Raw genomic sequence first — 130,726 nt, 5'->3', positions numbered from 1 at the left:
GGACAAATTGACATTCTATTTTAACTCGAAACCAATTGCTTGGCAACATCCTGGTTGTGAACCCTATTATACCAGAGAATGTCGAGATAACCTTTCTAATTTTCCTCCGCAGGACGTTCAGAACATGCCTTCCCCTGCTCGTGAGGAGAATGACCCACATGTAGAGGTGCAGGGTGGTGAGGATCAAGTGTCTCCAATCATTCAGCCTGATCAGGTGATTGGTGTTATGCTCCCACCAAAGGCTGATGTTCCGGCCTCAACTTTCTCTGAAATTTCTTCTCGACAGCTTCAAACTTCTCCCCAACAGCTTCATCTTCTCCTCAGCAACTTCAACAAGGTGCCAGGGTCGCTTTGCTTTCTCCTCATGCTAAGGGAGGTTCAGCTTCTTCTAAGACGGCTGCCTCTTCCCACACTTCTGGTGAGAGGCTCAGTGCCCTTTTAGTCGAGGATCCTCTTTCCATTTTTTAGAGCTTCTTTGATGGCACTTTGGATCTCGAGTCTCCGCCACGCCAAGCTGAAACTACTAAGACTGCTCAGTCTGGTGGAGTAGCTGATGATAGCCGGATTGAGGAGGCTTTTGGTAAGTTAAAAAGACTGGTTTTCCGATGCGGGCTTCATCGACGGGATCCGGGCCACTCCTCGATAGGCCAGGAAGTGAAAGAGCTGCTTGCCTTCTTATTGAGCCAGCGACTTGACCCAATTCAGGCAGATGCCCTCGTTGAGCTTCAGACTCTCCTGGTCGATATCATGGCCACACTTGACAAGGCCCTTGCGGTGGAACAACTTATTGAGACTAAAAAGGCACAAGTGGCTTCCAACACCAATGGCCTATTGCCCGCGAAAGACGAAATTCTCAAGTTGACTGCTAGGAAAACTCTTATAGCAGCTGAGTTGTCAAGTGTTGATGCTCGACTGGATGAGCTTCAAAGGGAGGTAGCCAGGCTCGAGAAGCAGAAGGCAGTGTTGATTGATGAAGGCCCAGCTGTGAATTCCCGGCTGAATGCTCTAGCTGCCGAGTGCACGAATGTGATGTTATCGACATCTCAACTTTTTAAGGAGGTTGCAGCGGAGCAGCGTGTGAAGCAAAGCTTAGATTCTAGGATTGCTGCTGCCAGGGTTCAGCTTGAAGCCTTCAAGTCGAGGATTTAGGTTTTGTAATTGTTGTTTGTTGTAGTGGCCATGGATCTATTGTGGCCTTTGTTGCCAATCTTGTAACAATCATTCCTGTAACTCTATTTGACTTCTAATCAATGAATGAATTTGTATTGGCGATACTCGACATGCTTTATTTTCGATTCACATTTTATTGTCGATGTTTCAGTCTTTGCAAACTTATTTCCTGCGTTGTATTGTTGAGTTTCATACCATTTAACTTGGCATCTACTCTACCTTTTCATCTTCTAAATCTCCTTGGAAACCGCAGTAATTTATAACGCCCTTTTATCCCGTTCTTGTTCAACGACTTAAGAACTTCCTCCACTCGCGGTGGTGGCTGACGTGGTTTGCCGTGTTTGGCTGACGCTTTGGTAACTGCATGCTTGCATTAATGCGGCTGTTTGTTACATCCCTGTTATAAATGGAGCCGTTTTTACTCGTCTTTCAATCAAAAACTTCTCTGCTTTCCATTCTCATCTTTTTCCTGCAACTGAGAACCTTCATCCTTTGACTATGGACAGCAGGCTCATTCTTCGTCGTATCAGAGACCTGGCTTTCCAGGATAACCTTTTCCAGGGTCTGTATGAATCTTCTTCTTGCCTTGATGAACTCTTAGGGCTCATTGATCAACTGCTTCACAGGCCCATCATTGCACGTATTAGAATTCCTCTTCAGGAGTTTCAGGGGCTACTCGTGGAAGCCAAGCCCCTATTTGAAGAATTCAGGGAGCTCTCAATGATGGTGTTCTTCCAGGAATACCAAATAGATGAGTGGAAGGAGAAATTCGACTTTCTCCAGGCCTCCTTGGACCAGCAAGATCCGAAAGGTCTCGTTCGCTTAGCCGTCGAGATAACTGCAGTTTCTTTTGGAGACCTAGCTGCTCGTCAAAAGAAGGCTCGGCTTGAGGGCCAGATGGCGGCGCTGGTGGATCGATTAATACCCATGCAAGCTAGATATGATGGCTATAAAGCCAATCTTCCGTTTTAGGCTTCTAGTTTGCTTGTATTTTGCATTTTGCCATTCCTGTAATGTTCTTTTCAATCAATGAACGCAATTTGGCAATTTCGACGCTTGTTTTTATTCAATTTTGATTTCATGCAACATTGGCTTATATGCTTTTAGATATTTGCCATTTACCGTAACGCACTGATGCTGATTGCCCAATTCTTTAATCACGTAGGCATTGTTAGGTAACGTTGTTTCGACTTTAAATGGCCCTTCCCAATTAGGGGTCCATTTCCCGTAGGCCCTATCCTTCTTATCCATTGGGAGAATAACTTTCCACACGTAGTCTCCTGTGACAAAAGATCGATTTCTAACCTTCTTATTGTATGCCTTAGCTATGCGATCCTTTTGCCTTGTTAGAACGTTTAGTGCCAAGACTCTTTCTTCGTCGAGATTCACCAATTCGTCTAGCATCATATTCTAGTAAACTTCACTTGGGATTTCCTCTTGTCTCTGAATTCTGCACGATTGCAAATATACTTCTGCGAGTTGGACAGCTTCTTGGCCATAAGCTAGTCGAAATGGGGTTGTTCCTGTCGCTTCCCTTGGCGAATTCCTGTAAGCCCACAGGACTTGGCTCAACGACTCATGCCAGCTTTTTGGCTTTCGACCCACGTGCTTTTTGATTAAGCTTATTAGAATTTTATTGGCCGCTTCTACTTGGCCATTCGCCTGAGCGTAATAAGGGGTTGAGGTCAAGAGCTTGATGCCCCAGGATTCTGCAAAGGTTACCACTTTGCGTCCTACAAACATTGTGCCTTGATCTGTCGTGATTGACTCTAGTAACCCAAATCGATACACAATGTGGTTATGTATAAATTCGATCACCGTTTCTTGAGTCACGTTCTGTAGTGGAATGGCTTCGACCCATTTAGTGAAATAGTCGACTGCCACAATGATATATATGTGCTGCCTTGATGATGGTGGATGAATCTCGCCAATTAAGTCTATTGCCCATCCCCTAAAAAGCCATGGCTTGATAATAGAATGCAATTCGCTAGCTGGCACATGTTGGATTCCTGAATGTTTCTGGCAATCTTGGCAACCTTTTGCATATTCGATGCAATCTTTCATGATAGTTGGCCAATACAACCCTTGTCTAAACAGAATCCACTTCATCTTTGCCCCTGCTTGGTGAGCACCACACAGTCCATCATGAGCAGCTGATACGGCTATGAATGCGTCATCTTCGCTTAGACATTTCAACAGTGTGCCGTCGACGTTCTTTTTGAACAATTCATTACCTAGGATAGTGTAACTTAAAGCCCTGTACTTGACTTTTCTATCAGTTGCCCCCATTGGATTCTGTAAGTATTCGACAATTGGCTTTCTTCAATCATTGGGGGTCAGGTTATCAATAACCATAATGTCGAGATCTAAAGGGCTCAGCTTTTCTTTGATCTTAATCAACTCGCTCAGTTTCAGTTTATCTATCATGTACCCGGAAGCAATTTGTGCCAACTCGTTGGCTTCCTGGTTATCTATTCTAGGAACGTGACCTATTCCAACCTCGTCAAATCGAGCCAACAAATTATTCGCTTTTACATAATATCTGGCTAAATTCTCGCTCACACACTTGTATTCTTTGGTGAGCTGCTTTACTACCAACTCAGAATCTCCTTTCACGACAACATTCTTTGCTCCAAAGGCTAGCAAGATCTCGAGGCCTGTTATTAACGCCTCATACTCAACTTCATTGTTTGAGCAATTATCTCTGATCCTAAATTTGAATTTAGTGGGGATGCCCTGCGGGGATACTATAAACATTCCAATTCCAGTTCCATCTTTATGACTGGAACTGTCGAAAAATAACTTCCAAGGTTGAATGCCTACATAAGTTATGATTTCTTTAGGCAAAGTATGATCTGCTAAGAAATCAGCAACTGCTTGCCCCTTAATTGCTTTTAATGGGGCATAAGTTAGTGAATATTCGGTTAGGGCCAAAGCCCATTTACCAATTCGACTATGCAAGATAGGTTTGGATAACATGTGCTTTATTATATCATAATGAGAAAAAACCATTACATCTATTGGCTTTATATAATATTTCAGCTTTACACAAGAGAAGTACAAGCATAAACACAATTTCTCGATCATGGTGTATCGAGTTTCTGCGTCATTTAACACCCTACTCAAGTAAAATATGGCCCTTTCGTTGCCATCTTCATCTTCTTGAGCCAGCAGGCTTCCAATGGTTTCATCTGTGGCAGAGATATACAGCTTCATTGGCTTCCCCCTGATGGGTGGTACCATTACAGGTGGGTTGGACAGGTACTCTTTGAGTTCATCGAATGCCTTTTGGTGCTCTGCTTCCCAGCGGAACACGTCTTCCTTCTTTAGTCGAAGAAGCGAGGAAAATGACTTGGTCTTCTAACTAAGATTGGTAATGAATCTCCTCAGGAAGTTAATCTTCCCCAGTAACGATTGTAGTTGCTTCTTGCTGGTTGGTGGACTTGTGTCGAGAATGGCTTTAGCTTTGTTTTTTGTTGATCTCGATGCCCTTCTTATGCACCACAAAACCCAAAAAATCACCTGCAATAACACCAAAGGCACATTTAAGGGGGTTCATCTTTAAGCCATATTTCCTCATCCTCTCAAAGGATTTCCTTAGATGCGACAAATGGTCATCCCTTGATGGGGATTTTACCACAATATCATCAATGTAAACCTGCATGAAAGTTTCAATAAAATCATGAAAAATGGTATTCATTACCCTTTGGTAGGTCGCACCAGCGTTTTTCAACCCAAATGGCATGACCACCCACTCATATGTCCCCGAGGCACCAGGACATCGAAAAGCTGTCTTCGACACATCCTCTTCTGCTATGAAGATTTGGTTGTAGCCTGAATAACCATCTAACAAGCTTAAGTATTCGTGACCAGCAGCTGAATCCACCATCATCTCAGCAATAGGCATATGATATTCATCTTTTGGAGTGGCAGCATTAAGGTCTCGAAAGTCAATGCAAACTCTCATTTTTCCATTCTTCTTGATCACTGGGACCACGTTGGCTAACCAATTCACATATTGAGTTGTTCTGATAAATTTGCACCTAAGGAGCCTTTCAAATTCTTCCTTGATTTTTACCAACACATCTGGATGGAACCTCCTGGGCAATTTCTTGACTGGTTTCTTGTCTTCCTTGATGGGTAACTGCAATTCCACCAGTTCTCGACTGAGTCCTGGCATTTCATCATAATCCCAAGCAAAACAGTCTTTGAATTCTTTGAGTAATTTCACCATCCTGTCTTTTAACTCGGGGTCAATAAGAGCACTGATGTATGTTGGCTTCTTCTCTGAGCCATCACCCAAGTCCACTTCTTCCAAAGGGTCCTGTGCTTCCATTTTCTTGGAAACGCCAATCACTGGCTTCTCGAAACCCAATAGGCTATCATCATAGATGAAATCTAGCCTCAAATTGCGGAGATCTTTGAATTCTTCGACGCTCTGCTCGTCTTCTTCCAAGCGCTCGTTATCCTTATTTGTTGTTGCCTCCTCCTGAAGTGTCACTTTGACAGGCAGAATTGAGACATTAGCTTCATCAATAGCCATTTCTTTGGTCATTCTCTCGGCCTCTAAGGCCGTTCTTATTTTGTTTTCGGCTGCGTAAGCCGAAATTCGAGCTATGCTCGAATTAATCATCTTTACGATTATTCTGCCACTCAGTAGTGGCATCCTTTTCTTCATCGTTGTGCCATCCACTCATGGCATCAGGTTTGCATGCTTCATTGAGGTTTAGCCCCCGAATGGGATCCAATGTCACTGAATACTCTGAGTATGGATTGAAATATTGACTGGCCACTGTGTCTAAAGGAGCAATTGTGGCTAAGCTCTTCTCGAAATTCTTCTTGCCAACGTAACCTGCCTCCACCAAGTAGTAGCTTTGGTCTGCTTGCACATTTTCAACGACCCCATCTGATTTCCAAATGGATATACGTTGGTGCAAAGTTGAGGGCACTGCTCCCACACCATGAATCCATTCTCTCCCTAGCAGCAAATTGTAATTGGCATTTGAAGGAACCACAATGAACAATGTGGAGCGGGCCACCGTACCTACAGTTATGTTCAGCATGATTGCCCCCAAGGAAGAGCCCGTCTTTCCTTCATAATCGGAAAGTACCATATCATGGGGGATTAGGTCTGCTTCAGTTTTGCCCAACTTTTTGAGCATAAACTTAGGCATTAGATTGATCGCGGCTCCTCCGTCGACAAGGACTTTGTTAACTCCTTTCTCTTCGACTTTAGCCCAAACGAATAGTGGCTTCAAGTGGCTCTTCATCTGTTCTGTTGGCCTTTGGAAAACAGCTCTCTCATCTTCGACAGACCCTTTTTGCATCACGTAGTAACACAAAGGGTTATCATCTGGCTCTTCTTCGACATAGTAGTCTTCCTCGCTTTCTGTAACCTCTGAGATCCTATCGAATTCTGCAGGTAAGATAGACATTATGCAGATGATGTTGAGGTCCTCTCCATCGCTGTCGTCGAAATCTTCAAGCATGTCTTCATCCTCGTCTTCAACAGCATCTTTTCCTTTTTCCTTGGCCGGGTTTGGTGGCACAGTGGTTCCCTGTTTGATGGCGTGGTCCAACTGATTGATAATCGACGCCACGCTAGGTTCATTGCGAGGGTTGTCTTCTGGCTTTATGTCCCATAGTGAACGGAACTTGCCACCTCTTTCCCTTTCAGCTTTCCTTTTCCTCAAGAAACGTCTAAACTGAGTTCTGGTCATTTGCTCAGGAGCATAATAGTTCCCAGAGCCATAGGAGTAGCTTCGTGACACGCGGGAGTTGTTGATGTAAGAAGATCCCTGGCCCAAGTCGATTTTCTGCCACTTGTGGTGTTGTTTTGGCCTTGGAGGTGCTGGCCTAAACCATTGGTTTTTTGGTAATCCAGCATCAGGGACATAAGTCTTGTCCTTGCCTCTTAACTTCTGGCCTTCATGGCCGTCGAGTTCTTGGCCTCTCTCAACCCACTCCTCGTGGGGATATTTCAGCCTTCTAGACACAAGCACTTTCTTCTGATAATGTTTTTTCATTTCAGAATCTTGGTAGGCTTTGGCTGCAGACTTGTCGAAGACGTCGCTGCATCGAGGGCACAACATGACTTCTTTCTCGCCATCTTTGCTCCGGGATAGAAATTCCACAAGAGTTTCTCCAGCCTTGGGGTAAACTTCATCTAAGCTCACTTCTTTCTCGACCTCTGGTTCTTCGACAGCCATGTTTTCCTCCTTTGCCTCCCCGAGTGTCAGGCCCAGATCTAGCTTTTCAGAAATGTCGACCATGTCAATGTAGAAAGGTTCCACATAGTTTGCCTCAGCTACCTGCAACGGATCAGAGTCAATCTTCATTTGGCTTTTGGCTTTTTCATCATACTTGAGTCTTCCTGAATCCAATGCAGGGCACAAGATCCCTGAAACGAACACACTGTGAGGTCCAATGACCAAAAAAGTTGTGATATTTGCAATATTTCTTCCCTTTCCTTTGTTCAAGAGAAGGAAGCTTTTGGTCTTTAGGGACCACAAGCAAACCATCAGACACAAGTATATCATAAATTGCATCACATTTGGTCACATCGAAAGTATAAGTTTTCACAGCAGGAATCGTGTTCTTGGGGTTTTCTTCCCCAAGTTTGTTTTCATTTGGTTTCAATGCTTTACAAACATAAGGGTCGCCTGGCTGGAGCTCAGCCAAGTTGACGTCATTTAAATCGACGTCCGCAGGGACTTCTCGATAAACACATGGACTTTGACACACTGGATCAGCGTCTATGTACGCTACTTTTTCCTTCTTTGGCCACTTAGTAGTCTTGGCCCTTTCTTCAGACTTTTCAACCTTTAGTAATTCGATATGTCTCACTCTGTCTGCGAGTAAGGACATATCTCGAATATATTGAGTATCGATCTTCTTTCTAATAGAGTACTCTAGACCACCAGCGGCTAAGACAACTAGCTCATGTTCAGGGACATGAGTGAAACATCGAGATTTAAGCATCCTAAACCTGTTTAGATAATCATCAATGGACTCTGCTGTCTTCCTTTTGACACTAGCCAAATCCTTCAAACTCACTTTGCACTCTCCCCTGAAGAATTGTTCATGGAAAATTCTTTTCAATTGGGCCCATGTATGGACCGACCTTGGGGCGAGGGTGGTAAACCAGGTAAACACATTCTTAGTTAAAGAACTTGGGAAGTATTTCATTTTCAAATTTTCATTGATGGCTAAGTCCCCTGCTTCAATCTGATACCTGGCTATATGCTCTACAGTAGACTCTCCTGAGTCCCCAGAGAACTTGGTGAACTTGGGGACTTTCCAGCCTCGAGGAAGTTCAGATTCGAGAACTTCTTCTGTAAAGGCTGATACAAAATGGGGCCTATTAGCGAAACCTACGTTGAAACCATGTTGGTTCAACAATTGTTCCACTACAGCCGCAACATTTTGTTGCCCCCCAGCGTTCTGGTGTCGAATTCTTTCTAGCACACCATCAGCGTGTTCTTCCCTGTTCACCATGTACACATTTTGCAATGGCGGTTGCACCACCTCGTTTCCCCTAAACAAAGGGTTTGCCCCCATATCTTGGTGTTGTGGCGCTTGATAGCGCGCAGGAGCAGGGACATGGTTAGGCAATGGGATGTGATTAACCCCTGGTGCCGGTTGGATTTCGACTGGTGCCCCCAAGGCTGTAGCCAAACAATCCATCTGACGTGCCAAATGCTGATTATTGACATTTTTATTTTGGAGCACGGGGTTAATTATTTCCCCTATTTGGCGAGATAGCATGTTAACCATTTCATGGTTACTATCATCTACTTGCTGCCTAATGGCTTGGAGTGAACCAGTGTTCATACCTGTAGACAAATAAATTTGTGAACTGGACCCAGGAACAAGGCCAGAGGGACTAACTCGACTCCCTAAGTTCATCATTGTCCCAATTGCCCCAAAGGGGGGTATGCTAAATGGGGGAACATTTTCGGGGAACGTCGAATATGTACCCTGTATGCCCTGCATTATAGATGTAGGCATACCATAAGGCATGTCTCCCCTTGTAACTGTTGGAACAATTTGTGCCTGCACTGATGTAGATACAGGCATTTCTGCAACGGCAGAAATTGCCACGTTCTGGGTTGGCATGGTGGTGCCAAGCCCCATCCCGGTAGATACTTCTTCATTGTTGTTACCACTACTTCCCCCGGGGCTGCTCTGATTGCCCACATTAGACCCTTGGGGAGAGGTTCTCCCTCGATTGCTTGCCATACTTACAGTCTTACCACTCCTCAGGTGCATATAACACGTAAACCACAATCAATGCAAGTAACAAACAACAAATAGCATGCAATAAATCAAACACACAAAATACTTCTGTAAAACTTAGTTTTCACAAAAACGGTCCCACCAGGTGTGCCAATTTGTTTACACTGATTTTTGGTAAACAAATATCCTCTTAGTTCGACTAAAGGAAGTTTAGATTTCAGGGTCCTTTTGAGAAAACGCTTTGCCAAAGTGTGGTGTGTGAGTAAGCGTTTTTCGACAACAATGAACAATTCAAAAGAAACTGGATTTCATTCAACGCGGATCAATTACATGAAGATCAAAATGTAACAAAGTGAAACGAAAACTGCAAGAAACGTAGATTTCGACTGGAAACTAAACAACAGGATTAGTAATCGACAAGCTTAAATGCAGGAAAACTAAACGGTGGGTTCTGCAACATACTCCTCCATCATCACGTCTTGCTCCTTGAGTCTCATTGATGCGGACATTAGAGCTTTTAAGTGAGTTTTTCAGAGTTGAGTTGGGAACTCTTTCTCTGACTTGATTTCTCCTATTTATAGAGCATGTCCTTGGCGGTTTTCTTCTTCCCCTTGGATGGGTTAGTGGGTCTAACCCCCTCTTCCCACGATCTGGAGTTGGTTTTGGAAGTCCTTTGTGCAGTGGGGGAGATCGTGTGCCTCAACTGCTTTAACCGCTTCTGGGCCACGTATTCGACCAATCGTGGTGAGAATCTGACTTGGTCAATGCTGCACGTGTTACATGTGCCCCTGTTTAGCACTAGTCCCTATTGTCGAATTCGGCTGCCTCCTTAACTTGGTGCATTTTCCCTTTCCTTTCGACTACCTTGTGTGCTTTGGGCCGAATGCGTTTTTATCTATTTTTGGGCCAAAATATTGGGCCAACACAAGTTCAGAAAAATTTCCAAAATAATTAGTAATAAAATGTTAAAATGTGTTGGAGGTCGAAAAGTGTCAAAATTTAGAGTGATGTATGACAGAGGAAGAGTATATAATCGGCTGATATTAAGGGTATTTAGGGTCTATTTGTTTGCAGTTTTCAAAACAGTTTTCAGTTTTTAAAAATTGAAAACTTGTTTGATACGACCTATTTTCAAAAATTGTTTTTTAAAACAGTTCTCATTTTTCAGTTTATAAAACAAAAAAATCAAAACAGCTAAAAGATGTTTTCAGTTTGAGTTTTTATTTTTCAGATATCAATTTTCTAAATGTTGGAAAACATGTCATTCAACCTGTTTTCTTATTCTGAAAATTGTTTCTGAAAATTGTTTTAAAAACCGAAAACTAAAATTGTAATAAAACATGCCCTTTTATTTGCAAGAGTTCCTACTATATATCTACAGAACAATGACATTAATTCAGTATCTGAAAACTTTAGAAGCCAAAGAAGTTTTATTAGAGTTTGGAATTTAATATGAAATGTAAGCTCTGTTAAATGAAGCGCATAGTTTTCTAATGGGTTTAAAAAAATTAGATTAAGCCTTGTTCTTATAAAGTTGTGTTTGCTGACTCAGTTAGAGGCCGAGCTGCAAGCGGATTATTGACAGATCCTGAAGCAAGAGGAATTGTTGTGGTTTCAGAGAGCCCGGGGTAATAATGTGCGTTTTGGGGACCGGAATACAGCTTATTTCCATACACATGCAACTATCAGGAAGAGGCGTAACCGTGTCCACAGACTTAAGCTTTCTGATGGTAATTGGTGTACAGATCAGGAGGTATTGTCAAGAGAAGTTCACTCTCACTTCCATAATCTCTTCTCGGCTGGTCCTGCCCGGGGAGAGGTTCATTTCATCCATGCGAGTCATCCTTCGCTGTCTTTGGCCGAGAGGAGGACATTAGGTTTCCCGGTAATCAAGGAGGAAGTGAGGCAAGCTCTGATGTCTATGAGATCTTATTCAGCACCTGGCCCGGATGGGTTCCACCCTTTCTTTTTTAAAAAGTATTGGGATTTAGTGGGTAATGATCTTTGGCAGTTGGTGTCCCAAGCTTTCCATTCAGGGAATGTGGCGACGAACCTGTTGGAAACCCTGGTAGTTCTCATCCCAAAGGTTGATACTCCTTCTTCGGTAAAAGAATTTCGGCCTATCAGCCTTTGCAATGTCTCCTACGAGATCATTACAAAAGTTATAGTTAATCGAATTCGGCCAATCATGTCTCGTTTAATTGGTCCTATGCAGAATAGTTTTCTTTCGGGAAGGGGTACCATGGACAATGCTTTTCTGGCCCAGGAAATTGTTCACCATATGCATCATTCCTTGGCTCGTAAAGGGAGCCTTGCTTTTAAAATAGACCTGGAAAAGGCTTATGATAGTGTCTCTTGGGAATTCCTTGAAGAAACACTGGTCTTATTTGGTTTCCCTAGGACCTTGATCGATCTTATTATGTGTTGTGTGAGTAGCTCAAACCTAACTCTCCTTTGGAATGGAACTCGCTTACCATCTTTTCATCCTGGTCGTGGCCTTCGTCAGGGTGATCCTTTATCTCCTTACCTGTTCGTGTTATGTATGGAAAGATTGTCAATTCAAATTCATCACCTGGTGGACTCAGGTATGTGGAAACCGCTTAGAATTGCGCTTCAAGGGCCTCCAATTTCTCATCTGTTTTTTGCATACGATGTCTTACTTTTTTGTCAAGCTTCTGTCAACCAAGTGCAACTAGTGTAAGATCAAGATTTGGTCATGTGGTACAACTCTATGTTTTGATGATAACAAGTATTTATTTGTGGATGAACAACTATGATACTCTAATGTTTGTCTTGAGTGTTTTGACAAACAGGTTCTGATTCTGACACCAGAAGATATATTCGTCAGAAGATCAGAAGATCAGAGGATCTGAGGATCAGAGGATCTGAGGATCAGAGGATCTGAGGATCAGAGGATCTGAAGATCAGAGGATCTGAAGATCAGAGGATCTGAGGATCAGAGGATCAGAAGATCAGAGGATCAGAAGATCTGAGGATCAGAAGATCTGAAGACCAGAAGCTCTGAGGGACCAGAGGCTCTGAAGGTTCAGAAGCTCTGAAGGTCCAGAAGCAGAAGTTACGAAGGTCAGAAGATCCAAGCATCCCTCTGACTCTGATCACCAAGCTTCACAAGTTCCAACACGAAGCATAACTCTGATCAGAGGTCAATGGTTAAAGGCAAAGGTCTCTATCGAGAAGTACAAGAGCAGTGTACTATTCTGAAAAGCCTACCTACCAAGGTTCAGCCACAGCAGGTTCTGGAAGTTCCAGAAATGCCCTCCAACGGTCATATTCTCTCAACAGAAATATCCTTTGCACCTTGGACTATAAAAGGCTGAAGAAGAGAGAGCGAGAAGAGCGAGAGAGAAATCAAGAGCTGCAATACAAGAAAAGATTCAAGCCTCTACTTTCTTCATCTATTCTTATGTAGTTTACACTCAGCTTATTTAGAAGCAAACCTTTGTAAACACCAACCTCAAACAGTTGTTTGATTTTCCTTAAGGGACCGGGTAGGTCAGTATCCTTAAGAAGACTAAGAGAGTGAATCTTAGTGGTGATTCCTTTAGGAGATCAAGGTTGATCGGATCCTAGAGAAGACTAAGAGAGTGAATCTTAGTGTGAGCTAAGTCGGTGTATTGTTAGTCACTTGTAGGTTTCAAGTGCAGTTGTAACAATTATCTGATTAGTGGATTGCCTTCATTCTAAGAAGGAAGAAATCACCTTAACGGGTGGACTGGATTAGCTTGAGGGATTTATCAAGTGAACCAGGATAAAATACTTGTGTGCTTTTCTCTTCTCTCTATCTTTATCCGCTGCACCATCTATCTTAGAGAAACCGAAAAGATTTACTTTAAATCTTAAGGGGAAAGTTTTTATATTGAAAACGCTATTCAACCCCCCCTTCTAGTCGTTTTTCACACCTTCAATTGGTATCAGAGCGCAAGTTCTGATTACCACACTTAACAGTGTTCAGTAGATCCGGGCCAGTGTGAAAAACTCATGGATTCCACCACTACTACAAGCAAATATCAATACAGTGCAAGACCACCTATCTTTGATGGTCAGAGATTTGATTTCTGGAAAGACAGAATCAAAAGCTTCTTTCTTGGCTTTGATCCTGATCTTTGGGATTTTGTTGTTGATGGCTACACCCCTCCTGTCGATGAACATGGTGTAAAGATCCCAAGGAAGAAGATGAGTGAAGATCAAAAGAAGGAATTCAGAGATCATCACAGATCAAGATCTATTCTGCAAAGTGCCATTTCATATGAAGAATATGAGAAAATTACTGATCGTGATTCCGCCAAGGGCATCTTTGAATCCTTGCAGATGTCTCATGAAGGAAACAAGAAAGTGAAAGAGACAAAAGCGTTGTCTCTAATCAAGCAGTATGAATCCTTCCAAATGGAACCTGACGAATCCATTGAGGATATGTTTTCCAGATTTCAGTTGCTCGTAGCTGGAATAAGACCCCTCAGCAACAGCTACACCACTGCGGATCATGTCATGAGGATCCTTAGAGGTCTTCCTGAAAGCTGGATGCCTTTGATAACTTCCTTGGAGCTAACTAGAGATGTTGAGCAGATGAGTTTGGAAGAACTCATAAGCATACTGAAGTGTCATGAATTAAAGCGTGCTGAACATCAAGATCACAAGAAGAAGTCTATTGCCTTGAAATCCAAATCTGAAAAGGCTAAGACTCTCCAAGCTGGAACAGAAGAATCCGAAGAAGCATCAGAAGATTCTGATGAAGATGAGCTGACTCTGATATCCAGAAAGCTCAACTGCATCTGGAAGCACAGGCAGAGCAAATACAAAGGTTCATCAAAGGACAAAAGGCCAAAGAAGCACTTCAAGACGAAGAAGAGTCTGATGGTAACATTTGATGAATCAGAGTCAGAGGATGTTGACTCTGATGGTGAAGTCCAAGGACTCATAGCTATTGTCAAAGACAAAGGAGCAGAGTCAAAGGAAGCTGTTGACTCTGACTCAGAATCAGAAGGAGATCCAGACTCTGACGATGAAAATGAGGTATTCGCTTCTTTCTCTACCTCTGAACTGAAACATGCTTTGTCTGATATTATGGATAAATATAACTCTCTCTTGACTAAGCACAAAAGGTTGAAAAAGAATTTCTCTGCTGCCTCTGAAACTTCTGTTGAACATGAGAAAATTATTTCTGATTTGAAAAATGATAATCATGCTTTGATCAATTCTAACTCTGTGCTTAAGAACCAGATTGCTAAGTTAGAAGAAATTGTTGCTTGTGATGCCTCTGATTGTAGAAATGAGTCTAAGTATGAAAAGTCTTTTCAAAGATTCCTAGCTAAAAGCGTAGACAGAAGCTTAATGGCTTCAATGATCTATGGCGTAAGCAGAAATGGAATGCGTGGCATTGGGTATTCTAAACCAATTAGAAATGAGCCCTCTGTGCCTAAAGCTAAATCTTTGTATGAATGCTTTGTTCCCTCTGGTACCATATTGCCTGACCCTGTACCTGCTGAAGCTGCTAAACCTCCTCTTATAAAAGGAACTTTCTCTATGTCAAAATATCATGCTAAAATTCCTTTATATTATCCTGCTGAAAGACCCAAAGTTGTCAGAACTTCTGGGCTAACTAACAAGAAAGGACCCAGAAAGTGGGTACCTAGGGATAAGATTATATATGTTGCAGATATCTTCAATAGGTCCATCGAAACTCCAACCATGGAACCTGGACAGTGGATGCAAGCAACACATGACGGGAGAAAGGCATATGTCCCAAGATCCAAAACTTGAACCTGAAGGTGAAGTTGATCTTGGAGGCATCAGTAGAGTAAGATTTGGTCAAGTCAAAGCTAGCTGAAAAAGCTTGTAGAGATGAGCATGACCGGTTCAGAAAGTAACAAAGACTCAGAACTTGACGAACCAGAAGCAACAACATCAGAAGATGCTACTACAACTTCTGACTTGCGTCATCAGAAGAAGAGTTGGTTTCTAGCTTCTCATTCTGAAGTATCTGAAGATGAAATTTTGTCCAGAACGGAGATGTCACCAGAACCACACTTCTGCTCTCATCAGAAGATATGCTAATCAGAAGCCAAGTATCCCTTGGTATTACTTCTGAGGGGGAGTATTTCGTCTTTTACTCTTACTATTTTTTTCCACCTTCATTCTTTTTGCTTATGACAAAAAGGGGGAGAACTTATAGTATCTTGACAACTCAACTCCTACATCATTTAGCTCGGAAACTAGACTTTACTAACGTTGATATTAAGTATTAGATTCAGGGGGAGCTTAGCTCAGAATCAAGCACGAGACTTGGATTCAGAAGGAGCAAGATAAACTATACACATCAGGATAAGTTTTAACTCTGATACCTTATACTCTGAGTGTATTCAGTTTATTTGTTTAGAGTTGTTCATCAAAATACATGGTTTTGTCATCATCAAAAAGGGGGAGATTGTAAGATCAAGATTTGGTCATGTGGTACAACTCTATGTTTTGATGATAACAAGTATTTATTTGTGGATGAACAACTATGATACTCTAATGTTTGTCTTGAGTGTTTTGACAAACAGGTTCTGATTCTGACACCAGAAGATATATTCGTCAGAAGATCAGAAGATCAGAGGATCTGAGGATCAGAGGATCTGAGGATCAGAGGATCTGAAGATCAGAGGATCTGAAGATCAGAGGATCTGAGGATCAGAGGATCAGAAGATCAGAGGATCAGAAGATCTGAGGATCAGAAGATCTGAAGACCAGAAGCTCTGAGGGACCAGAGGCTCTGAAGGTTCAGAAGCTCTGAAGGTCCAGAAGCAGAAGTTACGAAGGTCAGAAGATCCAAGCATCCCTCTGACTCTGATCACCAAGCTTCACAAGTTCCAACACGAAGCATAACTCTGATCAGAGGTCAATGGTTAAAGGCAAAGGTCTCTATCGAGAAGTACAAGAGCAGTGTACTATTCTGAAAAGCCTACCTACCAAGGTTCAGCCACAGCAGGTTCTGGAAGTTCCAGAAATGCCCTCCAACGGTCATATTCTCTCAACAGAAATATCCTTTGCACCTTGGACTATAAAAGGCTGAAGAAGAGAGAGCGAGAAGAGCGAGAGAGAAATCAAGAGCTGCAATACAAGAAAAGATTCAAGCCTCTACTTTCTTCATCTATTCTTATGTAGTTTACACTCAGCTTATTTAGAAGCAAACCTTTGTAAACACCAACCTCAAACAGTTGTTTGATTTTCCTTAAGGGACCGGGTAGGTCAGTATCCTTAAGAAGACTAAGAGAGTGAATCTTAGTGGTGATTCCTTTAGGAGATCAAGGTTGATCGGATCCTAGAGAAGACTAAGAGAGTGAATCTTAGTGTGAGCTAAGTCGGTGTATTGTTAGTCACTTGTAGGTTTCAAGTGCAGTTGTAACAATTATCTGATTAGTGGATTGCCTTCATTCTAAGAAGGAAGAAATCACCTTAACGGGTGGACTGGATTAGCTTGAGGGATTTATCAAGTGAACCAGGATAAAATACTTGTGTGCTTTTCTCTTCTCTCTATCTTTATCCGCTGCACCATCTATCTTAGAGAAACCGAAAAGATTTACTTTAAATCTTAAGGGGAAAGTTTTTATATTGAAAACGCTATTCAACCCCCCCTTCTAGTCGTTTTTCACACCTTCAACTAGTGGCGGGTACCCTTACATCCTTTTGTGCTAGCTCAGGGCTCAAGATAAACATCGCTAAATCCAAGGCAATTTCTTCCAAGGGGGTTCCCTCCAATGTTCGGGATGAGATTCGTAGCATAGCTCCAATTCCTTTTGTTCGAGATCTTGGAAAATATCTGAGGTTTCCCTTGGCTGGTGGTAGGGTAACGCGAGGTCGTTTTAATTATTTACTGGAAAACATCAACCGTAAGCTTGCCTCTTGGAAAACAAACCTTCTTAATCTTGCAGGGCGGGTTTGTTTAGCAAAGACGGTGATCGCTGCTATGCCCACATATACAATGCAAGTGTTTTGGCTGCCTATAAGCATTATTCATAAGATTAACCAGAGTATGCGAAATTTTATCTGGTCTAGAGGCAATGGAAAACGGGGTTGGCATCTTGTGAATTGGAAAACAATTACTTCTAGCAAAGATGTGGGAGGTTTGGAGGTAAGAGACATGGAGGATCACAACACTGCCCTTCTGGGCAAAGCTGTTTGGCATCTCCTCAATAATTCCAATAAACTTTGGGTTCAGGTTTTGAGTCACAAGTACCTTCAAAACGACACCATCCTGAATGTTCCTACTAGGCAAAATGCCTCCCCGGTTTGGAAGAGCATTCTTAAGGCTCGCGACAAGCTGCAAGGTGGGTTCAAGTTTCGGTTGGGCTCAGGAGAATCTTCTATTTGGTTCAAGGATTGGTCTGGACATGGCAAACTTGGTGCCCTGCTCCCCTTTGTCAATATCTCTGATACGCATTTGTGCCTTCGTGATATCATTCAGAATAGTCAGTGGAATCTTGGCCGGCTGCAAACGCTCATCCCTCCAGAGGTGGTGGCTTGGTTTTCATCGGTGGCTCCCAATCTTCATCCGAATGCATTAGATACCTGAGTGTGGGAAGAATCGGAGGTGGGAATTTACTCAGTCCGAGACGGATATTCTTGGCTACGTAAAATTAATACTTCGCATGGTACAGGAATTGTTTGGGTATGGATTTGGAAGCTTCCAATTCCAGAAAAAAGTGCGCATGTTTATTTGGCTTTGTCTCCATAATGCCATCCCTGTTAATTCAAACCGGTTTCGTTGTCACATGGCTACTTCAGCAGCTTGCTCTCGTTGTTCCTCGCCCTCAAAAGATAGTTTGCATTGTCTAAGGGACTGCCCTCACTCCCGTGAACTTTGGGGAAAGTTGGGTGCTTGGAGCTGGCGCGATTTTTGGAATGCAGATTTCACGAGTTGGATCCGGTCTCAGGCGCAAGGCACTCACTCGCTGCGGTTCCTAGCTGGCCTATGGAGTATTTGGAAATGGAGATGTGACATGGTGTTAGATGCTCGCCCTTGGAGCTTGGAGGGTGCTTGGCGGAAATTGTGTCATACCCATGATGAATTCCTCCGTTTTCTGCAACCCGAAATGCTGCATGATGATAATGCCTTACTGAACATTGGGTGGCGTCCTCCTTCTCTTGAGTTTGTGAAGTTGAACGTAGATGGGAGCTTTCATGCGAATAACAATGTGATGGGTGGGGGCGGTGTGCTCCGAGATGCAACTGGTAAATGGATCGTTGGTTTCATGTCCAAGTACGTCGACAGTGGCCCTTTTTTGGCAGAAATGCTGGCGCTTCGAGACGGGCTTGCTCTTGCATGGAGTCGGGGCATGAGAAAGCTCATTTGTAATTCTGATTGTCAGGAGCTTATAAAGGTTCTCATGGGGCATACGGTAACTGTAAATCTTCCTCATGGCCACTTGCTCACCGAGATTCGCGGTCTGCTTGCTAGAGATTGGCGGGTTGAAATTGCTTGGAGCTGCAGAGAGGAAAACAATGTAGCTGATTGGTTAGCCAAGAGAGGTTCAGATCTTTCGACCAGTGGTAGCATAGTTATTGAGTCTCCTAATTCAGAGCTTGAAGTTCTTCTGTTGAAGGACTCCCTTTGGATTGTTTAGTGTTTTTGCTCTTTTGTTATCTTTCTGATGTATCAAAAAAAAAATAAAGTTGTGTTTGCTAATCAATTAATTTAGATGAAGCTTTTTTTTTGTCAAAATTTAGATGAAGACTGGGATGGTTGATAGCTGAACTTTTAATGGGCTTCACATGTTACTGGGCCAGATATCAAAGTTGTATTAGTTTTACTATATTTAGTTATATTTCGAGTCAGTTATTCATTTCCATGTTCTAAAAATTTCCTTTTATTAAAATGGTTCCTCATGACATGTATGACCCTCATTAGTTACATGATTAAGTATAAATTATATTTTTTATGTTAATAAAAGACTACCCAGAAAATTGATGAAATTGCATTTCGTCTTTATTTTAGGTTAGTTCTTTAGAAATTAGAGTTCTTGCTCGATAGAAATTTCACTTTATCAATTGATAATTTCTATGTCAAACTATCAATTCTCCTAAAAACTTAAGTTTTCTTTTTGTAAAAGTAACATGAATGATTTTATACTATTGTTTATCTACGTATGTAATCTTTAATCATTTTCCCTTTCAACCGATCAAGTTTTTTAGAATCAATCCCACCTTTTGACAAAATGCATGAAAAAAGGTCTAAAAAGAAGTGTTGAAAGCAGAAAGAAATTGTCACTAATTTTGAAATTTTATTTAAACAAATAAACAATTATGCAAAATCAATTTCCTCGTTTTTCTCTTTTTAAATACGAAATAGAATTACATTGGGTGAATTGGGATGGCTTATGTACCTCGAAGAGTGAGGGAGGGATGAATTTTTTTAGCTTTAAGGCTTTTAATGATGTACTATTAGCCAAACAAGGGTGGAGGCTTGCTCAAAATTTAGATTCCTTAGTAACAAAGTGTTTGAAAGCTCGGTACTTCCCTAGAACTCGGTTTGTTGATGTTGGTGCGGGACGTCTCTCTAGCTACACATGGAGAAGTACTCAACAAGCAAGTTGGGTGATCAAGAGGGGTTGCTTTTGGCGGATTGGTGATGGTTTTGATATTAAGATTTGGGAGGATAATTGGCTACTATCACAGGCAAGTCTTAAAGTATGGTCTTCGAAACCTCAAGGCTGTGAAATTACCTATGTTTACCAGTTGATAGAGCGAGAGGATGGCCAATGGAATTTTCCTATGGTGCAGTAGTTATTCTTGCCTTTTGAGGTTGATCAAATGAGTCACCTTCCTTTGTTACGTCTGAATGGGGATGACAGGTTGGTGTGGAATGCAATGGTTGATGGTTTCTTTATGGTGAAGAGTGCTTATAGGTGCATTAAGGATTGGCAGCGACGTGATATGGCTGGAAGTTCTAGTGTTGGGTCTTCTCTGGTTTGGAAATATCTGAGGAAATTGAACATTTTACCCCGACAAGCGCATTTCATTTGGAGAATTCTATGCAAGGCTATCCCAACTTGGCAAAGGTTGTGGAATTGGGGGGTGGCTTGTCCTTTGTGGTGCCCTCGCTGTGATGGTGTGGTGGAATGTTTGGAACACTTGATGTGGGAATGCTCGTGGAGCAGAAGTTTCTGGTTTGCATCGCCTCTGGGAATAATGTGGGGAAGTGACAACCAGGAGGACTTTTGTACTTGGTTGACTGGTATGATTTTGGAGGCTCTCGTGGATGTAGTAGAATGGGTATGTGGTTCGTGCTATGGCTTTGGGAGGGCAAGGAACTTGGCTTGTTTCGAAGGAAAGTTAGTGGATGCGGGCATTGCTGCAATTGTTGTTGTCCATGAGGTTCAGGAGTATCAGAAAGTTCGAGCTTCTTTGCAGACTCGTTATACGTCGCTTCCTACTTCTGCTTCTACAATTTGGCAATTTCCTCCTCGTGGGAAGGCGGAGTTGAACGTTGATGATGATCAAGGCTCGGGAGGTTGGACACGAGGTGTTGTAATTCAGAATGATGAAGGTTCGGTGCTGGCGGCTGTGGAGCGAACTTGGGGTGGCCTATGTGGAGGCTGAGGCTGTTAAGGAGGGGCTCGACCTGGCCTTGTTGCATGGTTATTTGGACTTGTGTGTGAAAACAGACAGTGAGATAGTGGCTAGAGCAATATCTGAGGTGGTCTCACATAATTCTTATTTATCCCTTATGGTGCTTGATATTCAAAGGTTGGCTACTAGTTTTACTTCCATTTCTTTTGCTCATGTTAATAGAGTGGCTAATAATGTAGCTCATAGTCTAGCTAAGTATGTTGCAAGTAATCCAAGTGCAGTTTGGACTACTAACCTCCCGGTTAGTTTCAATTCTTGTACCCGGTCGGATCTTTTGGCCTGTTTATTTCAATGAATGAATTTCTCTTTTGGATGTAAAATAAAAATATAAAATATAATTGTATCTAAACCAAGTTGGTTAACATAAAAAGCTTAAGGCTTAATTCCACTTTGGGTCCCTGATGTTTCATAAACGTGCGGTCTGCATCCCTCGTGTTTAAAATATGCGGTCAAACTCCCTCATGTTTCTAAAACGGTCGATTGAAGCCCTTCCGTCCATCATCGTCACTTGACCAAACGGAAATGCTGACATGTCACTTATTTAATTAATAAAATATAGGCTATTAATTGGTGACGAAAATAATCCGTCACAAAACCTTTCAGCCCATACCAGTCACTATAGCCAACAACTCCCTTCCACAATCCTCCTCTGCCATCGGTGCGCATCGCAGCCGAGGTAAAATCCCTCAAGGTCTACCTCGATTTCTCCATCATCTCGCTTTCTCGCTCTCACTCTCTCTATTTTGTGGTTTGTTCGAAGATGGGGCTATGTAGGTAGGGGAAAGCGTTTGGGTAACTGAGGTGGTGGAGACGTTCTTCCCAGCAGATACCGGAGCAAGGGTTGACAGAGGTGGTGCGACGCAGTGGTGACGTCCTTGGGTTTCATGGTAGAGGCGAGAGCCAGAGGGTTTGGGTTGCAGTGAGGTGGATTCTCTGACTTCCGATCTGCTTCATCATGTTTCTTCATCTAGGATTACCTTATTCGTTGTAGATTCCAATGCTTGTTATTGTTCTTCTTCCATTGAAGAGGAGAAAAGTAAGTTTTGGCTGTGTATGCGTTTTTTTGGCTTGTAATTGCTACTGCTGTCATTTTTCTTTTTCATTTCTGGATCTAGGTTTAGCAATTGCTTTTGAGTGAAGAGCAATGTTGGTGGTTTGGGTTTGGATATGTGTATTCATTCTTTAATTAACATGTTCTGGTCTGGGAAGCTTTAATTAATTGTTCTGCAGTGTGGATGAAGTGCCTCAATTGGCTTGGAGTTATTTCTGTTCTTCATGAGGATGTCAGGTTGGCTTTCACACAACATGGACATAATCTTTTCTATTGGGCAAAGTCAGATTGGTGCAATTTAACTCATGGTAGTGGATTTGATTAAATTCTGCTCTTGGAAATGGATCAAATGCAAGAGAAAAGACTCCCACTGCTCATTCTATGAATGGATTATGAATCCCAAAAACTGCATGGGGTTTAGACAATTCTTATTCATTTTGCTCACTGAAGGGATGTGACTTCAATTCTGTGCATTGAATTCAGGTTTCCCAGTATGTTGGATTGCAGCAGCTTCTTCAAGAGTGCTTATTGCTCTTATTGTGAGTGTATGGTTCGAGCAGGAAGTGGTTTTGAGCTGTCCTCTCTTGTCTACCAAAACTGTGTTCCCCCTTCCCTTGTTTTTCTTTCTGGCTTGCTGAGACATTATTTGGTCTCCTCGTGGGATTTAGGCACAGCCTTGCTAGTGTGCTAATTTTGTTCATTTGGTCTGAGGTTGTTTTGCTTGGTTCCATTTGGTTTGTTGGTGTTCTTGGGTACAACTTGTACCTATTTATATATTTTGATTTGTATATATAATACTATTTTGGCCTTCCAAAAAAAAACTAGTACCTGCTAGAAAGGAAGAAGAAGAGAAAAAAGAATAAAATTTGGCAGAGCTTGATGATGGAGTTGTTTCTTTTTCTCCTGTCCGTGTTGATTCTGAAATGTGTGAGGAAGAAGAAGAAGGTATTTAATTTGCTTGAAGGGTTTTGTGACGGATTATTTCCGTCACCAATTAATAGCCTATATTTTATTAATTAAATAAGTGACACGTCAGCATTTCCGTTTGGTCAACTGACAGAGATGGACGGAAGGGCTTCAATCGACCGTTTTAGAAACATGAGGGAGTTTGACCACACATTTTAAACACAGGGGATGCAGACCGCACATTTATGAAACATCTGGGACCCAAAGTGGAATTAAGCCAAAGCTTAATTTCAATAGCTTGGCCCAGAAAAAAAGTTATCTTATATTTTATGTAAAAATTTACAAAAACAATTTTGTATGTTAGTTAATATTTAGTTCCCCTAATATTAAAAAGCTTAATTTCAATGCAAGGAAAGTGGAAAAAATGTTCACTATTTAAAATATGTTACATTAAATAATTTGCCTCTGAAAGAGGACACATATCTTCAACCAATTTTTTGGCCTCTCCTTGATTTGACGATATATAAATGGATAGAGAGATACATTTTCTTTTCCTTTTCCTTGTTTTGCCCATTTCATAGACATGTTTTGAAAGCCACAATAAATTTTTAATTGGATAAAAATGTCTTTTGACAAAAAAAAATATAACTTTACACCTCATTTTTTTCCTTCTCTTTCTCATTTATTTCTATTATATCAAACCACCTACAAAATCTACTATATTTCTCTCACTATCTCCCTAGTCATCTTCATTCTTCTCTCTTTCTCTCTCTTCCCTCCATCTCTTCTAAAGCAAACAAATCATTAGCGCCACAGGGAAAACAATCAAAAGTGATTGACATCACTACAACGACTCATGCTACAACGCTTTATAAGCGTAGTAAAATGCAAAAAATAAGCGACGTAAATAACTTTTTTGGTGTAGTGCAAGTACTTAATCCATGTAGCTTTTGCCTAATGTAGAGTAAGATAACTATGATACTTGTTACCTTGAAACCCCACCCTCGTGATCAATGCATTCAAACCAAGACATGCAAATCACGAGATTTCTTTCACATATCACAACATACATTTTCTTTTGGTGTCCGGACATCATGCCATTGGAGAGAAGGAATGGATTTTCACTAAAGGAGTTGTATGCCACTAACATTCTTGTCGTTTATGTAAAACTTGCCAGCTATCCTCGTAAGTTCCACTCTAGTATGCCATGTTCAATGTTCTCGTGGTTGTGGAACCCACCATAATAATAATAATAATGATGATGATGATGATGATGATGATGATGATGATGATGATGATGATGATGATGATGTGCTTTCACCTAAGAGTAGAAAATATTTATTAATACTTTAGCCTTATATCCCTTCTCATAAGTGTAAGTGCCACAATGACATGTCAATTTCTATCATGTAACTTTAGGGCAGATTCCAATCCTTAAGAACCTGCTAAATTTTGCGTCCTAATATTTGGTATGTTAGACGTGAAATTTAAATTAAAGCACATACTCTATACAAAAATGAAATAAAATCTGATAGGTGTATGATAATTTAAACCATTAAACTAGTTATATTTATAAGTTAATTTTTTTTTTAAATGTCAAATTTCAAAAAAAAATCCTATCTTTTGTAAACTTAAGTTGTGAATTTAAATTTAGCTAAAAAAATGTTGCGCGCCAATATTTGATATGCTAGACATGAAATTATTAAAGAACAGATTCCATTCTATACAAAAACAAAATAAATCCGGATAGGTGTACGATAATGTGAAGCATTCAATATGTTTCAAAAAAATTGAACTAGTTATAAAAAAAATGATTTGTAAAGGTTTTTATTTTAGGATTTTAAATTTGTACCTTGGTTGTGTAAAAAAAAAGACCTAGTTAAAAATTAACTATATAAAAATATCAAATTTCGCAAAAAAAAATCCTTTCTTTGTAAACTTAAGTTATTAATTTAAATTTAGTTAAATAAGTTTTTTTTTTAAATTGTTCATATATTTTTATAAAACTGATAATAGTTTTTAAATTTTTATATGAAAAAATCATAAAAAATTAGTAATTTTTTTCCGAAAGCAGAAATGTATTGTGATAAAAATGAGGAGATATACACGATATTCACCCTTCTCAAAGGGGATCCAAAAATACAAAGCTAACCAAAAAGCCCTCAAAGACTCAGCATGCCCAACCAAAAAACTAACGCCAGACAGTCAAAGAAGCCTAGCACATCCGCTATGACCTAGCAAAACACGTTAAAGCCTACACAGAAAAAAACCGACGAGAGAAACCACCCCAGAACAGCGAAGAGCCTAAGAAAAACAAGAGAACAGACCAAATCCTCCCTCCTCACTCAGCTCAGCCTAACTACGTCTACTTGCCAAAATTTGAGTTGCAATCTGACCTTCGACAATGACGTCTGGACAATCGTAAGTCAAGCCAAGGCGCTTCCCCAAAAGGATACCACTCATCGCACGAGTCATAATGTCATATGGGTTTGACAACTCCTTAGAGAAAACCATTAGCTTTTTCCCTGCTGGTACCATTTCTCCGCCGATCGTCGTCGCCGTAAGGAGCTTCCCACTTCCCCTAGCCCCAACCTTCTTAGGCCGACCTCTTGGTCCTAGGAGTTGAGCAACCTTTTTGGGAGGAGAGGGAAGAGAGAAGGAAGGTAAACTAGGCTCGTCCCCCTCCTTGCAAGGAGATCCGAAATTAGAGTCGACGCCGATAAACCCCACCCCAAGGACATCCCCTACTCCACTCCCTCCAACATGGTCACACTCTAAGAGAGGCAAAGAGGGTACCTCCTCAGAAATGGTTGCTGGAGCAACAAGAGACTACGAAGCTAGCTCAGGGAAAAGAACAGTCAGTAAATTTTCATGATATATATTTTATTAAAAAAATTATCATGTTTATGATAACTTTGGAAAATAAACTTAAGTAAAGTCATTAGCAGTCGTTGTCGACCCATGCTTTAGTGTTTCGAGAAAAACAATCCAAGTCAACCTTGACTTTTGTGTCTCGACACATACGATCAACGTTGACCTAGACTTTAGTGCCTGAACAAAGACGACCAAATTCGACTTAGGTTTTAGTGCCTCATGGAAAATGATCAAAGTCAACCTAGGCTTTAGTTTCTTTGCGAATACGACCAAAGTCAACCTAGGCTTTATCCGTGGGTACCCATGTATATCATGAATATTCTTAAATTCGTATAAAATCCACTTAATGAATATCATGTGGGCATGGAGCTGGCACAGATACAAATTTTTTCCTGCGTAGTGGGTGGTGGATATATACTACACATACCCACTTGTACCCATTGACATCCTTAGAGGAGCATCATCATGACTTTGAAAAGAGTAGTCGTGCCTATTTGGCAACACGTGAAACTCCACTTTGAAATGTCATCTGAGCCTCTTTTCACCATATTCTACCTTTTTCTTGCATTGTACAAAAACACTTAAAATCACTTGAGTTCATAATAGCAAAAGCATAAATATGCATGAAATTATAGTAAAAGCAAGATATTTATCATACAATTTAGACACACATCAGATACAATCATCCATCATACACACATTATGGTGATTGTAGTCAAGAATAGTTTTTCTTTTCAGAATCTCCTATTTATCATGCCACTGATTTTCGACTTCCAACCTCCTACTTCAACAAGTAAGTGGCCAATATTTTGAGAACACAAATAATATATGAAACTATAGTGTAGTTCCCCTAAGACGAACTTGGTTGGTTTACGATAATATGATGGTGGTTCAACTCTTATGAGTGCAAATGCTTCATTTAACCATTTTCTAAACCCCAACAAAACACCAGTATCTTCAGGCTCTTTTGATAATACATGCACAGGTTCATCTATGTTCCATACATTAATTAAAGTGGTCATAACTTCATACAACAACTCCAAACAATAAAGTTAATAAAAGAACATTAGTTGGAGTAAGATTTACAACCATTATTGCATTGCGTTTAAAGTTTTACATATGAGTCTGGGTGTAAGTCGGTACAGTCCAAACTGCGATCCAACCAATCCGAACCGACTAAACACATTTTGGTGGGTTGGATTAGGTCATAAGATCGGTTCAGACTTTTTTACTTCATCCAATCACCACCAATTTGGTATCGGATTTAAGGATTGAATATCCAATGAATCTGAACCAACCCAATGTTGTTGGGAACATCCTTTTACTATTCAGCTCAAGTGCTCGAGCCCATTACAATTACTCATTTATGTTTTACAATTACACCCGAACACATTTACTTTTACCCTATTTAGTCGTTACTATTAAGACCTAAGTTAATTATGAGTTTAATATTTTGCTGCCTGATTATGTTTCTTTTGTAGATGATGATTTTAGTTTGTTTATATGGAGATTAATTTTGGAGATGTTGGATTATATGGAGTTTCTATATTGTTTATGATTTTTCACGTTTTTTAAAAATAAATTTCGTGCAAATTTTGAAAAAATATTACTTAATTCATAACACGACCATTCAAACCGAACCAGCCCAATCGAGACAGGGCTGGTTTGGTTTGGTTCCATACCTAAAAATCAGAAAATTTTGAACTAACCCAAACTAAACTTGTTTGATTGGTTCAGACATTTAAACAATCTAAATTCAAACAACCCGGTCCGATTACACCTTTAGGAGCAGGTATTGCTTAGGGAAAAGTTCAGTACATGAGTGTTGCTACTTCCTCCTCCTTATGGATGTGGTCCTACATGTGATCCTTCGTGGTATAGTTTTCTCCTAAGTTTTGATTGTGCCAAGTACTTAATCCATGTAGCATTTGGCTAATGTAGAGTAGGATAACTATAATACTTGTTGCCTTGACACCTAACCACATGATCCATACACTCATACCAAGAAGTGTAAATCTAGGGATTTCTGCCACATAACACAACATACCTTTTCTTTAGGTGTTCGGACATCATGCCACTAAAGAGAAGGAATGAATTTTCACTAAATGAGTTGTAGGCCATTAACATTCTTGTCGTTTAGGTTAAACCAGCTAGCTATCCTCATATATTTCATTCTGGTATGCCATGTTCAATGTTCTCGTGGCTGTGGAACCCACCATAATAATAATAATGTGCTTTCACCTAAGTGTCGGTGCACAATGACATGTCAATTTCTATCATGTAGCTTTATTGCGGATTTCAGTCCTCACGATTCTGTCAAATGTTGCGTGCCAATATTGGTATGTTACGTTGGACGTGAAATTTAAATTAAAACACATTCGATACAAAAATAAAATAAAACCTGATAGGTGTAAGATAATTTAAACCATTAAACTAGTTATATTCATAAGTTAGCTTTTTAAAAATTTCAAATTTCATAAAAAAAATCATTTCTTTGTGAAGTTTAGTTGTTTATTTTAAAATTGTTCATATCTTTTAAAATTTTCGTACGAAAATTGTAATTGTAAACAAAATTGTAAATTTTTATGCTATTTTAAAAAAAATTACCATGTTTATTAACTTTTGTAAAATTAACTCAGGTACTAATTCTGTAGCTAGACAATGGTGGGTTTTGGCATATGTTTTAATGGTTTAGGGAAAACAATCAAAGTCGACCTTGCCTTTAGTGTCTTGGCACAGATGATCAATGTGGACCAAGACTATAGTGCCAGAGCAAAGTCGATCAAAGCCGACTTAGGACTTAGTTCCTCAAGAAAAAGAATAAAGACAACCTATGCTTTAGTGCCTTTGCGAAAATGATCAAAGTCGGTCATGGTCGACTTTGTTCAGACACTAAAGTCTAGGTCCACATTGATCATCTGTGCCAAGACATTAAAGCCAAGGTCAAATTTGATTGTTTTCCCTAAAACACTAAACGAACAAAGACAACCTAGACGTTAGTGCATGAACAAAGTCGATCAAAGCCGACTTAGGACTTTGTTCCTCAAGGACAACGAACAAAGACAACCTAGGCTTTAGTGCCTTTGCATAAACGATCAAAGTCAAGCTAGGCTTTAGTGCCTCGATAAACAATCAAAGTCAACCTATACTTTAGCGCCTAAGGGAAAACGATCAAAGTTGATGTAGGCAACTACTGCCTTCACAAAGATGATCAAAGTCGACATATGCTTTAGCGCTTTAGGGAAAACAATCAAAGTCGACCTATGCTTTAGTGCTTTAGAGTAAATGATTAAAGTCAACCTAGACGTAATGCCTCAACAAAGATGATCAAAGACAACTTATACTTCAGTGCCTTAAGGATAACGATCAAAGTCGAACTAGATTTAATGCCTCAACAAAGACGACCAAAGTCGACCGATGTTTCAGTGCCTCAGCGAAAACAATCTAAGTTAACCTAGGCTTTAGTACCTCAATGTAAACAGAGTCATAGACCACCAAAGTCGATGTGGACTTTAAAAGAAAATTCTATAATTCTAAAATTATATAAAAATTAATTTTTTTAAGAAAAAGCAGCCTTTGATCTGGATCATACAAATTCTTCCAAGTCTGAACACAGAGATTCATTAAAATTAACATACAGATTAAACTTTTTCTCCCTTTCTCTTCCTTGGTAAAAGTCATCCATTTTTCTTCTTCTTCCCAAAGTCCACAATCAAAACGTTGAACACCACACCACCTTCCTCCACCAACCCCAACCATTTCACTCTCTTTTCTATCTAAAATCCATTTCACAAAAATCACACACTCTCTCATTCACCACTCAATGTCGCAGTTCCTAGCACCATGCTGCTACTGCTACTAGGGCTTCAACACCGCCACAATAATCACCATCATCAACCATGGTCTTCAAAGGAAGATTCTTCTCTTCCAAGAAATCCGATTCCTCCAGCCCCGATGCTGCTTCCTCCAACAGCCCCCGATCACTCTCCTCCAACTCCCCCTCCAGATCCGACAAGAAAAAACCCAAATCCCCCGCCATAACCGTCACCGGCGGCGCCGCCTCCGCCCCCGCCGCGTGCCGCCAGACGCAAGTCAAGGACGGGACTAAGAAGAAGGATGTTGTCGTCGTCAGGGGTAAAGATAAAGAGAGTCTAGCTCTGTCCGGTTCGAGCTCGAAGAAGTTGACGGCGGCGGCGGCGGAGGGGAGGGATAGGGAATCGCCGGCGGCAGCGTCCTCGTCTTCGGTTTCGCCGATTCTGGCGTCGTCGCTCGGGTTGAATAGGATCAAGACGAGATCGGGGCCGTTGCCGCAGGAGAGCTTCTTCGGGTTCCGTGGTGATAAGGGTGCGGCGCCGGCTCTTGGTGCTAGTAACCTCTCCAGGCCCGGTGTTGGGAAGAAGAAGGAGGTGGTGAGCCAGAGCAGAGTAGGGTTTCACGAGGGTTTTGGTGCTGGTGCCGGAACCGGAGCTTGGGTTGATAATGGAAGCAATTCCGATAGCATGTCTACTGGGAGGTCCAGGGAACGGAGTCCGATTGTGTTGGCCGGGTCGCGGCTACAGAATGGAGAGTCATCCTCTGAAGCAGGTATTGTTGTTTTGTTCTTAGATTTTTGCTCTTCTGTTATGAATGATTTGTGAGCTAGAATTGTGGATATAATAGATTTTTGCTCTTCTGTTTGAGAAGTTCGATTGAAATTTCTTTCGACAAATGTTGTTAAGGGCCAGTAAATTTTATTAGTAGTACACGATTATATACTCTAGAAGAATGACTTATCGATTTGTTTTTATGGGAACTATAAGGGATGGGAGAATAGGAAGGAATGCCTTTATTGGTTTAGGAAATACAATCTATTGGATAGCAGCTATATCTCTAATTGTGAGTATTGTGCTTGTCATTATTGTTTAAACCCTTTGAACAATTAACCCAAGTTTAAAGGACACAGTTTGTTATTCTGCTTTGTAGTTTGTACCGGTCGAGTTCAGTTAATCCTGATCTACAATGGTTGTTATCATGGCACTCACGCTATTCAGTTGAAACCAATTGAATGTTTGAATTTACTTTAGAGAAAATCTCTCAGCTTCATGGATTTATATTCATATTCATTTAATACGAACAATTCTAGATCCCCAAAAATCTTAGGGTCTGATATGCCTTTTTACAAGAGGTGCTGTTTCCTGATCTAATGATATGATACAATATATTAAAATAAATCACATAACTTTAAGGGTGCATTTGGGTAAACAACTTAATTAAGCGCTTATGACAATAAACCTTATCTCATGACTCATATGCACTTATTCAGAAGTTTATTTGAGAGACTTATTGAAATAAGCTCAAAATATCTTATAGGTATGTATAAGTGCTTATGCATAAGCTAATTTGAGTAGCTTAGGAAACTAAGCTCAAAACAGTTTATATGTAAGTCATAAGTTATTTTCATGAACTTACCTAAACATTTGCATAAGTGCTGCTATAAAATAAGCTCAATTAAACTCTCTCAAACGCAGCCTAACACCCCCCACCCCCACCCCTAAAGCTAGTGCATACATTTCAGATATACTATATAAACACACACACACATTAAACAAGTACGGACTCATGGCTGAGCCTTGATGTAAACCTATCTTTATAGGAAGTCATCAGTTACACCCCCAAATAAGACATAACTGAAAAAAGATCCTGCATAGCTATAGCATATGCAAATAAATATCTAAATATCTTAACTCATAAGCTCTAATTTAAATTATTGTAAGACTCATAACTAAAGCCCAATTCAACATAAAGACAAACAAGTATTTTCTGCTGAACTACAGAGTTCAGACTTATGCTGCGTCTTTCTGGTTCATCTTTGCACATTGAAGTGGCTGGCTGGAGGATCCAGCTGACCAGTTTTTACTTTTCTGCATCTCTATGTTACCAGCTCATCTAGTCTTGCTTTCTGTTGTTAGCAGCATAGGTCATGTGAAGTTTTGTAATTGTATATGTAGCCCTCTGGCGTTTTGTCAAGTATGGATTCTTGGGATGTGTTTGAGATATTGGTTTTTGATTGATGTTATTATTTGCTCAGTTTACCCCCCTGCAAATCAACAAACTTTTGAAATTGTGTTTGCATTTATTTACACTAACGGGTCTTGTAAAACTATGTTAGTTTATTCACAAAATGTTACTTTTTTAAACAGGGAAGCAAGCACCATCACAGGTTCAGGCTGGAGGCTTAAGCAGTGAAGATGTTTGCACTCCAGAGGTATTACTGGGCCTGGAGTGTGTTGTCTTTTTTGTTATTACTTTGGTTGAATGTTTTTTTCCTAAATTAGTTGTATTCTGTAATTTATTCTGGCAGAACAACTGATTGTTTCCTTTCTAGACAGCATATGATTTTGAAAATCCGAAGGAGTCTGAATCTCCTCGTTTTCAAGCTATATTACGTCTAACAAGTGCACCCAGAAAGAGGTTTCCTTCAGATATCAAGAGTTTTTCCCATGAGTTGAATTCCAAAGGTGTCCGACCTTATCCATTTTGGAAGCCGCGACGGTTAAATAACGTTCAGGTACTTTAGGTTCCATTTCATATTATCGTGAAGTTGATTTTGTGCCATTGAAGACATTACTTTAATAATTGCTTTACTTTGTTTTGCAGGAGATCTTGGTCGATATTAGGAATAAATTTGATAAAGAGAAGGAAGAGGTGAACTCCGAATTAGCTATTTTTGCGGCAGACCTGGTTGGAGTTCTCGAAAAAAATGCAGATACTCACCCTGACTGGCAAGAGACAATTGAGGACTTGCTAGTTTTGGCTAGGCGCTGTGCTATGACTTCCTCTGGGGAGTTTTGGCTTCAGTGTGAAAGCATAGTCCAGGATTTGGATGATAGGCGTCAAGAGCTTCCTCAAGGGGTGCTAAAGCATCTTCACACTCGAATGCTTTTCATTCTCACAAGGTGTACTAGATTGTTGCAATTCCACAAGGAAAGTGGTTTGGCAGAGGATGAACATGTTTTTGATCTCCGTCAATCTAGAGTTTTACATTCCGCTAAAAAACCTATTCCTCCTAGTGTGGGAAGGGATGCTAAAATTCCTAGTGCTGCCAAGACCTCAAAGGCTTCAACGAAAAAAGCTTATAGCCAAGAGCAGAGTAGCTTCGGTTGGAAGAAAGATGCTAAACAGCCTGAGAATCTATCGCTTCATGCTGATGATGAAGCTTCAAAAAATTTTGAATCTCCTGGAAGGGATCGAATGGCTTCTTGGAAGAAATTTCCATCTCCATCAGGAAGAAGCCCAAAAGAAATTGCTCAGTTGAAGGACCAAAATTATGGGATGGCTGAACCTTCAAAGACATCAAACAATAAGAGATTCACTTCTGATGTGGATCTCTCTGCTGCTAAGCCATCTGAGCTTCATCCTATCAAAGATTCCCAGGACCATGATTCCAAGCACCAGCACAAAGTCTCCTGGGGCTACTGGGATCAGCCGAATAACAATGAGGAAAATTCAATAATTTGTCGTATATGTGAAGAGGAGGTACCTACTTCACATGTTGAAGATCACTCAAGGATTTGTGCTGTTGCTGACAGTTGTGATCAAAAGGGTCTGAGTGTCAATGAGCGTCTTGTCAGAGTTGCTGAAACACTAGAAAAGATGATGGAATCATGTACACAGAAGGATACCCAACAGATTGTGGGAAGTCCTGATGTTGCGAAAGTGTCAAATTCAAGTATGACTGAAGAATCTGATGTTCTTTCCCCTAAACTTAGTGATTGGTCACGAAGAGGCTCAGAGGATATGCTAGATTGTTTCCCTGAAAGCGATAATTCTGTTTTTATGGATGATCTAAAGGGATTGCCACTCATATCTTGTAAAACTCGTTTTGGTCCAAAGTCTGACCAAGGTATGACAACATCATCTGCTGGGAGCATGACTCCTAGGTCTCCTATAATGACACCGAGGACAAGCCAGATTGATCTGCTCTTGGCAGGGAAGGTTGCATATTCTGAACATGATGATCTGTCACAGGCATGCTCTTGTTCCGACTTCTTTTATAAAATGCTGTTGTTCTATACTAATTATGTTATGGCTGGCATTGTCCATTCAATTCTGCATTGTTTATCTATCAAATGGCCTTTTCCCATGTGTTCCGGGATGATGTTTGGTGAGACATGATCCAGTAGTCACCATTGTCCCCTGGAACACTTCATTATTCTAATTTCAGTAACTCATATCTAATTAAAATAAGTACATCAGATTAGTTATCTAATTGTTTATACCTATATCAGTTCTGTGTTTAAAATAAATGAGGCACATGTTATATGCATCAAGGAAAGCTCTTCCTTGTTTCATAATATTATTGGCTGAAAAATCTTGTCTTGTCCTTCTTCAGTGGCAAAGTCCTATTTTATTGTAGAGAATAATCACTGTTGAGGTAAATTTTGTTTTTGTTTACGAAGTTGAAATGGGAAATATATGAATAATTCATTTGTATTCATATGATTCTGAAGTACAATATTCACATACAAGGTTTCGCAGTTAACTAAATAGGGAAAAACGAAAACTGTAACAATATGATTACAAACAATTAATCTGATCCCATCTACAGTATCTTCTCTGATCAGTTGAAGTCCCCTGATTGGGAACAAGCTTGACATTAGGATCCATGGGGTCATTAACTTGTTGCATGCTTGATTTTCCCCCCTTGTTTCTTGCCTCTCAAGGTATCCACAGCTCCTTGATGGAGTTATGGTAACAATTGATAGGAACTGGTTTGAAAGAAGTTCTGTTTATTGATAGAAATCTCTCCCGAATTTCCTTTCCAAGATGTGACCGTCTAATCTATTTTTTCTGTTACTCATAACCCCTCACATCTCACTCTCTACCAACTCCTTAACTAAATAACTAACTAACTAAGAATTACACTAGGTCACTAACTAACCTATAATGTGTATCTTGACTAAATTGTGTTTAGAGATATCTTCACCCCTGTAGAGTACTCTCTGTTGTTTAACTTTACTGAAAATGAAAGAGAGATCCGATGGTACAATTTGAACTTGTATATCTGGTTGCAGTGCTCTTATTGATTTTTGGCATTGTACTTTTTGTTTCATATCCTTTAGTAAATTATACACCGTCTGATACTTGACATTTTATTGAAAATTGGTATGTCAGGCCTGGCTGCTCTCTGACACCCATTGCCAGACAGGCTGAATACACACTCAGAAAAAAAAGATAAAAATGGAAATTTATGGTATTGATTTATTGATAAAGGTGTTGTTGTATTGAAGACAGTATTTTGAATAACTATTTTGTGAAAATTTGAGTTGCAAGGATCATTTGGTTTTTGAAATGATTCTTATGATAAATTATTGAATTACTATAGTATTAATTTAATCTCATTAACCTTGAGTAGCATTGTGATTCTTCATGGATTTATTCATTGGTTTAAGCAAGTTGACATCGGTACCTCGGCTCCATAAACATTAATGAATGGTATGCCTTGCTGTTATGAATTCATTGGTTCTCTAAGGGATGAGGAAGCATGTCAAATTTGAAGATTGTTCAAAGAGAAATGATTGGGTGTCAATAGGGGATTAGGCTGATAAGGTGTTCATGTGAGCCCCTGAGTTCCACTTTGGTGGTAATTTCTTTTGATCTCTATCAGCTGTATGCACTACAAAATGGGCATTTGGTGGACGTTGAAGGGATTTTAGTCAGCAAAACAATTCTCTGTTTATTAGTATGGACCCTTTAGTTTTTTTAACAGTTTTATTTGCGATTAGTATGGAAACATTGGTACGTACCAAAGCAAAAGAAATATTCTGTATATTATTACTGTATTGAAAATGTTAGATACACAGTTCATGCCTTTTATCATGCTCGTCATCAATCATGTCAACCTACTCTTTGTTTTTAATCGTAGATGAATGAACTTGCTGATATAGCACGATGTGTGGCAAATGCACCTCTGGATGATGATCGCACGTCGTCGTATTTATTAACTTGTCTTGATGACTTGCGGATTGTTGTAGAACGAAGGAAATTTGATGCACTTACTGTGGAGACCTTTGGAACACGCATTGAGAAGCTGATACGGTTAGTGCTTTCTACTATGTATGTTGTCATGCATCTTTATGTTAAGGAAAGTACTCCAAGTAAACATTGAACTATCAGGGAGTGGATTCTTAATAGATAAAAACTGGAGTGAATTCTCATTTTAAGATACTTTTACTACAAAATAATCATTATATTCTAGATACAGAATATCATATACCAAAATTGTATACCTGCTTCTATGCTTATGCTTTTATATTACCAGTCCACTACCTTTCTTTGGCATTACTAGCCCGCAATTTTCCTTTAAGTCCTCTGAAGATAATTGGCAAATTGCAGACACATATTGTCCATGCAGTGTTATCATAGGCGGATGGCTGTTTATGTGGCAAACTGAAAATCCGCCATGAAAATATGGCGGATTATGTCGGAAGCCATGGCAGCCATAATAAAAATATAAAATTACCCGCATAATGCAAAAAAATAAATAGAAATGTACTAATAATGTGTTGCAGGACAATAGTATGCATTGATACAAAACCATCAAATACACTAAGCCTTTCATATGGATTTTTTCGGAGACCTGCTTTTGCAACCCTCCATTGCTGCAGTTTAATTACATGGAGTTTGCAAATTGATCTTTTGAATCTTTAGGTGATTTTATTCTTACCAAGTTGTAATTTTGTTTGGTAGGGAGAAGTATCTGCAGCTTACTGAGATGGTGGATGTTGAAAAGATAGATATGGAGAGTGCTGTAATTGATGATGATGTCGTCTTGGACGATGATGTGGTTCGCAGCTTGAGAACAAGTCCAATCCATTCTTCAAAGGATCGTACCTCTATTGATGACTTTGAGATTATAAAACCTATTAGTCGTGGGGCATTTGGAAGGGTTTTCTTGGCTAAGAAGAGAACAACTGGTGATCTTTTTGCAATAAAGGTAATTATACTTTATGCTTCTGACTCACTGATCATTGCTTAAACTTCCCCTCCCATTTTTTACTTTGATGTCATTTGTTTGTAACTTATATGAACACCCATTATGCCTTTAATTCTTACCCCCGTTGACAGAATTGTTAATTAGAGAAAAGCTAAAAAAAATATTCTGTATTATGATTTGTGAATTGCCGATATGACATTGATCTATCTTCATATGTATGGATCAGTGGTAGCTTTGCTAAGCAACAATCTCTAACTACTTCTATATATACAGCTGGCATATTAGAATAACTAACCACCAACAAGACTATAGAAGCTAGCAATTAACGGTTAGGTGGAATTCATAGAGATGTCCGGCATTCTTATCTCTCTAAAATTTGAGAACCTCTGTTTAGATTGGGCCTCGGTGTGAATATCAACAACCTTATAGATTCTAATGTTCTATACTCCAGTACATCCTAGTTTTCTTAACATTGAGAGTTTACGTTTACAGAAGAGATAGCTTTTCTGACAGAAGCAGCTGTTGTAACTGCCCAACAGAGTTCTAACAGAAAACTAAATCTTAGTTCTAACAGACTGGTTGGGCCTAACTCATAACCAAGGGAGAAGGGAATAAACTCAAAGTACAACAACACTTTTAAAAAGGAGATGACCATAAGGCTTATCTCTATCACCCTTGTATATCTGTTTCTGCATGTTTGTTATTTCATCTTTGCATATTTAACTAATTGTTGCGTCTCGTATACCACTGTTTGCAGTGTTACATATGAAATTTTAAATCTGCATTGCTTTCTTCTATAAGCCGAGTTTGACCATGTTTTCCTTCATTTTTTCAATAATTTATATTTTATTATCCAGAAAAGTTCATGTGCATTGTAATATTCTTTACATTTTTTGTATTCAACTGTTATTACTTTGTCATATTTATGTTTCCAAGGTAATTTTGATGCAATAAAATTCGGTGACATAGCCTTGATGGGATATTATAAATTTACTGTTTTGCAATTTTTGTTTCTTTCTAGTGTTTTATGCTTTTACTCTTTTGTTGTTTACCATATTGAACTATTTCATAACAGGTTCTCAAGAAGGCAGATATGATACGTAAGAATGCAGTGGAAAGTATATTAGCAGAACGTGATATCTTAATTACAGTGCGCAATCCTTTTGTGGTGAGTGTTTCTAAGTTGTTTGTTATACTATGTTGCTTTGTGAATGGCAACCTATTCTAACATTAGTTTTGACTTCTTCAGGTTCGGTTTTTCTATTCTTTTACTTGTCGTGAGAACTTGTATCTTGTCATGGAGTACCTAAATGGAGGTGATCTGTATTCATTATTACGGAATTTAGGTTGTCTAGATGAGGAAGTTGCCCGTGTGTATATTGCTGAAGTGGTAATTATTGGTTCTCTTTCTGTGGTAATATAGATTTTTTTATTATGTCGTCTGTAACATTAAATTTTCATTCCATTGTAGGTGCTTGCATTAGAGTATTTGCATTCATTGCGTATAGTTCATCGTGACTTGAAGCCAGACAATTTGTTGATTGCACATGATGGTCACATCAAGGTAATACTGACTAGTACTTTTTTTACTCAAGAAGCCAAGGGTCTTGTATCATTAAAATGATGAACTTTATGAATTTTGGTTGGGCTAGCTGCTAGTGTGTATTTTTTAGGTTTTCTGGTGGTGAATATTTGGTATGTTGTGTTGATAGATTCCAGTAGAATCACTGAGAATTGTATTATTCAAGAACCCTAATCCCAATTGGGAATAGGAATTGGTACAAACACTGGGAATTTCGAGAGTCTCAATTCTCTCCACAATTTTCCAGTTCCAGAACTAACTGCTTAACTGACAGCCCTAATTCACTATTTATATTCCCTTTTGTAACTGCTTTCCCCAGTAACAGATATAACAACCTAACTGCCACATGGCAGAGTTCAACTAACCGTCTCCTTTTCCCTTTCTTTGATAGACTTTAGTGATAACAGGTCTATCCTCATGCCTAACATGTATGCCTGTTATGGATCATTGAGTTTTTCATCTTTACAATTATTAGATTCATTCAACAGTAATACCAATAATAATTCCTGTCGTTTGTGCTTTTTACTAAGATAGAAAGCTCATTTCCTCATGAAGATAATGGAAAAAATAGCTTTCTGCCCGCATATACTCAGCTCCGTGTTTCCTACTTCCTAGGGGGTAGAGGTCCATAAACTTGAGCATTCTTCCTTCGCAGTTAGAGTTAGAAGTAGCTTCATTTGGATGTGCTTTTATCGGGAAAATAAATCTTTTCTTTTAAATTGCTTTTGTTATACTTTAGTATTGGATGAAGTTTTTTAAACAAAATTGAAGCTCTTAACAAACACATTTTATTCTTAGAGGATGTTTGATTCCACATTTGCAAGTCTTAGAATTGATTCTCCACAATCAGAATTTTTTTTTGGTATTTGGATGTTTCCTTTCACAATTTGGTACAGGCTAGCGCCAAAATAAATTTTGGATGAAGCTACAAGTCCTAGCTTTTGCGGTTGACAATAATCAATTGTGAGATTTCTCTACTGGATTTCCCAACATCACCGAGAAACCACTTCTCATAAATGTACACAAACATAAATCACTTAACTTTCAACCCACTTTTACTATAATAAATTTTATCCCATGAAGTCTTCAAAATGCTGATTCAACCACACATTCAGTGTTCTTTCCCTTTCCAGCTGTATTTTTTACCATTTTTTTATATAACTTAGAGAAGCTGTTCTAACATTAGGAGAGCGTATTCAAATAATTACATCCTAACACTAACTCTTAAAGATATTTTTTGGAATATTTTTATAATCTCATACAATTCAAACCAGCCCCATAAATCCCCACACCCCCGCCCACTCTCCAAGTTACATCTTGTATCCTTCTGAGTGTTAACATTTCATGCAACCATGGTTCTCTTAATTAATTTCTTTACATGCTGATGTTCGGGAGCTTCAACACCAGGTTGCCATTTTGATGTTCAGATAGTAAACTTGTTTTTTTTCTTCCCGTAACTACTCTTGCAGTTAACAGACTTTGGGCTTTCAAAAGTTGGTCTCATCAACAGCACAGATGATTTGTCAGGACCAGCAGTTAGTGGGACATCCCTACTTGGGGAGGATGAACCTCGTGTGCTTACATCTGAGGATCAAATAGAACGGAGGAAGCAACGTTCTGCTGTGGGCACGCCTGATTACTTAGCACCAGAGATACTTTTGGGAACTGGACATGGTTGGTACCCTTTTTATGTTTAAGGTGGTTTAAGTTCTGTTCTCTTTTCCATCTCTTAAAATTAGTGTTGTCAAATAGTGGCTAGAGCGTCTGTCGGTATGGCATAGCATTGTAGCTTGTGCAGAATTGCCTGTAGTGTCTGCAATGGATGTTGAGCTTATCGTGGATGATCTGGGCCTGTGGAGATCCGGTTCAGCTATGAAGCCCAGAAACGTGCAACACACTGCTGGAAATGCACACTGATGAGAGAGAGAGAGAGAGAGAGAGAGAGAGAGAGAGAAGCCATGTGTATGGTTGCTTGAATGCCAAGCATGCTCAATAACGACCTAGATGTCGAAGATTTACAGTGTTACACCACTGCCACTTCTTTTTGTTTCTTTTAATTTATTCTCATTTTTTTTAAAACTAAGTTTTGAATCTGGTATTCTTGTGAGAATTCATTTATGTGCATTTTGAGTGTGATGTTAAGAAGATGATTCCATGTGTGTGTTTGTAAGTGATTTTTTTAAAGACTTTTGCTATTTGCCTGCGATGTTATCTGCTATATGGCATAGCAGAATTTTGGCTTTCCGTGGTTTGCTAGTTACATCACCGCTTAGATGTAGAATAGAACTTTTGTCATTCTTAGGCTATTTTTTTAAGAATACAATTAATACTGAAAAATAATTTTTCTGCTGTTTTGAAATAATTTCTTAATGATGCTGAAAAAATGTGGAAGGATCATTAGAAAAACATGGCATGATCAAATGAAGACTTGGGTTACGTTTGAAAGAGCTTATTTGAGCTTATCTTATAGCATAAACACTTATGCAAGTATTTGGGCAAGCTTAAGAAAATAGCCTATGTCCTACCCACCCACACTCTTATTATCATTACAGCCATCTGACTTAGTAGTTCTCGATTACTTGTGAATGGTGATCATTCTAATGTATTTTTTTGTTATTTTGCAAACATAACATGGACACAATTTTGTTTGATTTTCAGGCTATACTGCGGATTGGTGGTCTGTTGGAGTTATTTTATTTGAGTTGCTTGTTGGTATTCCACCCTTCAATGCTGAGCATCCTCAGGTATATACCTCACCTCTTTTTGCAATGAATATTTACATATGGTTTTTGTTGAAGTTTTAGGTTTTAGATACAGAAGGAGGGAAGGGAAATACTAAAGACTTCAAATTGTGGTTATATGGTTTGATGCAAAGGGCTAACTCTTATTTTAGTAATACTATACCCATAATTCATAGTCCTAATTAAATTTGCAAACAAATCATGAAATGTAAAGAAATATAGAAGACAATCCTAAGGCTACGTAACATAATACAAAGGAATAGAATGAAATATAATCGAACAGAATCGATTAGGTTGGAATGGAATAAAATCTCTTTCCATTGTTTGGATATTTTAGGATGGAACAGAACAAATTTACCATTCTCATGTGCTAGCAGGCCACAACACCTGATTTTTTTTATGCTTCAATCTTCATATCTTATATATAGATATGAATACTAGAAAACTGATAAATATTACTTAAAATTCATAACATATTCATAATAATAATAAAAGTCAGTGCACAGCAAAATAGAATGAGTGAAGACAGAGGAAGAGGCAAAAATAGAACCAAACAAAGGATCAGAACAGAGAGGAATCTGAGAGACCGGAAACACAAGGCAAATAGAAGGAAATAGTGCCGGAGAGAGGTGGTTTCCAAACAGACATTGTCGTTGGAGAGGTGGTCGCTGGAGAGACTTAAAGTGGCTAGGTTAGACTGGAGAGGTGACAGGGGATGGGAGCAGTATTCAAGCAGTGAGGTGAGACTGCGAAAGTGGCTCTCAAAGGTTTGACGTACTTTGCCTCGTGAAATCCCCAATGTGCCCCCGATATTGTCCCCCCCCCCCCGTTTGAAGTTTGACAGTTCTCTTTTTTGGAATGTCCAAATTGCATCGAGATTGTGTGCTATTTGTCCTGGAGATTGCCCGCAATTGTGGCTGCACTAGGCCCGATGCTGAAGTGTGATGCTACAGGGTAGTGTATAGCGGAGGGGTGCCGCAACGGGATGGACAATAGCCCTGCGACCGCGCACAGTTGAATACTATGTTCTAAACTAGTCTAAGATAAGCCCAAATTTGTGATATATTTTACATAACATCCCTCTCAAGTCAAAATTCACTAAGCTTTAAGCTTGTTGGAGACGTTAGAAAGATTAGCATTGCGTGATAGACAACTTTGCAAAATGGTTAGAATGATCGTTAGCTTGAAAGCTGGTTAGTGTGTTGCATAACCAAGGAAGAAGAGACTTGTTGTAATGATCTTTAGCGGGAATTTCTTGGCAAGCAATCATATGTAAGAAAAGGTAGACTTCTCCCAATCCTACAAGAATAACTTTGAAAGTTTTAAATCATAAGAAAATTTAGGATCTTGGGACTGGTGTGCATCACAGCCGTGAGTAAGTCCTCACAGCATGACTTATTAGTGAGATAGAAGAAATTCCCATTCGTACATGACTATGACTTATGATGGGAGGCTGATATAAATCTAACGTAATTTGCTAGTTCATCACTAGTCTGGAATCTTTTGGCCAAAGCTTCAAATCCTTCAATTGAGATAGCTAGGGCCACACTTCATCCAGGATAGCTGGGGCCATTACATTTGGCCGGAGGAGCCTACAAGAAGGATACAACAATGAAGTGAACTGATCTTAGGTTTCTGAGATAAGCTGCAGAAGCAGCATTACAGAAAAGCTCACTAACAAAGATACAACCTGAGAGTTAAAGGGTAGTTGGACTGTGTGCCTGACCAATGAGAATTGAGAAGAAATAATAATGGAGATAAGGACATTGTTAAAATGGAGTTCCAAATTTTGAAGAACTTGACATCAGAACAATGACATGACTAGTGATGGATGATAGTTATTAACCAAGTAGTAAGCAGTAACCTAACCCTTATTTATAATAATGATCCAAATCCCAAGCAAATAAGCAAACTAACCAGTAACTATGATTGTTACTAGATGCCTAATCCAAATTAAACAGGGAAACAAATCATGAAATGCAAAAAATATGAAATCAATTGTGCGAGATAATCTAAGATGTTCTAAGTGTGTTTGGAACCTGGTAGGTTTCCATGTTAGGGAGAGAACTAAAATATAATGAAATACTTTTCATATATATTAACAGTTGTTGCTGTTGTTTGTTTTTCCTCTATATGGTTGTAGTTTCACTGACAGATGAATTATTTTTGCGTTTGTAGACTATATTTGATAATATTCTTAACCGTAAGATACCCTGGCCCGCAGTTCCTGAAGAAATGAGTCCTGAAGCACATGATCTTATAGACCGGTAATAGATATTTATGCTCCAATTCTATGTCATGTTTAACATATATATTAGGAAATTATTTGTTTTGAACAGCATATTTTTCTATTTTAGGACATTGGCTCCTTGTATTTGTTGTTTTCAATATATTTTTATTACTTTTGCTGATTGTTTAGCCAATGATGACCGGTGACATATTTAGTCTAGCAATCTCGGTCATTTATGATGTTTAGCGAAGCCAATGGCATTCTAACCTTTTCAAGTACTATAGGTGTGTTTTTTTTAAATGGAATCTTATGACATTGACCATTCTGTCTCATGCATACCATTTCAATATTCTTATGTCATGTTATCATGATTACTAGCTTGTGTAAAAATAGGCTAATCTTGTACATTTTAGTGTCTTTATGTCTAGATAGTCAAAGGCAACTGGCACTCTAACTGTTAGGGTCGGAGTCATGAGGACATGCCTTACTAGAGAAAGGCATTTTACAAACACACACCCACTTTATTAGGTAATATACTATATTTGTTCTAAGTCTCTAAGAGAAATGCTAACTACACTCTCCAACACACTCAATGCGATTGGTTTATTTTTTTAAAAAGTAAACACATTCTCTCACTTAAAAACTTTCTTGACTTTTTCTAAATTGAACCAATGATATTAAGTGTGTTGAAGAGTGTGCTCAAAATAGTGTTGGTAGCACTCCCCTCTTCTCCTTTGAAACAAACAAGCAAAAAGTGCCAATAAGGCGCAAGAAACATGTGCCTCACTGAATACGCAATGCTTCAGCTAACAGAATGCAATGGATCCTTCCCTCACCTTGCCGCCTAGCACACTGCACTGATTTAAGTTGCATAGGATATGTGAACATGAAGGTGTTCCCTTGAGTATTAATATTGTCACTGTTTTCAATTACATACATGGCTGTTGAAGCTCTTGAATTTTCATTTGTCCTCTTTGGCGTCTTCAGGAGTAGGGAAAACCTATTTCGAACTTGATCCGAGGATTCCTCAGAGTCCTCAAGAACAGGCCAAAGCAAGATATTTCACCATCATTTCTTTGACAATTATGTTTCTTATAGTGGACAAATTTATACTTCCTTAAAAATATAATCTGAATGTCATCATGCAATTTATAAACTCTAGTTTCTATTTAATTTAGCTTTTTTTTTTAAGTAAGTTTAGCTGGATACTTGTCTATCTTGAGGTATTGTTACCTTACATTGTCTGCCCGGAGACATGTAATCAATTTATAACACAATTCTTTTTTAAAAACCTGAGATCCTCCAAGGGTTTTAGTGACTCTAACTGATTCAAATTCCTATATAATGACTGATATGAAACAAATATTTTGATCCATTTCCTGCTTAACAAGCATTGTATTAGTGCTTGAGATACTTTGCTGCGTATTGGATACTCTAGGCATGATCTTCATCTGCCCAATATATTTTCCCTATGTTCGTGTGATTATCAAAAACATATTTTTCTACCTTGAATAAAGGCTTGAGATTGATGCTTTTGTGCAATAGTAATAATATTGAACATTTTCTTGTAGTATTTTTTCTTGTCATGGGTTGTTAGCACTCACTAGGATAGCTGGATGTTTTCTTCATAATTAGTGTCTGAGATATTCAATTTTCAGATTATTGACAGAAGATCCTAATCAAAGACTAGGAGCCAGAGGAGCATCAGAGGTGAGGTGATTTTTAATATTCATAGATACTTGCTTTCCATTTTTATGATAAAATCTGCTTTATTCCTAATTTGTTCCCCTTTTTGGGGTCAAACTGATAAATGCTTAATGATCCAGGTGAAGCAACATGTTTTCTTCAAGGATATAAACTGGGACACGCTTGCCAGGCAGAAGGTGTGCGATCGTTTACTTGAGTCATAAATGTTATTGTTAATCTTACTGCCTATGCAGCCTATCCCTTGATAGTTGATGTGGATGTTATTGGCAACATAATATGTTGATTTTGCAGGCTGCATTTGTTCCTGCTTCTGAGAGTGCTCTAGACACAAGTTACTTCACTAGTCGCTACTCATGGAATACTTCTGATGGCCTTGTATATCCAGCAAGTGATATGGAGGATTCTAGTGATGCTGATAGCTTAAGTGGCAGCAGCAGTTGCTTGAGCAATCGCCAGGATGAAGTGGTACTGCATTTATGAACATTACTTAATTGAAAATACTGGCTGTGTAATCAATTTGAAGTATTGTGGGCTGACCTTGTCATGGTATCATTTCTATAAACAGGGAGATGAATGTGGAGGCCTTGCTGAGTTTGATTCTACTTCATCTGTCAATTATTCTTTTAGTAATTTCTCCTTTAAGGTATTTCTTTCAAATCATATTCTATATGCTTATAATCCAATCTAATAATTAGACTTAACTTTCATGATGGATGCATGGTCTTTGATCCTTATTTTCTTGTCACTTAAGACTTGGATTTACTATCTTGATGATTGGATTTACTATCTTGATGAATAGGAAGAGAGGCTTCTTTCTGTGCCTATATTCAGCAGTAACCTAATATATTTGCCCCTGCCTTTGTATCATGTTGTGTTCTGTTCGGCTTTGTTTGAATGTTTTTAGGGTAAGGGTGGGGAAAGTTTTGAGGGGGAGGGAAGAGAGGGTGAAGGGAGGGTAAACTTTCCTCTTGTTTGGAAGTTCAAAATTCTACAAAACCTCCCTAATTTGTGGGAAACAACAAAATGACTGAAGAAGTGTCTTGGATGGTTTTCAGAAATTCCCTAAACCCTTCCCCCCTTTATAAAAATATACCATGCAAGGGGAGGGATTCTCGTAAGTTTTTCTTTCCCCTTCCGTACCCTCCAAAATCTAACTCATAAACATAGCCTTAGTTTAGTATGTAGTTTGATAATTATTTTCGGGTTTCCCTGCATATTCTCTTATATATATTGTTTGCTTCTTGTTTCCATTTGGTTTTCAGAATCTCTCGCAGCTTGCATCAATCAACTATGATCTCACCAAGGGATGGAAAGATGATCCGTCAACAAATTCTAGTGCTTAGCTATCTCATCTTCTGTCAAAGTCCTGAATTTGGTTTTCGACCTATGATCCAAGCAATTGGGGGGGGGGGGGGGCATTAGAACCCCTGTTGGTTGTATATCTTGTACATGTATGAATCCGCAAAACTGTTTTCATCATGCCTTATTTAAAATAATCTGTATCAAATGTTATTTACATGTATGTATTCTGGCTGATCCAATTTGTATTGCTGGATTTTGCAGAGATTTAGGGGGTTCGAAGTGGTTCGGGGTGTACTCTTTGCTTGTCAGGTTACAGGACAAGTGGGGTGTTTCGATCTTTCGGTGTATTGTGTATTGATTGAGAACTGTAAATTTAAAAAGCAGAGATCACAGTACTCTCACTAATGTTCCAGCAATGAGAACACATCCCTTTTTGTTCAGGCCAGTGTAATATTATTACTTGTAAAATTAAGATATGAATTATCTTCTGAAGCCCCTTGAGCATTTTGGAGTCGTCTTCTCTATCTTAGCCATCCTTAAACCATGTATTACACAAAAGTCATTAACTTGCTCGTCTAGTTTCCATTGGTATTGTTGATGAAACCGCACTCCGAATATCACACAAATTTTGGGACACTTACTGCCTAACTATAAACTAATGCACAGAAGCTGTTGGATTTAGGGTCGATGTTGACGCTTACTGTGGATTTTTTTATTAAATGCACGTTGTGCATAGAAATTAATCTTTTTTAACATACAATTAAAATTTAGAACTTGAAGAAATTTGATTTTAGGAAAGATAAAAAAAGAATATTTTACTGTTAAAGGTCCAACATTTATTAGAGATATAGTCAACCATCACCCTTGAACTAGCTTTTGGAATAGAGTACTTTTAAAAAAAAAAACTTTCAAAAAAAAAACTTTTGGAATAGAGTTAGACCTACCTGAGTTTTGAGTTTGTATTCAAAGCTTAGTAGGAGGTTTTAGGTTTAGCTGTTGTTGAGGGCTGACTTGTGTTTTGAATAGTTACAATCCAAAAACAATACCAACATTGGGTCTAAAGGCCTCTGATTGGTTATACTTGAAACGCCACTGCACCAGCACGTGTGCTGCATGCTACCCTCCACTTTGCTATTAACAGCATCATCTTCACCATTTTGATCGGCGAGGTCTAGCCTTTATGTTTTGGTCATGTTTAGTTCCTCACTTCATCATTGTGACACCCTTGTGTTTTTACCTTGTTCAAGTGCCAATAAAGTCTAGTTTTTGCTCAATTATGCCTCTCTCGTGTTCTATTCTGTTCTATTCTTGGATTCGTCAAGGGTGAATCTCCTTAACGTGAGTCGTGAAGAATAATTTGGTTTCTTCTGTCTTCTCCGGGTCTCCTACCAATACATCGTCATGCAAATTTATTTGGCCTGTTGCTTATGTTGATGATATTGTCGTTACAGGTAATGATCAACATGGAATTGAGTAGATGAAACAATACTTGTTGAAGCATTTCCAAACTAAAGATCTTGGCCGGTTTGATTATTTTTTGGGATTGAGGTGACTCAATCAAAGACATATGTTGGTATCTCTCAAAGAAAATATGTTGTTTATATTGTAGAAGAATATGTAATGCTTGATTATTATCATCATGTTGACATAGCATACCCAATTAGAAGCTTCTAGCTAACATAAGGAGCCCTATTTTGATCTAGGAAGGTACATAGGATTAATGGGGAAGTTGAATTATCTCAAGATGACTAGACCTGTTATTGTCTAGTGTTGTGAGCTAGTTTCTTAACTCACCATCTGACATTCATTTAAATGCAATCATTTGGATCCTAAGATACAAATGTCATATTAGTATCATTGGATATGTTAGATGCAGATTGGTCAATCGATGTTAATGATATTAGAGGATATTTAATTTCATAGAAAAAGGCAAGAAATTAAAAAAAAATGTTGCTGAGAGGTCTAGTACATAAGCAGAGTATCGTGTTTTGACTAATGCTACGTGTGAGCTATTGTGGTTAAAACATTTGCTTTACGAGTTGAAGTTTTGTGAGATATGACATATGAAGCTTTCCTATAATAACCATGTCAACTTTGCATCTTTCCTCAAATCCAATTTCTCAAGAGAGGACCAAACATATAGATGTCAATTGTTATTTCATCACAAAGAAGTCACTCTAAGACATAATTAAGACTTCTTAGATTCATTCTAAGTATAAACTTGCAGATATGTCAATTAAGTCTTTGCCTGATTCTATGATTACAGTCATATATGCGAAACAAGTTGTGTGCATCTGATATATATTCTAGAGCTTGAGGAAAACTATTGAAAATTTGGTGTTGTTTTTTTCTTTTTTCTTTTACATGAGGTAACATTTTTATTTATCTAAATATCTTGCACCTCTTGGTTCAATTTAACTTTTTTTTGGGTATAAGGTCCATGTTTAAATCATTTTAATAATGACTATAAAAAAATCCCATGAGTTGACATGTTGAGTAAAACATTGAAGTCCTGTCACTTGTTTTTGTTCGTGAGTGTATAGTATTACTGTCACCAATTTAAAAAGAAGAGTGCTGAGAATAGGACAACAATGGCCAAGTATATAGTAATACTGTCACCAGTTTAAAAGGAAGAGTGTAGAGAATAGGACAACAATGGCCAACAAGAGGCAACAGCATCCAATGTAGTAAAATAGTGGGATGTCAATCCTTGCTTCTCCCTCATCATACTGTCATTGGTTTTCAACCTTATTTGAATGCACTTCGCCACTCCCTCAAAATACTAACTAAATAAAACGCCAGAAAGTGTCAAGATCTCTACATACCAACAAAATATGACCCATTAACCAAATGAAGAAGCAGTAGGACCACAATATCAGAAACGCTTACTTTAAAATGCACTGCCCCTCCACTATGTGTACCCCATTTTGGTCCACCATAAAGTTACAGTTATCATCACATCCTCAAATACATCACATTGGTGATATGAACTTTCCACCGTTCGGTTTGGTGATAGAAATTAGGAAAATAGGATGCTAGACACTTATATTTCCACCTCCACTTAAGATAAACAGGAAAAGAAAAAAAATTTGAATGATATGATAAATGATGTGATAAATAGAAAAGAGAGAGATAAGAAGATAAATGAGTGAAAGTAAAATAAAAGAGAAAGTAAAGTTTCAATATATTTCAAGAGCTAGACGCTCATTGTATGATGTTTGAATTCTAATCAACCTTAAAGATAACAAAGCATTTGCTTAACACTTAGTAGCATTTGAGTGTCAAAATTAATTTTACTCTTAATTTTGAGTAAAGGTAAATTTATCCAAACATGCTATAATTAACCTTCCGAGTTGTACACTAATAATAATACCTTGATAATGTAGCTTATCAAAAAAAATACCTTGATAATGTCAACATCTTTTATTCTAAAAATAGGCCAAGTTTATAAAGTAGTCTGATTTACTAAATCATGTCAAGATTAACTTTTGAATCATTATACTCTCATGCTTGAAAACTAATTAATGTACCTTCATTTGTATTATTATTATCTCTAAATCTTTGAAGACATCATATCAAAATTTTTTCACATGGCTACAACTGCTTAACCTTGCCTTAATTCTTAAAATGGTTCTTCAAAGTGTGATGTGTTGTCACATTCGTTCTTAAACTAATTTTATCTATCCTGCAGGCCGTGAATGCGGCAAATGTCATTCATATTAGTCCTTCTGTTAAAGAAAAAGCTTGACAGACGTTAACATATTTATTTTATTACCTACATGGAAATCATTAATTTAAATTAAAAAAATTAACTAAAATTTGATTAATTAAAAAACCAATTCAAAATTAAAAACACAAAATCATAATCTCTTTCTTCTCATCTTCATCTTCTTCTTCTTACTTCTTCCTCTTCTTTTTTGAGGGAGTCAAGCATAAGATGGGGATCCAAACTACTACAAAAACCATTCAAGCCTTGCATCATCCTCCATAACCACATACTCTTTTTCTTCTCTCCAGCCATAAATCCAAGCTCCAACCTTCATAACAACCATTCCCACTTGTCACTGAACCACCAAGCAACAACCAACCTCACGTCCATGAATCATCAACCACCACCATCGCTTCTTCCTCAGGAGAAATTGATCCCTTCCCCAATGAACCCACCCAACACGCCATTACCTTCAAAATATCAACCAAACAATAACACAACTCAAAACCTCCAACAACTGAAACCCACCGCCACCGCAACCCTAGCTACATCCAAAAATCCATAACGAACCCGGCTCTACCTCCACCCTCAACCCACCCGCCCCTCCCCTCGCGCAGAAACCCCCTCCATCTCCTTCACCTAGATCGAGCCATCACGTAGACGGGTGACTGAGAAAAATTCATGACATATATGCTGGACTGGACGAGACCTCTTGCCATAATAGAGGTCCCACCCAGAGGCGTCCAAGGGGCGGCTCAACCCTTCAAGCTAAGAGTGACAAGGAATGACGAGCCTCAACCAACACCTGAAGAGTAGAAAACAATCGCCATAGGGCGGGCTAGTACGAGTAAGGCAGCTGGGCCGAAGATAACGATGCCCAACTAGCCCGATTAGTTTAGTCATTTAGGGCTTCTATGTACCCACCCTATAAAATGGAACTCTTGTACCTTGAAAGAGGACTTTCGACATTATCTAAAAATGACTAGGTCATTACCTCACCCTACCTCCGCTAGGGTTTGGGGCCTACACCCATTCTCATTGTTCATCCCGGAACATATGCAAAGTGACGTCACTTGCACTAATTTCAAAAAGAAAAGATTAAGCGACCAATTGCGAAGAATTTTTTTATAGGAATCTATAAAATTCCTCTTTATTTATGAGGGACTAAGAACATATTTAAGCTTATATTTTTTATAGGAATATTTCACCTTATGTGTTAATACTTACAATTTTGATATAGTAAAAGCACCCCAAGATATTTTACTGGACACAGGGGAATTTGAGTCTATAAAGAGGTGAAAGTTGAATTCAAAACTAGTTGTGTTAGCCTAAGTTGACATCTTATGATTCTTTTTAGGCTTAATTGCCCTTTTGGTCCCCCAACTATTGCCTTCCTGCGAAAATCGTCCTCAAACTTCAAAATTAGCAAAAAACGTCCTCCAACTATACACGTCGTTGCACTTTTGGTCTGCCGTTACAGTTCCGTTTGAAAACTAACGTTTTTTTGTAAAAACCCAGAAATATGATGAATATTCATCTTCTTGATTCATCATTCCAAGTTCCAACCCAGGTGAAAAATTTAAATCCCTATAGTCAAATAATTCAACCAAAATACAAACCCAGAAAATTTGTAACTGCTAAGTTAATTGGATCTTTTAAACTTGAATTTTCCATATTCTAGAATCCATCATTCATCTTCATCTCTCTTTCTTCCTCGCAAATTCTTCTTCCCAAGATTTTTTCTTTCCATCAACCTGCATCTCATTTATATGTTATGGTATGTTTATTTGTTATAGAAACGGAACCAGCAAATAATTCCAACACTTGTAACCTGCAATTTAGACCATAAAACTAGGTACAGGGCAAGCAACCAATTATGCTACCACTTCAGTTTGACAATGGAGCCACCAATTATGCTACCAGAATCAGATATTAGCCAGACATATTGTTGGGTTCAAAATCCCTTCAAAACTAGAGGATCTGAACTCTCTGAACTTTGCAGATAGCCAATTCCAAGCACGCACCTCAACCAGATCCAACACCCAAACCCAGAAATCTTAACCCAATAACCCCAAAACAAGAATCTCCAACCCAAAACCCACCAAGTAGTGAAGATCTGGGCCGATTTGAATCAAGCACCAACACCCAACACCAAGAAAACTTTGAGAAAATCCACCACACCTACTGAAGATGCAAACAGGATAAAACACGCAGCTCTTCGTTCCCGTTTTCCTCTCTCGCTGAACCCGATCTAACAAGGGAGGCGTTGGTGATGGTGAAAATGGGTTTGGGATTTTTGGTGGGTTCTTGGGTATATGAAGATGAACTTCATCATGAAGATTGAAGAAGATAGTGAAGAATGTTTGAAGAAATAGATGAAGATGATGAAGTTCATATGTTTATTATTATTATTTTAATTTTTACCCAAAATACGTTAGTTTTCAGACGGAACTGTAACGGCAGACCAAAAGTGCAACGACGTGTATAGTTGGAGGACATTTTTTGCTAATTTTGAAGTTTGGGGACGATTTTCGCATGAAGGCAATAGTTGGGGGACCAAAAGTGCAATTAAGCCTTCTTTTTATTATTTTTCGAGCAATGATATATGGTACGACAAAAAACACAAACGAATTGATGAAATCTTACGTGTTTGACAATTATTGGGTGTTGGACAGAATACATGGGAAGGTGGCCATCATATACGGAATGAATAACCAATGAAAATCATTCGTTGGTGTTCGTCTTTACACTATTCGCAACATTTAGCATTTCCGTTATTTTTTAAAGAGGTATTAAGTAAAAAATAAATCAATAGGGTTCATTTTAATAAATATTTTTTCTTAAATGCATTTTTCTTTGCTTAATTTAGAATGTGTGAAAATATTTAGCCCTTCAAAGTTTTTTAGTTAATACAACCAATTACTATTATCAACTTTAAAATGAGAAGATGCCTAGGGGTTCTTCTGCATCAGAAAATATTGCAATCAACCACAAGGGTGACACAAGTGGTGAATGTGCATTTTCTTAAGCGATTTCGCCTAGGCTTTTGGCCTGGGTTCGATCCCTGCTGAGGTAAAAAAATAATACCTTTGTGGTCAGGGACATCACTACCGTATCTCGAGCCAGATTAGTCATGTGGGACCCCTTTCCCCCGTGGAGACTGGTGGCCAAAGGACAAAAAAAAAATATTGCAATCAAATTGCAAGTGTCAGTTTACTTATTTTATGATCAACATTACAAACATTCATCAATTACTAGAGTGATTAAGAAGGCACACTACAACATTTTGGGTCTACGGCAACGCCCAGAAACCGTGGCCTAATATCAAAAAACCGTTCCCTTTGGTTTCTGAAACGCTTCTGCAAGTGTGGTTGTCTGAGGCGTTGCCTAAGCCTAAGAGAACGTTTTTCATAATATAGCGCAACACTTGGGGTTAAAGCGTAGCCCTTTATCTGATAGGGAAACGTTTTTCCAATTTCCCTACGGAAACACTTTTGCGGACGTTTTCGTAAATAAGAAGAGAAAAGCGTTCTCTTATGTTTTTTAGAACAGATCTTAAAGTGTAGCAGTAAAATTCGCTATACCAGAAGCGTTGCCTTTTCTACCTAAGAGAACAGTTTTTTTCAGTGAAGTTGAAAATGTTCTTTTTTTTGTCAACAGTTGAAAATGTTCTATTTTATAAGGAAATTGGTCTTTTGTTGATATGGGGAGATTCATAAAAAATATTGTCATCAAATTGAATACAATTATATACTTGCTAATTAAAATAATATTTCATTCATTGAAATGGAAATTGAGAGGGAACCCCACAGTCAACTAACAGAATTTGTCCTAGACCGCATGGACCCATATTGAGAACCATACATGATTAACAAAAGAAAGAGCATATTTTGACATAAAATCAGCAGCTTTGTTGCAATTCCTTTTAACCTGCAGCAACTGACTTGTGTAGAAATTATCAGATAAAATCTTGCAATCCTCCATAACCATCTGAATACACGTAATCCAACAAGGAGTGGAAAATTTAATCCATTTAATCCAACAAATTTAATAATCCAAACTAATAAGCTAAAGATCCAAACTAAAGATCCAAACTACAGGATCCAAATTCCACCATCAAAGTGTAGCATCATCTTCTTCCGCCATCATGCCACCATCATTTTGCTACAAACAAAAAATATATACATATATATCAGTCACTGTGAAGTACATAAAACATGTGTAACAAGAATAAAAAATTTACATTCAATAAAGAAGCATATTGAAAAATGATGGCCAAATCATCCTAATTCATTTGACGAAGAATTGAGAAAATACGTCTCGGCCGTTGCACCATGATTGTGGCCTTTCTTCTGTACAAGGGAACATGAATAGTTTACATTCAATTACCAGACTTAGAATAAGAAAATAAACTAGTTGTCATGTTTCAGCTTCTACAAGGCAGGCATGCCAACTGTTCAATACTAAGCAAACCACAACAACAGAACTTTGAGGATCTTCCAATGATAAATCCATGAATATGACAAAGAGATCAAATCAGAAGAGAAAAATAGCATGCAACTCTACTTTACCTCTTGATTATTTGGAGCATGTACAGATGTAGATGAATGTAGAGGGCCATTGTCATCACTGGGGAGTAACAAGGCAGCTAAAGCATCCAAATCAACTGCGTTGTCAGTATGGTTCAGCATGGTCCGTAGAAGAATTTGAAATTTTCGCTCCATGTCCTCATGCTTTGCCTCCATGTCATGCACCTTATCAGTTAAACGTTGAACTTCCTTCGCATGTTTTTTCTCAATTTCAGCTATTTCATTATTCCTTTTGAAGACACTTGGTGTCATAGTTCTCCCGTAGCATCGCACTCACCCCGGTCTTTCGTCGCCAAACACTTGCTTAAAAGCTTCAGAAGAAGATTGACCACAATTTTCAACCAAGTCATGAAGTTTTGTCTACCAAATTTAAAAGTAATGTTAGTTGAGGATATGCATAATCATATTCAAAAAAATAAATCAAAGAAAGAAACTTACAATCACATTATTTGTTTCTTCATCCACCTTTTTTCCTTTCTTGCTTTTACGAGTTTCAATGAAAATATCAGCTTGAGTAGGGCTCTCTCCATCCTCTTTGCTTGCACGCTGCATCAAGACAATGATTTTAGCAGAAAATTCATACAAATTTAAATGCCCACTTATTACAATGACAATGATATACCAATCTCTCCCTTATACAAGCAAAGCTTATAGGCCCCACTCGGTGTCTCCATTTCTGCTGTGCTATATTTCTAGCATTTTTGGTACTGATTTCCTGTGTTAATATTAAAAAATTATTACACATGAAAAAATAACAAAATATCAAAGAACTGTAGGTATATATATCTTACTTTAATTGCTTCAAGCCTCCAATAATCTATCAACTCTCTAAAGTGTGCCTCTGGTACGTCTTCAGGACGATTTTTCAGCCGGTCACGCATGTTCTTATACTTGCTAAAGTGGTTTTTCTTAATGGAGCATTTCTGGCGCCTCCAAGCATCACGTATTATAGCAAACATAGCCTTCTTCCCCTTCTCTGGAATGTCGTATTTACTCTAAAAAAGATCAAAGAGACACACAATAATCAAGATCTAATTTATTGAAGTTCTTAAATGAACATACAAAACTAAATAACTTGATACATTGACAAACTGCCATATGTGAGATTTATCTGGTATAGCCTTCCAGTTAGTGTAAGTGAGAGGACACAAATCTGCACTTCTTGCTATTGTTCCCAAGAAACTGCTAAGTTCAGAAACTATCTTTTGATTTGGTCCAACAGGTTCTCCTTCCACATTCAAGATGATTTCCTCTCTATCATCAACCGAGCGTGCATGAACATTTTTGCATTTTGTCTTTCCTCGTTTTCTTTTTGATGCTGATGCTGTCCCTAATCAACATTATATCATAAACAATGTTTTGAGAAAGATAATTAAAAGTGCACACACAAAGATCAAAAGCAATAGAACAAAGTTTTCCAAGTACATGGTTCTTGACAAAACACTAACTGGCATTTGCTACACACATGATTGCTACCAAAACTGGATCAGCAGTGGAAATATGCAGATAAAACTTGAATTCAAAATGATATCAGCTCAGAAGTAACTAGAAGAAGACTGCCACGAAAGAAAATGTTACCTTCACTTGTACAATCATTACTTTCCCCTTCAACTTCTTCATTAATGTCGTTATCTTCACTTTGTTCATCTTCTGAGTGCTCTATTTCAAGTTCATGGATATTCTTATTAATATACTCATTAAGTGGCATTGAAGCACACTTTGGAGCAACCTTTTTTTTCTTGGAGCCTTGTTCATCATAATGATCCTCTTGGTTAGATTTCGTAGAGTTCACCGGTTGCTGCCTCTGCTGCTGTATTTTTTGTTGCATAGAGGAGGATTCTTCTACTTGAACTGATTTACTAAATCTCACATGGTTCTTCCTTTGATCTTCTCTTATGCCTTGAATTTGAGTAGATCTAGTTGCTTGTAGTGCTATTCTAGTGCTCAATGGTTGCATCATATGTTTTTTTTTGGAGCCTTGTTCATCAGAATGATCCTCTTGGTTAGATTTCGAAGAGTTCACCGGTTGCTGCCTCTGCTGCTGTATTTTTTGTTGCATAGAGGAAGATTCTTCTACTCTAACAAATCTAAGACATCCTCTCCTTTTAACAAATCTGTTGCAGTTCTATATTCTTCTTTCCCATTAAAAGCTCTAATATTTGATCTATATTCATGATCCGTTGGCAAAAAAATACGGTGATCCATATAACACATCTTTCGACTATACCTCAAATAAGTAGAATTCGTGTTATAATGGCAACAAGGACAAGCTAATTTTCCTTTTGTACTCCACCCACTCAACATAGCATACGCAGGAAAGTCATTAATAGTCCATAACAAAGCTGCTCGCATTTGGAATGTTTGATTTAGTGAAGAGTCATATGTTTCTACTCCAGAATCCCACAATATCTTCAACTCTTCAATTAATGGTTGGAGGAACACATCAATGTTTTTCCCAGGTGATTGTGGTCCAGGGATTAACAAAGATAGAATAGAATATTCAGCTTTCATGCACCACCACGGGGGAAAATTATATGGTATCAGTATCACAGGCCAAGTACTATGAGATAAACTCATGGATCTAAAAGGATTAAATCCATCACTAGCCAAACCAAGCCTTATGTTACGTGAATCATCAGCGAAGTCACGATGACATTTATCAAAGAATTGCCATGCCTCTCCATCTGCAGGATGCCTTAACTTCCCATCTTTTGAACGCTCTTCTTCGTGCCACCTTGTTGAGCTAGCTGTCTTCGAGCACATGAATAACCTTTGAAGTCTAGGAATCAAGGGGAAGTGTCTCAGAATTTTAGCAGAAACTTTGTGAGCTTTGATATTCTCCTCATGCTGGTTATCTCCATCAGCTTTTTCAACCCACCGTGAAGCACTGCAAACATAACAAGAGGTGTCATTCTCATGATCCTTCCAGTAAAGCATGCAGTCATTGGGACAAGCATCAATCTTTTTATAATCAAGCCCCAAGCCCCTTATTACGCCTTTAGTTTTATTGAATGAATCAAAAATATTCAGATGAGGCATAGCTTCTTTCAGTAGCTCTAAGAGAGCATCGAATGATGCATTACTCCAACCATAAAGACACTTCAACAAATATAGTCGAATGGTGAACGACAACTTAGAAAAGTTTTCACAACCCGAGTACAACTCTTGCTTAGACTCTTCAATAAGATTATAGAACTTATTAGCAACTTCATTGGGGCCTTCACTAACTCCAGAGTCTCCTCGTGTCACATCAACAAATCTATCATGCAATAGTCCATCAATATCATCAATCGCATCCTCATCATCATCATCATCCATATCACAATCAACATCACATGAATTTATTAGCTCCTCACCATGACGAACCCAAACATCATATTCTTTTTCAAATCCGTATCCAATAAATGATCAGCTACTACTTTCCTTGTCCTCCAAAAAACATTGTGACATTTAGCACAAGGGCACAGAATTTCCACTCCTTGCGGTTTCCCTTTAGTGTATGCATAGTTTAGGAACGATTCAACACCGTTAATGTACTCTGTGCTGTATCTTGCTAGTTTCATCCATTCCTTGTCCATAATGTTTACTAAAAAGTAACAAATAAAAAGCATAACAGAGGAGTAAAAACTTATGCCACTCTCCAATTTAGTAATTATATAGAAGAGTTAACAGTATTAACAAACTTCTAAAAACAGTAAAAATAACAGCAACTAATAGCTAATTAGTTGAAATAGAAACATCAAATGTACACCGTGTTGCAAACTCATAAACAGTTAACAAAACCTCAAATCCTCGGTAGTCCCAAAATTTTCAGTTTTCAGTTGAGACTAGTTTACTCTCTCTTGTTTTCTTAGCACTAGAGTCATGTAGTATATTATATAGAATGGTCATGTACACATATTAGTTAATTGAATAATAGACTATATGCGAAAACTGAAAAGTATTTAGGAGCAGAACATCACCTACCAGACAAGCAATCTTGAAGAAGGAAAACTTGACACCAGCCCTTATAGAGTTAAGAAGAACTATTGGCAATGTCCTGCAGCAATAGTGTAGGTTGATGCTTAGTTATTAACAAAAACCATGACTCTCATGCTTAAAAATTTGACAGATATATACAAGCAGCAAGCTGCAGTGCAGTTAGTAGTTAGGTAATTTGTGTATACATGCGTGATTGTGTTGGAATCTTTCATAACTATTAGAAATATATCTCTGTTATGGTGTCTGTGAAAATTATCCCATATCTTGGTAATAAGTAGACCTGTTAGTCAAATGATGAAAATAATAACTTGGTCAAAAAGAATGATTATAGATAAATAAAAAATAACAATAGAAGGAATATTGTTAGTGTGCAAAAGATCAAGTTAAAATAGTTGTGTGCTGCCGTGCTGGTGTTTTTTTCACTTAACACAGGTATCCCCATCTGAGAATGTAATCTTATTAGAATCCACATTATGGTGAATCAATGTAGACCAGAAATTGAACTAACAGCCCCTACTATGCAGAGGTGATAGATTACAACTTATAGGTGGCTAAAATCTAGTCTCTATTACAAAATTTATGACTTAATTCATTCAGCTAGAGAGTGATTATCATATATGAAATATGAATACATAAGCAATGTTGCAAAATTCAAATGCATATTTAGACCAGAAATTGAACTAACAGTGATTATCATATATGAACACAGAAGCAATGCTGCAAAATTCAAATGCATATTTAGACCAGAAACTGAATTGAAAAAGAAAAGAAGAGACTAAAACCCTAGTAAACGTGTAACTGATTCAGGATCCTGGTAAACAAACTTCTATTTCTCAATCTGACCAGAAGATTGAGGATCTAATACGAGAGAGAGAGAGAGAGAATACATTTTCGTGCAGAGAGATTCAGAGAGAGAGATCGGGACGTCGACACAGTTCGATTGAAGCAGGTGCGGTTGAAGCAAAGAGAGGAAGATTCAGTGCGATTGAAGCAGATGCGATTGAAGCAAAGAGAGGAAGATTCAATGCGATTGAAGCACGAACGGAGCTTTGTCGAGGAGGATTCGATCGCGCAGAGAGAGCTTCACGACCCAGAGGAAGCAGATTCGATCGGAGAATCCATTTTCGCGCAGAGAGAGCTTCGGTTTTCACGGCGCAGAGAAGAGATAGGGTTTTGTCTTTTTTTATTTCATGTCAAAGTTTTTTAACTTAAATCATTGAAATTAACTCTTTTCTCTTTTATTCAAATAACATTAGAGAACATTTTTTAGAAATTACTAGATTCCGCAACAGTTATAATCTCGTAGAAAAAGAAAAGTGAAGAAAAACGTTCTCCTTGACCTTAGGGTACACTTGCTGATGGACGATGTTATTGTTTAACAACCAGAGCTACGTATTTCAGAATTGTTCTCTAATGTCATCTATGGCAACGCTTTTCCGTCCGTAGCAAGGAGAGGTGTTGCCGTAGACCCAAAATGTTGTAGTCGCAATGCTTTCTTAAGATCAACCACCATAACTAACTACGGGTTTTCTTGATAAAACCATATATGGAAGAAACTTCTTCACCTATATATATGGGCACAAGTAATAGGAAATGTTGTTGGCCTCCTTAATCATACTGAGACAAGGTACGTAGGAATTTTTTACTTTGAAACTCTAGTTTTATAGTAGTTGGAAGGGTAGCTCGTGAATTATACTTGTCATCACATTCACAAAGTTATTGCCCTATATATCCCCCGGTAAATTGTGTACGGGGAAAAGCAACCCAAGAATATAGCTTTCCAGATAGATGCATTTGAAAGTAGCTAACTTGGTGTACGATATTGTTTCATGTCATGTGTGTGCTGTGGTTGGGGACAACAAACTGAACAAAGCACCATCAAACCCTCACGAAAGTGAACTTATAAAAAACCCCACCTACACTTTTCTTTCTATTATTGATTTTCCATATTCAAGTTTCAAGATTTGATATGGATTAAATATAGTAGGTTAGAAGTTCCCCTTTTTCTAATTCTCGCTGCTCATTTACTTTCTAAACGTGAAGTTATTATTAGTAGTGTGACTTGTGAGATGGTAGTTGGTTGTTGGATGGTCCTACATCTATATATCTTCCCACCAACTATACATATATTAATACATAATGATGCTCTAAAGTTTACAATTATCAAAATTCAAAAGTGTGTTCGTGTAATTTTCATTAATTTACCAAGAGTGTTTAGAAAGAAATTAAGAATTATACACCTTACGTGGGGCTAACAAGTCATAACCAATATTTGTTTGACAAACTTGTTCTTTACTCCATAGATGCAAAGAAAATTTGTTTTTGACAAAATTGATCTCCTAAGAAAATTGTTAGAGGATTATTGTAAATTATGTTAGATTGTTATAACCAACATTTGTTTAACATATGCTCTCCCTAATGGGTGTTTGCAAAGGGTCAAGCGGTACAAGACATTGGTATATGACAATAACTTTTAAGAACAGGAATAGAAAATTGCCATTTCACATACCGATATGCTAATAAATTGCACCGTTTTCTTATTCCCAGAAAAAGTTGGACACCATGGGTACTGTGACCCCCCTTCATTTTACGGGGATTTGATGATTGGTTAAGCCACATATTTGGCTTGGATCAAATGTAGTGAGGGTTTTTTATTTAATCATATGGAGTATTATTTATTCAAGCAATTCTATATGTTAGAATAGGAATGTATTGATGTAATTTTTTTTGATGTATTGATGCAATTAAGCTAATTATATTAGGCAATAGTTTGACTTTAGCACACTCTATTTTGTATATAAAATTATAAGAAGTTTTATTAACTTCCTAAATTATCCCTGAATTTTTCTCTAACTTAAGAATTTTTCGAAATTACACTATCTTTTCATATAAAGGGATTTCTATTTTTGGGAAAAAATGATCAAAATCTGACTTATAAATGAGGACGAAGGTTGAACTTTTATTATATTTCCATGTTTTAGCTAGTAGTATTTTTGTTAGAGGAAATAACAAAATTTAGGAATTGAGGTTAATCAAGCATTTAATTTCCATTGAAAAAATGAGATTTGAATAGTATTATGCAAGTGACTTCATCCTTGAAGTAGCATTTGTTTTTTTCTTCTCTTGTGTTGACTCTCTCACTCCACCTTCACCTTGTCCACAATTAGAAGAAGAACCCAAAAACCATAACCGTGCCTCTTTTTAACTGCAACAATAAACACACACACACACACACTCACATTAACAATAGAAAGAGAGAGTGAAAGAGTTCACACATTGCAATTTGCAACAATGCCAATGCATTCTCTCTTCTTCTTCATCTTCCTCTTCTTCCCCTCTCTCGTTAAACCAGATCTCTCCACCGAACGCGCCGCCCTCTTAACTCTCCGCTCCGCCGTCGCCGGAAGAACTCTTTTCTGGAACGCCACCTCCCCCACCCCCTGCAACTGGTTTGGCATCTACTGCGACGCCAACACCACCCACATCCTCCAGATCCGCCTCCCCGCCGTCGCCCTCTCCGGCCAACTCCCACATGGCGTCTTCTCCGCCCTCCCCCACCTCCGCACTCTCAGTCTCCGTTTCAACGCCCTCTCCGGCCCACTCCCCTCCGACCTCGCCGCCTGCTCCTCGCTCCGCAACCTCTACCTCCAGCAGAATCTCCTCTCCGGTGAGCTCCCGCCGGCTCTTTCACGTCTCACCGGCCTTGTCCGCCTCAACCTGGCCTCCAACAACTTCTCCGGCCCGGTTCCGGTCGGGTTCCGGAACCTGACCCGGCTCAAGACCCTCCTCCTCCAGGACAATCGGCTCTCCGGTGAGCTTCCCGAGTTGGACAGGGGGGATCTCGCGCAGTTCAATGTCTCCAACAACATGCTCAATGGGTCGGTGCCTGAAAAGCTGCGAAGTTTCTCCAAAGACTCGTTTCTGGGTAATTCACTCTGTGGGAAGCCATTTGAACCTTGTCCTGGGGATGCAGGTAGTGGAAATGGTGATGGTAATAATGGAACTTCAAATGGGGTTGGAGGAAATGAAGGGTTTGTGAAGGAGAAGAAGAAGGGCAAGCTCTCTGGTGGGGCCATTGCTGGGATTGTGATTGGGTCTGTGGTGGTATTTTTGTTGGTTGTTTTTGCTTTGATTCTTTTGTGCAGGAACAAGAATGGTGAGAAGACTAGCTCTGTTGATGATGTGGCTGCTAATGTGAAGCATGATGAGAATGTGGGGAATGGTAATGGGTACTCGGCTGCCACGGCAGCGGTGGTGGCGGTGAATGGTGGTGGAAGGGGTGAAGGGGTGGGTGGTGGTGGTGGTGGTGGAGGTGGGGCTAAGAAGTTGGTGTTTTTTGGTAATTCAAGCAAGGTGTTTGAGTTGGAGGATTTGCTGAGAGCCTCAGCGGAGGTTTTGGGGAAAGGGACTTTTGGGACTTCTTATAAGGCGGTTTTGGAGGTTGGGCCTGTGGTGGCTGTGAAGAGGTTGAAGGATGTCACCATTTCTGAGAAGGAATTCAAGGAGAAGATTGAACTGGTTGGAGCAATGGATCATGTCAGTTTGGTCCCTCTCAGGGCTTACTATTATAGCAGGGATGAGAAGCTTCTTGTTCATGATTACTTTCCAATGGGAAGCTTATCTGCACTTTTGCATGGTGAGCCTTATCTATCTGTCTTTTTAAGTTTCTGGTTTTGATTTCAGATTTTTTTAGCTTATCTGCACTTTTGCATGATTATGCATGGAGAATGCATAATTGCTATGAATCACTGACTGTTTGATAAGATTACATTGCATCTAACAAAAGAAGAGGAGAAGTGAGTAGTGTAGTATCCTTTAGGAATCGTAATTTGACTGGCATCTCTTGAATCCAATTAACCTCTTTGTTAGTACGAACATGGTGAAATGAAGATTATTATTCTTTATGACAGGAAACAAAGGAGCTGGTAGGACACCACTGAATTGGGAAATCAGATCAGGCATTGCACTTGGAGCTGCTCATGGCATTGAGTACCTACATTCACAAGGGCCAAATAATTCTCATGGAAACATAAAGTCATCCAATATCCTCCTAACCAAGTCCTATGATGCCAGGGTGTCTGATTTTGGCCTCGCACACCTTGTTGGTCTCTCATCCACACCCAACAGGGTTGCCGGCTACCGTGCGCCGGAGGTTACCGATCCCTGGAAAGTGTCTCAGAAGGCAGACGTGTACAGTTTTGGCGTGTTGCTCTTGGAGCTTCTGACCGGAAAGGCACCTACTCACGCCCTTTTGAATGAGGAAGGAGTGGACCTTCCCAGATGGGTGCAATCAGTTGTGAAAGAAGAGTGGAGTTCTGAGGTGTTTGATCTTGAGCTTCTCAGGGATCAGAATGTTGAAGAAGAGATGGTGCAGTTGTTGCAACTTGCAGTGGATTGTGCAGCACCATACCCTGATAACCGCCCTTCAATGTCTGAAGTGAGACAGCAAATAGAAGAGCTGCGCAGGTCAAGCTTGAAAGAAGGTCAAGACCAAATCCAACAACATGATTTGATCAATGATATAGATCATATATCTTCTAGATGAGTAAGATCTGGGTTGTCCTCCATTCTTACTACTGAATACTGATGGATTGTAAAAGGAAGCATCTTTGTAGCTTTGTCATATTTCCCTTAGATGTTGTAACTTTTTTCTAGCTTTGGCCTTAATTTTCTTCAGCATCAAGTATTTTCTCCATTTTCTTCCGACTGATCTTAGTTTGCATTCCTGTATGAATTTAGAATTCAAATTCCTTCATCCCCCTCCCTCCATTGTACTAGTTCACTTTTTCTTCCCAATCAAGGGTAGCACATATCTGTTGCATTAGTAATAGGTGGTGGATTCTGGTTGATGTCACTATAGTTCTTGCTTTGATGTTTGCTTTTTGCTTTTGATGAACCTTTTTCGCTGTTGAAACTGGCATGATATGATGCTATCATGGTTGGTAGAACTGTCTTGGAGGTGGCAATAACATGACCACTTTAATTGATGAGTCTTGTGAACCCCTCACATTGGTCACAATGGATGATCTATGCTCTGAATTCAATTTTCGTTAACTTTTACTTATCCTGGCTGGTGGATTAAGATTGTGCCCCACGCCCCACCCGCCATGTCTGACCAATTTCTTAATCATGTTTTTTATCCGATAACAAAAAAATTGAAAAAGGGTTGATATATTGTCAGAGAATCTTGTTCTTAGTGCTCTTTCATAAAAGTTTTTTCTTTAGTTTTTAGCACAAACATAGTAGGATAAGTTGTCAGAAAGTGATCATGAATCATGATAAGTAAAATGCTAGCTAAAAAGGTCACAGGGTAAATGTTTAAATTATCCTTGAAATTGAGGCGCTGTCATATTCGTCTGTAAATTAATTTTATTCATCCTGTTTCTAAATGTGACAAACGTCATTCATTATCATTCATATTGGTCATTATGTTAAAAATAGTTTGACGGACTTTAACAATTTCTTTTTTTTACGCTGAAAAATCATTAAATTAAATTACAACAACAAATTAACTAAATATTTAATTAATTAAAACACAAAATCCTAATGAGAACTACCCGCCATCATTATCGTTCTTTCATCTTCTTCCTTCTCATCTTCACTATCTGCACCAATCCTTCCATCACAATCAAACCTCACCACAACTCAATCCCCCACCGCAAACCCCATCCCCCACCGAAACGCATTTCTCTCTACCCTGATGAGATTTTCAAACCCAAGGATTTGAATCAAGATTTCCAAACCCACAAAAAAGCTTCAATATTTTCCTTTTTTGGTCTAATGTTTCAATCAAACCTTTGTTCTCCCCACTACACCACCTTCTCACCCCTAGCAGCGCCGCACCGTCCTTCTCCTCCATCACGTTCAGCCCGCCATTGCGAGATTTGCCATTGTCCACACGAACCAACTTTTCGCATCAGTTTCAGTCCCACTAAATTTTTTAACCACTTTTAGTCTCTCATCTGCCCCTTCCTCCGTAACCACTAGACCAAAGATTTCGGCCAGCACACCTTGTCCTGGCCACCACCGAGCCTCCTTCTTCCTTCGCTGAAGATCATCCCACCATGAACTAATCCAAACCCTTTACAACATATTAAAACTTTGCATTTTTGTGAATCATTTTTTCGCTTTTCATCAAAATTTTATTTTTCCTTCATCGACATTTCTCATCCTTATATTTACTTGTTTCTCAGTTTCAGAGCTCCTCATCTCCCCAGCCCATCTTTTGAAGAACCGTAAATAATTCACCTTGTGCCATGGCGTCCTCTCCTACGCTAGAGGTGGAGATCTCAGTGGTTCCTCCTCCATGATGTCGTCCTCTCCTACGTTAAGAACCAGTGGATGGGAGGACGAAGATCGTGATCGTTGAAGGGGGCGTCACGATGAACAGAATTAAAATCATATTAACTCAAACATGATACAAGAGCAATTTATTAATTAATCATCATAACAGAATTACAATCAACTTATTAACTAAAATGTTATACAATAGCAATTAAATTTATTTATCCTTCTTTGACAAATCTTCCTGCTCTTCATCTCTTGAGATGGTTGATCCAAATCATGAAGTTGAGAGGGTACATGATCCGGTGGCTGATGAGACCGTTCGCACTCATATTTAGGGGGCCAACATTCTACCAAGGGCGAATCTCGAGCTGATTTACTTATCAAATTTAGCTTGATTGACATATCCAAATAAGGATACTCAACACCTACATTAGCTTGTTTGCAAATCTGAATCTGGAAATCCAAGTTCAGGTTTCTCAAACAAGCTAATGTTGGGGATGAAATCCACTAAACCGCAAACATTGTTACTGATAAGTGTCATATTTACCTAGTTTTGATGTGCAATTTAGGCACTTATCTTTGTGATTAATGAGTTATATTTGACAACTTCACCTTCTTTTGGATTAGAACTTTTTTTATATGTGAATTTGAGTTAGACTGTGCACAAGGTTTGATTCTAATCTCAAAATGTGTCGTAGGATTGAAGATTAAGGTGAAAATGCAGTCTTTGGTTGGAAAGAACAATTTTGAAGAGTTCCTGAGCGCCGGGCACTTCTCAGAGACCACCAGGCGCTCTATCTGACGCAATTTTCTACAAAAAGCTTCTTTTAAGAAGCTGCTGATAGATAGAAAGGAGAACAGAACCAAGAATGGGGAGAACACATTCAGAGGAGAAAATAGATCAATTTTAGAGAGAGAAACAAGGGAGGAATCTTAGGAGGATGGAGAGGAAGCTTGGGTGCTGGATTCAACGCTGAGACATCGCAGAGTCTTCGGTTCTTCTTTCTTCTTCTTCATGATCTTAAATCTATCCATGAAAATGGATAGTTAATCTCTCTTTGTTGGGGGTTAGATGTAGTTAATTGATACTTATGTATTCTATGTGATTCTCTTCAATATAAATCATGGTCTTTGTCTATGATTTAGTATTTTTCTCTCTATCTTAATGCTATAAAGGTCAAACTATGAAATCTAATCCCAACAAATTCTTGTACTTGTTGTTTCTCTATAATTTTATTTGTTTTCCTTTCCACTTTCATGTATAATCAATCAATCTCTTTGTGAAACTATCATTTAAGTTTGTTGACTATTGAACGACATAAGTATTACACCTCCCTGTGGATACGACAAAACCCTTTACTATAATACAATTGAGTCTTGAGAGATTAGAAAGTAGAGTAATCTTTCATCAAATTGGTGTCGTTACCGAGGAGGTTCGTCAATACTAATTGCATTGCAATAGTTTTCATTCTTGAATGATTGTGAATTCAATTTAACTTTTGTTGTTGTTACTAATCTCTTGTATTAGTTAGCTAGTTCAAGAGAAGCAACAAGAAGATTCTAAATCACTACTTCTCAAAATGTGTCAATCATCTCAGACATATTATGCCCTTGAAGAGGATATAATTTCTAAGCTTTAGGATACCTTGGTGCAATTCATGTAATTATCCATGATTAATCAAAGGAAGACTGAGACTTCTATCAAGACCGAGGCTTCAATTGTTAATCCTTGATATTCCATCAAATTCTTTAAAGAACTGTAAATTTACATTCATTCATATGCATGTAAATAGCTTGACATGTGATTTGAATGTAGGTGAATTGAGTTGGATTATGAAAACTATGAAAAACAATCTCATTTTGTTGGCTTGGAAAAGATTAGAAAGAAAATTGGATGAAATCCAAGTCAAACGACCTAAGAAACGGAAGGGGTTATTTTACAAACCTTGTTTGTGATCACCTTGATTGTGTTTGCGTCAAGCTAATGACATTAAACAAGCGTTTCCTGGGAGGCAACCCAATGTTTTTATTGTGTTTTTGATTTTATGTGTCTTTTAAGAACTAGGGTAGTGATTTTATGAAGCTTTGTTTAAAATGGCCAAACTTTATGCTTCACAAGTCTTATTTACTATTTGGAATGTTCATGATGATTTGAAGCATTAGATTTGAGGAGTTCCAGAATTTGGTCATGAACTTGTGAATATGCTTGATCTTGAGTGGAAAAGTGGAACTTGTCATAAATCTGGCTATAATATGTGTTTTTAAGCTTGAATAGGTCCAATTTGATACATTGAAAGCATATGGCACGAAGGTAAGTTGGTTTTTTGAACATTGAAGAATTTGGGTATGTAGGTTGTGAGATATGGTTGGATTCCAAGGTCATTCATTAAGCGCTTAATTAAGCTGTTTTACCAAACAGGACCTAAATAAGATATTTGACAACATGGGCATGGATGATTTGGGAGTTTCATAACCATGGCACAGACTTTTCCTAAAATGGTTTTAGTTGTATCTGACCAAATCCATGGTGTCAGTATCTAGGATCTGGGAAATTAGATATGAAAAGTGAAGGGAGAAGGAAGGAGGAAGAAGGAAGATGGAAAAATGGGTGAGAGTGTTTTAAGATTTCAGAGTTAAAAGTTGTGGCTTTTTTTAACGAGGATGATTCTGAAAATTAGTGTTGGTGGCTGGAGAAAAAGGAAGAATAGTGGTGGTTTAGATGAATGAGTGTAGTGGTTGAGGGGAAGAGACCAAAATTGCAACCAGCGAAACCAAATTCAATTAAAAAATTATTATTTTTAATTAAAATATTATTAAAAAATGTCACACCAACTTTTCCGTTAGTATTTTTGATGGAATTTGGACGGAAAACCAATTCTGCAAATGAAGATGTTCGTCATGGACGCGTAAGATTTTTATTGGGGACCGGAATCGTGAAAAAATGTATATACATGGGACAAAATGTGCAACTAAATTTTTAAATTAAGGGGAACAAAATTGAAATTAAGAAGTTCTACCAACCATGACAGCAATTAGTGGTTATATATGTTATTGCCACCTCCAAGACAGTTCTACCAAATTAAGGGGAACAAAAATGAAATTAAGAAGTTCTACCAACCATGACAGCAATTAGTGGTTATACATGTTATTGCCACCTCCAAGACAGTTCTACCAATCATGACAGCATCATATCATCCCAGCTAAAGGTTCATCAATAGCAAAAAGCTAACATCAAAGCAAGTACTATAATGACATCAACCCACGGCCAACAACTAATGGAATAGATATGTGCTACCCCTTAGTATTGATTGGCAAGGAATAAAGGGAACTAGTACAATGGAGGGAGGGGGGTCAAGGAATTTGAATTATAAATTCACACTGTAATGCAAATCAAGATCAGTCGGAAGAAAATAGAGAAAATACTTGATGCTGAAGAAAAGTGAGGCCAAACTGCCAAAGCTAGAAAAAAGTTACAACATCCATGGAAAATATGACAAAGCCTTTAAGATGCTTCCTTTAGCTGATATATTTTCATTAATCCACCTCCCAGGTGGCTTCACCAGTTCACCTTAAATCTAATTCCGGGAAATTAATTAACAACTAATAAAATGCTAGCTGTGCAAACTCATTGTCAGAATAAAGAATACAAGACCTATCTGTAACCAAAATAGGAATCAAAACTTTATGTTTAATCTGTTAAAAAATGTTCAAACACCAATCCTGCCAGACAATTTCCCAACTGTACATTGTGTTACTAAAAAAATAATAATCATGCCGGACAATTTCCCAACTGTCCACCTTCAAAGACATCACAAACCCCTTGCACTGGAATTGTGGTTTGAACCTGAAATCTGACCCGACCCGAGATCCCAGCTTCCGTGGACCTGGCTAGTGTCACCGGAGGCCGGAAAAGTTAATGAAAATTGAATTCAGGGCATAAATCATCCATCTTGACAAATGTGAGGGGGTTCACAAGACTCATCAATTAAAGTGGTTATACATGTTATTGCCACCTCCAAGACAGTTCTACCAACCATGACAGTCACAGCATCATATATCCCAGTTTCAACAGAGAAAAAGGTTCATCATAAGCAAAAAGCTAACATCAAAGAACGAAACCAGAATCCACCGCCAATAACTAATGGAACAGATATGTGCTACCCCTTAGTATTGATTGGGAAGAAAAAACGGGAACTAGTACAATGGAGGGAGGGGGTCAAGGAATTTGAATTCTAAATTTTCACACAGTAATGCAAATTAAGATCAATCGGGAAAAAATACATGATACTGAAGAAAATTGAGGCCAAAGCTAGAAAGAAGTTACAACATCCAAGGAAAATATGACAAAGCCATAAAGATGCTTCCATTTACAATCCATCAGTATTCAGTAGTAAGAATGGAGGCGAACCCAGATCAAACTCATCTAGAAGATATATCACCTATATCATTGATCAAATCATGTTGTTGGATTTGGTCTTGACCTTCTTTCAAGCTTGACCTGCGCAGCTCTTCTATTTGCTGTCTCACTTCAGACATTGAAGGGCGGTTATCAGGGTATGGTGCTGCACAATCCACTGCAAGTTGCAACAACTGCACCATCTCCTCTTCAACATTCTGATCCCGGAGAAGCTCAAGATCAAACACCTCAGAACTCCACTCTTCTTTCACAACTGATTGCACCCATCTGGGAAGGTCCACTCCTTCCTCATTCAAGAGGGTGTGAGTGGGTGCCTTTCCGGTCAGAAGCTCCAACAGCAACACGCCGAAGCTGTACACATCTGCCTTCTGAGACACTTTGCGAAGATCGGTTACCTCTGGCGCGCGGTAGCCAGCAACCCGATTGGGTGTGGATGAGGGGCCAACAAGGTGTGCGAGGCAAAAATCAGATACCCTGGCATCATAGGACTTGGTTAGGAGGATATTGGATGACTTTATGTTTCCATGAGAATTATTTGGCCCTTGTGAATGTAGGTACTCAATGCCATGAGCAGCTCCAAGTGCAATGCCTGATCTGATTTCCCAATTCAGTGGTGTCCTACCAGCTCCTTTGTTTCCTGTCATAAAGAATTATAATATTCATTTCACCATATTCATACTTCATACAAACAAAGAGGTTAATTGGATTCAAGAGATGCCAGTCAAATTATGATTCCTAAAGGATACAACACTACTCACTTCTCTTCTTTTGTTAGATGCAATGTGATCTTATCAAACAGTCAGTGATCCATAGCAATTATGCATTCTCCAGAAAAGAAAATAAATGCACAACACCTAGAAGAATGCAAATTGCAGAAACCATTCTAAACAAAAACTCATACTGAAAACTAGCAAAGAAAATCTGAAATCAAAAACAGAAACTGAAAACGACAGATAGATAAGGCTCACCATGCAAAAGTGCAGATAAGCTTCCCATTGGCAAGTAATCAAGAACAAGAAGCTTCTCATCCCTGCTATAATAGTAAGCCCTGAGAGGGACCAAATTGGCATGATCCATTGCTCCAACCAGTTCAATCTTCTCCTTGAATTCCTTCTCAGAAATGGTGACATCCCTCAACCTCTTCACAGCCACCACAGGCCCAATCTCCAAAGCCGTCTTATAAGAAGTCCCAAAAGTTCCTTTCCCCAAAACCTCTGCAGAGGCTCTCAGCAAATCCTCCAACTCAAACACTTTGCCTGGATTACCAAAAAACACCAACTTCTTAGCCCCACCACCACCAGCCACCCCTTCACTCCTGGCACCACCATTCACCGCCACCACCGCCGGGGCGGCGGCCAAGTACCCATTACCATTCCCCACATTCTCATCATGCTTCACATTAGCAGCCACATCATCCACAGACCTAGTCTTCTCACCATTCTTGCTCCTGCACAAAAGAATCAAAGCAAAAACAACCAACAAAAGCAGCACCACAGACCCAATCACAATCCCAGCAATTGCCCCACCAGAGAGCTTGTTCTTTTTCTTCTCAGTACCATTTCCTTCAACCCCATTCCCACTACCTGCATCCCCAGGACAAGGTTCGAGTGGCTTCCCACAGAGAGTATTACCCAGAAACGAGTCTTTGGAGAAACTTCGCAGCTTTTCAGGCACTGGCCCATTGAGCATGTTGCTGGAGACATTGAACTGTGCGAGATCCCCCCTGTCCAACTCTGGGAGCTCACCGGAGAGACGATTATCCTGGAGGAGGAGGGTCCTGAGCTGGGTCAGGTTCCGGAACCCCACTGGAACCGGGCCGGAGAAGTTATTGGAGGCCAGGTTGAGGCGGACAAGGCCGGTGAGGCGGGAGAGCGACGCCGGGAGCTCACCGGAGAGGAGGTTGTGCTGGAGGTAGAGGTTGCGGAGCGAGGAGCAGGCGGCGAGGTCGGAGGGGAGTGGGCCGGAGAGGGCATTGAAGCGGAGACTGAGAGTGCGGAGGTGGGGGAGGGCGGAGAAGACGCCATGTGGGAGTTGGCCGGAGAGGGCGACGGCGGGGAGGCGGATCTGGAGGATGTGGGTGGTGTTGGCGTCGCAGTAAACGCCGAACCAGTTGCAGGGGGTGGGAGAGGTGGCGTTCCAGAAAAGCGTTCTTCCGGCGACGGCGGAGCGGAGAGTTAAGAGGGCGGCGCGTTCGGTGGAGAGATCTGGTTTAACGAGAGAGGGGAAGAAGAGGAAGATGAAGAAGAAGAAGAAGAAGAAGAGAGAGACTCGCATTCGCATTGGCATTGTTGCAATCAATGTGTGTTGCGTTGGTCTCAGAACTCTTTCACTCTCTTGTTCTTCTCTTTCTATTGTGAATGTGTGTGACTGTGTGTGTCTTATTTCTGCTAATAAAAACACCACACAAGGGGGAGTGGAGTGAGAGTCAACACAAGAGAAGAAAAAAACAAATGCTAGTACTTCTACTTCTAAGATGGAAATTTGATGAAGTCACTTGACTAATACTAGGAGCTTATCAAAAAAAAAAAAATTGAATAAGACTAGGATTATATGGAGGTTTAATTTATGAATTTGTTACTTTAATTAAATTTTGTTGTGAGTATTTTATTATTTTCGTAATTTCGAGTCGGACAATATTATTATGTCATTATGTGCGGTAAAGTTTTTTCTCTTAAGTATATAAGTAACTTTGGGTAAATGATACACATTATATAATAAACATCATATTAAGGGTGGAGGTGGCGACAATGGTCGTGTTCATAGTGGTGACGCTAGTGGAGATGGTGGTGCCAACGCTAGTGGTGGAGCCAATGTTGGTGGCGGTGGTTGTGACAGTGGAGTGGTTGTGGTGATGATGAAGGTGTGGTGGTGAAGGGGGTGTTACTTGGTGGTCATGATGAAGGTGGTGGTGGTAGCAACGTGGTGGTTGCAATGGAGTCGCAAGTGGTGGTGGAGGTGGAAGTGGTGGTGGCAATGCAAGCGTAGTGGTAGTGGCAGCGACGGTGATGGCACGAATGAAGGTGCATGTGGAGGTGGTACAGTAGAGATTGGCGGTGGTGGTGGTGACAATGTCGGTGAAGGTGGTTGTGGTGGTGGTGGTGGCAGCGATGGTGATGGTGGTGATGGCGGTGGATGGTGATGGTGATGGAATTACATGTTATTGAAACTTAAAACCATATTTTGTGATTTTGAAAAACATGCTAAAACAGTTTTAAAATTCAATAAAAACTCACTTTAGCTTCATTTTTGTCAAACACATTTTGTTTTCAAATTTGCATTTAAAAACCAAAAATTTGAAAACTGACCACCACTCCGAACGACCCCTTAGATACATAAATTTTGTACAGCTAAAAAATGTAGCGAGCACTAACCTCCAATCACCTTCAACTAAAAAGATTATATAAGACAGGTAGTATAATTATGCATGAAGTTAAATTTAATCAAATTAAATATCATTGCATTATCATTATCAAAGAATCTCAGGAAGGCTTTGGAATGGTGCAAGGAACTAATTAATGCCCTCTATTTTATACAATTATCAATTTTCCATCTACCTAATAGCAATGCTCATCCTTACCACCCGCCTAATAATTCTTTAGCTCATTCTAATCAATTTAACAGTGCTAACATCCTACCGTAGGATCTGATAAAACATCATATGCATTTGGTGGAAAAATTCCTCCTGATTGCAATACTATCATTTCAAGGATTGCAAAAACTCTTGATTTGTGTTGGTTACTTGGTTTCCACCAATGTATTGAGCTGCAGAACCAGCATACTGCAGCAATGCCTAATAATGACCCCACTCAGCATCAATAACAATCCTAGAAAGAAAGAAAAAGACATCTGAGCTGTTATTGCGAATCAGCTAGAGACTTCAATAGTTGTGAACCAGCTAGAGAAGGAACATGACAACTAAAGACTTCAATAGTTTAGATCTACATGCCACACCATATGACAAATAAGGAGACTTCAACAACTTGACAACCAGATAAGCAGCATGGCAGCTAGATACTACACCACATGACAAATAAAAAAGTCAAACACAATGACAATCATATAAGCGAAGGAAGACTGATTGTTCTTGACATATTTATCATTGTTGAGGACCAGAATATATAGGATACGGTGGTTGAGCTTAAGAAAGCATTGTCTATTTGTTTTCTTAATCAATCTAGTATTTGATGAATGTTTGTAATGTTGATAATAAAATAAGTAAACTGACATTTGCAATTTGATTGCAATATTTTCTTATGCACAAGACTACAAGAACCCCTAGGCATCTTCTCATTTTAAGGTTGATAATAGTTTAGTGATTGATTGTAATAATTTAAAAACTTTCAAGGGCTATTGTGTAAATGACAATCACTCATACATACCTTTGTGTACCAAATATAATATTACATGTGTTTTTATATTATCCACATTAGGCCTGTCCACCAACCCGTGACCCGTCCGAAACCCGAGAAATCCGACTATTTTAATGAATAAACGGGTGGGTCGGGTCGGGTACCGGTTTGTGCGGATGAAAAAAACGTGGTTAGATGCGGTTTTAACGGTCGGGTGCGGATATGAATTTTATTTTTCGTCGGTACCCGAACCGACCGTCCCACCATCTAACTTATCTGTTCATAAAGCTATATGCATGTGATATATGAGTACCTGACTACCTATTTCCCTTTCTTTACCTGTACAACGTCCCATATTATCTCAAAAGTTGTGATAAAATCAATAAATAAATGTGCGGTGTAATCACTTCTTGTCTCCTGGTGTCATTTCATCATTATATTTACTGAATATAGCTTCTGTACCTATAACTTTTCTCTTCTAGCCAGCTGCAAACACATTTTAATACAATATTTCTTTCTCCAAAACGTGTATAAAGCTGCAAGCTCATATATTAATTATTTATATACATAAGTAAAAGTAAAAACATATTTTTTTATTCAAAGTAAGGACACAATATCACTTACCCACTTACACTCACACAAATTATTTACCCAGAGTCCAAAGAGAACCCAAGGAGCCACCATCGATCACCCTATCATCTCATTCTGCCGCAGGAAGTGGTGAAGTGCACCTTTCTGGCCCCATCGAGCATCTTTCTTCTTCCCATCTCGAAGCTCCACCGAGACGTTGTCGTTGAAGCTCCGCAGCAGCAAGATCAGCTTTTGATCTCTCTATTTTCTATCTTTTAGTTTATCACGTTTATCTCTTCTGTTTTTTTCCGGAAAAGTTATGGATTTAAATGGTTTCTCTGTATCTCTTTCTCGCTCTCATCTCTTCTTCTTTTTTGCCAAAATTTCTGGATTTGAATGAATAACCGCATGAACCCACCCGAGTAACCCGCTATTCGCCCAACCCGAAACCCGAAAAAACCGATAACCTTCTCGGACGGTCACGGTCCAGTATGTGTGGTGGTCGGTTTTGGTCGGATCGAGCTTTTTTGGCCCGAATCCGTCCGAAACCGACCGGTGGACACCCCTAATCCACATTACTTAATTGAACTCTTTTATTTTATATTTTTGTAATATTTATTTTATTAAATAATTTAATTGTAAAATAGATCTATCAATTTAGATAATAACATAAGACTCATTTTATAAGAAAAAACAGAGAACCTTAATCCCAATTTTCTTCCACACTTTCATTGAAGTATGACCCTCAATTTTTATTTTTATTTTTAATTAGTGTAGGTGACATCATTTTGCATGCATTTCATGAATTTTGCTTCATCACCCGTCAGCATGATGCTTGAACTTTCCACATCAATTTTGATCCCTCTAAGTTTTTTTAATCCCTTTCGGTCTCTCATCCTCCCCCTTCTTCCTTTTCCTTTCACCTCCTCTTATGAAAATATATGGTGAGGTGGTTATGGGGGAGTGAGAAGAGGAAGAGGAATAAGGAAGAAGAAAAGAGATCGAAAGTGATTAAAAAACTTTAGAGTAATTAGACAAAATTCATAATATGTAAGGAAAGTGACATCACTTGGACTTGGACTGATTTCAAATAAAAAAATTCAGAGACCAAAGACAAATGCATTTTTAAACCTATTTAAGTTCCTCTCTATTTATGAGGGACTAGAACATATTGAAGTGTATAAACAATCTATTACATTATGAAACCAAAATTACTCATAGAGTCATAGTTTAAATTAAGGGGAACAAAAATGAAATTAAAAACTAAAAGGGGTAGCATAACTAGTAGGTGACTTCTTAAGTATCTGGACAGAGTTTGATCCATGAGTGGTGCGTTTGCGTTCCACTGTTGATTCGATCTAGAGCAGGATTTTTTAAAAAACTCTCAAATCCTGCTCCATAAGACATTTTCCCCTTATGAAGAAACATTTGTTGAGAGACCCACTTAACTTGATTTCCGAACTTTGAGGGTTTAGTCTCATTGTTATGGACTACAAGATACTTGCACAACAATTAATCCTTTTAATTTTTAATAGTTAATACTTAATACTTAATAGAGTGTCATGCCCATGAAAAATTGAAAATTGCAACCCAAAAATGAAACCCCAAACCCAGAGACAGTGAGTGAGACCAATGTTGACGACGATGTCGTTGTTTCGTCCAACGTTGTTTGTCTCCACCATCCCCTCTTTTCTTCTTCGCTTCTGCCACTCTCACTCTCACTCTCACTCTCACATTGACGACGCCGTTTCCTCATTCCTTCACATGCTCCATTTGCACCCTGCACCGCCCATCATCAAGTTCAACAAGATCCTAGGTTCCCTTGTGAAGATGAAGCATTACCCCACTGCTCTTTCCCTTTCTCAGCAATTGCAATTCCAAGGAGAAATCACACCTGATATTTTCACCCTCAACATCTTTATCAATTGTTACTGCCACATGTGTCAAACCAGCTTCGCATTCTCTGTATTAGGCAACATTCTCAAAAGGGGTTATCACCCAGATGCCATAACTTTCACTACACTGATTAAGGGTATGTGTCTTAATGGTGAGGTTAGGAAAGCATTGAACTTTCATGATGATGTGGTTGCAAAGGGGTTTCAGTTAGACCATGTTGGTTATGGGACCTTGATCAATGGGTTATGTAAAGTGGGAGAAACAACGGCCGCCCTACAGTTGCTGAGACGAATTGAGGACCACACGGCGGCTCGACCTGATGTGGTAACGTACACCACAATCATTGATAGCATGTGCAAAAATAAACTTGTGAATGATGCATTTGATTTATATCATGAAATGATTGTCAAGGGAGTTTCTCCCAATGTTTTCACTTACAATGCTCTTGTCTATGGGTTTTGTGTTGCGGGTCAATTGAGAAAAGCAGTTGGTTTGTTCAGTGTTATGAAAATGGAAAATGTCAAGCCGGATGTTTATACGTTTAGTACATTGATTGATGGCTTGTGCAAGGAAGGAAATGTGAAACAAGCTGAAAATGTCTTAGCTTTGATGATAAAAGAAGGTGTGAAACTGAATTTTGTTATTTATAATACCTTAATGGATGGCTACTGCCTAATTAATGAGATGAGTGAGGCTGAGTATTTGTTCAAAAGTATGGCTCGAGGGGGAGTGACGCCAGATGTTCAGAGCTATAGTATCATGATTAATGGGTTCTGTAAGGCTAAAATGGTAGGCGAAGCCCTTAATCTCTTTAAAGAAATGCATTGCAAAAAGCTTGTTCCTAATACAGTAACATATAGTTGTCTTATTGATGGTTTGTGCAAAGCAGGGAGAATCTCCAATGTTTGGGAGCTTGTTGGTGAGATGCATGATAGAGGTCACTCAGGTAATATAATCACCTACAATTCCTTATTAGATGGTTTATGCAAAAACCATGATCTTGATAAGGCTATGGCATTATTCATGAAATTTAAAGATCACAGAATACAGCCAGATATGTACACCTACACGGTGATAATTGATGGACTGTGCAAAGGTGGAAGGCTTAAGAATGCGATAGATGTATTTCAAGTTCTTTTGAGTAAAGGCTACAATTTAAATGTCAAGACGTATAATGCTATGATCAATGGGTATTGTAAAGAAGGTTTATTTGATGAAGCAGAATCCTTGATGTCAAAAATGGAAGACAATGGTTGCATTCCTGATGCTGTGACATTTGTAACAATAATTTCTGCTCTCTTTGAAAAAAATGAAAACGACAAGGCAGAGAAACTTCTTCATGAAATGATTGCTAGAGGTCTATTGTAAGGGTGAGTTATGACTTATGAGAATATACTATACTCTTCTTCTAATGTCTCACTACCTAGTTAGTTCTTCAATTTTATTAAGTGTTTGTTTTCTTTTATGATTGTTAGATGTTAGATAGTTGAGTTGTGCATTCTTTTATGTCAATTGTGGTTCAATTATGGATTAGCTCTCCTAAAATTATAGAACTACTCACTGGTTAATATGATAATAGAACCAATTATATGTTCCTTTCAGATTTCAGGTCTTTTCCCCCGCTTAACTTGTAGACTTCTATCATGATATCGAGATCAAGTTTCTGATCCATGGATCCAGAGCATCTCTCTCTTAATGCCTCTCTTCCAGATTTCAGTTTTTCTGTTTTCTAGATTTCAGATACTTCTATCAGAAACTAACTTAGATAGTTTCTAGTTTAGTAGTCATACAGCTTAAAATTAACAATATAAAATGCTTAAAACTGAGTTTATTTTGCAGTTATATCCCTATCTTAATGTTGTTGAGAAGCAGAAAATATTGGCTCTACATGAAAATGCTTACCGTTAATGCAATAAGAACACTGGGAATACTAAGCCTCCACTGCTGCCAACGGAGAGGATGCTGTGAACGTTGAGTTCTGGTGCTGCCAAGGCCAAAAAAGAATCCCGCACCAGTGTAAGTTTCCTTCCTGTATGTAAATTTCACTATTTTATATATTATCATATGCTATGCTGTACATATCCTTTGTTTTGTGAAATGCCTCTCAGAGCTTTCTCTCTACCAACCGAAAGTATTTGTCCCTGTTGTTTCATTGATTTTCCTCACTTGAGAACTTTCACCTTAACAGGATAAGTTGCATTACGGACAGAAACATCAGTTTGGAGAAATAAAAATTCACTTTATATATAATCGCAACACATCATTGGAAAACTTATGCTTCTCTTTATATTTCATTGGAACTGTTTCATGCTTCTTAGTGTTTTTATTTGGAATTTCACTTACAGTCATAGCTTAAATGGTAGACCTTACGGGGCATATGTTCTAAGTTCCTTTTTTATCTCTCTTAGAAATTACGTTTAACTAGATATAAATCTGTTTGTTTATCTCTTGCCATCAATGAATTAGAGTCATTGCTTCTGGATAAGCACAAATTATTGGATTGACTAACAATGAACTATTAAACTTTAATTTGGTTGCTGATTTTAGAAATTAGTATACTATTCAGGGTGCTTTAATGCATTTCTTGCAAATTGCTATCCAAGCTTTGCACACCTATGACATTGCGAGCATCCTATTATGAAATGTAGCTTTCTAGTTCTTAAGGACTTGTGCGATTTCAATTTTCATCCTCTTTGAATTCCATGTTATCAATTTTAATTGTAAAAATGCCTCTTTGTTTTCACCTTATTTCCAGATTTTAAAATTTTGTTAAGACAATCTTTGTGTTTAAATAGAAAATGAAGTAAAAAATAAAGAGCATTTTTTACGATTAAAACTAAAATAACAAATGAAAATAGAAAACAAAATGTTGCCAAGAGCCCAACATGTGTTTTCTTGAGGAACAACTATCTTCATCACAATGATTATCATTTTCTATTCTAGGCTAAGAAAAAGCAAAAGTGTAATGTATATTTTCCTTGTTCAAATAGTATATTTTCCCTTTTCACAAGGATCCATCTCCATCAATCCTAGTGAAAAAATTTCTTGATTCAAGGTCATGATTTTTAGCTCTATCACATTTTTTTGGTTATCATCCTCATTAATTTGATGAACCTTTTGGAGGATTCTTGGTTCTTGTAATAGATAACTTAAGGTTATGTTTTTATTTCTAGAAGCAGTACCTTCCAAATATGAACAAAAACATCCCCAGGGCAGAGGAGAAGTTCAAAGAGACAAGTGCTGAATTATACGAGGTGATTCTTATGAACAAATTGAAATCACAAGCCCTTTTCACTGTTATTTTAATGAGTTGAAGATATATTTTTTCATTGGAAGGACAAGTTGAAGATATATTTTTTCATTGGAAGGACAATGAGGAACAGGAAAAGTGGAGAAGTGATCTCAATCTGAAAAGATATTTTTATTCTTAAAGCTCTTAGTAAACATTCAGTTGAAACCATTCTATTCCTTTAATTATTTATCGGTGCACATTACTTGCTGCATTCGAGATTTGATGTAGTTCCATCAAGATTTTTGTCTGCTTTTTCTATGTCCGATGATTTTCATATACTCCTTTCAATGAATCATTAAGAAAAGCATGACCATTAAGAAAATTGTGATCTTTGATTTAGTTTCAAACTTTCAATGTGGCTGAACTATTTTGAGGTCTTTCTAGTTTCGCAAAGTTGAAGTTACTTATGATTTGATTGCTTGCTGTTACTACAATTTTAGGTCGATAATTTAATTCTTTCTCATGAGTGCAGGTTAGATTTAAAGTTCAACAGCATGTCAAATAAAGTAACAGTTTTGTTCCAGTAAAATTTGGTAGCAAATTTTATTATCTAGAAATAAAAATAAATAGTTTTCTGTCATCTCTTTTTGTAGTGACTTGTTGCATTTATTAGTATAATACAAAACAAAGTAGTTCAATTTATTGATAAATAAAATAAAATGTCGATGATGAAGTTCTAGTTTAATGTAGTATTTATATTTGATTTATTTACATAAATATGAAAGTTTGCTATAGTTGGTGAACTGATATGTATTACATATCAAACCTGTTTAGACTTCAACAACACCTTCTATTCCCTGCTGTTGTTGCATTGGTGAAAAATGTTTTTACTTCCTTGAGTACCCAAAAGTTTATTAATAAGGTGAGAACTTGTAATACATGGTTTCCTTTCGTAGTGGGGTGTTTGATTGGTTTGGTTTTCTTTGGGCTGTCCTCTCTTTCTGGAGGATGATTTGTTCTTACTGAGAAGGGTTGTTTCTCATTCCTTTCTCTTTATCTATATATGATTTTGCTTTAAAAAAAATACATGACTTCTTTTCCATCTTGTAATACAAATACATGGCCATACTTAAGGTGGTTTTAGACTTTTAGTTGTGTTTATTTGTCTTTGAAGTTTGCTTGGGTTTCCCAGGTACCAGGTGGTTGACACTACTGTATTTAAACCCTGCAACATTGATATGGAATTTCAATATTTAACCAGAGCAGAAGAATTGCTAACTTGCTATTACTACACTTTTGAAGGCAGGAAATGAATCAAGCTTAGATCGTCTTATGAAGCAGATTACAAATTTTATGTCTGGTATTGCTGATGAGTTCAGAATTGTTGTTGTTGAAGCAATAAGATCTTTGTGCCAGAATCGATCTCTGTTTGTGTCTTGTATTGTAGTTTTCCTCGCCCCATATGTTCTTACATTTTGTTTTCCTATATGAATGGTCTAAATTATTGGTTTGTATCCTGCTATTATCTTCCAGATGAACTTCTTGAGTAACATTCTTAGAGAAGAAAGTGGGTTTTCTTACAAAAAGGTTGTGGATTCAATTGTGATTCTCATTACAGAGTTCACAGATGCAAAGGAAACTGGATACCTTCATATTTGTGATTTCACTGAGGATTGCGAATTTTCTTATTTTGGTACAGCCTTGATAAGAGACTAGTTTGAAAAATTATGTAAATCTCGGAATTTTCTTGCGTTCCATTATTACATCATCATGTGTTTGATATTGACGCAGGAGCCTTCTGAAAAAAGGCTTTTGAGATAACTTTGTAAAAAGCAACTAAGATGCATTGAGAGGATTCTTGTCCATTCCTGATACAAACTTTAATAAGGTCCACGTTAACTTCAACCAATCATTGAATTAAGTGTTGAAAAAATACGAATACGAATGGTAATTTGGTGTTACATATTAGTGTTTGTGGATTGGACTTAATTTTAAAAGAAAAAAATCATCCGATCCAATCTCGGTTTATAATTATATCACCCAATGGATTGTCTCTAAATTCAAATTCGAAACAATCAAATTAATTTATAGCAGTTTGAATTGATTCGCATTTTTTGGTTTTGGTTTAACTTTTCTCCCCCTTGAGATTGCAATGTATAAATCTTAAAAATATATAATAAATAATAAATACAACGATATATAATTTATAACATTTTTTTTACAACGAGGGCTCAAGTCCGCAAAAAGAGACTGCGCGCGGATAAGCCTAGGAACGTAACACCTAAAACATCATATAGCATCAAAGTTAAACAACTTGGAGGAGAGCTCTCCAGCACATGATTCCCAAGAGATAAGTCATGAGCTATATTAGCCAAAAAAATCCGTAATTTGGTTAGCTTCATGACAAACATGGACAAACCAAAACTCCCACTCCCTCTCCTTCCAAGCTGGAATTTGAGTAACTAGTCTCTCATAAGGATGACTCGAATCACACCCATGATTAACAAGATGGACTACAACACTAAAGTCACTCTCTACAATTACCTTGGGTAATCCCCTGCTCCAAGCTAACACTATAATAGTAAAAATCCCCCAAAGCTCCGCCCACAAAACATTAGAGGAACCAAGATTGCGACAGAAACCGAATAACCAATGTCCCAACTTGTCCTTGCAAACTCCACCACACGTCGCCAATCGCCCAATCCCATGGAGCCCTGTACCGAGCCGTCGGTATTACACTTAACCCCGGGAGGAGGAGGAGGAGGAGGAACCTGGTCTACCTGCATCACCCGATACCCACAATGACCGGGCAGGGGAGAGGAAAGGAGGGTTGAACGACCCTGGGAGTGCTCGAGTTGCAAACGCAGAGCTACAGTAAACATCTGGTGCAATATAATTTATAACATTAATATAACATTTATAAATTATAATATAATCAATATTATTTAAAATTATATTAATCACGAGATGTAACATATTTAGTTAGCTCACTTCGTCTTTTAACCATGATGTCGGAGATTCATTCCTTAGTTCCTCACCCTATCATATTTATGGCTAACTAATGATCATGATCGGTCATTGACGCTTGTTTGGATCATTATTAATTCCCTAATGTTATGGAGAATTTTTTTATACATACGGGGATGTTATGGGAGAAAATCTTGATATAGTAATGCAATAATGCATTACTCACTCAGAGAAATAAATTTCTGATTTTGCCTCTTGCCTTGAGAACCCAACAACGAAACCACAGCCAGAGAGTGAGTGAGATCTTTGCACTACAATGTTGTCATTGTTTCGGTTAAGGTTGTCATTCTCTCACAAGGCTGACAACACCGTTTCCTCTTTCCTTCACATGCTCCATATGAACCCTCCCCCTCCCATCACTTTATTCGGCGAGATTCTAGGCTCTCTTGCGAAGAAGAACCATTGCTTCACTGTGATTTCCCTTTCTCGACAAATGGAATTCAAAGGAATCACACCAAACATGGTTACTTCCACCATCTTGATCAACTGTTTTTGCCATTTGGGTCGAATCAACTTTGCTTTCTCTGTATTAGGCAACATTCTCAAAAGGGGTTATCACCCAAACACCATAACCTTCACTACACTCATCAAGGGCATGTGTCATAACGGCGAGATTAGTAAAGCAATGCACTTTCATGATGATATGATAGCTAAGGGGTTTCAGTTCAACCAAGTTACCTATGGGGTTTTGATCAATGGGTTATGTAAAGCCGGAGAAACAAAGGCTGCCCTACAATTGTTGAGACGAATTGAGGAGCTTGCGGTGCAACCTAATGCGGTCATGTATAATACTATAATTTATAGCCTCTGCAGAGATAAACTTATAACTGATGCATTTGATTTATATTCTGAAATGGGTGTCAAGAGAATTTCTCCTAGTGTTGTCACTTACAATGCTCTAATCCACGGCTTCTGTGTTGCGGGTCAATTGAAAAATGCTGTTGGTTTGTTTAATGAAATGGAATTGAAAAACAACATCAAACCAGATGTTCATAGCTACAGTATCATGATTAATGGATTCTGTAAGGCTAAACGGGTGGATGAAGCCCTGGCCCTCTTCGATGAAATGCATCACAAAAAGCTTATTCCTAATACGGTAACATACAATTCTCTTCTTGATGGTTTGTTCAAAGCAGGGAGAATCTCTTATGTTTGGGGGCTAGTTCATGAGATGCATGATAGAGGTCACTCAGCTAATATAATCACCTACACTTCCTTATTAGATGGTTTATGCAAAAACCATCATCTTGATAAGGCAATGGTATTATTCATGAAAATTAAAGATCGCGGAATTCAGCCTGATATACACACCTACACAGTGATAATTGATGGACTATGCAAAGATGGAAGGCTTAAGAATGCACAAGAGATTTTTCAGGTTCTTATGAGTGAAGGATACAACTTAGATGTCAGGACGTACACTGTTATGATCAATGGGTATTGTAAAGAAGGTTTACTTGATGAGGCTCAGGCCTTGTTGTCAAAAATGGAAGATAATAGTTGCACTCCTAATGCTGTGACTTTTGAAACAATAATACATGCTCTCTTTGAAAAAAATGAGAATGATAAGGCAGAAAGACTTCTTCGCGAAATGATTGCTAGAGGTCTATTGTAAGAATGTAACTAACTTGTGTTTGATGTTTTCTAGTTTTGTATAATGTTAAGTTGTACAACATGAAATGAACAATATAATAAAGATGACAACAAAGTTTATATTTGATATTCTATATTTTAGTTTTCTAGAGGATCAGAAAGACAGAAACTGTCGGTTGAGGAAGTTGAACATATTTTTTCACTTTTCTTACCAAGCATGCCCTTAATTATTATTTTTTCACTGTTTGTTCTATTAATGAAGGGTTAGACTCTTACATGAAAAAATCGTGTAATTAGACTTCACTATATATGCAAATGTCCAAGTTAAAATGAAAATAACAAAGATGGAATCTGGGTCTGAATGATTTGTGTGCCTGAATTTCCATGATATTGTTTATCTTGTCTAATTGAAATATTTCTTGTTTTAATCTAATTCTGAATGATTTGCAGCCTTTTAACTTTATTCAAGACAACTTACATAGTCTAATTATAGTAGTTCATGTAATCTTATTCTTTGTTGATTATATTTAACCAGAATTAGCACATTGTAGCGCTGCTCTACTGAGATATACCTTAAGAAGTTTTTGCTTGGTCTCCATAGAGAATCAACACTTTTAATTACCTTGCTTGGAGCATCACTTTTTTTTATCATTTTGATGAATAAATTGAATTTTCCTTTAGGCTGTTTCAGGCAGTGTACTTTGTGAGTGGAAATGTAAAGAGTTAAAAATGCTACATGTTATGAAATGTTGCTAGGATACTTAAAAAAAAAGAATTAGAATCTTTGGCATTTCAGTATGTTATCCTTTTAAACGATATCAAGGAACTAATATGGTAGGATGCATCAATAGGAACAAAGTAAGGACAAATATAGTGTTAATGAGCTAGTCCATTAGTTAGGTTAGTAGTCTGTTAGAAGGGAGTGAGTTAGTTATAAGGGGGGTTTGAAAGGATTGGTTACATATATAGAAGGAAAATAGATTTGAGAAGGATTTAGTACATTTAACAAATTGGGAGTTAAAGGAGAGATCCTTTGTGAAGGGGAAACCACTAGGGAGAATTATTCTATTCTGCATTTCTTGTTCTTTTTTTCAATAGTACATTGTCATTCTTCATCTTCTTTTCTGGGTTCCTAACATGACCTGAGCTTAGTCTCTGTCTCTTCTTTATAGTGGCTTCTTTCCTAGTTCCATCTCCATGTTTGCAATTCTTTTTTTACATCTTCGTCTTCGTAGCTTGTGTTTCCTTTTATTCAATGTCCATTTTGCTTCCTACTTTGGTTTTCTAAATTTTGCTTGTGAAACTGAATTTGCGGATCTGATATGTTTGAACATATTATTCTGATGTTTTATGGATAATAATGTTTATCTCTCTAAAACTCTCATTTTAACATTCTATATCTCAATGCTAACTAAAGGAGGTTTACATGTCCCAACCCCTGGGTTGTGCATTCTGTCAGGTCTCTTGTTTGTAGGCTCAACAAGACTCTACAGCCTCAAATAGGCACCCTGGGTCTGGTTTGAAAGGCTCCGTGCCACCTTACTTCAGTTTGGTTTTCATGCGAGCAAGTGCGACCTTCTCACCATGTACACTAGCTCCTTAGCTGTTGTCCAAACATTGGTTTATGTTGACCACATTATCATTACAGGGAGCTTCTCTTAACATATCCACCACTTTATTTCACAACTTAACTGTATTTTTTTTTGGTATATTTGATTGTGCTGACAAAGTGTTTGGTGTGTGGTCTGAGTTATGGATAGATAGATTTTTCCAGTAAATTGTGATTCATGGCTACACTTTGATTTATATATTCTTGCTTGTATTTGACCTGTATGATCTATTTGACTATACAAAAGCAAGTGTTGAGCCTTGCTTTCATTTATTTGGGCATAGTAGATCTTAAACTTGTCTGTTTTGATATTTGCAGGGTAAGATGTTCTTGACTCCTTGTATATCATAAAATGATAAAACTGAGTTCAGACTAAAGAGATTTATGTACATAAAGACTTTTTTGGCGTCATACATTCATACTGAGAGATTGCCAAAATTTCTCTCAACCAAGCATTTTATTCAATTCTGTAGCTGTAATGAAAATAGCCCGTGAATGACAGTTCTTTCATTTATTCCTCTCACTTTATGAGTTACTTCTTTGTTTCAACTTTTTTACTTTGAGTGTATCTGTGGTTTTAGATTTTTCAATGTCTGGATTCTTTTTCCATACTCGTACTGTGTATTAGTATACCCGTTCCTAATAAATCAATTTTTTCTGTTTGCACAGCCTGTTGTAGGGGAAAATCACATAGACTGCTAGCTAGTTCCTCTACTTCTGTATATACCAAACCACTTGAATTGATTTTTGCAGATTTGTGGGGACCTGCTTCTGCTGAGTCATCATGTGGGTATTTTTACTTTTTTACATGTGTTGATGCATTCACCAGATATACTTGGGTTTATCCCTTCATTAAAACTAGCTAACCTTCTCAGTTTTACTTACTGAGTACATACACTATTACACTTGCTCTCAAACCCTAATTGAGCTTGAGGGGGGAGTATTGGAGTATGTGAGTTAGCTTGTACCTGGCTGCACTAGATTGAAGCTTGTAAGATTATTTTCAGTTAGTTACAGTTAGTACTCAGTTGTGCTAGTTATCAAAGCTGTTAGAGCTAGGCTAGGAGGTAGTTAGAGTTAGCCTCTCTATATATGTATCTAGTGTCACACCCTGGTTAATCAATCAATGAGAACTAGTTTTTGTCTCTTTTCTTTGAAATCTAACAAGGTGAGTCAGCTCCGGCAATAGATCATCATAGTTCCCAATTATCTTCCAGATGAACTTTTTGAGTAACATTCTTAGGGAAGAAGGTGGTTTTAATTACAAAACGGCAGTTTTAGATTCAATTGTGATTCTCATTACAGATTTCCCAGATGCAGAGGAAACTGGATAGCTTCATATTTGTGATTTCATTGAGGATTGCGAATTCACTTATTTTTCCATACATGTATTTTGGTTTGTCTTAACATTTTCTTCTTGGAAATGTTCTTTTTTGTTGCTAACTAATTTGGTCTCCTTGTATAACAGATAATATACTTTCTGCACAAACAAATGGATCCAAAGAGAAATCTTGGACTTGGATCAGGTCCAATGGTGTGAGGTCTTTTTATTTGATGGCTTATTAGGCATCCTATGCATAGAGTTAAAAAATATAAGGTTAGAAGTGTTGAGTGTTGTAAAAAATAAGTTAGAAAACTAAGGAACTATTTGGTGATAACTCGACATGTTCAGGTTCCTCTTAACCTGAGAGTTGAGTTTTTGAAAAGGTTATTGACTTGAAAACAAAGAAAACAACCAAATTATCCAGTGCTAACTTGGTGAATTGAGGTTTTGGTGAACCAAGACTTTGGTTTCGAAAAGGTTTCTACTGACAAAAGCAAAGTTATCCGGTGATAATTTAGAAAATCAAGGTTCTGGTGAACCAAGACTTGTATTTTGGGAGAAAACTTGATAAGTAAAGTAAAACGCGAAAAGAAAGAACTGAAAGTAAATGTGCATTAAAACTAAAAGAAACCCCTTAAAGAAAACATGAAAACAATGCAAAAATGATAAAGATTTGCATAAAAGTAAGTAATTGAAAAGGAACATTGCATTTATTAAATGAAAGAAGAGGAAAATGGTGGATGAAACTCCTATACATTAACTTGTATAGTTGCTTGCATGTACGATGTGGGGGTGTTTAAAGTGCTTGTATTTTAGTATTATACCTTTTACATTGGTCTATTTATAGTACTAGAACTCAAATGAACAAATAATTCTTACAGACAAGATTGAAACTAAAAGAAACTTCCAAATTTAAGTTGTTCCCGCGGCATGATGTATCTTTCCATGCACTTGTATCTTGAACTCCTTTCCTACCTTGACTTTAGCCCAGTGCTCCCAAATTCTGGTAACGACCTCTACCGTAATCGTGAGGCATTTTGGTAAGTGAAACTTCCAGATCCATGAGATTGTGGGTTCTAGATGCGAAAGGTTCTAATTGCGGTCTTGAGCTATGAATTTCATTATGTGTCTCGAGTCACCTTGACTACTTTTTTCCTGTTCTAGCCTTAATAAAATCTGCCTAATCGTTCTTGAAACCCTAATCGTTCTTGAAACCCTTCAGCAATTTCCATTAACAATTGGATTTGGATGTCAATCTAACGGAAGGACTCAATTTTCACAAATTAGAACTTTAGGGACGAAAATCGCTCGTTTTAATCATGAGGGAGTTAAATCACACAACCGTAATAAATCAGAGAGTAAAAATGCAATTAAGCTTATATTATATTTATTCTTCCTTAAGTATGTTACGTGCTTGATGATAATAAACCGGGAATTAGATTTCCCACCCCTCATTTAGAATTGCCACCCCATTTAAAAGTGGGGAAAAACCAAAATTGTCCCTCCGTGTTTTACTCCAGAGGTTGAACATTCGGACTCATCCGAATGTTCAACTTTCGGACTCTGTTAATATTAGAACAGAAATCCCTCAATTCAGATTCACTTTTAGAACAGAACAAAACATCAACACTTGGAGCTCTCAAGACGTGCGACCCAGAAGCGACCTAGAAGCGACAAAAGCGACCAAGAATCGCGGCCAAAAGCGACCAAGAATCGTCCGTGTTTCAAAAGCGACATTGAGGTAATTCGATTTCCTTTTGAGATTAGGGTTCCTTCGAACTATTTTCAATTTTAGGTATTTCAACCGTTGATGTTTCATGAAATACGGTGAATTATGAGTTGATGTTGGGATTTCCGTTGATGTTTCATGAATTTAGGGGGAAATTAGGGTATGAGTTTGATGAATTCAGGGTTTTGGGTTTCTGAGGTGCGAATTTGGTATGTTTGTACTCCGAATCTTGTAGATTTGGAATTGTTCAGGTCTTCAAGATTCGGAATAGCCTTGAATTGTTAATCTGCACACTTTGCTTTTGCATTTGGAATTTGCTTGCTTGTTCTTAGTAGTGATTCTGTGCATTTGTATCCTTATACCAGTAAAGCTACTGCATGTGTAATCAGTAAGCAAGAGACAAGAGTCAAGCCCAAATAAAAGATAAGAAACTATGTGTGCTTCTACGCAAAATAAATTAACACCAAGTTTATACAGGTATATCCTCTATTAAATACTCTACTTTTTTATTAATACACTCTCTTGTCACGTTAAACAATTTATGTTTGAAATATATCTAATTTTACTGTTATACTCTTAAATGTAGCTGAAGTTGGTGTCTGGACATCCTATGTCGCCAATTGCTCTCCAATGAGAATACACCGTTGTAGAACCCGAGTCCGAATGGTGTAGACCGTATGAAGAGCGTTTGGAAATATTTATGGCTGAACACACTGTTTGGATTGGTCCTCATGTTCCTAGCAAGAATGATTACATAGACATAACAAAAGATTGATAATATGATTCATGTTTGTAATGTTGTATTAGATTTGACATTTGAATATTTTCCTACATGTATTAAAATAATGCTCCAGTATTGTAACCATGTCTGTTTGTCTCATATTATTGTCTCTGCATTTTCATGTTTCTGTCTTTGTGACAGTATCTGGTTTGAGAGGTCCGAATCTTGAAGTTTCATATTAATCCAGTTCAACAACTCTCGGACGTCTTAGAAAGGGGGGGTGACAAATTTAATTATCAACCAGTCCGAACCTTATAGTCCTGGATCTTTCCACATCTACAATAAAGCATTTGAATCTTTTCACACATGTATTCTCAATATCAATTATTCATTTATGTTAATATACAGGTATTTCCAAAGGACAGTGCAGCTCCACCTGGAAGCTTCACAAACATAACAAAAGATTAATATTAGTTCTTTACTAATTCTATATTAAGGACTATTTGTGTAACTTTTGAAATGCTTAACTTAGATTATGTATTGTTATTTTGCTTCACTTTTCAAATGCTTAACTTTGATTATGTATTGTAATTTTGTTTAAATTGGATTATGTAACTTTTCAATTTTAAAGTCATGTTATTTTTGCTGCAATTGGACTAAAGTCATGTTATTTTAACTGTAAGTAAAACATCCGAACCTATAACTCTCAGACGGGTTCTAAAACATCAACAACTGTAGTGTTGTAGAGGTTTAAGTCGGAGGGTAGTCCAGACATTTTTTTAAAAAGGCTGGGGTGGCAATTCTAAATGAACGGGTGGGAAATCTAATTCCCTAATAAACCTCCTAAACACTACAATGTCACCGTCGCTTGCCTTGCGAAGCCGCAGAGGCTGAAATCTCCGCCACCGACTCACCGTCGTCATCGACACTCAGAAGCTCAGAACTGTATCCTCATCCTCTGCACTACAATGTCATCGTCATTGTTTCGGTTAAAGAGGTTTTCCTTCAACCCCTCTTTCCTTCTTCCCTCTCCGCCGCGCCGTTTCTCTCACAAGCCTGACGACGCCGTTTCCTCTTTCCTTCGCATGCTCAGTAAGAACCCTCCCCCTCCCATCATCAAATTCAACAAGATTTTAGCTTCCCTTGCAAAGAAGAAGCAGTATTCCAATGTAATTTCACTTTCTCAACAAATGGAATTCAGTGAAATTGCTTCTGATGTTGTTAACTTGAACACCTTGATCAATTGTTACTGCCATTTGGGTCGAATCAGTTTCGCATTCTCTGTTTTAGGCAAAATTCTCAAAAGGGGTTATCACCCTGGTTCCATAACGTTCACTACACTCATCAAAAGTCTATGTCTTAATGGCGAGATTCGGAAAGCGTTGAATTTTCATGATGATGTGGTAGCTAAGGGGTTTCAGTTAGACCCTGTTGGATATGGGACATTGATCAATGTGTTATGTAAAGTGGGAGAAACAAAGGCTGCCTTGAAGTTGCTGAGACAAGTTGAAGGGAAGCCTGATTTGCTAATGTATAGTACAATCATTGATAGCCTATGCAAAGATAAACTCGTGACGGATGCATTTGGTTTATATCATGAAATGGGTGTCGAGAGAATTTCTCCGGATCTTTTCACTTACAATGCTCTAATCGGCGGATTGTGTGTCGCGGGAAAATTTAAGAAAGCTGTTGGTTTGTTCAAGGAAATGGAATTGAAAAACAACATCAAACCAGATGTTTCTACCTTTAATATATTGGTTGATGCTTTATGTAAGAAAGGAAAGGTGAAACAAGCTAAGAATGTGTTGGCTGTGATGATAAAACAAGGTGTGGCGCCGGACTTAGTTACTTATAGTACCTTGTTGGATGGGTATTGTCTAACTAAGGACATGTACAAGGGAAAATATGTACTCAACGCTATGGGTCGAGTGGGAGTGACTCCTAATGTTGATAGCTACAATATTGTGATTAATGGGTTCTGTAAGGTTAAATTGGTGGATGAAGCCCTGGCCCTCTTCGAAGAAATGCATCACAGAGAGCTTATTCCTAATACGGTAATATATAATTCTCTTATTGATGGTTTGTGCAAGGCCAGACGAATCTCCTGTGCTGTTGAGCTTGTTGATGTGATGCATGATACAGGTCACCCGGCTGATTTAATCACCAACAATTCCTTATTCGATGGTTTATGCAAATACCATCTTCTTGATAAGGCAATTGCATTATTCATGAAAGTTAAAGATCACAAAATTCAGCCAAATATACCCACCTACACAGTGATAATTGATGGACTATGCAAAGTTGGAAGGCTTAAGATTGCACAAGAGATTTTTCAGGTTCTTCTGAGCGAAGGCTACAATTTAAATGTCATGACGTATACTGTTATGATCAATGGGTATTGTAAAGAAGGTTTACTTGATGAGGCTCAGGCCTTGCTGTCAAAAATGGAAGACAATGGTTGCATTCCTAATGCTGTGAATTTTCAAACAATAATTTGTGCTCTCTTTGAAAAAAATGAGAATGATAAGGCAGAGAGACTTTTTCGTGAAATGATTGCTAGAGATCTATTGTAAGATTGATTTGCTATTCTTTTAAATACACATTTTGAGATAATGTAGATAGCAACTTGATTATCACACTTGAAACCATCAAATTCATTTCAGATAGAATGCAGGTAGTGACAAGAAAAATGACAGATTTAAAAACTTCACAATTTAATCTCTATCCAAATAAGAATTTCTAGGCATTTTATTTATGCTTGGAAACGAATCTGTTTATGAACTGAAGTCTGATACGTGTATGAGCATACTTGTTATTATCTATTAGCTTTCATAGTACATGTTTAACTATTGTCTTATTATCTATTAGATTTCATAGTTACCATGTAGTGGCTGCATTGTGGTGGAGTGGTGCAGAGAAGGCCTCTGCCACTTCGAGAAGCCAATGAAATGTCTGCCACCCTTAATCTTACCTGTTCCTATTTTTTTAAAGGACTTTTTGATATCCCAGGTTTGTTGCATTATTTGTTGAAGAGACTTATCACTCATAGCTTGTGTAGAAGATTCCCTGTAGTTCACCCCTTTTTTTAACTCTGTATTGGCAAATTCTTAGATATCAAACACCTGTTTTTCTAGCTTCTTGCTGTGTTTCAGGTTTCAGCCTCTGCATTCCCCATTCTCAGCCCCCTTTTCTTCATTTTCAAGGCAAACCTGCTTCTATTGCTCAGCATTTCCAGTTTAACTTGTGTACTTTTTGATTTTTGAATTCTAATTTTTTTTTCTTTCTTATTCTCATTATTTTAAGGCAAGTGAATTGCCATTCTGATAGGATAATATCCCATCCCTAACATGCTGTTGTCGGGGGTGTGCGGACAAGGGAAAGACCCCTGGAATACAATTTGGTGTTCAGGTTAGAGAACTTTGGTTGATTTTTTTTATTGCTAGTATTCAATTAATGTGCTTAGTACTATGCATGAAGGTAGAAATATGTAATTTTGTGATCTTTAATACTGTGAGTCATGGAACTAATGATATATTGTTTATAAATTAATCTTTAATGGAAAGTGTATTAAGATGTTAATGATTAAAAAGCCCTTGATCTATTGTTAAGTGTTATGTGACTTGAAGTTGCGCACTCTAAGCTCTTGCATGTGAATGGAATTCTCAATGCTCTGTTAGTGACTTAGTGTAAGTTAATCTTTGAGGGGCTGTAATAACAGTTTTATAACTCTTTTACATGGTGATGTGATGAGGTAAATAGGGGAAGGACTTGAACTCATGTTGTCCAAAAAAGTTTGATAGCCAAACTACTTGAGTTAAGCTTAAAATTTCGGAGTTATTGGAATAAAAATCTTGTTTTGATTATGTTAACATGTGGTGCGATCATTGTTTCTGTTTTAGCCTTAAATTTATGATCATACGTAAGATTAAAGTTGTAGTTACTAGTTCTTTTCTAGTTTGTGTTTAGAAGAAAAATTGCTAAAGAATTTAGTAATTTTATGTTGTAATAGTTATATAAATTATAGGACTGAATACTGTTCATTTCTCTTTGACATCATATGTAGTATTAAGATTTAAGTTTGTTGATGTGCATGATTACATGTCGCATGATGATATACTTAATTTGGTAAAATTTTATTGTGATTCAGACTATGAAATTACATATTTTTGAAACTCTGTTCAATATCTGGCTTGTCATTGGTTGAATTTTGATATTAGAAAACTGATGTGGAGATTTAATTTTGTCTATAATTATGCTAATTTCACGTAGAATGTTAAATCACATGTTAGATCCTTATGGTGTGTTTGCGATTTGAGTTTTGGAGGGGAAGGGGGAGACTTATGAGAAGCTCTCCCCTTATTTTTGAGAGATTTAAAAAAGGTGGGGAAGGGTTTGCGGAAATTTTGAAAACCCTTCAAGACCCTCCTTTAGTTGTTTTGCGGAGTTCCCTCAAATTGCGAGGTTTAGAGAAATTTGGAACTTGCAAACAAAGGAAGTGCTTACCCTCCCCCCCCCCCCCCACCTCTCTTCCCGCTCACTTGCCCTCCCTTCCTTTACCCTCGAAGCCTGTCCCTTCCCTGCTCTAAAAACTCACAAACACGCTTAGGAAATTAATAAATGGAGTGTTCAAAGATTTTTTTTGATAGGCAAATGTTAGTTGTTAGAAATGTTAGTAAATTAGTCCCTCCTCCGGGTTCGAACCCGGGACCCTTCACCCTCATCCCACCCAACCCTTATGTCCCTAGCTCTTACCACTTGAGCTTAATTTTTTAAATGTGTACTTGAAACAAGTTATTAGTCAGATTTAGTCCCAATCATTCTCCCCTTGTTTGGGAGTTTTTTTATTAGTGGGGAAGGATTTGGGGAATTTATGGAAACCCTCCAAGACTCCTATAGTTATTTTGTGGAGTTTCCCTAACTTGGAGGGTTTTGTGAAATTTTTAACTTGCAAATAAGGGGAGTGCTTGCCCCCCTTTCCCTTCTCTTCCCCTCCCCTTCTATTCCTCTCAAAGCATTCCCTTCCTCTCCCTAAAAAATCACACAATTTAGTAACTCCCATTATTTTCTCAAGTTCTTAAGTGAGTGGACTACTTGTAACTTGTAAGAGTGCAATACCATAATAAATTTTAGATCAAATCTAGTAGTAGTAACTCTTTCTTATATTGTTAAATCATATATTTTAATATACATTACTTATGAATATGGACCATCCAAGACACATCAGTACGTACTCATCTATATTTAACCTTATGACCATCCCTAACTTCTACCACATGACATAAGGGTAGGGGAGTGCTTGCCCCCCTTTCCCTTCTCTTCCCCTCCCCTTCTATTCCTCTCAAAGCATTCCCTTCCTCTCCCTAAAAAATCACACAATTTAGTAACTCCCATTATTTTCTCAAGTTCTTAAGTGAGTGGACTACTTGTAAGAGTGCAATACCATAATAAATTTTAGATCAAATCTAGTAGTAGTAACTCTTTCTTATATTGTTAAATCATATATTTTAATATACATTACTTATGAATATGGACCATCCAAGACACATCAGTACGTACTCATCTATATTTAACCTTATGACCATCCCTAACTTCTACCACATGACATAAGGAGTGTCCTTAATGGGTAATTGCACCTTACTCACCACCTCCTGAGAAATTAAATTGTGAGTAGCTCCACAATCTATCAAAACAATAACTCTTTGAGGTGGTTGAACATGTGTTTTGGCATTTGCATTATAAAAGCAGTTTCATATTTAAAACAGACCTGATATGAAATCCAATTGGACAACAAAATACTGCAAAATATCATTTGCTTGAATTTCTCATGTACCAGGTGGTTGGCACTACTATATTTAAGCCCTGCAACATTGATATGGAAAATTTAATATTTGACCAGGACAGAAGCATTGCCACACAGGCTAATTACTACACTTTTGAAGGCAGGAAATGAATCAAGTGTGGATCGTCTAATGAAGCAGATTAGAATTTTTTTGTCTGGTATTGTTGCTGATGAGTTCAAAATTGTTGTTGTTAAAGAAATACGATCATTGTGCCTGAAGTTCCCTTTAATAAGTCATGTATTTGAGCATGATAGATTTCTTACTGTTAGTAAAATATTGGATATCTGAGGTTGAATGAGTAAAATAACTAAACTACTCTCTCTAAATCTAATTATTTTCTTTTCTCTCCCATGATTGGCTCTTTCCCTCCCCCCCCCCCCCCAAATCTTGCGGAAAAAATTTCTTACTCCTCAGCCACTCTTCATTCATTCTCACTATTTCACTCTTCACTATTGGATCGTCCACCACTGTCGTCGGCTGCACAGCCACCACCACCTCCACCACACCATCGTCGCTGCCACCACCATGTTGCTGCCACTGCCACCATCGTCATTGTCACTGGGTAACGTTCTCCACCATGTTGATGCTGTCACCACCACCTTCACTGCCACATCCACTCTCCACCTCTGCCACGTCTTCCACCACAGCCACCTCCACCACCAGAGCCGCTGCCACCATGTAACATTGACCTCTACCACCACTGCTACATGACCCCTTCATTATCCTGTTGCTGCAACTACCCATTGTCGTAAATTTACAAAGTTAATAATTGATGTGACTATTGTAGATTTCCAAATTTGACAACAACTACTTTAAAACTAAAAACCACAAAAAATTAAAATTGAAAATTAGTTTTGGCTTTTAAGAATTTCAAAACTTAGACCAAATTAGTTTTGGCCCCTTCAGTATCCTCTGCACCTGCTGCGGATCGAACTTGTTGGCTCATACAATAGTCATGTTGCTTTCTCACAGCCCTATCTGCTTTAGCAACAACCTCAAACTGTTGGGGCTTTTAAAATTATTTCAACAATCCATTGGATCCAACTTTTGTGGTAAGGATTCCCATCTGACACCCAAGAGTGAAATAAACCATACCCTCCTACTCCATAAGCAATCTCTAAACACATGGTCAATTCCAATCCCTTATTACACCTCGGGATCTACTACTTCTTATTCTTGAGTTTGGTTTTTACTATTCCTACAAGACCTTCAATCGCCACTCGCCACGTGTACTGCTTTTTCAAGGTTTTTCTTTTCCAAGTGGAGCCTCGCAAACGACATCGTTTTTCAATCTTCAGCATTCTTTCTCCCCATCTCCAATCAACCTAGCTGGCTTAACGTGTTCATCTCCCTTTCCCCTACCCACTCTGCAGTACCATTCATCACCTTCTTTTACTTGATTCTTCTCCCACAGCTTGCGTTTTCTCCACATCAATCCATCAATTGATGGCTTTCCCCGATCTTTGGCGTCTTTCCATGGCTTTTCCGGCGCTACCCATCACTTCCCGCTGTCAACCAATGCGTGGGTAAGTCGTCGTAACAGTGCATCGGCACTCTGAACCATTACGTTTTTCCTTAATTTCATCCTCTTTCGAATTTTTAATGTTATCTTTTTGAATTGATGTCCCTTTTTTGTGGGATATGGTAGTTGGTCTGGATTGTTATCTTCAGTTCTCTGATTTTTTATGCAGCTGTCATGTCTAATCTGATTTGAATTTGGGAGTAGGTTTGTAGATGGAGAGTTGTAGTGGGAAGGTTTTACAGAAACTCTCCTCTTATGTGTGTTTCTTTAGATGCATTTGGCTATAAATATTCCCATTGCTTATCTCCATTCCCTCATTCCACCACTCTGCACCTTGCCCCGTCTGCAATTTAACCATTGAATTGTTTGTTATCAATTGTTGAGATGATTGGCCCTATTAATTCAAGTTATTTGTGATTTTGCAGATGTGTCACAGCTGTCAATTAGTGGTTATGGAGCATTTCAAAATGGTGTGTGTTTTTTGTTTCCTTCATCTTTGTTATCTATTGTAGAGCTATTATCCTAAGTTTGAATTTGAATTCAATAATGATATGTAACAGCGGTGTGTCTATCTTAGATAACAACCATTTAAATTTGCATTCCTATTAATTAGGATTTAGTCATTTAGTTGTTATAGTGTTGTGTATATGTATACATGATGTAACACTCTGATTCAATTAATTCAAAACCATTACTCTTATATCTATGACCTTTGTGTGTAGTCTTTTATAAATTTATAAATAATTAAATTTTTTATTTATGTTTTATCATCTCCAACTGTGTCCCAAGTTACTGCATCTTCAATCATCTCATGCTTTATGCTCACCCCAGGTTATTACTGGCTTCTATTTTTGCAATTTTTGTTGTTCTTTATGTTATCATTACTCAATGTCTAAAATATATCATCTACAAGTTAAAACTGTGGCTTTTGTTTACTCAAAACTGATCATACTGAGAAGCATTCCATGTGTTCACCCCAGCTTAATACTGAGATGAATTACCAAACAACACAATGCATAATTCATCTCTGGATGCTTTCATTACTAGACTCAAATAAATTCTTTGGGATAGCCTTTGTCTCATCTTTGATATATTGTGTTATGTTTTTTTTAGGAATACACTTCAGTGCTAAATAATATTCCTATGGAATGTGATGGACGAATCACAAATAATGGGAAAGAATTGAAGAGAGGCATAAAAGCAAGGAGAAAAGAAAGGGATAAAAGAGTTTTCTTCGATTGCAAGTATGTATTTATGTTTGAGAACAATTAATAAAACTCATTTTCCTCTATCCATTGTTACTTATCCATCTTTTATCATTGTCAGCGACCATCCAATAGAGAAAGGATGTTACTTGTGAGACTGAATACTTCCAAATCTCTTAAGATCTGTTAGGTTATTAACCTTCAAATATATTTAGCCCTTCACCCATTGGTTCTTAATTTTTTACCTATTTTTTTTTAGGATTATCAAGGAATCAAATGCTTAGAGATTGTCAATAGATGAGGCAGAATCAATCATGCAGCACTTGATGACCTTGGTTCAATTTACAGCTGTGAGTATCACTAAAGACTGAATAGTTACTTTGAAGCTGAAAATATTGGAAAATTAAGGAAGAAAATGAATTCCTGGTAGGAAGTATATGTAATATAGAAACAATGAACTCAAGTGGTTAATTAAGTTTATAAAATGACTATTCATTAACTTAAACCACTCTTTCAATATTGTTAAGTATCTTAATTGAATTGATTTTCACTACAATGGCACGCTAGGAATGGAAAATTTTATGCATATAACAAATGAATATCCTCTTTGTAAGTTCTACCAAATTTGTAGTCTTTGATTTTTGATTTCTCATCCAATAGATGTTTTGCGGTGTATCTATCATAAAGTACCATGTAGTACTTGTGCAGAACATTACTGAAAATTAAAATAATCACTCATCCATGCAGTAGCATGTTCTATATGCAAGACGTGTTACGGAGTTTTAAATTTCAAAGTGAGCCCAAGCATGCAAATATAGCCAATGATGTGAGGGTGGATGGTATGCTTCCTTATAGTGCAATATTATCATTGTTTGTGTATGTATGTGCACATGTGTAAGTGACTGAGTGAGTGATAGAGAGAAAGGTACTTTGATAGTTTTTGTTAGCATTTGAATGTGCTTTTGCTACACATTTGTATTTACCAAATTTATTAATGGTCTGATTTAGGAGCTTCCAAGGACCATACCACACTAGGAAATATATTGAAAATCTTTCACACAAAAGAATGTCTTTTTAGCTCGATACAAAATTGGCTTTCTATTTACTTTAGCAACTTTGATAATATGTTCATATGGTTGCTACTTTCCATCATATGATCCACAGGTGTAATTGCCTATGTGAATTTGTAGATTTGCTACTCTCTGCATAATTCTCAAGTAGTACTGTTCACTTCACTCATAACTTTGCTTTTATGGGGTGCATTCTTTTCTCTTTTTATTTATGTTAATCTATATTTTCAAAGGATGGGGTTAGCTGGGTGGTTTGTCAGTAACAAACTATATCCTCAGTTAAGTTTTTTCACTTTTTGAAAAAAGAATTGCACTATGGGATGATTAAAAGAAAGAGCCAATCCACTCTTCAATAAGTACATCAAACATTATATTAATCCCTACAACAGACTGTTTATAGTAATAGCTTATATAGTTGACAGTGGCATCATGTTGTTTAAATTGTTTGCTTAAAGCTTATGGGATGAAGCATTATTATGAATCCTTTGGTAACAGCTCTTTTTCTTATTTTTATGTGATTAGTGTGCACTGTTTTTGCAAAACCTATGTACAAAGTTTCAGTATATGTTTGCCCAAGGAAACTGAGGGATGGGGTGAAGGATTGGTGTCTCTTTAATAATGTTCTCTTGGTCAAATGTAGATGAAGATTGCTACTTGAAAGGGATAGCCTTTGATGCTAAGTATACCCTGGTGGTGAGGGGAGCTTAGAAGTTCCTGTAAACGCATCAGTGTGGTGAAGGTATTCAATAGCAAAGACCATGGTGTCATTACCACTAGCTGCTCACCATAAATTTCATTTTCATAACACCTTTCAATACTAATTTGCAAGTCTTTGCATGACTGTTTTATTCAAGTTAGAAGATTACTATTGCTTGGTGTCCACTTCCAATTTGGTGTAAATTGATGTGAATCTTTGGTTTTTGGTTATCTTTCCCAATTTGTTTGGTAATAAATTTTCCATATAAACAACACAAGGCTTAACTAGAGAATCTTGGGTGACTTTGTCATAATAAAAATGCCAGTGATGTGAATCTCAGGAATTTTATGTCAAATCCCTATACTGCAGGTGAAAAGAGAATACAAGGTGGAGAGAACGAAGCTGCAGAAGCCACTTCATTGAAGATGAGATAAAAAGTGCTGCTTCTGAATAAAATTTCTAATGGAATCATCCATTCATTGGCTTAGATTTGTATTTGCCTAAAAAAAGTTGCTTGAAGCATGAAGTGCGAGAGAGGATCGATCCTTATTAATTCTTTTGCTCCATTTATCTCTAACTATTTACTTTTATTATATTTTTTCCCTTCATTTTCCGTCATTAACCAGTTCATTTTTCTCTTTCTGCTGAAATAAGTTTTCTCAGTTGCTCAAATCAATTCTTTAAAAAAAAAACTCGCTCAAATCAATAAACATGGTATTAGGGAATTTCTTCTTCCTTTTTTACCCGCTGATGTGTACTATGGTTAAATTAATGTATTAAAGGCAGTTTCAAAAAAAAAATGTATTAAAGGCATATACAATAGTGTGTATGAAGGGTAATTTATGACTACATTGTCTTAACAAATTTTTTTTACTTAGAAAAGATACACGGTCTTAACTTATTTAGTAGTGAGGGAAATTTTCAATAAGAATGTCATCATATATCATTTTTGTACACTTAAAAGAAATAAATGAGAAACTTTAAAATAATCCATAATTATATCTTTTCATGGCAAAGATAGAATAAGAAAGTCTATTATTTATCCACGTTAATGCAGAGGATTAGGCACAGAAAAGCTTTGTTTGTCCGTGCCAAAGAAAAAAGTTTTTGTTTGATAATGGTAAGTTTGGCCTGCTTGTGTTATTTTGATAAACTGAGTAAGTGCCTCATTGTACGAAGCTATGAATATTTGCCTTTGACTTGCTAGGTGTGGATACTGGATAGTATGAGAAAAGTAAAAAGACAAACATTTACCTTTGACTTGCTAGGTGTATGTGGATATTATGAGAAAACCAAAAAGACAAACAAGATGGAATTTGAGGATTGTGTTGAAGGAGTAATGGCAAAGTGACTGCGTTTGAATTTGTTTTTTAGTTATACATATTCAAATGATTATTACTTTGAAACCGTTTGGTCTTAAAGGTACCAGCGATATATTCATTGGTTTTATTACAAAGTTAATTCTAACAGATTTTTCTATGCTAACGTATGGTTTCCTTGTTATTTCAACGTAAATTATATTATGACTCTTAAAATGTTTTTATTACCTTTAAATTGGAAAATGTTCCGTTGGGGAGGTGACTTCAGTTTTTCCATATGGCCGTATGCTTTATATAAGTATAGTCATCTTGTTTTGGCAGTGTATAGAACTTGGTTTTTCCAACTAAAATTCTGAGCATTGTTGTAGAGTCTCCAGTACGTTCTGGTTCTGAGTGCACAGTACCTGACGTGCAGTTGTGTTAACCTTGGGGAGCAAACCCGGCACTGGATTGCACCGGAGGTCTGCCGGAATTTTTGCTTTCAAGGCAGTGGTTCTTCCACGGCGCAGCTTTCTCCCTTTGTTTTTCCTAACAATTTGAAAGCAAAAATTTTTTTATATCAGAAAGCTGCATCAATGGCTTTGCTGAAAAACAAGAACGCGCTGCCTGACCTCTCTCGCCTTGAGCCTTTGGATGGCCCTAATTACAAACGGTGGTCACAGAAGCTGCTCATTTTCTTTGAACAACTTGAAATCGATTACGTGTTGTTTGAAGATCCTCCTCAAATTCCTGCTGGTGACAATGTCGATCCCGAAGCTGTGACAAATGCTACCAAGAAGCTGGAGCTCTATGGAAAATATAATAAATTGGTACGTGGTCATTTACTTGCTCATATGCATAACAACTTGTTTGATTTGTTTTTTCCGGACAAATCTGCTAAGGCAATTTGGGAAAAATTGGAGAAAAAATATGGAGCGGATGATGTTGGAAACAGAAAATATGTGACTGGAAAATGGTTGCAATTTCAAATGGTGGATGACAAACCAATCACAGAGCAAGTTCATGAATATGAAAACCTGGTCGCTGATGTGGTGAATGAAGGGATGAAGATGTGCGAAATTCTTCAAGCCAATGTGTTGATCGAAAAATTTCCACCATCATGGAGTGATTTCAGAAATCATCTCAAACACAAGAAGAAGGACTTCACCCTCCAAGAGCTAATCAGTTATATGAGAACTGAAGAAGCAAATCGTCTTAAGGATAAGTATCATTCTGCACCTTTAAATTCTTCTAATGCTAACTTAATTGAATCTGTTGGTGGTTCAGTTAAAAACCGGTTTAACAAAGGAAAAAAACCTATGCAAAATAAGTGGCAAGACAAGAAGCATGGTAACATGCAACTTGACAAAGTCCATAAAAAGATTCTGATGTGCTATGTTTGTGGCAAGACTGGACATAAAGCTTATCAGTGCCCTCTTCGCAAAGATGCCAAAGCCAAATATGATGGACATTCCTCAAAACCACAAGCAAACCTAGCTGAAGATGAAGAGATCATTGCAGCAATGGTGGTAGAAGCCAATTTGGTGAACAACATGACTGAATGGATCCTAGACACAGGAGCAACTAGACACATTTGTGCAACCAAGGAACTTTTCCAAGAATTTGAAGCTGCAACTGATGGTGACATAGTCTACATGGGTAACTCTGCAACTGCTGGAGTGTGTGGTAAAGGAAAAATTCTACTTAAATTAACATTTGGGAAAACTTTATCTTTGTCCAATGTGCTGTTTGTTCCTTCCATGCGTAGAAATTTAATTTCGGGGGCTTTACTTATCAAAGCAGGTTTAAAAATTGTGCTTGAGTCTGATAGGATTATCATCACAAAAAATGGGGACTTTGTGGGAAAAGGTTATTTGAATGGTGGTCTGTTTGTTTTGAACACTATTGAGATGAATAATAACGCTTCTACTTCTGTTTATATTGTGGAGTCTATTGATGTTTGGCATGGTAGATTAGGACATCTTAATCTTGCTTCTATAAAAGGCTTAGAACGTTGGACCTTTTGCCTCCTATTTCTGAAGAAAATATATCTAAGTGTCAAATGTGTGTTGAAGCAAAACATTCAAAGAAACCTTTTAAAACGGTGACTAATCGTCAAACTGAACTCTTAGAATTAGTACATTCAGATTTGGGAGACTTTAAGAGTACAGTTAGTAGAGGTGGAAAAAAGTATTATGTCACATTTGTAGATGATTACTCACGATTTACTTATGTGTTCCTTCTAAAGTCAAAAGATGAAACTGAAACCTTTTTCCTTAAATACAAGGCTGAAGTGGAAAATCAATTGGATCGCCGTATAAAAAGGTTAAGATCAGATAGAGGTGGTGAGTATAGTACAACTAGTCTAAAGGATTTTGGTGAAAAAAATGGCATTGTACATGAATTCACTGCACCTTATTCACCTCAACAAAATGACATAGCTGAAAGGAAAAATAGAACTTTGAAAAATATGATGAATGCTATGTTACTTAGTTCTGGTATGCCTGATAATATGTGGGGGGAAGCTATTCTAAGTGCTTGTTATATTCTTAACAGAGTTCCCCATAAGTATTTGGATAAAACTCCTTATGAGTCGTGGAAAGGTTATTCCCCAAACTTGAAATTCTTTAAAGTGTGGGGGTGTTTGGCTAAGGTAGGAATCCCAGAATTCAAAAGAAATAATATTGGTGCAAAAACTGTTGATGCTGTTTTTATTGGTTATGCTCTTGATAGTGCAGCATATAGATTCCTGAGTTTGAAAGACAACACTATTTTTGAATCTAGAGATGCTGAATGTTTTGAGGATGTTTTTCCATATAAGAATAGGCATTCTAATCATGTGCATAATTCTGTTTCTATGCCTGTACCTGTGATCAAACCTGTTGATGTTTCTAGTTCTGATATAGCTGCTTCTAGTTTTGATATGCATGAACCTAGGAGAAGTAAAAGGCAACAAACTGAAACTAGTTTTGGACCAGATTTTATAACTGCGTTCCTAACTGAAATTAAAGATGTTGATGTATTGTCTGAAGAATTGATATTGTCATATATTTTAGAAGAAGATCCAAAAACATATGATGATGCAATAAAATCTATTGATTCTTCTTTTTGGAAGGAGGCCATTAAAAGTGAAATAGATTCTATAATGAGTAATCATACTTGGGAGCTTGTTGATCTTCCTGCATGTTGCAAACCAATAGGTAAGTGGATTTTCAAAAAGAAGGTTAGACCTGATGGATCTATTGAGAGATTCAAAGCAAGACTGGTAATTAAAGGTTTTACTCAAAAACATGGTGTTGATTTCTTTGACACTTATTCACCAGTTACTAAAATCTCCACTGTTAGAGCTTTGATTGCTTTAGCTGCGATAAATAACTTATTCATACATCAAATGGATGTAAAAACAGCTTTTTTGAATGGAGATTTGAATGAAGAAATATATATGAAGCAACCAAAAGGTTGTGTTATTTCTGGTCAAGAACACAAAGTTTGCAAGTTAAAAAAATCCTTGTATGGCTTAAAACAAGCACCTAAACAATGGTATGAGAAGTTTAATAGTGCTTTGATAGAATATGGATTTGTTGTGAATTCTTCTGATACTTGCGTATACACAAAGCTGTTTGAACATAATTGTGTTATTATATGTTTATATGTGGATGATATGTTGATTTTTGGAACAAGTTTGGAAGTAATAAATAAAACTAAAATGTTTTTATGTTCCAAATTTGAAACCAAAGATTTAGGGGAAGCTGATGTGATTCTGGGGATAAAAATAAAGAAAACAGAAAATGGTTTTTCTTTGAATCAATCACATTATATTGAGAAATTATTAAAAAAGTTCAACAGCTTTGATGTAATGCCTGCTAAAACTCCATATGATGCTAGTGTGTGCTTGAAAAAAAATTATAATGTGAGTGTGTCTCAATCTAAATATGCAAAAATTATTGGTAGTGTCATGTTTTTGATGAATTATACCAGACCCGATATTGCATATGCAGTGAGCAAATTGAGCCGCTATACTCATAATCCAAGTAGTGAACATTGGAATGCATTGCATCGCCTTTTAAAGTATTTAAGAGGTACTATGCATTGGAGTTTAAATTTCACTAAATTTCCTTCAGTGTTAGAAGGATATTGTGATGCCAATTGGGTTTCAGATAATGATGAGGTAAGCTCCACAAGTGGATATGTGTTCACTTTAGGTGGAGGGGCTATTTCATGGAAATCTGCAAAACAAACATGTATAGCACGATCTACAATGAAATCTGAATTTATTGCTCTTGAGTTAGCAGGTCAAGAAGCAGAATGGCTGAGAAGCCTGTTAGCAGACATACCACTGTGGGGGAGACCTATACCTACAGTACCTCTTCACTGTGATTCACAAGCAGCAATTGGAGTTGCTAACAACAGTGCTTACAATGGAAAGAAAAGACACTTACGTGTTAGACACAGTATTGTAAGACAGTTGATTAAGAATGGTGTGATTTCACTTGAGTATGTAAGAAGTGAAAGAAATCTTGCTGATCCTCTCACTAAAGGATTAACAAAGAAGATGATTTTAGATACGTCGAGGGGGATGGGGCTTAAGCCTTGAGAAAGAAGAAAGTATGGTGGACACCCAATTTGTTGGTCAAACCAAGCCATATGATTACTCTTGTGTATGCATTACATTCTCATCCCTATGACACGAGGTAATGCTATTGTTGAAAGAGATACATAGCCATTTGTGGTGGTGCTATTGAGACGCACTTGATGTATCTACGATAAAGTGCTTTTGAGACGCACTTAATCTACTTTCAAATAAAAATTATTAAAATGAAGTTTATTCACAAGTGACATGTGTGAAAGTGCTTTGAGAGACGCACTTAAATGCTCATGAGACGCATTTATTCACAGTAGACATGTATGAAAGTGCTTTGTGAGACGCACTTAAATGCTTATGAGACGCATTTAAAATTTATGTGAATAAATATGTGAGTGAGATGGTAAAAGCCGTCATCTATGAAAGACTTGGGCAATCTTTCTAAAACGCTCACATGTATCCCAAGATTCAGAAAATGGCTTTATGTTATATTGCGGAGTCTCTACATTTTAAAGTTATGGTGTGTGTAGTGGGGGTTCCAACCAAGTCAAACTAGTTCAAGATTCGTTCACTCTTTTGACAAAAGTTGTTGCCTCACTTCACTACGTGTTAATTCAATCATCTGGACATTAACACTTAAGCACAAAAATTAACTTTCTTTGCTCAGAATTTTATTTTAATCACTTGATTGCCATTAGTGGGGGATTGAAGGAGTAATGGCAAAGTGATTGTGTTTGAATTTGTTTTTTAGTTATACATATTCAAATGATTATTACTTTGAAACCGTTTGGTCTTAAAGGTACCAGCGATATATTCATTGGTTTTATTACAAAGTTAATTCTAACGGATTTTTCTATGCTAACGTATGGTTTCCTTGTTATTTCAACGTAAATTATATTATGACTCTTAAAATGTTTTTATTACCTTTAAATTGGAAAATGTTCCGTTGGGGAGGTGACTTCAGTTTTTCCATATGGCCGTATGCTTTATATAAGTATAGTCATCTTGTTTTGGCAGTGTGTAGAACTTGGTTTTTCCAACTAAAATTCTGAGCATTGTTGTAGAGTCTCCAATACGTTCTGGTTCTGAGTGCACAGTACCTGACGTGCAGCTGTGTTAACCTTGGGGAGCAAACCCGGCACTGGATTGCACCGGAGGTCTGCCGGAATTTTTGCTTTCAAGGCAGTGGTTCTTCCACGGCGCAGCTTTCTCCCTTTGTTTTTCCTAACATGTGTCACTTTTGTGTACTGCTTAATTGGATGTTATGATTCACGAGATTAAGTTTGGTTGTTGTCTTCTCTGTATGTTAGATATGTTAATTTATCTATTAAATATGGAGTGGTAAAGAAACATATGGTATTCATTATTTTCCTTAATGAGAAGAGGCAGTGTAGTTCATTGCCTCAAGTATGTGAATTCTAATGACAGTCACATAATATGAGGGCGGGAGTACTCTAATTTATAAGTTTAATAATTCCAATATACTTCATAGATGATAGGATAAGTGTTTCTGTGGTATTAAAATTGATGATGAGCCCTTCATGTCATATCAATGCACTGTTAAATCAACACACAAAATGTACTGTAAAATTATTTTAGCATCTTAAGACGAGACGAATAAGCAAGTACAATTGCAGTTCACATTCAAAGATAGTAGAGTAAACAACAACTAAGTAAAAATATGTGACTGAAAAAGATCCATTTACTGTTTGACAAATTAGTTTTTAGATTTTAACAATATAAAAATGAAAAATTTTATTTGATAGAAATTCTTATGAAAAATTAGTTGTAAAAGACAGTTATTTAATAAATATAAATAATTTTTTTTAATTTTTTAATTTTAATTTTTTTCAGTCTCCCCTAAAGTATCTCATCTAATCTGTTTTTAAGATTATTTTTTACTTTTAAAATTCAAAATAACATATGATAATAATCTAATCCTTCTTTTATACTGTATTTTTTTACTTCTTATCTACTTTATTTGTTTTAAAATTTACTCTTATAATTTTTTTAATTAAAATTTACATCTAAGTGATGAAATGTTATCTTGCTAAACTTCCTTTCAATAATTATCTTTCGAAAACGTTTCTCCTGTTTCACAATTTTCACTTACCAATGCTTCTAAGAATTAATTAAATCTATTTTATTATCATTTTTGAATTTTATAAATATAAACTAAGTTTTATAAAATACTATTATTATTAATGTCCGGTAGCTTTTTCGTTTTTTCAAGTGGTATTGTTATGTGGTGGATTGAACTTGGAGGCTACTACATAGTTTTTTTTTGTGAACACTGGCGAACATAGGATGCAATGAAGACACTGACGAGCAGGATGTTACCAAGAATATTATCTTCAAGGAAAATTTCCAAAGGATTTACAACAATTATGTGTATGATTTATCTAATTTCTTGCTCTAATGTGGGGTACTATTTCAATTGAACAACATTTGAGCAACATCTATTACATTTATTTGTACCTTTTAGTATAAATTATTTTCACATATTTTACAGTAAAGATTGCGTCAAAGAACACGTCGACAGGGGAATATTGGAGAAGTAGGAAGACATTGGCGGGCGATCATAATGGGTATCGAGGCGATTCATAATGGGTATCTAGAATATCTATGTCCTAGGACATAAAATATGAATAATTAAGATAAAAACATATCTAATATAAGAATTTTTAGGCTGTATACCTAATTTTTTTTCCTGTGATTGTAGTTCAATCGATCAGAGCACCGCCCTGTCAGGGCGGAAGGGTCAAACACAGTTAACATTAGAAACTTAACTAATTAATATATATAAGAAAGATAAAACATTTAAACATAAACATAAGATAATAATGACATATAAGTGTTTGACTAATTAAAATTGTATGTCTTAATAAATACATCATTGTATTATTCCATATATATCAAATACTCAATAATTGTAATTAACAATGGAGTTCGTAAAAAATTACCCGTACATCGCACATGTAAACGGGTTATATCCTAGTGATAGACGAAACCAACAACCTCATTCCATAGTACAACATTTTAGGAACCCGCAATATCTGACTTAAGTAAAGTATTAATTAATTAGAGAAATTAAAATTAAAGAAATTAACCACGTATTCAAAACCCAGCAACAAAACCCCATAGCCACAGTGTTATCGTTTTCGATTCTTAAACCCTACAATGTCGTCATCTTTGTTTCAGTTAAGGAGGTTTTTCTTCAACCCTTCTTTTCTTCTTCACTCTCCGCCGTGCCGTTTCTCTCACAAGGCTCACTACGCCGTTTTAGGTTCCCTTGCGAGGTCTAAGAAGTATTCCGCTGCAATTTCCCTTTCTCGACAACTGGAATTCACAGGAAATGCATCTGATATTGTTAACTTGAACACCTTGATCAATTGATCAATTGTTACTGCCACTTGGGTCGAATCAGCTCTGCATTCTCTGTATTAGGCAAAATTCTCAAGAGGGGTTATCACCCATGTTCCATAACCTTCACTACACTCATCAAAAGTCTATGTCTTAATGGCGAGGTTCCGAAAGCATTGAAGTTTCATGATCATGTTGTAGCTAAGGGGTTTCAGTTAGCCCCTGTTGGATATGGGACCTTGATCAATGTGTTATGTAAAGTGGGAGAAACAAAGGCTGCCATGCAGTTTCTGAGACTAGTTGAAGGGAACCCTGATGTGCTAATGTATAGTAAAATCATTGATAGCCTCTGCAAAGATAAACTTGTGACTGATGCATTTGATTTATATCACGAAATGATTGTCAAGGGAATTTCTCCTAATGTTGTCACTTACCATGCTCTAATCCGCGGCTTGTGTGTCGCGGGGAAATGGAAGAAAGCTGTTGGTTTGTTCAAGGAAATGGAATTGAAAAACAACATCAAACCAGATGTTTCTACCTTTAATATATTGGTTGATGCTTTATGTAAGAAAGGAAAGGTGAAACAAGCTAAGAATGTGTTAGCTGTGATGATAAGAAAACAAGGTGTGGAGCCGGACTTGGATACTTATAGTACCTTGTTGGATGGGTATTGTCTAACTAAGGACATGTACAAGGCCAAATATGTATTCAACGCTATGGAGCGAGGGGGAGTGACTCCTAATGTTGATAGCTACAGTATTATGATTAATGGGTTCTGTAAGGTTAAATTGGTGGATGAAGCCCTGGCCCTCTTCGAAGAAATGCATCACAAAGAGCTTATTCCTAATACGGTAATATATAATTCTCTTATTGATGGTTTGTGCAAGGCCAGACGAATCTCCTGTGCTGTTGAGCTTGTTGATGTGATGCATGATACAGGTCACCCAGCTGATTTAATCACCACCAATTCCTTATTCAATGGTTTATGCAAAAACCATCTTCTTGACAAGGCAACTGCATTGTTCATGAAAATTAAAGATCACATAATTCAGCCAAATATACACACCTACACAGTGATAATTGATGGACTATGCAAAGTTGGAAGGCTTAAGAATGCACAAGAGATTTTTCAGGTTCTTCTGAGTGAAGGCTACAATTTAAATGCCATGATGTATACTGTTATGATCAATGGGTATTGTAAAGAAGGTTTACTAGATGAGGCTCAGGCCTTGCTGTCAAAAATGGAAGACAATGGTTGCATTCCTAATGCTGTGAATTTTCAATCAATAATTTGTGCTCTCTTTCAAAAAAATGAGAATGAGAAGGCAGAGAGACTTGTTCGTGAAATGATTGCTAGAGATCTATTTTAAGAATGAAAGAATACATTGAAGTCTTTTTCTTCTGTTCACTGTTAGATCTTGTATTGACTAATGAAAGTCTTTCCCTCTCCTTTTTACTGACTATTCTACTAAAATACCATGTCTGCAGTAAGGGACTGTGCTGCTAATAATATAAATGTTTTCTTCTTAAAGTCTTTATCTAACAAATCTAAAAATGTTTGACATTGTTCTGAGTTACTGGCAGTTTGTACTAGAGTGATCAAATTAGATGTCTTATATCTTGTGTGACTTGCAAAATAGATAACCATGTCTGCAGTAAGGGAATGTGCTGCTTCCCAGGATAGCTCATAGAGGTTTGTCTTATCTCATGTATACTTGAATCACCTTCCTGGTATTAGCATGGAGTTATGACCTTATATCTTGAAACTTTGAATTATAGGTTGTTGCTGTAAGAAATTTGGGGAAGTGGAAAACAGCCACAGATCAGCAATAACCTCCCCTCCTTATGACCTTATATCGTGAATTCAGGGCATTATTTGAGGCAAGCAATTCTTAACTGATGAGATGTGAGCTTTATATATTCAATGTTTAAGTATGTGTATGATTCATAAGTTATTTTGCTTCCTGTTCCTCTCTATACTTTTTACTAGCTTTCTTCACCTAACTCCTAAGTGATCAGCTTTTGTATCTGACTTTGTGCTTTTGTGCTGTGGCTGTAGTTTATTCTTACAATCTGTGTTTAGGAGTTGCTGTCAAGTCTTCTAGGTATACATATATTACTATAGCTGTATATACATCCTACATTTATCCATATATGATGATATTTATAGCATTTTATTTAAATGCTTGTTTAAAGTAGTAGTGGCTTTTTTCGCTACTCACATGCTAAACTCAATTTGTGGTTAATTGTTAGAACCAGATGTTTTATTGATGATAAACCCTAATTCCCAAACTGAGAATCAGGGCAGAGTACAAGAGAAAGAGTCCACACTCAATCTCAAGAGAGTCCACACCCTCTTCCTAGGCCCCAAAACCCAAAATGAACTAAAAGATACCCCTAACTCTCTAATGTCTGTTATTTATAGGCTACATGCCTCAATAACATTCTAACTAACTAACTAACCCCTAACCTTGAGTTCCTATCAATACTCCCCCCCTGAAAATTCACCTTGTCCTCAAGGTGAGGAACAAAAAGCAAACTAAAACATTGAACAAGGATGCCTACTATGCAAAAGCGACAATAATCACAGCTTCCACCTGGATCCCACTGCATGTAACATAACATCCAAGTTGTGCATGAACCATTAAGCAGCTCCTCTGTCCTCCAAGTCAGAATATGGAACTCAGCACCTAGGAAGCCCCAATTTTGAAATTCAGCATCTAATTCAACAAAAGCATGAGGTTGAAATGGCGCAGCACTTAGCTGCCAGTGAAGCAAAAATGCTGGAACTGAATACCACTCTATCCTATAGCTTTGGTCCCTTTGGAAAAGTAAAGGCTTGTGTGGTTTGGTGGTCCAAACCCCAGAATCACTGAAATAGATGCTGCCGTTGTCAATTGACCTTTGAAGTAGCAAGCCAGGAAATTCTTCAAAACCTAGCAATTCCAAGCTAATATTCCTCACCCTATGTTCATACACAGAACTAGCTTCAACCTGAAAAGCATGAAGACACTCAAGGAGTTCAACCACTGTCATTACCATGGCTATGTCATGAATCCAAATAGCGTTATTCACCCCAATTGCATGTCCAGAACCAATTTCATGCCTAATCTGAACCAATTTCCACCTCAGCCAATTGATCTCAGTACCTATGAAATCCCAGATACCGAATCTCAGTGCATGAGGAACAACAACTGAATACTTTGTAAAGTCTGGAACTTGGTACAATTCCAAGCTATTAGCAACAAGCAGTAATTGGGAAAACAATTCCTGGGTTGAATGAGACCCTCCACTAATTTGGGCCCAATCATCAGTATGGCCCAATTTCTCCAATCTGAGATTTGGGCTTGGCCCCTTTGCCTTGCAAGTCCAAACCTTGATCTCTGCCCTCTCCGTCCTTGCACTGTGCCCGCGAGTGCCGATCCCCTCACAGCTTGACAGATACAGCGGCGCCACGTTACAGCCGCCATCACGCCACAACTCCGGCGGTTTCGCCGGTGGTGGAAGTGGTTGCGCCACCCTCCTACAACTCCAAAGGGGACACAACTCTGCCTCTTCCAGTTTTGCAATATCCAGCGCACAACCAGGTGGATTCGGTGGTTTCGCCGGCGGACGAATCGACCTCTCCGACATCGAGAGATTCAAGACTAATGTCTTGGCCTCCGGAGAACCTCGCTCTTCCTTCAATATCGTTGGTTCACCCTCTGTTTCCAGATCAAATCTCTGAATTGCCACCGCCGCTACTCGCTCTTCCTCCGCCACCATCTCCGATTCATCCTCTGTTTCAAGATTTAGGTTCTGAATCGACTCCGCCACTGCTAAATTTGTCGCCGTCGCGGTTTCCAAATTCGCTGGCGATACCTCCGCCAACACTCGCTCCTCCTCCGCCGCTTCAGGATTCTCCGGCGACGCCTCTGCTTCAAAGGTTCGTTTTTCCTCTGGTGCTGAATCCACCTTCGATCCTGTCCCTTCTTGTGCGACAAGAATGGTTTTCTGAATAATCTCAGAAAGAGAATGAAATTCACAAAGTTGTACATGATAGAAACCTGATTTTTATTGATAGAAAACCCTAATTCCCAATTGGAAATGTTCTGTACTAGGACAAGCTTACGCAAAATAATGACAGAAAGTAAACCCTAGCAGAGCACTAAAATAGCAAAACTACCATAAAAGGAATATTCTCATTAATGCTGAAAAAGTTGGTCCCGTACAAGTGGATGACCTCCCCTTTTATAGAGGGGGTGGTCATGATATGGACCTTTCCTATATTTGGGCCTGACAATCAGGGCCCAAATCCCTGTACATATAAGACAAATCCAAAGGAATCTTCCAACTGGCTTGTGGGTCCATCATCTAAGGGAGGGCAATGAAGCTCGTTGTGTCGCACTTCCCGTCATGGCTATCTTCAATGGTTTATTGTTCATTTTGGGCGGGACATAATCTTTTTTTATGTCCCGCCCAGTCCACATGCCCCCAAGACATGAGACTCGAGTAATGAGATGAAATGTCTTCATCGTTACCTAGTAGTTCGCCTCTATTGTTTATTCGTTCATCGCCATTTTACTTTTGTTGTTACATCGCCATTTTCACGCTTCGCCACCTTTGTTGCCGTTTCAAAGATATGTCGCCTCTAATCATAACCGTCAATCACGTCTTTTCAACTGACGCACATATCCTTGTTTTCCGGGATTTCGTCATCATTTGTTATAAATGCAATTTTCAGTTGTGCGTCTCGAGGAGTAATGTCTTTTCGCTTCCTACCTTTTCGAATTTCAAATCCCACAATCCCACGATCTTCCCCCACTCATTCTCTCTCCTCCTTTCTCTCTATAAAAACCCCTTTTCACTTTTCATTTTTCACTTTCTCAAAACTTTTGTTCTGAAAATCTTTTCACCGCAGCTTTCATTCTCTTCTTTGAACTCCGGTAAACCTTTTCTTCCTCCGGCCGTCGTCATTGCGCGGTGCTCCCCTATTACCGACGTTCTCCTTTCTCAAATCCACAGTTCTTCCCCTGGTTAGTTTTTCTCTTTCTTGAGATTCTTCGTTTACTTCTTTTTTCTCTGATTCTGTTCATCTTCTTTCTTCTTTTTGTTTGTTCATCTTCTTTCTTCTTTTTTTGAAACTGCCTCGCATGTCTTTACCAAACACTAGCCTTTCTTCCCTAGAACTTTCTTCACCCTCCACGGAGGAGGAAGTTGTCGCCCCCTCTATAATTGAAATTCACTCCTCGCCTTCCACCCATGATGATTCCGGTCCCGCCGGATCTGTAGACTCAATTCTCTCCTCTAATGGAGATTTGTCTTCACCTGAATGGCGCTCTGACGTGCATTTAGTTGAAGATAAATGTCTGTTGCGTTCTATCTGGAGCAGCGTTGGGAGCATTAATTCGCTTCGAATATCTGCTCAAGGGTTCACGAAGATAAATCCCGCCACCTCGAATAATGAAGATCATCTGTTGAATGTCCTCCCATGTGGCGAAGATGACTGTGTTCTGTTGCGTAAAGAACCAGTCGATGAATCGCCCGATTTCTTCTTTGTTTATGGCTATTTCTTCTTAGACTTGAACATCAAACTTCCTTTCTCGCCGTTTATATGTCACGTTCTTTCTTTTCTGAATGTGGCTCCTTGCCAACTCCAGCCCAACGCCTGGGGTTTTCTCCGCTGCTTTGAAATTCTTTGTGAACACTTGAGTTTCACGCCAACCTATCCTTTGTTCTTCCTTTTCTATAAATCAGTCACCACTAAACCTACTTCTGTGAAATGGGTTCCACTTTTAGCCCGTAAGAACATGAGTCGGTTCACCGCCCTTAAAAGCCATTACAAAGTATGGCAGAAAAAATACTTTAAAGTTATGGAGTCGCCCGAAATAAAGAACTTGTTCCGAGATTCCGACAATAACCCTCTCTTCCCTTTTTACTGGACAAAGAACCCTCGCCGAAAAATATCCGTTTCATACGACGCCTTGGATGAATCTGAACAAGGCGTCGCCGATTACCTCCGCACACTACCAGTAATTTCTGGTCACGACTTGATTGAGGCGTCGAAATCCGGCACTTTAAACCAATTTTTTAGTAAGTTTATAATCTTTGCACGTAACTTGTTTTTCTTTTTGTTCATGTATCTCGTCTAATTGGTGTTTTCCATACAGCTACGATGGGAAAAAGCAAGATTGACGCGAACCCAATCAAGATGAACGAATACCTCGCCCAGTCTGCTGCGGCGGCGAAGAAGAGGGCCGCCGAAACTGAGCAAAAGAAGAAGAATGAAGGTACTTCGGGTTCTGACAACGTCAGGGACCCTAAACGTCAAAGAACTTCAGGTGCTGCTGGTGGTAAGCCTCTCCACCAATCGACTCTCGATCCAAAAAGTCATCCGGCTGAGAAAAAGAAGGGACATGACAATGTCCCGCCCTCTCAACAAGATTCAAGCGCGCTAATCAACCGCCCACCAACTCCATTTAACCAAGCTGGCCCTAGCTCAGCCATTGGTGGCGAGGCTCCTCCCCCCTTGCTGAACTTGTCGGATCCTCACTTCAATGGGCTTGAATTCATGACCCGTACTTTTGACAACCGGATTCACAAGGACATTTCCAGTCAAGGCCCCCCCAACATTGCTTCCGTGGCGATCCATCACGCGCTCTCTGCCGCCAGTACTGTGGCGGGAATGGCTCAGTGCGTGAAGGAGTTGATATCGGCCAAGAACCGTTATGAAAAGAAGGCGGCTGATTATAAGACAGCCTTTGAGCGGGCTAAAACTGATGCTGAGACTGCCAACAAAAAGCTGAAATCTGCTGAGGAGAAGTGTGCTAAGTTAACTGAAGACTTGGCTGCTTCGGACCTGCTTCTTCAAAAGACCAAGTCTCTTAAAGAAGCCATAAATGACAAGCACACTGCCATTCAAGCCAAATATCAAAAGTTGGAGAAGAAACATGATCGCCTGAATGCTTCCATCATAGGGCGTGCTTCTCTTCAATATGCTCAAGGCTTTCTGGCGGCCAAAGAGCAGATCAGTGTGGTTGAGCCGGGCTTTGATCTTTCCCGCATTGGGTGGCTGAAGGAGATCAAGGATGGTCAAGTAGTTGGTGATGATGACATTAGCCTCGACCTCCTTCCCCAATTCGATGATGAGAGTGAGCCTGAAGAAGATGGCGAGGATGGGAATGAGCAGCACAGGAATGAGGATCAAGAGAAAGAAGATCCTCAAGCTGGGACAAGCCAGGGCAACAACGCCAACAACAAGAACCTGGCTTGAATTTGTTTTTATTTTATGAAGTTGAAATTTTTCTTTGGGCATTGCCCTGTCTTTTATTTTCATTCCCAATCATGTATGGGCGTCGCCCCCTTTTCCCTACTTTAAATGGATATCATCTTAAGTTCATTCGTTGTTTTAGTTGTTTCCAACTTTCGTTGTTACTTTGGTTTACATACCTTAGCCGATTTTTCGACGAGGCTTGGTTTCTAGTGGCCACTAGAATTGCCAAGGCTTTTAACTTTTGAAGGCGATACTCTCTTATTCCGAAAGGTTTACTCGCGGTATTGCATACCTTGATACGATTTGCATTGCATGAACTCGTAATATAAATTAAAAAATATATGCGATTCTGTTGAAATGATCTTTTCATTAATTTTCTTTCGTATGGGAACAATTGTCCCTTCATTACAAATGTCGCCTCATTAAAAACATTTCCAAAGAAAGGGAAAAAGAGTGCGACTTCATTTACATTTGTTGTTTCTATTAACTAAAATACTGCTTTAGATGAGAGGCGTTCCATGTTCGTGGAACCTTTTGACCGCTTAGTTGTTCCAACTTATAAGCTCCTCCTCCAACGTCGCCTATAATCCTGTAAGGCCCGCCCCAATTGGGCGAAAGCTTGTTGTGCTTGTCAGGTATTGTGTTTTTCCGGAGCACTAAGTCTCCCACCCTCATTTTTCTTGGCACGACTTTTGTTGAGAATTTTCTTGCAACCTTCACTTTTCCCGCCTCATTCCTTATGTGTGCCTCCCGTTGTTCCTCTGGCAACATAATTAGGTTTGCTATCAGATTTTCCCCGTTGTCATTCTCATTAAACCGAGCCACTCGCCAACTTTGGTTTTCTATTTCTACTGGGAGCATGGCGTCAGTCCCATAAGTTAGACGATACGGGGTTTCCTTTGTGCTTGACTGTTCAGTGGTGTTGTATGCCCAAAGAACGCCTGGCAGTTCCTCCGCCCAAAGCCCTTTTGCTTCATCCAGTTTCTTCTTTAACCCTTTCAGGATAACCTTGTTAGCCGACTCAGCCTGCCCATTGGTTTGTGGATGTTCTACAGAGGCAAATCGCATCTCGATTCCCATTTCTGCACAGAATTCCCGGGTAACACTACTTGTGAATTGGGTTCCATTATCCATTACTAATGCCATGGGGACCCCAAATCTACAAACGATCCTTCGCCACAGGAAGTTCCTGACCTTGGCAGCTGTGATAGTTGCCATTGCCTCGGCTTCTATCCACTTAGTGAAGTAATCAACCGCCACGATGATATATTTCATTTGTGCCTTCGCCACAGGGAATGGTCCTAAGATATCAGTCCCCCACATGGCGAATGGCCAAGGCGCCATCATGGTTGTTAATTCTTCCGGTGGAGCCTTGTGTAAGTCAGAAAAGACTTGACATTTTTCACATTTCTTAACATACTCCAAACAATCCTTCTTCATTGTTGGCCAATAGAATCCTGCTCTTATCACTTTTACTGCCAAGGATCGCCCGCCTATATGACTAGAACACACACCTTCGTGGACTTCCGCCATCACTCCGAGAGCGTCCTTGGTATCGACACATTTGAGCATAGGAGACATGATTCCCCGCCGATACAACTCACCATCCACCAGTGTGTAGAAACTGGCTTCCCTGCGTTTTGTTCTCGTGTTCAAATCATCCTCCTTTGGTGGGTTCTCTAAGAAGGTCTTAATTGATTCCATCCAAGGTAGCTCGCCCTCACTGACTGACTTTACAGCTTTCAACTTTATTTCTACCAAATCAATGCTCGGGCGAGGCAGGGTTTCTTGAATGACTGTTTGGTAGTTGCCCAATCTCCCTGTGCTTGCCAACTTCGCCAACACATCAGCCCTCTCATTTTGTCCCCTCGGGACATGTTCTATTTTGATTTCTTTGACCTCCATCATCAATCTGCGCACCACTTCCAAATATTTGGATAGTTGCGGATCCTTCACCTGGTACTCGCCTTTCACTTGTTTAACCACTAACTGCGAATCTCCTTTGATAAATAACTTCTGGACTCCCAACTCAATGGCCAACCTTAAGCCGGCAATCAGAGCCTCGTACTCAGATTGATTATTGCTCGCCTTGAACTCGAACTTGAGAGACTGTTCAATGATCATTTTATCTGGACTTTCAATTGTTATTCCCGCCCCACTTCCAGTGTTATTAGAGGATCCATCCACAGACAGGACCCATTCTCCTTGAGTCTTCTCTCCTTCAGTGGGTGTTAATTCCGCCACGAAGTCAATTAAACTCTGGACGGTAACTTGGCCTCTTGGCTCATATTGTATGTCATATTCTGATAGCTCAACTGACCAGCTAACCAATCGCCCTGATAAATCAGGCTTCTGAAGTACTTGCCTTAAGGGAACATCAGTTTTAACTTTGACTTGGAAACTTTGGAAGTAAGGTCTGAGGCGCCTTGCAGTTTTCAGAATCGCCAAAGCCGCCTTTTCAATTTTTTGGTACCGCAATTCTGCCCCCTGTAAAGTATGGCTCACGAAATATATAACTTTCTGCTTTTTTCCTTCTTCCTTGAGCAACACCGTACTTACCGCCTTGTCAGTAACCGCTAAATAGAGCACTAATGGAACGCCTGGTGTTGGCTTGGAGAGTACTGGTAATGTGGCCAATGTTTCTTTCAATTTGGTAAAAGCTTGTTCGCATTCCTCTGTCCACTGAAACTTTGAATTCTTTTTTAAACATGTGAAGAACGGGGCCGCTTTGTCACCCGCCATTGGCAAGAAACGTGACAAGGCGGCCATTCGCCCTGTCAAACGCTGAACCTCCTTTACACTTGTTGGGCTTTTCATCTCCAAGATCGCCCTTCCCTTATCAGGGTTCACTTCTATTCCTCTTGATGTTAACATAAATCCCAAGAACTTTCCTCCCTGGATCCCAAAAGAACACTTCTCAGGATTCAACTTCATTTGATATGTTCTTAACTGAGCAAACGCTTCTTTGAGATCACCCCCATGATCACTAGCCCTGGCGGACTTTACGATCATGTCGTCCACATACACCTCCATATTCCTGCCTACTTGTTTTGAAAAAATTTTATCCATAAGCCGTTGGTACGTAGCTCCTGCATTCTTCAAACCAAAAGGCATTGTCTTGTAACAATAGTTCGCCTGATTGGTCATAAATGCTGTACTTTCTTCATCCGAGGGGTGCATCATAATCTGATTATAGCCCGAATAAGCGTCCATGAGACTTAAAAGTTCATTCCCTGAAGCTCCATCCACAAGCTTATCAACATTGGGAAGTGGGTACGAATCTTTGGGACACACTTTGTTCAGGCTTGTGTAGTCCGTGCACATTCGCCATTTCCCATTGGCCTTCTTGACCATTACAACATTGGCGAGCCACGTTGGGTACTGTACCTCACGGATGAAGCGGGCCTTGATCAATTTTTCAGTCTCTAATTGTACAGCCTTGTTCTTTTCTTCACTCATTCTTCGCCTTGGTTGGATGACTGGGGTCGCCCCTGGTCGTATGGCTAGTTTGTGAGTGATCACCTTGGGATCAATCCCTGGTACATCATTGATGGTCCATGCGAAGAGATCTAGATTATCACCCAGAAGGGTGATTAGTCTTTCCTCTTGTTCTGCTGTCAAACTACTGCCAATCTTTAGAAGCTTGTCCTTGACTTGCTCCTGCTTGGTTTCTTCCAGAGGTTGTGGGCGAAAATCATCAGCATCGTCTCTTGGGTCCAAGCTAAATCCTTCTTGTGGGAAGATTTCTGTAATTCGATAGCTCTCCTTGGCGGCCTTTCGCCCATAGAGCGCCACGCTTCTCAAATAGCATTCCCTTGCTGCATTCTGGTCTACACGCAATATCCCGACCTTCCCGTTGCAGGCGGGATATTTAACAGTTAAATGAGCGGTTGAGATGACCGCGCAGACCTTGTTGAGGGTGTCTCGCCCCAAGAGTACATTGTAATTGGCTCTACACGCCAATACTAAGTACTTTACTTGAAATTTCTTGACAAACTCTCCTTCTCCAAAGGCAGTCGGAATTTCGACGTATCCCCGCACACTGACACGGTCCCCTGTGAATCCCACCAAAGTTCCCTTATATGGTTTCAAATCTGATTCCTTTAGTCCCAGGCGATCAAAGGCGTCTCCATAGATGATATCCGCCGAAGATCCCTGGTCTAAGAATACTTTCTTTGTCACATAATTGTTAACCCTAATTGTCACCACAATTGGATCGTTGTCATGAGGAATTACATGCGCGAAATCCTGAGGGGTAAATATAATAGGGGAATGATTCACCCAACACTCGCCTTCGCTCGACTCCTGTACTGAGTGTACTGCCGCTACGTAGCGTTTTCTAGCCTTACTTGAAATTGCACCCCCGCCAAATCCTCCTGCAATAGATGAGCATTCCCCAACAGGATCGCCCAACTCTTCAACTATCTCTTTACCTTTGCCTTTGTCCCCTTGAGTGATCTTAGCTACCTCCGGCGCTGCTGTGTCTTTAACAAAGTTTGCCAAATGGCCAGCTTTAATCAAGCGATCAATTTCCCGCCTTAAATTCCAACAATTATCTGTCGTATGCCCCAACGCCTTGTGGTACTCACACCACCTATTGGTGTCCACGTTAGCTGGCGGCCGCCGTGGTGGTGGTGGATACTGCACAACGTTGGTCTGCCCAACTGCCCTTAAAATGGTACTTAAGGGTGCATTGAACTTAGTAAGTGGAACTGGTGTGGGCGAAGCACCCTGCTGACCAGTTATGGCTGCAGTGGGACCTTGTGAATTTCTGTGCCACGTATTTTGAAAACCAGGTTTAGAGTTTTGGTATGGTCCCGGTCTTGGTACACGGGGGGTTTGCGCTACCCTGGTTTCCTTCCCCGCCTTGGATTTTTCCTGTGAAACACCGCCAGTCTGAGACTGTTTGCGTCCTTCCTCTCTTTCTTGTTTCTTCTGATCATCTTGCTCGATCAATATGAACTCTTGAACACGAGCGCGAAGATCCATCATATCCTTCGTCGGTCGCCTTGTTAAGTCTCTATTCAAATCTCCCACCCGAAGGCCATTTTTGAATGACGCCAAGCAGACATCCGGATTTTCCTCCTCCAATTGCACCACCATCTTGCTGAAGCGTGCCATTTAGGTTTTTAATTTCTCACCTGGTTGCTGATGTATACTGATAAGATCAAACATTGTTGCCTTTGTGGTTTTATTGGCGGAGAATTGAGTCAGAAATTTCGTGGACAGATCAGTGAAATTATCAATGGAGAAGGGCGGTTGTCGAATGAACCACTGCATCGCCATGCCTTTGAACGTGGAGGGCAATAATCGACATTTTACCGCATCCGTCGCCCCGCTGATCACCATTTTGGTATTGAAATATCTAAGGTGCTCCATGGGATCAGATTCGCCCGAAAAGGCGTCTAATGCCATGGTTTGCAGGTGCTTTGGAATGTCCACCCTAGTGATGGCTGGAACAAAAGGTTGAAATTCAACTACATCCTCCGCCTCCAGGCGTTGTTCTTGCTTAAAATCCTGCCGCTGAGTAAGATACTCAACTTGGGCTTGCAACTGCTCGTTTTGGGACTGCACCTTCTGCAAGGTATCTAACATTTGTTGCAAAGCCGCAGGCGTAATACCTGTCACTGCCTCTTGCGCTCTCCGTGGAGCAGTGGTTTTAAGATCTTCTAAATTCACGTAGTTAGGCGACGTTGAACGCCGCCGCACACCTGGATCTGATTTAGCGATCAGATCTGAAGGTCTTCCCGGAGCTGCATTCACCAATGACGCTGGCGACGGCGCCACTGAGTGGACCCCCTCCGAGGAAGCTTCCTGCTCTTGCACGTCCAGTACGGGACGGTTGGTGTTCCGTCCGCCGCCGCGACCGCCGTGTCGACCACCACCGCGCCGGCGATGATCGCGTCGACCCACGCCGCATGAACGAGTCTCCATGGCTCGTAATTCCTCCTTCTGTCACCGGAAGAGTTAAGTCAGAGCCACAGACGGCGCCAATGTTCTGTACTAGGGCAAGCTTACGCAAAAGAATGACAAAAAGTAAACCCTAGCAGAGCACTAAAATAGCAAAACTACCATAAAAGGAATATTCTCATTAATGCTGAAAAAGTTGGTCCCGTACAAGTGGATGACCTCCCCTTTTATAGAGGGGGTGGTCATGATATGGACCTTTCCTATATTTGGGCCTGACAATCAGGGCCCAAATCCCTGTGCATATAAGACAAATCCAAAGGAATCTTCCAACTGGCTTGTGGGTCCATCATCTAAGGGAGGGCAATGAAGCTCGTTGTGTCGCACTTCCCGCCATGGCTATCTTCAATGGTTTATTGTTCATTTTGGGCGGGACATAATCTTTTTTTATGTCCCGCCCAGTCCAGGAAACTAGGGAGAGATACAAGAGGAAAGGATACCAAACACCCTTCCAAGCCTAAGAGAGAACCACTTCTCTCTCTAACCCAATTCCAAAACTGAATAACAAGATACCCCTAATGTTCACTAATCCCTTCTAACTAACTACCTAATAGGTGAGTACCTATCATTAATTGATCCAGGATATTGCTCTTGCAGGACATGCCCCCACCCACCCGATTAGGCTCGGTCTTGCAATCAACTTTTCTGTGTTCTATTATGAAATCCTTAACTCAGCCAGATCGTGCTTGTAATCTTGCGAAGCAGGTATCTTTACATTTTATCTTTTTTTTGGTAAATATGTAATTTTTTTGGTAAATACTTGTTATCTGATATGAAGGCATTTTTTTTTTAATTCCTGGCTGCTGTATCTTAATTGATCATTAATGAAGAAATTATCTTTATGTGTGGCTGCTGTATCAAAATTACCTTTTTTTTGTAGGAGTTGCTATCAAGTCTTCTAGGTATACATATATTACTATAGCTGTATATACATCCTACATTTATCCATAGATGATGATATTTATAGCATTTTATTTAAATGCTTGTTCAAACTTTAGCTTTCATTGTTTTGCCTGATTCTCTTATCAAACACCCAATATATTGGAAAAACAGGGTTTCCTTTCCAATGACTAGGTATGGAACTCATAAAAGACATAGACTTGACTTAGTTGACTAGAATAAAGTCTCTTTACTGTATGAGTAGGAGTTGTAGAACTAAATTGTCTCTGCCTAGTGTTTTACTGCTTTAACATGTTTCCTGTTTTAGTGGCTTAAGGCGAGATTGGATTGAAGATTATGTCAAATTCAAGTGCAAGTGATAAAACTAACAGTGGTCAAGACTCAAGAATAGGTTAAGTGAAGACAATGTAAATGTAAAAACCTAACACTACATGTTGACCTTTTGTGAGTTAACACTAATAGTCTAATACTGTACATTTCTGATTTGATTCACATGAAATTGATTGAAAAAGTAATCACTGTTTAGTGTTTACCATACTACTCTGCTGCCCGCTGAGAGGATTTGTGTTTATAACTTTGCAGTTTGTCTGATAATAAGTATGACCAACTCTTGTTTTCTACTAGCAATCACCTTTCACTAGTTGCCTTGTTTTCACCTTTATAATAAGATTGAGCTTGTTTAACTTGAATTTTTTTTTTTTTTTCTCACAGGAATGTTGTAGAAAAAATAAAGAAAATCATAGCAAGCAAGTGATTCCACACACAGGGGGTTCTGAAGCTAATTCAAGAAGAAGGCATGAGATAGTAATGACTATAACCTCTACATGTCTACTATTTGTCAAACTATTTTGGTTATTAGTTAGATGATGTTATAGAATCTAATTGCTGTACAGCTTTTCATATTAAGAATGATTTCTTTTAAAAAACTATGACTCTCTTGCCTTGTGTCTTTTCTTGTATGAAAAGCCCCCTCCTAGTGGGGAAATTCTCAGAGTGTTGTTTGATCTGTGCTTTTTAAAGAAAAGGTCACAATTAGTGGCTGTGTCAAACCCCCGCAAAATAACTCAGTCTAAGGGAGGTTTGAAACCCCCGTTAAATAATTCCATGCCCAAAGGGTTGTTTAAAACCGCAGCGGTATGCGCGTGGCGAGTCTATCAGGAGCGGTTTTAAAAACCCCTGCTAAATGTGAAAGAAACCCTCGCTAAGTAGGGAATTTTTTTGTAGTGCTATCACACTTGAACTCATCAAATTCATTTCAGATAGAATGCAGGTAACGTGACAAGAAAAATGAGAGATTTAAAAACTTCACAATTTACTCTCTATCCAAATACAAGTTAGAGCACTGGTAAACCAACAATATTTGTGACTTGTGACACTTTCTCTTCACTTTCTTTGGCACTAATACAAATGTTAAGAATTCACACAGAACACCAAATTCATAGGACAAGTTCAGTGCAACTTCACATCTTAACAATGATTGAAACATGTCTCAAATATAGCTTAGCTCTACTGTGATATACCTTAAGAAGCTTTTGATTGATCTTAATTCATAGAGAATCAACATTTTTTATTTCCTTGCTTGAAGCCTCACTTTTTGGATCCCTCTTTATCAGTTCATTGAATTTTCCACCAGGCATCCCTGGAAAGTACATTTTCAAAATCCTGTTTATCTTTTTCTTCTCATATGTTCAGCATAGTTTCAAACTATCATACTTTATGAAATCACAATCACAATTATGATAGTTTGCCTTATTACTTATAATTTCACCATTTTACATGATGCAAAACATTTTCTTGTGATATAATTGGTAACTTTTAGAGACTGGTCTACAAATCAAGCACCAACTCAATCATCGCATACCGCAGAAGCTTTGCTGTAGAGGGGAGGATGAGGTCGCAGGTTGCGGTTGGTGAAGAAGAAGCTTGGCTTTTATGGTGGTGCAGGTTGGTAATTTTAGGTGTTTGAAGAAAAATGGTGGTGAGAGAAAAGGTGTTGATGGAGGTGCTTCATGGTGGCCAAAGTGGTTTTCCAAGGTTGTTGTCACCAAAGTTTTGTGGGTTTTTAGGCGAATATCTAGAAATTATTTTGGGTATGATACCCGCATAAAGTGGCTTTGTACATTATTGTCATGTGATATTTTAAGTTACAGGTTTCTTATTTTGCTGAAAAAGACGGAGGATTTATTGTTGCAATTTTAAAAAGTTCAAGGACTTAATAAATTAATAACATCTTATTCTTAAATTTATTTATGTTATTTATCTAAGTTTCTTTCATGTCACAATCCCCTTCCTCTATGTTCCACCCATCTTGAACCTCCAAATCTTGATTCTTGAGACATACAGAAATTAAAGTACTAAAAGGATTTATTAAAACATAGCAAATCACTGAAAAGACACATTCTACAATTGCAAAACCACTTCATCTTGGTGAACCATCCATAGCCTCTTCCACACCCTCAAACACCACCATGGTGGCCTTCTCCCCATCAACCCGCCACCAAGTTAACTTTGTCACTGAAACACCAGTTGTGCCACCGCGTTTGCCCATGTGGATTCCCCCAACTCCATCACGTAACCGCCGGACCCCACATCCGTTGCGTCGTTCAAACCAAGTCACATTTATTGTTGCCGAAACCCTAACCAATAAACCAAACAGATATGTGCCGCCATTGGGCCCAACCACCGATTCACCTCCCTTTTTGTCCTACTAGAGCCACCATGTCGAGACCCACCGCATCGTCAACGAAAGAACATGAAATCGTGAAACTAAAGGGTACAAAAAGGAGAAGACAGGGAGGGCAAGATCTAGAGATTGGGGCCGACGAACGAAGAGTGATAGGGTTCTGACCGTCGAGGCTTATTGACGATAAGGAGGGCGACATCTGAAGATCGTGACCGGCGAACGAAGAGAATGGTGGTGTGATAAGTGCCAATTTTACGTGTTTTTAAATATCATTTTAAGCACTTATTTGACCTATATGCTTGCATTGTTGATTATTTTATCCCCATGAGTAGTTAATTTAGTAAATACTTAATTTTAGTATTGAAACAAAGTAAGTATTATATTTTTCACATTTAATCTTTTGTTTTCAATGATAGGTGAAAATCTGTGAAGATCTGTGCCACAAGATGTCAAAAGGCCAAGAAATGAAGAATTTCGCTTAAGCCAAATGTTTACTCGCTTAAGCGAAATTATATCCAGAGGGTATCAATTCTGGAAGACAATCTCGCTTAAGCCGAATTCTTTCTCGCTTAAGCAAACCATTCAGTGGCATAGAAGGAAAGTGAACCCTCGCTTAAGCGAGACTTATTCTCGCTTAAGCGAGCAGAGTACTTCAGTGTTAAGAAAAGGCTCTCGCTTAAGCGAATCTGAAGCTCGCTTAAGAGAGCCAAACCGCCTTGAACCCTTATAAAAGGCAAGAACACGATTTTTCTCATGATCTCTTCCATTCTTCACCATTTTTCCTCCCTAAAACATTCAGAGGAGACTGGGCTTCATGGAGGAAGGGTCCCTGGGCTAGGAATTGATGGAGTGGAGCTTTGGAGCATGGTGACAACCTCTTGGTGGCAATGGAAAGCTTGAGAAAGTTTCCATCGTTGTGGATTCGTCTCCGTTCTTCGGGTTTCATCTCTTCCTTTCTTATCTCTTGTATATGTTCTTTTCTATTTTTGTATCTAGAATGTTATAGCTTAGTTTTTTGATTGTTGTAAACTCAATTATTGATGTAAATGGAAATATTTCATGTATGGTGTTTCTCTTTGTACTACATGCTTCTAACCAATCAATTGATAATCAAAAGAGCTTCACTAATTTATAAATAGATCGAGAGGTTGATATGAGTTGGTGTATGCTTAGATCAATGAAAGTAGAATGCCTATGTCTTAGGTCACGCCGTGTGTTGAAGTTTTGCTTTCTACACTTCAAGTATCATTGATTTGTGTTAGATTTTTATGGACTAGCATGAGATCGGGATATAATTGCGGGTCCATTTCAAGAGAGAAACCACTCAATGAACTAGTTGTCTTATGGTGAGATTATCTCAGGTAGAAACAATAGTGGGCTTTCACGTGACAGTTGTGGTTTTGAGTTCTAACAAGAGTTTCCGGGGTGACAACGGAGATTTGCAAGCCTTGGATACCTTATCTTAGGATAAATTGGTCATTGGGAATGTCTTTGAGAGAGAATTTGAGCTATATTATTCCTTTTGGGTTTCTAGATGGTAAGGGATTACGTCTAGGAATTCCAACTGATAGATTCTTCTAGGCTAGGGATAGTTAGGTGGATAGCTCTCAACATCGTAAGTGAAATGAACCTTTACATAAGTGTTTGTGTTCAAAGCAATCAGAGGATTATGTGAATGCATTTCTGAATACGTGTTCTTCTTTGTTATTCTATAAACCTTCTTTTACCGCTTTCCTTATATTGAAAATCACAAAAACAATTTATCTAATCTTTTTATCCGCTCAAATCAATGTTTAACGGGTGGAACTAATGTTCACACAATCCCTAAGGACGATAAACCCGTATCTGCTTTACTACGATTGAATCATAAGGGTTTGGTTCCAAAGCAGTACAAACAACAAGGAAAAAACCTTTATCATGGTGCAGGTTCCAGCGCCTCTGCTTTGTAACAAAATTTCGGTGATACAGGTGAGATTAAAGGTTGAGAACTGTTTGAATGATTACTTAGAAAATATTGATAATAATATTAACATTTAAAATTTATAAAAAATATTAATACAAACATATGAGTGCTTACTCAATCATAGCATATATGTTCTATTGGTACACATCATTTCAAGTACGACACCTTGATCTAGCTTAAGGTAACATATCAAAGTACCATTTGTTTATCGTTAAAAAATTGGGGTTAGCATGAGTTGTTAAAACAGCTAAAATTTTATGAAAAGCTAATGGTTTGACCAAATATGCATAGTTAAAATTGTCAAAAAAAAGTATAGAGATCAAACTCACAATCATGAAATTAAGAGAATCGAAACGGTAATTAGGATGTCCTTGAATGATAATTGAAGTGGTAAGAACTAAATGACATATGAGTTAGGTGAGGGAGGTTTAGGGATCAACTTCTAAAGAATGTTATTTATCTTTCTGATGTAAAAAAACAATAATTAGGGGCCTGTTTGAAAGTGTTTTCAATTTTTTTGTTTTCAAACTTATTTTTAAAAACTATTTTTCAGAACAATATAAGAAAAAAACTTGTTTTGTAATTAGATTTTGAAAACAGTTTTGAAAAAAAAAAAAAAACTTGTTTGATAAATTTATTCCAAAAACATGTTTTAAAAACAATAAAACAGAAAACTCGTTTGGATGACTCTAATTCTAGAGTATTGCCCGCCACACATAATCCTCTTCTATATGTTGGAGAAACTTATCAAAGGACTTTATCAATTAAAACATTTAAATGAAGTATTGGAAATAGAGATGGGTGCAAATTATAAGTCATAAGTAGATCAACCAAGCAATGCTACTAATTATAACAATTTCTACAACCCTTGGAATTATCTCTCAATGGTATCCAAAGTTTTAAATGGCTAGCTATTTTTTCGATTCACCATGGGCTCTGATTCTTCCACTAACTTACAGTATTACTTCTGCAAACAATTATTCCTTCAATTTGATAAGCTTCTGAACATAAAAAAAATGATAAGCAATACAATCAATCAATTCGACTCCTTATTCGAATCATCAGAGTCATCTTCAAAGAGTTCTTCAAAGTCATAGTCTACTTCAGAGTCTTCTTCGGAGGGTTTATAACATGCATAATGAGTATGATCTCCTGAGTAACTTACTTTTATATTACCAATTGTTCCTTGGAAAGTAGCAAAGTCTTCATTTCCAATTACATTTTGATGCACATAAATACCAAGTTTTGCCAACTTCTGACCAGGTTCTTCAAATAACACAGGCCTTTGATATGATTTCAACAATTACCTAATCTTCTTTGAATATGGACGAAATAGTAGATTAGCATTTGCAAATGGGATTTTCTCATATCCTCTAAACTTAGGTGAAGAGATATCAGGAGGATCTTTGAATCGTTGTGCAAAGACTTCACCTTTGAGCAATGAAGACCACTCTCACCCAATCGAACTGGCAGCTGACAGAAATTTAGAACCCTCTCTTTGAGGAGTTGGAGTTGCAAGCAAGATATTGTAGTAATTGCATCTTAACCTGAACATGTGCAGGTGGAGGATTTAGGTGAATCCACTAGGAAATTGAATCGAAAAAATCTCTATCAATGAAGGAATCGTAGGAAAGGTGTGTGACACAGATTCTAGAGTTAGAAAGTGCTTCATGGTTGCATCAGAAAGGCGAGAAAGATCGCCGAAGACCTTAAATCTCGTTGGCCAAAAGAGCTTTCTCGACTACCGCTGTCAGAATCTTGGTGGTGTCGAAGCCGGCACCGACAGAGACTTTGCAGGAATCTAGATCCCACCATACGGGAACATTTGCATCGTGGGAGGCTCCAAGACTTGGGCTGAGAAGACGGTGAAAATCCACAGACTTGCGGTGCATAGGAGGAGAATGGAGTTCTGCAACAAGAAGGAGAAGGAGAGAAAGTGAAGAAGTTTTT

General features: G+C 38.4%; 10 protein-coding genes, 2 long non-coding RNA genes and 1 pseudogene across 23 annotated transcripts; 10 read left to right on the top strand and 3 right to left on the bottom strand.

Annotated features, from left to right (window-relative positions):
- The first annotated feature begins 20,271 nt into the window (after positions 1 to 20,271).
- Positions 20,272 to 21,003, top strand: LOC130736811 (uncharacterized). Its single transcript, XM_057588594.1, has one exon. It carries the CDS (start codon positions 20,272 to 20,274, stop codon positions 21,001 to 21,003), a length of 732 nt encoding a protein of 243 aa, XP_057444577.1.
- Positions 21,004 to 21,641: 638 nt separating this feature from the next.
- Positions 21,642 to 22,967, top strand: LOC130735536 (uncharacterized). The gene is made up of 2 exons (XR_009018492.1): positions 21,642 to 22,069; positions 22,264 to 22,967. It is a non-coding gene; the product is annotated as an uncharacterized LOC130735536 (long non-coding RNA).
- Positions 22,968 to 29,526: 6,559 nt separating this feature from the next.
- On the top strand, positions 29,527 to 46,893 carry LOC130738768 (probable serine/threonine protein kinase IREH1). 4 transcript variants are annotated; one of them, XM_057590910.1, is made up of 18 exons: positions 29,533 to 30,448; positions 32,044 to 32,108; positions 32,229 to 32,411; positions 32,501 to 33,871; positions 35,769 to 35,941; positions 36,593 to 36,839; positions 37,915 to 38,007; positions 38,089 to 38,229; positions 38,311 to 38,403; positions 39,891 to 40,095; positions 41,080 to 41,165; positions 43,341 to 43,429; positions 45,051 to 45,102; positions 45,219 to 45,275; positions 45,391 to 45,564; positions 45,665 to 45,742; positions 46,362 to 46,550; positions 46,663 to 46,893. In XM_057590910.1, the coding sequence occupies exons 1-17, from the start codon at positions 29,764 to 29,766 to the stop codon at positions 46,440 to 46,442; spliced, it is 3,873 nt and encodes a 1,290-aa protein (XP_057446893.1). In that variant the 5' UTR covers positions 29,533 to 29,763; the 3' UTR covers positions 46,443 to 46,550; positions 46,663 to 46,893. The 4 variants fall into 4 exon arrangements, with proteins under 4 accessions (XP_057446895.1, XP_057446896.1, XP_057446894.1 ...); XM_057590911.1 differs by lacking the exons at positions 45,665 to 45,742; positions 46,362 to 46,550; positions 46,663 to 46,893 and having other exon boundaries at positions 29,529 to 30,448; positions 45,051 to 45,107; positions 45,391 to 45,472; XM_057590912.1 differs by lacking the exons at positions 39,891 to 40,095; positions 45,391 to 45,564; positions 45,665 to 45,742; positions 46,362 to 46,550; positions 46,663 to 46,893 and having other exon boundaries at positions 29,527 to 30,448; positions 45,219 to 45,279.
- Positions 46,894 to 53,856: 6,963 nt separating this feature from the next.
- On the bottom strand, positions 53,857 to 56,762 carry LOC130738767 (uncharacterized; annotated as a pseudogene).
- Positions 56,763 to 56,772: 10 nt separating this feature from the next.
- LOC130736810 (uncharacterized) lies at positions 56,773 to 58,017 on the bottom strand. The gene has a single exon (XM_057588593.1). It carries the CDS (start codon positions 58,015 to 58,017, stop codon positions 56,773 to 56,775), a length of 1,245 nt encoding a protein of 414 aa, XP_057444576.1.
- Positions 58,018 to 61,822: 3,805 nt separating this feature from the next.
- Positions 61,823 to 64,552, top strand: LOC130738765 (probable inactive receptor kinase At1g48480). The gene is made up of 2 exons (XM_057590909.1): positions 61,823 to 63,316; positions 63,591 to 64,552. Exons 1-2 carry the CDS (start codon positions 61,972 to 61,974, stop codon positions 64,223 to 64,225), a joined length of 1,980 nt encoding a protein of 659 aa, XP_057446892.1. The 5' UTR covers positions 61,823 to 61,971; the 3' UTR covers positions 64,226 to 64,552.
- A 5,550-nt stretch (positions 64,553 to 70,102) lies between these two features.
- Positions 70,103 to 72,863, bottom strand: LOC130738762 (probable inactive receptor kinase At1g48480). The gene is made up of 2 exons (XM_057590902.1): positions 71,353 to 72,863; positions 70,103 to 71,021 (listed from the first exon to the last, which is right to left on the bottom strand). The coding sequence occupies exons 1-2, from the start codon at positions 72,668 to 72,670 to the stop codon at positions 70,387 to 70,389; spliced, it is 1,953 nt and encodes a 650-aa protein (XP_057446885.1). The 5' UTR covers positions 72,671 to 72,863; the 3' UTR covers positions 70,103 to 70,386.
- A 4,016-nt stretch (positions 72,864 to 76,879) lies between these two features.
- Positions 76,880 to 82,043, top strand: LOC130738763 (putative pentatricopeptide repeat-containing protein At1g12700, mitochondrial). 5 transcript variants are annotated; one of them, XM_057590907.1, is made up of 5 exons: positions 76,880 to 78,145; positions 78,422 to 78,569; positions 79,039 to 79,215; positions 80,373 to 80,453; positions 81,624 to 82,043. In XM_057590907.1, exons 1-2 carry the CDS (start codon positions 76,936 to 76,938, stop codon positions 78,565 to 78,567), a joined length of 1,356 nt encoding a protein of 451 aa, XP_057446890.1. In that variant the 5' UTR covers positions 76,880 to 76,935; the 3' UTR covers positions 78,568 to 78,569; positions 79,039 to 79,215; positions 80,373 to 80,453; positions 81,624 to 82,043. The 5 variants fall into 5 exon arrangements, with proteins under 5 accessions (XP_057446890.1, XP_057446887.1, XP_057446888.1 ...); XM_057590904.1 differs by having other exon boundaries at positions 76,880 to 78,569; positions 80,379 to 80,453; XM_057590905.1 differs by having other exon boundaries at positions 76,880 to 78,569; positions 80,376 to 80,453.
- A 1,649-nt stretch (positions 82,044 to 83,692) lies between these two features.
- LOC130738764 (pentatricopeptide repeat-containing protein At1g12300, mitochondrial-like) lies at positions 83,693 to 85,076 on the top strand. Its single transcript, XM_057590908.1, has one exon. The coding sequence runs from the start codon at positions 83,715 to 83,717 to the stop codon at positions 85,071 to 85,073; it is 1,359 nt and encodes a 452-aa protein (XP_057446891.1). The 5' UTR covers positions 83,693 to 83,714; the 3' UTR covers positions 85,074 to 85,076.
- Positions 85,077 to 91,263: 6,187 nt separating this feature from the next.
- LOC130738754 (putative pentatricopeptide repeat-containing protein At1g12700, mitochondrial) lies at positions 91,264 to 96,522 on the top strand. 2 transcript variants are annotated; one of them, XM_057590896.1, is made up of 2 exons: positions 91,264 to 93,842; positions 96,331 to 96,522. In XM_057590896.1, exon 1 carries the CDS (start codon positions 91,403 to 91,405, stop codon positions 93,005 to 93,007), a length of 1,605 nt encoding a protein of 534 aa, XP_057446879.1. In that variant the 5' UTR covers positions 91,264 to 91,402; the 3' UTR covers positions 93,008 to 93,842; positions 96,331 to 96,522. The 2 variants fall into 2 exon arrangements, with proteins under 2 accessions (XP_057446879.1, XP_057446878.1); XM_057590895.1 differs by having other exon boundaries at positions 96,268 to 96,522.
- Positions 96,523 to 97,240: 718 nt separating this feature from the next.
- Positions 97,241 to 101,377, top strand: LOC130738761 (uncharacterized). Of its 4 annotated transcripts, none has more exons than XR_009019573.1 (6): positions 97,241 to 97,800; positions 98,222 to 98,266; positions 98,910 to 99,040; positions 99,261 to 99,351; positions 99,749 to 100,810; positions 101,138 to 101,377. It is a non-coding gene; the product is annotated as an uncharacterized LOC130738761 (long non-coding RNA). The 4 variants fall into 4 exon arrangements; XR_009019574.1 differs by having other exon boundaries at positions 97,251 to 97,800; positions 100,712 to 100,810; XR_009019572.1 differs by lacking the exon at positions 101,138 to 101,377 and having other exon boundaries at positions 97,253 to 97,800; positions 99,749 to 101,131.
- Positions 101,378 to 110,022: 8,645 nt separating this feature from the next.
- Positions 110,023 to 111,462, top strand: LOC130736809 (pentatricopeptide repeat-containing protein At1g62930, chloroplastic-like; the record flags this gene model as incomplete). Its single annotated transcript, XM_057588592.1, has 1 exon — positions 110,023 to 111,462. A coding segment is annotated over one exon (1,359 nt), but the record flags the coding sequence as incomplete, so codon positions are not given.
- Positions 111,463 to 123,652: 12,190 nt separating this feature from the next.
- On the top strand, positions 123,653 to 126,336 carry LOC130738759 (uncharacterized). The gene is made up of 3 exons (XM_057590900.1): positions 123,653 to 123,935; positions 124,842 to 124,934; positions 125,950 to 126,336. The coding sequence occupies exons 1-3, from the start codon at positions 123,831 to 123,833 to the stop codon at positions 126,094 to 126,096; spliced, it is 345 nt and encodes a 114-aa protein (XP_057446883.1). The 5' UTR covers positions 123,653 to 123,830; the 3' UTR covers positions 126,097 to 126,336.
- The last annotated feature ends 4,390 nt before the right edge of the window (positions 126,337 to 130,726 follow it).

This window comes from Lotus japonicus, chromosome 2 (assembly GCF_012489685.1).
Source record: "Lotus japonicus ecotype B-129 chromosome 2, LjGifu_v1.2".
In the NCBI taxonomy this organism is placed as follows: Eukaryota; Viridiplantae; Streptophyta; class Magnoliopsida; order Fabales; family Fabaceae; genus Lotus; species Lotus japonicus.
This window is presented reverse-complemented; position numbering and strand designations above follow the sequence as displayed.

Bases quoted from the DNA above. Each gene is read 5' to 3' on its own strand.
- LOC130736811 (XM_057588594.1), top strand. From the start codon at position 20,272: ATGGTTGATGGTTTCTTTATGGTGAAGAGTGCTTATAGGTGCATTAAG.
- LOC130738768 (XM_057590910.1), top strand. From the start codon at position 29,764: ATGGTCTTCAAAGGAAGATTCTTCTCTTCCAAGAAATCCGATTCCTCC. The intron at 33,872-35,768 runs GCATGCTCTTGT...TTTTAATCGTAG, and splicing joins AACATGATGATCTGTCACAG to ATGAATGAACTTGCTGATAT. The intron at 45,743-46,361 runs GTATTTCTTTCA...TTTGGTTTTCAG, and splicing joins TTAGTAATTTCTCCTTTAAG to AATCTCTCGCAGCTTGCATC.
- LOC130736810 (XM_057588593.1), bottom strand. From the start codon at position 58,017: ATGGATGATGATGATGATGAGGATGCGATTGATGATATTGATGGACTA.
- LOC130738765 (XM_057590909.1), top strand. From the start codon at position 61,972: ATGCCAATGCATTCTCTCTTCTTCTTCATCTTCCTCTTCTTCCCCTCT. The intron at 63,317-63,590 runs GTGAGCCTTATC...TCTTTATGACAG, and splicing joins CTTATCTGCACTTTTGCATG to GAAACAAAGGAGCTGGTAGG.
- LOC130738762 (XM_057590902.1), bottom strand. From the start codon at position 72,670: ATGCCAATGCGAATGCGAGTCTCTCTCTTCTTCTTCTTCTTCTTCTTC. The intron at 71,022-71,352 runs GTGAGCCTTATC...TCTTTATGACAG, and splicing joins CTTATCTGCACTTTTGCATG to GAAACAAAGGAGCTGGTAGG.
- LOC130738763 (XM_057590906.1), top strand. From the start codon at position 76,936: ATGTTGACGACGATGTCGTTGTTTCGTCCAACGTTGTTTGTCTCCACC.
- LOC130738764 (XM_057590908.1), top strand. From the start codon at position 83,715: ATGTTGTCATTGTTTCGGTTAAGGTTGTCATTCTCTCACAAGGCTGAC.
- LOC130738754 (XM_057590896.1), top strand. From the start codon at position 91,403: ATGTCATCGTCATTGTTTCGGTTAAAGAGGTTTTCCTTCAACCCCTCT.
- LOC130738759 (XM_057590900.1), top strand. From the start codon at position 123,831: ATGCCCCCACCCACCCGATTAGGCTCGGTCTTGCAATCAACTTTTCTG. The intron at 123,936-124,841 runs GTATCTTTACAT...TTTTTCTCACAG, and splicing joins CTTGTAATCTTGCGAAGCAG to GAATGTTGTAGAAAAAATAA. The intron at 124,935-125,949 runs GTAATGACTATA...GGTAACTTTTAG, and splicing joins CAAGAAGAAGGCATGAGATA to AGACTGGTCTACAAATCAAG.